General features: G+C 35.9%; 1 protein-coding gene across 3 annotated transcripts; it reads right to left on the bottom strand.

The window, feature by feature from the left end:
• Window positions 1-32609: 32609 nt before the first annotated feature.
• Window positions 32610-137638, bottom strand: LOC149227276 (uncharacterized). 3 transcript variants are annotated; one of them, XM_089375472.1, is made up of 10 exons: window positions 137392-137638; window positions 137152-137275; window positions 82464-84400; window positions 82046-82111; window positions 70999-71073; window positions 70727-70816; window positions 69911-69970; window positions 69547-69714; window positions 68612-68697; window positions 32610-32941 (listed from the first exon to the last, which is right to left on the bottom strand). In XM_089375472.1, coding segments are annotated over exons 3-10 (2412 nt in total). In that variant the 5' UTR covers window positions 84330-84400; window positions 137152-137275; window positions 137392-137638; the 3' UTR covers window positions 32610-32940. The 3 variants fall into 3 exon arrangements, with proteins under 3 accessions (XP_089231598.1, XP_089231600.1, XP_089231599.1); XM_089375474.1 differs by having other exon boundaries at window positions 71008-71073; XM_089375473.1 differs by having other exon boundaries at window positions 137152-137265.
• Window positions 137639-144179: the final 6541 nt, after the last annotated feature.

Genomic DNA, 144179 nt, shown 5'->3' with positions numbered 1-144179 from the left:
ATAGCTCCTCCACCAAAGTGTCCACCAAGACTCGCTCTTGGTCTCGGCCATGAGAAGTCCACCCAAGCAACTCAAGTGTGTGCCCTCTAATCTGTCCATGAGTCATGTCGGGCACTTAGCCAACCTTCCATATGGCTAAAGCATGACCCACGGCACTTCTCTACGCTCTTGGAAGAAGATCTCTAGTGCGCAGATTTAAGAGGAGGATGAGCGCATAACTCATGCACTCCTCTTGGTGAGTCGCACTTGGTGAGAGCGTTCTTGGTGAGAGGTGGATGCGTTGGACAAGGCGTGCCCGGGTGCATTGTGCGGAGGCATTTGTGCGGCGACTTGGCGTGGGTGTCTTGGCGACTCGGGTGAGCGCCCGCCCACCGTGCAAGTGCGCACGAAGGTGAAACGAAGGTTGGAACCGGAGGTCGTCGAGTTGGGCAGGCGGCACTACGTTTTGTGCACACGATTTGGGCGTTTGTCAAGAGTTGGCAAGCGGGACTGTGTGTGGGCAGGAATACACAGTTTGGGCGTTTTCGACCAAACGAAGATCGAACCGGTGAAGACGTGCGACAAGGTGAACGATGGGTTGGTGAGTCATGCGGCGACTACGCGGAGGTGCCGACGAACTGGGCAACCGAGTTTGCCGAAGTTGTGAAAATTTGGCTAAGTGTATATTTGGGGTTTCCCAAGGACTTAGCCTGTACATTGTAAAAATGATGATTAGATAATATATTGATTCGGGCAGACTCAAATTACGGGGAGTTGCCCCTCCCCTTTATACTGTTGTAATTGTTGTTGTTCTTGTTTTAATTGCTATGGATAATGAATGAGTATGGGCTTCATTGGTATAAAGGATAAATGTATGTTTACTTGGTTGCGAAACACAAACTAAGTAATGTTAAAGAGAAAGTAGGCGTAGTCCACGAACATAAGTATTGGTGAAAAGAAAGTGTTCGATGGTGCCACACCTCGCTATAAGTGGTTGGAAGACTACCGCAGGTGTAGGGGTGTGACAAGGGTGGAGCTGCCGTCATTCTTAACAGGGTTAAAGAATGGAAGACTACCGCAGGTGTAGGGGCGTGACAAGGGTGGAGCTGCCGTCATTCTTACTAGGGTTAACTGTCACGCCCCTACACCTGCGGTAGTCTTCCAACCGCTTATAGCGAGGTGTGGCACCAACGAGCACTTTATTTTCACCAATACTTATGTTCGTGGACTATGCCTACTTTCTCTTTAACATTACTTAGCTTGTGTTTTGCAACCAAGTAAACATACATTTATCCTTTATACCAATGAAGCCCATACTCATTCATTATCCATAGCAATTATAACAAGAACAAAAACAATTGCAACAGTATAAAGGGGAGGGGCAACTCCCCCGTAATGTGAGTATGCCCGAATCAATATATTATATAATCATCATTTTTACAATGTACAGGCTAAGTCCTTGGGAAACCCAAAATTTACACTTAGCCAAATTTTCACAACTTCGGCAAACTTGGTTTCCCAGCTTGTTGGCACCTCCGCGCGGTCGCCGCACGACTCACCAACCCGTCGTTCACCTCATCGCACATCTTCCAAAATCAAGGACACCATTAGGCAGGATTGTGCTATGGTCTTGAGAAAGGCTAAGCCCCCCAAGAGCAACCTGAGCAAAGAAGAATCTGTAGCCCTCAGATCCTTAAACCAAAACAAAGATATCATTGTTCTTAAGGCAGACAAGGGTGGAGTTGCCGTCATTCTTAACAGGGTTGATTACCGCATTAAGATGTTAGATCATCTTCATAATAGCGGTAGCTATAAAAAGCTTCCCAAAAACCCCTTAAAAAAGGTTGCTAGGAATGTGGCTCTTGCCATTAAGTCCATTAGCTCAGTGAGTTCCCTGCACCATAAACTCATTGAGAGCAACCCTATCACTCCCAGGATCTATGGTCTCCCCAAAATTCACAAGGAAGGAGCTCCATTAAGGCCCATTGTCAACACCATTGGAGGTCCTACCTACCTTCTTGCTAAGTTCCTTGCGTTAAGGCTTAAGCCCTTAGTTGGTCGTACGGAGTCCTTCGTAAAAGACTCTACTTCCTTTATTAATGAACTCAAGGACATTAAGCTTGACCCTGGGGACATTCTTGTTAGTTTCGATGTTGTTTCCCTGTACACTTGCATCCCTATTAGTGAGGCCTTGGAGGTTATCAACCGCCTTACAGATCCTGACACGGCTCGCTTAGTTGAGATCTGCCTCACTTCCACCTTTTTCTGTTTTGAGGGCGAGTTCTTTGAGCAAACCTGTGGGGTTGCAATGGGCTCACCCCTATCCCCAGTCGTTGCTAATCTGTTTATGGAAGATTTTGAGTCCAAGGCTCTTAACTCATCCCATCTTCTGCCCAAGCTTTGGAAAAGGTATGTGGATGACACCAATGTTATCTGGTCTCATGGCCAAGAGGAATTAGATCTCTTCTTCGATCATCTCAACAGTCAATCCTCAACCATTAAGTTCACTAAAGAGCAGGAAGTTGATGGATGCCTCCCTTTCCTTGATATTCTTATTTCTAAGAATAGTGATGGCTCCCTCTCCCACCAAGTTTTTCGAAAGAAAACGCATACGAAGTAGTATCTTCATGCCAGTTCCCACCATTTCCCGGCTCAAAAGATGGGGGTTCTCAATACCCTTGCTACTAGAGCCCTAAGGATCTTGGATAAAAAGAGCTTTAAGAAAGAAAAATCCCATCTCCTTGACATCTTTGTTGAGAATGGATATAGTAGATACATGGGACAGAAGGCTTTCATAAAAGCCGCCAGGAATTCTCTTACTAAAAGGGAACCAAAGGAGCGTATTCCTAGTGTCCATATTCCGTTTGTTCAGGGGACCACTGATAAGATTGCAAGGATTCTCAAGATGCATAGTATCCCTGTAACCTTTAGGCCCCTTAACACCATTCGTATGTCCCTCAGATCAGCAAAGGATCCTATCGACCCTAAAGATATGAAAGGGGTATATATTGTACCTTGTTCATGTGGGATCCCCTATATTGGTGAGACGGGCCGCTCCATCAATCAAAGGATTAGTGAACACGCAGCTGACCTTAAGCATAGGAGATCAAAGTCTTCGGCTTTAGCTGAGCATGCGGAAAAAACCAATCATCATGTTTGTATTGAAGATGCTAGTGTCATTGCTAGGGTTTCTCAATTCCATCATCGGAAAATTAGGGAAGCTCTGGAAATTGAAAAGAGGCCGAGCAATCTCAATAGAGAGGATGGTTGGAAAATCAGTAGATGTTGGGTCCCTGCTCTCTCTTCCTAGTCGCTTCCTTCTTTTCCACCCCTCCTCCTCCCCTCCCCTCGTTTCTGGTCTCCTTTTTTTTTTTTAATTATTATTATTATTAGTATTATTTTTTAACCTAATATTTAGTTATTTACTATTAAATTATTATTATTTTTTTAACCTAATATTTAGTTATTTACTATTAAATAAATTATAATAGTACTATTATTAATAATAATTCATTTAAATTATTATTATTATTACTATTATTATTATTATTATTATTATTATTATTATTATTTATTTATTTATTTGTTTGTTTGTTTGTTTTTCTATATATATTTTTATTTTGTTTCTAGGATTTTATTATATTTATTTGTTTATTTTTATTTTATTTATTTATTTTATTTATTTATTTATTTTATTATTATTATTATTATTATTATATATATATATATATATATATATATATATATATATATATATATATATATATATATATATATATATATATATTTAATTTATTTATTTTTTTTTTTTATTTTTTTTTTTAAGTTTCTATGTATTTATTTAATTGTTAACCCCCTTTTAACAACCAATTAAATTAAATTAAATTATTTATTTATTTGGTCCCATATTTCAACTAACTTCATATTAAATTATTTTATTTATTCATCCTTTTTCGAGGTTAGGACCCTATTCCTTTCTAGCCGTTGGCCTAGCTAGCCGTTGGAGACTCTTCTCATGTTATTTAACATGCAAAGCTGGTTCTTCAACTTGTCCTGACGATGAACCACATTGGCTAGTTCGAAACGCGTCGACAAATTATAGATCTTGTGATTTATGCCGAAAAATCTCTCATAAACCGATATGGATCACAGAAGCCTCAATTCAACAATGTCAATTGTTCTTGAGCATCTAGTGCCAAATCCTCCACAAAAGGTTATACTTGTTCCTCGTCCTCGTCTAGCATGGAAGGCTCATAGAGTTTTAGATTCTCTACATTCACAACTAAGTAAATGCACATGTATGGGGCTAGTTTGAGTATATATAAATTATCTCCCAACTTTTCCAATATCTCAAAGCAACCATACCGCAAAGCCTTAATTTTCTTACCAGGACCTTGTACCCTCTCCTTGTTTAATTGTAACCATACTATGTCTCCCACCTTGGATTAATTTTCTATTTCATGTTGATCATGCTTGGATTTATAATTTTCCTGTAACTTCTACCTATATGTCAATTTTCCTGATCTTTTATACAAATATTTCTACCCTTAAGGAATCCCTTGTAATATCCTCCCTCACTTGTCCTTTCTTCCCATATGCAATATCAAAAGGTGAAGGTGGAAAATATCCAAAACAAAATTTAAATGGGGAATCACCAGTAGAAGTGTGGGATTCTATATTATAAGAGTGTTGTATATATACAATATTCTCATCCCAAGACATTGAATGCTTCTAATTGTAAGCCCTCAAAAGATACATCAAAGTCTAGTTGACCACTTCTCTCCACCCATCTTTCTGTGGATGGAATGTTGTATACCTCTTTCCAATGATGGTACTTTTATAGTGCATTAGAACTCACATATAGCTGAACCTTTCAACTACCATGAATAGGTACTCATGTGCCTTCTTGATTGTTGGTAAACCTCCCACAAAGTCCATGGAAATGCTTTCGTAAGGATGAGTAGGTATAGGTAAGGGATGATATAGACCCTGTTTTATGTTAATAAGCTTGTTGGTACAATAAAGCTTACATCCTCTTATGAACCTAGCTACATGTTCTTACATATCAGGCCAATACACATACCTTTGTAAGTTGGCTATTGTCTTCCCTACACCAAAGTTCCATATAAACTTGGAGGTGTGCACCTCTTTAATCAACTGCAATTGCTCACCTTTAGGAACACATAAATCGTCTAAACTAAAGAGTAACATATCCTAGAGATGGCACTCAACTATGTTGTCACCATCATGAGCATGAATATGTATCTACAACTATTAAACAACTCCTTGAAGTCCTCATCCTATGAATATTCCTCTTTGTATGCATCATGGGTGAATGGCTCCATATGGATTAGATTTCCCAAAGTTATGATATTTGATGTGGGTGGCTTTGAAAGTATGGTGGCTAACTTGTTTTTGATGCCTTTATTTTACTTCATCACTAAATGAAATTATTGTAGAAACCCCATCCACTTGTAATTTTGGGTCAGTTGTAGCTTACTTTGGGCATGCAGGTACTGTAATGGTGAGTTACCTGTGTGGAAGACAAGCTCCTTTCCCACTAGATAATGTTTCCACTTCTACATATCTTGCACTAGGGAATATAACTTCTTATCATACGTAGGGTAGTTAAGAACTTCCCCACGAACTACTTTAGAATGGTAGCATATAGGCCTTCCTCCTGTAAAAATTTCTAACATGAAATTCTACTGCAACAACTGATTTATTTATCCTACTTATTTTCCACAATAAGTTGTTTACAAAACCCTCGAGTAAACATCAAAGTAAATTCTACTATAGTTGTCACATAATAGTATAAACAAAAGAATAGTGAAATACAAGCACAAGAATCAATCACATCAACACAGTTGTTTTTGGACAATAGTCCCCGGAAAAACCCAATGTGGGAAAACCGGTGCAGTAGATGAGGGTTTATTTATTATTCTTCAAAAACAACCTCTTTACAAGGAATGATTTATATTCCTCCCAGGGCTTCTCCCTTCAGTCGCTCGCTTGATTTTTTATTTTTTTTTAGTTAACTTGATAGTATCTCCTCGTTATGTATTTATTCATTTTATCATTACTTTTTACTTTTACTTTTATTTTTATTTATTTATTTATTTATTTTTATTTTTATTTTTTATTTTTATTTTTTATTTTTTATTTATTTTTTTTTTTTTTTTATTTTTTTTTTATTTTTTTTTTTTATTATTATTATTATTATTATTTTTATTTTTATTTTTATTTTTATTTTTATTTTTATTTTTATTTTTATTATTATTATTATTATTATTATTATTATTATTATTATTATCATTTTTTTTTTTTAAGTTAACTTTACTTTCCATTCCAATATTCTTATTAATTCTAACTTACTTCTATGTATATTACTTTTTATTTATGTATAGATATACATTTATTCCCCTTTTAAATACTAATTAACCTATAATTTTTAATACATTTTTAACTAACCATTAACACCTTTAAATTATTTTATATATTTTTAATGGTCACCTAATATAACTAATTGCCATTAAATTATAATAATTTTTTACTCTGGTCCTAAGGTCAAAAGTAGTCGTTAATCCAGATAGTCGTTGGAGACTCTGCTCATACTATTTAACATGCTAAGCTAGATCTGTCTCTTCAACTTGTCCTGACGATGAACCACACTAGTTGGTTCGAAACGCGTCGACAAATGATTTATCTTATGATTTTCGTCACAAATCTTCTCTTAAACTTGATATGGATCACAGAAGCCTCAATTCAACAAAGGAATGATTTTTCAGAACACAGAGAAACCTTTGTGAAAACACCTGAGATAATTTTCCTCCAGTCACTGGAGAAATTATGACACTCAAGAGACCCTCCAGCCTCCATTGCATCACCTTTGTGTCATCTATGTGAGTAGTGCATCATTTTTTGTGTTGCCTCTCTGAGCTATCCCTCTGCACTGTCCCTCGGATGCACTAAGTCCCCTCCTCCTCAGTCTCTGATTGATGTTGATACCCTCCTCTTCCTTCAACCTACAACTCTCCCTCTGAAATCAAACTCTTACTTCTAGAGAATCAACTTCCCTTGGGCTACTAAGTATTTGCCCGATGTATCTCCAAATGACTCTCAAGTCTTCATTTATACTTTTCCTATTGAGATATCAATGGTCATGATCTAATCTCTAATCAACAACTAAGATTAAATTAGACTTGATCCTCGTCTCTTTGAATCTTCTCACCCATATTTACATTAATTCACTTTAATTATTTTAATTTCCTAAGTTTCAACTTAGGCACCATTAAAAATAATCATTTATTTGAATAACATGCACTCTAGGTGGAATTTCTTAAAACGATTTCTAGGTCTTGGTGATCTCTTGTGTTCTAGCCCTTCCACAAAAATTCGGATCTAGAGCACATCCGATGTTTCCCAAAAATCAACACTCCCTCTTAGCGAGGAATGTGCTCTAGCAATACTTCCTAGTAGAAGTATCACACTGATCCATGACATCCTTCCTCTGCACTATTGATGCTTGGTTTGCTTCCCTTCATCCACTGCGCTACTGCAATCTATACTACTACCCATGACACTACCACTGTCACTGTTGCATCTATATTGTAGCTCCTTCTTAAGTACTGCACTATCTATTTCTGCCACTGAAACAGATTCTCAATCATCCCCATCTTCTCCCCGAAATAAACAAACTTTGTTCTTCCTAGAGCCTTGGTGAGAATGTATTCCACATATTCTCATGTTGGAGTGTATTGTAACTATATTGCACCCCATTGGACACAATCTCTAATAAAGTGACACCTGATGTCAATGTGCTTCGACCACTAATGAAAAAATGGATTCCCAGAGAGCTTGATGCAACTCTAATTATCACACAAAATGTTGGTTTCTTCCATCTTTCTCCTAAATAGATTCACAAGGAACTTTCTAAGACATATGGCTTCACACGATGTTGTGCCAACTTCCATATATTCAACTAAAGCTGAGTTCAGAGCTATGGACTTCTATTTCCTACTACACCAGGAGGTCATTCCTGATCCAATGTTGAAACAGTACCCAGTGGTACTTTTCCGATCTACTGAACTTCCAACCCAATCTGCGTTAGTGAACCCACTCAGTCTGATATCATTGCCTCGAGTGTACATTAATCCATACTCGAATGTTTCTTGTATATATGAGAACATGCTTGGCTACTTCCCAGTGTGCCCTCTTCGGTTCCACTATGATTTGACTAAGGGTGTTGACAGGGTAACAAATATTTGGCCTAGTGTTGACCAGATACATCAGGGACCCTATGAGCTACCTATACAAGGTGGGATCTACTTATTTATCTTTAGACGCATCAATCTTCTTCTAAGGGTAATCATTGGAGTAACCATGGGTCTACAGTCCGGCATTATAAACCTCTTTAATATTTCTGTAGCGTATCTCCCTTGTCCAAGGAAAATTTCACCCTTCTGCTTCCAAACTTCCAACCCCAGAAAATAATGCATCTGTCCCAAATCCTTCATGTCAAATTCTGTAGCTAGGTTTTCCTTTCAATCTTTGATGAGCCTAGTTGAACCTGTCAGAAAACGGTCATCCACATATAACACCATATTAGAGGCTCATTCTCTACATTCAGATAGTAGAGGTTGGAATCTGCATCACTCTTGATGAATCCCATCTTCTACAAGTAACCATAAATTTGATGGTACCATGCTCTAGGCACTTGATTAAGACCATACAAGGCTTTCTTCATCCTACATACATGAGTTTTCTTATCACGTGTCTCAAAGTCCTCTAGTTGCTCAATGCATACTTCTTCTTCTATCACCCCATTCAAGAACGCAGTCTTGACGTCCATCTGGTGAATCTCCCACCCCATATGTGCTGCAAGGGATATCGTGGATCTAATAGAAGTATATATGGCTATTGGGGTGAAGGTTTCTTCGTATTCTATACCTTCCTTATGAGCATACCCTTTAGCCACGAACCTGGCTTTGTATTTTTCCACACTACCATATGTAGCATACTTGACCTTGTAGATCCATATCGAACCAGCAACTGATCTATTGTGAGTTCTAGGCACCACATCTCATACATCATTGGTCATGATGGAACTGTATTCCTCCACCATAGCACCTACCAATACTTGATGTTGAACAGCCTCCCGAAAACTAGAGGGTTCTCCAACCTAAGCCACCAAAGTGTGGTATCTATCTGGTTGTCTACGCTCCCTTTTCTCATTCCTAAGAGCTCCAATGAAATCCTTTGTGTCCCATAGTATCTTTTAAAGTTCCTGACTCGTTCTTCCACTAGTATTGGGTGGATCTATTTGTTCCTCCTCCTGAGATTCCACCTGTTGTGATGCTTCTAGATTCTTATGCCTTGGAGAAATACTGGTACTGGTTTCTGCTAGTTAAAGTGGTCAGACTAATGGATCATCCTTTGACTGCTCTTCAGAAAGCATTTCTCAGGATTTCCTAAAAGCTCTATCCTCCATGAACTTTACATCTTATCGTACCAAAATCTTTCTATTTCCCGGAAGGTAGATTCTATATGCCTTATCATTCTCGCTATATCCCACAAGGTATCCTTTTTCTGCAGTTTGATCCAACTTCTTATTTTGTTCAGGTATATGGTAGTATGCCAAGCTCCCAAATATCCTAAAATGAAACACTTCAAGCTTCCTTCTAGTGAAGACACTCTTCGGAGTAATCTTACCTAATGCCTTGTGAGGATTCCTGTCGTAAACATATACTATTGTGTTGCATTCTTTTGTGCATAGAAATTTGGGCATATCTTGATCATACAACATTTCCCTCGCTGCTTCAACAATAGTTCTGTTCTTCCTCTCTGCTGCTTCAACAATAGTTCTGTTCTTCCTCTCTGCTACTCCATTATGCTCCGGATTATATGGAGCTATCCATTATCTTTTGATACCTTTCCTTGCCCAAAAATCAGTGAAGTCTTTATCAATATATTATCCACCATTGTCTGAATGCAACACTTTTATCCTCTTCCCTGTCATATTCTTAATCAGAGCTTTGAACTCTTTGAATCGATCAAAAAGTTCATCCTTGGTTTTTAGAAAGTAGGTCCAAGTCTTCCTGGAATGGTCATCAATGAAGGTGACAAAGTATTTGACACCACTAAGAGATTTTATGGACATGGGTCTGCAGATATCTGAGTGTATTAACCCCAGAACACTCTCTGCCCTATTGTTACTTCTTGAATAAGCCACTTTGGTGTACTTGCCCAGTACATAACCTCTGCATACATCATGTCATTTGGTACTTAATTCTAGAACTCTTGTGATGGTTTCTCTGAGAATTCTTAGGGCTGCATGGTGTAAGTGACCCATCCTTCTGTGCCATAGGTCATTCAAATATTTTTCACCACTATTGCCTATCAGTGCTATTGGAGACTCTAGCTATAGCTTATACAGTCTATTGTTTTCGACTCCAATTTGGGCCTTCTTCTTCGAACTCAGATGTTTGACATATAATTTCTTCCCAATGAATTATACATCATAGCCCTTATTCTATAACTAAGATACAGAGAGTAAATTCATTCCCAATCCAAGCACATGCAACACATTGGCAGCTCGAAGCTGATCCCCTGCTTCTGTTTGAAAAACTATAGTACCTCTTCCTATGGGGGTACATTTTGCCTTATTTCCCATGGTGATTTGGAAGTTCATCTATTCTTCTCGATCACTAGAGAAACATTCTGGTATTCCCGTCATGTGTGCAGAAGTGTAGGAATTTACAGGGTAAGTTCCTTAGATAGAACACCAAGGGATACCGCTCACAAATAGATCACAGATCAGGACACCAATATTCTTGACATGGTTAGAACCCTCAAAGTGGGAAATAGTCCATGGCCTGAGCCAATGTCGCCACTTTAGGAAATTTATTAATGTAAAGGAAATAAAATTTACATAAGCTTCTCTCATGAATGGTCAATTTACAAATGACCCTCCATGCTCTTTAAATAGATATCATGGACCAATCGGGTGGTAAGCCATAGATCAAGTGTCAGTAATACCGAGGAGAGAATGAACCGTCAGATCACTTCATGTATAGAATATATCATGATCGTCGGATTGTAAGTTACAAAAGTACAAAGTAAACAAACACATTTTACCTAACTCTACACTAGACTAATTTATACTTAACTATTTCCTATGTGTCGGAATATCCTAACATCCACCCTTAAAGAAAAACTTGGGATAGGATTGAAGGATGTAAAAATATGACACAATAGGAGAAGGAAGGAGGCATTAGAGCCTATCCCCCCTTAGTGACAACTTCCTAAACTCCAACCATAAATCAAAGTTTAGTAAACTTCACCTCTGTGAGAGCCTTTGTAAAGATGTATGCAACATGATCATTGGTTGAAAAATATTGCACTTCAAGAACAAGGTCATGAATGAGATTTATGATGAAGTGCATGTGTAGTTCAATATGTTTGTCGCGTTGATGTTGGACTAGATATTTGCATAGTTTAATGTTACAGGGCTTCCTTACTAGCTTCTATGACGCCATGATATGCTGCTCCTGCTGAAGAAAGAGAATGAAACTTTGTTTCTTGCAAGCCCATGTAATAGGTCCAAAACCAAGAGTGAAGACATAACCTGCAGTAGACTCCTGATCATCAGGATCACCAGCCCAATTGGAATCAGTGAAACAAACCAATAGAAGAGTTGCTTCTGCACTGTAATGAATCCAAAACTAAATTGTACCTCGAACATAACTAAGTATTCTCTCAGATGATTTCTAATTAATTTCATGTGGGTTTTGCATAAACTGAGCAATAAGGCCAACAATAAAGGAAAGGTCAGGATGAGTATGGGTCAAATACAAAAATTTTCCTACAAGCTGATGGTATAAGGTAGCATCAACTTCAAAGGAAGTACAAGCGACTGAAATTTTGGCTCCAGATTGAAAGGGAGAAGGGGTTGGCTTATAATCTTCCATGTGAAAGTGGCATATAAGATCACAAGCATACTTGGACTGGGAAAGGGAAATACCTTCTTTGGATTGCAACACTTGAAGACCGAGGAAACAATGCAAGTGTCCTAAGTCCGTCATTTCAAACTTCTTTTTAAGGTTGGACTTCACATGGTTTATAAGGTTGGGATCACTACCAGTAAGAATAATATCATCAACACAAAGAACAAGAATGATAAGAGACTTACCCACTTTCTTGGTGTAGACAGTATTGTCAGAATGAAACCAATAAAACCCAGTATCTAAAATAAAGCTATCCATTTTGGCATACCAAGCCCGGGGGGCTTGCTTGAGATCATAAAGGGATTTCTTAAGCTGACATACAAGGCTGGAGTCTGTTTGTATAAAGCCAAGAGGTTGTTCCATATATATTTCTTCATGCAAGTCCCCATGCAAGAAGGCGGATTTAACATCCATCTGATGGATTTCCCATTTGAAAGAGGCAGCAAGGGAAAGAACACGGTAGATAGAGTTCATTTTGGCAACAGGGAAGAAGGTTTCAATATAGTCAATGCCTTCAACTTGTGAAAAACCCTTAGCAACATGATGAGCTTTATGTTTATCAACTTTTCCATCTTGTCCAAACTTGGTTCTATAAACCTATTTGCATCTAACAATTTTTCGTCCCTTTTGAAGAGGAACAAAGTGCATGTATGATTTTCCAATAGTGAACTGTATTCTTCATTCATAGTTGCATCCCAATCTAGATGGCTTGAAGTTTATATAAAGGTGTCAAGGTCATAATTCGCTGAATCTTGAGCCAGTAAAGAAGAGGCTTTATCAAACTAAGAACATGTGCAACATTGATCTGTAGGATCACCTGCAAGAGCGATTGCTGCATCCCGAGTAGTGGGTACCCATTTTGGAAGCTGAGGAGCTGAAGGAGGATCTCGATAAGGTGGGGCAGGATTTCCATCCTCATTGTCATCATCTAAAGAAGAAATATTTTTAGAAGTATAAGAGATAGAGAGAGGTGGCACATCTGTCGAACTAGGCTCATAGGCCGATATATTTTCAAAAAACTTGACATCTCTTATAATGATAACTTTTTTGGATTTAGATGGAAGAAGTCTATAGCCTTTGACAACTTTAGAATATCCAACAAAAATACATTTTTCACTCTTAGGTTCTAAGGCTTTATGTTTCTCATCTGGAATATGGGCCCATGCTTCAATTCCAAAAACACGAAAGTAACTTACATCTGGTTTAATTGCATTCCATGCTTCTTCTGGAGTGATATTCTTTAAAAGCTTAGTAGGAGTGTGATTTACTATGTAATTTGCACAGTTAATTCCTTCTTCCCAAAAACCAAGACTAAGTCCTCTAGATTGAAGCATACAATTATCAATTTCCTTTAAGGCGTGATTCTTCCTTTCAGCTACCCCATTCTGTTGTGGACTATATGGAACAATATGTTGCAATTGAATTCCATGCTCAGTGAAAAAGTTGATGACTTTGTTGTCAACATATTCTCTGTCATTATCAGATCTTAGCTTAACAATTTGATGTCCAGATTGTTTCTCAACAAAGGCCTTAAAGTCCAAAAACATGTAAAATAATTTGCTCTTGAGTTTTAAGAAGTATATCCAAGTGGGTCTGGAGAAATCATCAATGAAAGTTAAGAAATACTTGTAGCTAGAGAATGAAACAACTGGAAGTGGAGCACATAAATCACTATGCATAAGCTATAAAGGGGCTAAGGCATGCCAAGAGTGCATGCTTTTCAAAACTATCCTGAAGATGTTTCCTGAGTACACATCCAGAACAAACACCATCTTTACAAGATACCATAGAAATACCTGTCACTATACTTTCTTTACATAGATTTTGAAGGGAGCGATAGTTTAAGTGATGAAATCGCTGATGCCAAAGTTTGCTCACTTCATCATTATGAGCCAAAAATACTGAGGGAAGAGTTGATGACCTAAATTTGTTAAAATTATACAACCTTGTAGAATCATCAATAATGCCATTAGCTAAAATATGTCTAGGATCTCTTAGGTCCTTAATTACAACATCATGAGGTGAAAATTCAACGATTTTATCTTCTCCTGAATGAGCTATTTGATATACAGATATAAGGTTGCAGGATAAGGTAGGAACACATAATACATCATTAAATTGACCATTGTCTAGATGAATAGTTCCAATCCGTATAACACTATGAGATCTATCATCACCAACATATATAATTTTGGTGTTACAATCATTTAAAGAAGAAAACACGGCTTTTTTTTTTGACATGTGACAAGAAGCTCTAGATTCAATGAGCCACTCATGAGAACGAGAAGAAGTAGATACAATTAGTGTATAACCAGATCGAGATGCTTGAAAACCACATGCATAAAGTGTTATTCCTGAAGATGAAGTTGAAGTTGAAGAGTGCTCCAAATGTATGTTATGATTCTTCATTGTTGTTCCAAGGCTTCCATCTTCTTAAAGCATTTGGATTCTAAGTGGCCATCTCGATTACAAAAGTGGTAATGTCTATCAGTCTTCTTCCCTTTGTTTTTATTTGCCTTATCATTTTGTTGAATTGATTTTTCATTTTGAGACTAAAATTGCTTAGTACCCTTGTTTTGTTTAAGACCATTCTTTTTAGGATACTACATTTTAGAATTCTTAGAATTTAGTTATTGCTAGTCTGCCAAGGCTTTTTTAGAAGAGTTTCCAATATTAACAAGACCAACATGTAAGAATTTTTCCTATTCTCTTATCAAAGAATTACAAAAGACATCATAAGAGGGGGGCTTGTAGGCTTTTCCTGGAGAAATAAAGGCTTCTCTAATAGAATGGAAGGTGGAAACAAACATAGAGTAGGTTAGTCCTAACTTTGTAAGAATGGAATAGATAAGGCTACCATCTTCTTTCTTAACCTTAACACCTTCCAAGAGAAGTCTAAGGGTCTTGAAATTTGATAGAAAATCTTCAATGGAAGAAAAATTATTGGGGTCCAACGTAAGCAACAAATTTTCGAGTTAATGGGCTCTAATTTCATTTTTAATTCCAAAAAATTTATTGAGTTGTTTCATTGCTTCATCAGGGGTATCAAGTTTTGCGATATGGAATCTAAGGTCTAAAGAAATAGACATTCCTATCAACTCACATGATTTATCTTTCTTATTTTCCCATTTGGCTTGCTTATCTTCATATTTAGGTTTAGACTCTTGGCCTAAGGATATTCTATAAAAACCTTTACTTCTAAGTAAACCAACAATGTAGGACAACCATTGGAAGTAGTTGGTGCTGTCAAGAATAACTTGGCATGAAATTTCCATTTTAACAGAAATGGAAGTTGTAGATGTTGAAACTAAGTTTCCAATGGAAATATCTCGATAAAGTAAGATGATTAAAAAAAACGGTTCTGAAAACGGCTTCCGGATGAAGAAGTTATGACTTTTTGAAGAAAAGTTGTTGAAGATGCCGACGAAATACGTGAATGTTTGGAAGTGAATGATAATGTTATATTTTAATAAAATCCCCCTATTTTGAAACTTAATCTAATTAGCTCACTTTTTAAAAAGGATTACTCTATGTGACCCACTTTTATAAATAAGTGAAATTCACTTTTACATTGGTACTGTATAAGCTACCCATTAAATTGTAACTTAAATAAAAGATAAAGTGACTTTAGAATTATAAGTCACTCACTTTTATAATGGGTGAGAACACTTTTACATAAAGTAACTTTAAAACATAAGTTACATGTGCTTTTTGAAAAAGTAACTCAACAAAAAGAGACTTGAACCCAAGACCTCTATTCTCATAAAGTAACTTTGGACCAAGTGAGCTAGTTTAAAAGGTTAGTAACTTTTGGAAAATAGGAGAGGTTTTTTTTTTTTTTTTTTTTCAACTCACTGAAGCTTAAATTGGGGTGCGTGCTTACTTCAAAAACCCATTTTTTCTTACAAAACAAAACAAAAAAAACCACACAACCCAAAACCAACATGCAAAAAAAAACAAGTCTTACGGCTTAAAGCTAGATTTCGTCAGAAACTAAATATTTTCCTTAATGTTTTTGATTTTTTGAGATCACACTAAAACACGGCGGAAAAGAACACACACATGAGAAAAATCCTTCATTTATGTTTCTGATTTTCCCAGATCGCACAGAGTTGCGGGGCAAAGAGCATGCATGGAAATGAAAGGTATAGATCCGATAATAAAAACAGAGAGAAATAAACCGAAATAAATAGAGAGATAAATAACTAAAACTACAAATAATGACTATATACCTCCAAATCTTAAAAATGATGTAGCTAGGGCTACCGGAAACCTTTTCACGTGAAACGAAAGGGGTTCTCATTGTACCAAATGCTCCTAACACAATAGAGCAGTCCACTCAGCTCGAAAGCGGTCCAAAACAATAGATCTAGGAAAAGAAATTCGGATGCAATTGTACTGTCTTCGGATTTGGATCACCAACGGATGCGGCCCTCAAATAGCTCATATACCATGTAGGAATTTACAAGGTAAGTTCCTTATATAGGACACCAAGGGACACCGCTCACAAATAGGTCATAGATCAGTACACTAGCATCCTTGACGTGGTTAAAACCCTCAAAGAGGGAAACAGTCCATGGCCTGAGCCAATGCGACCACTTCAGGCAATTTATTAATGTAATAGAAAGAAAATTTACATAAAATTCTCTCATGAACAGTCACCTTGAAAATGAACCTCCATGCTCTTTAAATAGAGATCATGGACCAATCGGGTGTTAAGCCATAGATCAAGTGTCGGTAATACTAAGGAGAGAATGAACCGCCAGATCACTTCATGTCTAGAAAATATCGTGACCATCGGATTGCAAGTTACAAAAGTACAAAGTAAAGAAATACACTTTACCTAACTCTACACTAGACCAAGTTATACTTAACTATTTCCTATGTGTTGGAATATCCTAACAAGAAGCCCTGTTATCAATATACCAAACCTCAATGGAAGTAGAACTTGACAAGCAAGTGACTTTTCTTCTAGTCTGGAAGCCAACACAAAACTGTCATGATCCATTATATACTTCGTGCTTTCCTTTTTCCCAGGATAACTATGTGAGACCCTTTGAGTTTCTTCTCCAGCAGCATCATGTCCATGACTCATTACAGACTCTTTAATCTTGTTGCTCGATCTCAGTTGTGATACCATGTGAAAATTTCTAACATGAAATTCTACTGCAACAACTGATTTATTTCTCCTACTTATTTTCCACAGTAAGTTATTTACAAATCCTTTCAATAAACATAAAAATAAATTCTACTGCAGTTGTCACATAATAGTATAGAGAAAAGAACAGTGAAACACAAGCACAAGAATCATTCACATCAACACAGTTGTTTTTGGACAATATTCCCCAGAAAAACCCAATGCAGGAAAACCGATGCAACAAATGAGGGTTTATTTATTATTCTTCAGCAACAATCTCTTTACAAGGAATGATTTTTCAGAACATAGAGAAACCTTTGTGAAAAAAACCTAAGATCATCTTCCTCCAATCACTGGAGAAATGCTGACAATCAAGAGACCCTCCAGCCTCCACTGCGTCAGCTCTGCGTCATCTTCTGCATGAGGATTGCATCCTTTGTTTTGTTGCCTCTTTGAGCTATCCCTATGTGATGCCCCTATGATGCACTATGTCCCCTCCTCCTTAGTCTCCGACTGATTTTTATACCCTCCTCTTCCTTCACCCTACAACTCTCCATTTGAAATTGAACTCTTACTTCCAGAGAATCGACTTCCGTCAGGTTACTGAGTATTTTCCCGGGGTATCTCCAAATGAATCTCAAGTCTTCATTTATACTTTTCCTATTGAGATATCAACGGTCGTGATCTAATCTATAATCAACAGCTAAGATTAAATTAGACTTGATCTTCATCTCTTAGAAGCTTCTCACCCATATTTACATTAATTCACTTTAATTATTTTAATTTCCTAAGTTTTAACTTAGGCACCATTAAAAATAATTAATTATTTGAATAACATGCACTTCGGGTGGAATTTCTCCAAACAATTTCTGGGTCCTGGAGATCTCATGTGTTCTATCCCCTCCACAAAAATTCAGATCTAGATCACATCCTATGCTACCCAAAAATAAACACCTCCCTACATCAGCATTGCTCCCATAACATACCTACTCGTATATGTATCCACTTCAAAGGGTTGTTGCAAGTTCGATAATGCCAAAACTAATTCTTGATTGATATTCTTCTTTAACTCCTCAAAGGCCCTTTGCTAACCCTTTCCCCATTGGAAACTCTTTCCACTTATTGTTATGGTGTGGAGTGTTGTTGCTACCACTAAAAATAATGATATGAATTTCCTTAGGTACTATATTGCCCTAGCGAAACTCCTAACCTTGGAAATATTTGTAGGCACTAGTCATTTCATGATGACCTCCATCTTGGCAAGATCTATTTTAAGCTCTCCTCCACCTATCATATACCCTAGGTACACCAAACAATGTTGTGAAAAATCACACTTCTTGAGATTTGCTAGTAGTTGGTGCTTCTTTAATGTCTCCAGTACCTATGTCAAATATGAGATGTGCCCCAATAAGGTAGCATTGTATACCAGTATGTCATCAAAATAAATAATAACAAATAAATCTATAAAAAGGGAATGATGTATCATTCATTAACCACATAAAGTTGGTGCATTTTATAGGCCAAATGTCATGACTAACCACTAAACCTTTCCAAGTTTTGAAGGTAGTCTTACAGGAATATTCTTCTCTAACTCAAACTGGTGATATTCAAATTTTAAGTTCATTATAGTGAAGCATCTCACTTATTGCAACTGATCTAGCAGATCATATATACTAGGCAGAGGGTATATGTTCTTGAGCCTGATTTTTTTTAGTTTCCCATAATTAATACAAATATGCCAAGTCCCATCCTTCTTTTGCACAATGATGATGGGTGACCCACATGGTGATGTACTCAGTCGAATGACGCCCTCTTTAAATAGTTATTTTAGCTATTTCTTCACCTCACTTGATTCTATAATAGACTACCTATGTAACCCAATTTTTGGCAATGAGGAGTCTGACAATAGTTGGATCTCATGCTCCACTTTTGTCTTGGGTAGTAGCCCTTTAGGCTCCCAGAACACATCCATGTATGTTTGTAGAAACTCTTCTAGTTCATGTTTCTATTTATTAATACACCCCTCCAGGGATGCCTTTTCTCTCACTGACTCTTCTATAGACTAATTTTCTCTTAAAAGCAATAGAAAAAAATTTGCTAGAGCTGATCAGTTTCTTAGATTATTTGGAATTTACTAATGAAATTTTCGATTTTCATTTGTCCAAATTGATGGTGAAAAAATTACTATCCTTGATGAGCTGATACTAGTTGGCTCTCCACATGAATATTTCATCCCTCATGTACATGTAGGGACTTCCAAACACCACTCCACATACATTAAGGGGAACTACAACTAGTTTTTTTTTCATCACTAAAATAAGCGCTCATAGTAAATCTAATTTTTCACTATTTTTTACTTTAATCCCTACATCCTGTTGATAAATATAGGGCATCAAGTATTAAGTGATTTCTCTTCAATTAGTAAATGTTTGTGAGTGATTTTTACTACTTTAGATTAGGGTCTTCTTTTACTTAGGTTATTAGTGTTCTTCTTCATCAAACAACTAGCAAAGCATGAACATAAATAGAAAAGAGACACAAAATGTACACTATCATCCATGGCCAAAACCTCTCACTCTCTGAGAGGAAAACCCACACAAATACTTCTTATAGATATTCCAATTGACGAATACCGAGACCAAGAACCTTGACCTATTTTCCACTCCAAGACCAAGACACTAGTTCTCTTGACTGTCAACCTTCTTCTCTTTTCCTCTTCTTGACTCTTTTTCCACTTCAATATTCTTAGCACCGAGACATTATTACCACCGAAACCTTGTCACTGTAATCACACCGATATCTTCTTACTGAGTCATCACAAAGATCTCATTTCGTTCATGGCACTGATTCCTTCTCACTGTGATAACATCGATTCCTTCATATTGTGGTGGCACTGAAACCTAGTTATAGTGGTAGCATCAAAACGAACTGTGGTCACACTGAGATCATCTCCTATCTGAGCACACTGAGATGGTCACCAAAACTATGATAGCAACAAACTGTGGTTGAACTGAGATGGCTCCAAGATTGTGGTTTTCTGAACTATAATGACATCGAGACAGAGAGACTTCTTCTTTGTGATAATAACAAACCTTAATCACTATAATTTAATCGAAATGTTTGTTGGCATTATGATACAGGTGTTGTCCTTGATGGCAACTCACACAGATAATAGTTCACAGTGCAATAGGTTAACAACAAAGGATTACATATCAAACTCTAGAGATTGAAGAAAGAGAGGTATACACTGGTTCATTTTGTCCAAGTAGTGTATACATGTGGGTTAACAAAACAAAAGGAGTGTATACGTATGCATGCACTTTCACAGAAGGAAAAGTGCGTATGGGATGGAAACCAAGGTTTTGGTCCAAGCTATTGGTCTGAGGTATTTGGTCCGAGGTATTTGGTACGAGGTTTTGGTCCAAGGTATTGATCTGAGGTATTTGGTCTGAGGTATTGGTCCTAAGTGGTTTTGGTCCAAGGAATTGGTTTGTGGTATTGGTCCTAAGTGATTTTGGTCTGAGGTATTGAGAAAGGCCTAAAACTATATAAGGAGGAGAAGATCATTAGGCCAAAGTGTGCAAGTATTGAATATCTTATGAAGAGTTAGATCAAATATATAGGTTATGGGTTTATGATGCTTTTCTTGATATTAATTAAGGATGCACCTAAGTGGTTGATGATGGATGATGGATCAGGATCATAAGACCCAAAATGAATTATCATTATGTGGTTTGATCATGGATAGTCTTGTAGAAATTCCCACTGTAGATCAACAGATTATGCAATAAATTAAAGCAAAATACAAGATCTACTTCTACAACAAACTTGCGGAAGCTTAATCGAATATGAGCAAGATAAAATACAACACATATAACTGAGAATGAGAAATCAATCACACATGAACACAGAAGAATACTCTGGGGAAAGCCTCAGCTAAAACCCCAATCTCTGTATTATCATACAAGTGGAAATATGTTCAAATTTAAAAAAGAATCAACTCACAAGCTATCTGGCTCTCTCTACAATCAAACAATGCTGCTCATAGACAGTCAAATGCTTCTACGAACCTTCTCCTCTACTCTCTAAGCCTCCTATTTCCTTGCGCAGTTTTGCTTGGGGTCCAGTGTTGCCACCTGTGTGAATTGGCCACTTCACACTCTCACTAACCTCTAATCTAACTACGAAATCCTGAAGGAGATAATTCCTTCTACATGGATGAGTTTCCTATATAGGAAAAATCCTCCAACTAATAGTACATTGTCCCTTCCTCTGATCTCAACTGGTTCTTTGACTGAACTAACATGCATGAGTTATTTATGAGAGAATATTCAGTTATCTGAAGTGCAGCAGTTACATGCATGCATGCATTAACTAATTGAACTCACAATTAATTCCACAAACTGTTGGAACTAATCTAACTGGACTTAACTTAGTTAACTGAGCTAACTAATTACAAATCAATATTACAACTCATCCTTATCTCTTTAACTGATGGATAAATTCCTCAATCAATGGAGAAATTGTTGCATGTCCCCACATAGACTTCATGCTTGATTTTCTACAACTAATTAACTCAAGATGAATTAATTAATTATTTTACAAACAGTTGCTAAGATCAAATTCGAATTTTACTTCTCAATTTTAGTTCAGGGACTAATTAAAATTGGAATCTAACCCGAAATACTATTTATAGCAATGCTATTTTTAGCACTTCCATTTTTCATTCCTTATTGCTATGTCCAACACTGGTACCCAAACTACTATTTATAACAGTTCTATTTTTAGCACTTCTATTTTTAGCATTTCTTGTTGCTATTTTCAACACTCCCTCTCAACAAGAAAGGCATTCAACTCGAACCTGATCTTCAACCTTTGGAATATTCTGCATGCAACACTTGTCCCAAGTGTTGTTGCTCCAGCAACTCTAGAAAAAAAAAATCTCCCAACTAACCTCCCTGTTGGGCTAGAAACATCCTTTGATGCTGAAGCTTCCTCTACCGCTGACAAGTGCTCCCTTTGTGACCTCTGAGCTACTGCAACACTCCATGCATCTCGCACTGTTGCACACCTTTCTGTGCCATCCTACACTGGTGCAACACTCTTGTGCCTCTCGCATTGCTGCAGCCTGCTAGCTATGTCCTGTCTTGGGACTCCTGCACTGTAGCTCTCTTTGCTTCTCCATATGCATCTGCCTCTACCCACTCAACCATTCCTGCTACTCCTCGTCGGAGCTCCTGTAGCAAGGTCTAATCAAAGAGGTTGGGTACCTCAATGATCCTGCCCCTATTCCAGCCTTCTTGAGACTGTCACGCCACATTGCCCCACCTCCAACCTGGAGGTATGGATGCATGTGATCCCTTTGCCCAATTGGCTTGAAATTTCCCCCTACTTGAGGTCTCTACATGAGTGGATTCTTCCACTTGGTCTCCTCCCGACTTCTCTAGTTGTGGCTACTCCACAACCTCCTGAAGCTACTTCACCAATTGTGACTCCTCCACAATTGTCTGACACTGCTTCTGGTGCTGCATGTTGAGAGGTAATGTACTCTCCCTGTCAACCACCAAGTCTCCAATAGTTTCCTTGCTCCTCAAGGTTGTGCATGCATCTTGAACCTCAAGAGCATATAGGTTCTTGACTCATGAACCGATCTGCTTCACTTGTCTTGTGGTGATGTGTCTAAGGAAAACCTTTCCCTTACTGAAGACTGCATCATAGCCCTTGTCTTCCAGCATTCCGATCAACACCAAATTTTTCCTCAGTCCTGGAACATACTTGACATTGGTCAAGGTAATGTGAGCTCCATGCTCCCTCTGAAAAACAACCGTGCCTACACCTGAGACACTATACTTTTCATCATTACTCATCACTATGAGTATCTGGAGATCTTTCTCCTCCAAGGTACTGAACAAACTCTTATCGCCGGTCATGTGGAATGAAGCTCCACTGTCAAGAAACCAACCACATCCCACCATGCATGAAAACAAGCATGCGAAGAGAGTGAAATCCAACTCAAACTGTGAGGCCAATGCCTCACCTTCAGATCCTTCCTTGGATCCCATCTTGGATTTCTTCAATGGACAATTTGTAGCAAAATGGCCCACCTCATGACAATGAAAGCATCGCACTTTCGATTTGTCAAACTTCTTCCCACCATAGGAAGAACTCGATTTGGGATGAGAATCCTTCTCCTTCCCTTTCTTCGCCTTACTCGCTAAGGCGCAATTTTCTTCATCCTCCTTGGATGAAGAACCATCTCTGGTGCTTCTCCTTATCTCCTCCTGCATCAGATCCGACCAAAGTCGTTCCCAATCTGGCAGTTTCTCTCTTCCATTTACTGAGTCTTGGTAGCTATGCCAGCTCTTAGGAAGACCGAGGAGCACAAGACTCACCATGTCATCATCGGTTGTCGTGATCCCTACACTTCCAAGCTCATCCCTATAGGCGGTGAGCTTGTTCAGATATGTAGAGATCATGTCACCCTTTTCACACTTGATTTTCTAAAGCTTGTCTTTCAACGCCAGCTTCCTCTAATCGTTGTTGTTCTGATATAGGTCTTTCATTGTTTTCCACATCGAAAACGGTGTCTTCTTCCCATGGAGGCTCAAGACAATGTGGTCTCAAACTCCCTTCAGGAGGATTCTCCTTGCTCTAGCCACACATTTCTTACATTTTGTCGATTCTGTAGCATCAGATGATGCCGGCTTGGGGACTCCTTTATCAATGAAGTCCTTTAGCCTGTTATCCTCTAATACCACTTCCATGTGATCCTTCCAGGCTATATAATTCGAGCTTCCATCAAGGGCATACTCGAGTCTTAAACCGTTGAACGCCATTGGTGAAATTGAGATGTGATAAGAACTCGATTTCTATATTTAGGAACCTCAAACTTCGAACTTCTCCCTTCTTGTATACTATTCTTCGCTTTAATCACCTTTGCTTTCATACCATGTAGAAATCCCCACTATAGATCAATAGATTATGCAATATACTAAAGCAAAATACAAGATCTACTTCTACAACAAACTTGCGGAAGCTTAATCGAATATGAGCAAGATCAAATACAACACATATAACTGAGAATTAGAAATCAATCACACATGAACACAGAAGAATACTCTGGGGAAAGCCTCAGCTAAAACCCCAATCTTTGTATTATCATACAAGTGGAAATATGTTCAGATTACAAAAATAATCAGCTCACAAGCTATCCTGCTCTCTCTACAATCAAACAATGCTGCTCATAGATAGTCAAAGGCTTCTCCAAACCTTCTCCTCTACCCTCCAAGCCTCCTATTTCCTTGCACAATTTTCCTTGGGGTCCAGTGCTGCCACCTATGTGAATTGGCCTCTTCACACTCTCACTAACCTCTACTCTAACTGCGCAATCCTAAAGGAGATAATTCCTTCTGCATGGATGAGTTTCCTATATAGGAAAAATCCTCCAACTGATAGTACATTGTCCCTTCCTCTGATCTCAACTGGGTCTCTGACTGAACTGACATGCATGAGTTATTTATGAGAGAATATTCAGTTATCTGAAGTGAAACAGTTACAGCATGCATGCATTAACTAACTAAACTCACAATTAATTCCACAAACTGTTGGAACTAATCTAACTGGACTTAACTTAGTTAACTGAGCTTACTAATTACAACTCATCCTTATCTCTTTAACTGATGGATAAATTCCTCAATCAATAGAGAAACTGTTGCATGTCCCCACATAGACTTCATGTTTGATTTTCTATAACTAATTAACTCAAGATGAATTAATTAATTATTTTACAAATAGATGCTAAGATCAAATTCAAATTTTACTTCTCAATTTTAGTTCAAGGACTAACTAAAATTAAAATCTAACCTGAAATACTATTTATAGAAATTCTATTTTTATCACTTCCATTTTTCTTTCCTTGTTGCTATGTCCAACAATGGTACCCAAACTTCTATTTATAACACTTCTATTTTTAGCATTTCTTGTTGCTATTTTCAACAAGTCTAAATCTGAATACTGATGCATGTTTTATTCTGCAAATGTTATGATCTGGGTATGACTGAAGTCTAGAATAGCTATGAAGTTTTTAAGTTAGTATTTGCAGATTTGTACATTGGTTCGCTTTAATAAAAGCGTGTATACACGTTGAAGTAGCGCATACATTATGAAATATGATGGTTGAAGTTGCAATTTGTTCTGGTTGTTAATGCAGAGTTATGGCTTTTGCTTTGTGTTCTAGCGACTATGTTCTGGTGACAGTGTTCTAAATGTTCAAATTGATTGATTGTGATTTACTTCAGTGACGATGGGTTTTCAGTGATTGATTGATTCAATTGTGGTTGATTCAAAGATTAATGATTGAGTTTCAGTGATTGGTTGATGCAGATATATTTGATGGTTGTATTGCAGTGGTGATTGATTTTGAGCTTCAATGTTACTAATGGGTCTAGTATGAAAATTTGATGAAATGAGGCCTTCAAATTGTGGTGTTGTGTTCCAGGAGTATCCAATCTGAAAATTTATGAAACGTGGTCCCTGGAGGAAGAGAGAAGGTCGTAGCCTTCTATAGGCCGATGCCTACATACAAATTAACATATCATCTAGTACAAGAGCCAGGGGGTTGGAGCTCCCTTCCAGTAGCAGCTGGAAAATGAGTGAAGGTTGGAGCCTTTTGTAGGCTGACACCTACACACTAGTAAATGGGTCGGCTAGTACAAGAGTCAGGGGGTTGGAGCTCCCTTCCAGTAACAGCGGGAAAACAAGTGAAGGTTGGAGCCCTTTGTAGGTCGGTGCCTATGTACTAGTAAACATATCATCTAGTACAAGAGCTAGGGGTTGTAGCTCCCTTCTAGTAGAAGCTGGAGAATAAGAGAAGGTTGTAGCCTTCTACTAGGGGGTGCTTGTGTACTAGTATGAGTCTGCACTAGTACAAGATTGTAAACATGTTTTTCTTATATTAAAAGAAGTTAGCAGTAGGTGGTTTTTGTCTTGCATTGGGTTTCCACCTTAAATCTTAGTGTTCATGTGTGCTGCTTATGTGTGATGGTTTATTATGTTATTACTACACATGGTTACTGTTTATATAGTTAATGAAGTATTGATTCACTGATTAAAGATCAACATATAAGGAATTAACTGACTCATAAGTTTGTTGGATATACGTTGGTTGCTTTAAAGACAGTTGTGTATACACACGAGTTACCTTCGTTGAAATAGCGTATATAAATAAGAGTATGAAAAGAAAAAGTTATTGATTTGAATAATACTGATTCACCCCCCCTTAATATTATTTCGAACAATTGGTATCAAAGGAGGTCCTTTGGTAGAAGCTTGATCGCTTGAAGGAGATCCGTAGAAACAATGGGAAAGAAGATAAAGAAGAAACCACCTTAGAAGAAGAAGATATCTCAAAGGAACAGGGACAACAAGAGAGACAAATGGTTGTTAGGCGGAAGCAAGTATTCATATTCAAAATCACCTTAGATTGAAGATGAACAAGCAAAAGAAGTATCAGGTACAAATTTTTGGTCTTCTGGTGATACTTTTCTCTATTCATGCAATGTTGAAGATATTGAAAGTGATAGTGAAAGAAATATAGAGGTAAAAGTTAAAAGACTCACAGATAAAATTAGAGACCAACAAGATCTATTTAACAAAAGGGAGTGTGCCTTCAAAGAAAAGTTACCAGATTAAAAGCTCAGTTGGAGGAAGGAAACAAGGTAAGGAAGCAATATAAAGAAAAGGGAGATCAATATCAAAAGTTGCAAGATGAAGTGACATCATTAAGAAATGAAGCAAATGAAAAGAGCACAACAATCAAGATACTTAAAAATGGATCCAGCTACTATGAAAGTCTTGAAGCTAAGATCCTCTCTCTAAAAGAAGATCTTGAAAAATCAAATAAGCAGAATGAAGAACTACCTCAAGCAGATGAAGAACAATAAAATGAGATTCTCAAATTAAGGCAACAACTGGAAGAAGGAAGAAACGCTGAAGAAATAATGAAGAAGCAATATCTTGAAAAGGAAGAACAATATCAGGTTGAGGTAAATATCTAAAAGGTAAATTAGAAGAAAAGGATAAGGTGTTACGATTTCAAGATAGTACTAAGATTTTGGATAATATTCTTAGTAGTCAAAGGTCTCATACCATCAAAACTAGTCTTGGTTTTCATGAATCTGTTGAAGGCGAATCTAGCTCTCAACATGAGGCAAGGAACTCTAATGTAAAATCTGAAATGCTCAACAAGATGAGAAGTCAACCCCATCAACAACCAAGGACAGAAAGTCTTCAAAGAAAATCTTTTACTCGTAACTATGGAAGTGATAGTTGGATATTTCCTCTTATGAATAATGTTGAATGTTTTATATGTCATAATTTTGGACATGTTGCAGCGAGATGCATAAGTAGAATGGTTCATGACCGTCACACAAAAATATCATCAGCTTCTAGGTACTTTAAGGGATATTGTTTTTATTACAATATGTTTGGTTACAAAGCCATTGAATTCTATAGAAGGAATATGAAACATCTAAGATGTTATGCATGTAAAAAATTTGGACATATAGCAAAGGAATGCAAGAGCAATTTTTCGGGCACCATACCAAAAGGAGAAAACATCATTACACTCGAAGATATGGAAGAAGAAGGAAGTACAGTCAGAAAGATGTGGCATAGCACAGAGTACAAACATAACAGACTCAGGGGGAGCTGAAAGTGTGAAACTTCAGTGTTCTAAATCTCATATGCAATTTTCATGAAGACAAGTCACGTATATATGCAAGTTCGAAGCTGCACTGTCACGCATATGTTGGTTTGAGGAAAAAGCAGTGGGATAGACTTAGAAAAAGGGGTCTGATATGGTTCATCAATTATCAAATATCTGCTCTATTCTGATTGATGATGATTATAGGCTACTGATAATATGTAGAAGTTCGCTTGGCCCTCATAAGTTGTTGATGACTTGATGTATATCTTATTGATGATGATGCCTTTATGATTCTTACTAGCAAATGCAATGATTAGATTTGACATTGAATAATTGGCACAGATTCAAGGGGAGCATATGCTTTTCATAATGCATTGTTGGCATTATGTTAGAAGTGTTGAAAATGGCAACAAGAAATGATAAAAATAGAACAAGAATATTTCCAATTTCAATTTGTCATTGAATTAAAATCGAATTTAGTCTCACCAACTACTTAAAAATAATTAATTAAGTTATTTTGGCTTAATTAGTTGGATAAATTCAAGTTATAAGTCTTTTTGAAGTCATACAAGAGTTATCCCTTAAATTAAGGAGATAACCCTTTAATTAAGGAGATAAGGTTGAGTTATACTTGAGTTGTAATTAGTTAACTCAGTTTACTGAGTTAAGTCCAGTTAAATTAGTTCCAAACTATTTGAGGAACTAATAAAGAGTTAACAGTTAGTTGATGCATGCATGCACTCAACTAGTGTACTACTACAACAAAACAGGCAATTTACGCCAGATTTAGCTCCAGATTTTAGTGTATTTTTCTCTCCATTGGGATGAGCAGCCTGGCGCTAAATCTGGCTCTATTGTACAATTTTTAAAGCGTCCTTTTTTGCGCCAAATTTTGCATCTTTTTTTAATGCCAAATTTTGCATCATATTTTTCACCAAGATTTGCATTTGGCTTTACAATAGGTTTTGCTTCTAATTTTGTTCCATTTTTTACATCATTTTCTTCTTCCTGTTTTGTGTCGATATTTGCATCGAGTTTTACACCATCTTTTGCATCTAATTTAGTGCCTTTTTTTGCATCAAGTTTGTGCCAATTTTTGCATCTAGTCTTATGCCATTTTTTGCTTCTAATTTTGTACTTATTTTTACATCTATTTTTGCACCAATTTTTCTGTTTTTTTTTACACCATTTTTGCATCTAATTTTGCACCATATGTTGAATCTGATTTAGTGCCAAATTTTTCATCCATTTTTGAACCATTTTTTTCATCCACTTTTTCGTTTCATTTGTCTCCCTTTTTTGCATCCTATTTTGCACCTAATTTTACATCATTTGTTGCATCCAATTTAGCATCATTTTTAACAACATTTCTTGCATCCAATTTTGCATCCTTTTGAGCATCTAAATTTTCACCCTATGTTGGACCATGCGTTGCGTCCACCTTTGAATCCCATTTTGTGTCTAAAGTTATGTTCAATTTTGAGCCATTTTTTTTGTCTACTTTTGCATTTGTTTTTGCACCAAGTTTAGAATCATTTGTTGCACCTCATTTTGCATCCAATGTTGCATCCAAATTAGAGCCATTTTTATGCACATTTTCGCACCATTTTTTATGTCCAATTTTGCAACCTTTTTGGTGTCTAATTTTGCATCCTTTTTGGCATCCAAATTTGCATCCTTTTTTCTGCCATATTTTGTGTCCACATTTGCATCTCATTTTTCACCTGGATTTTAGTTTGAATTTTCATCTAGTTATGCGTAATTTTTGGCATCCTTAGTCTCACCCTTTTTTAGTCCCATTTTGCTTTTTGTTTTGTGTCTTTTCTTACATCCTTTTTTCACTCAATTTTGCATCATAATTTTACACCATTCTTTTCATCCTCATTTTGGTGTCCATTTTTGCATCCTTGTTTGTGCCCAATTTGGTATCTTTTTGTATGCCATATTTTGTTCCCTTCTTTGTGTCTACCTTTGCACCCTTTTTTAATTCTACTTTAAAACCCTTTTTGTCTCATTGTTTGCATCTTGTTTTGATGGCTAGTTTAACATCCAATTTTACTCCCAATTTTGCATCGATGGTTACATCCACTTTTGGCTTCTTGTTTAGAGTTTTACTTTTACTTCCATTTTACTAAATTTATTACATAGTGAAATATATTACAGTTTCTAAATATCATTTTGCTATAGGATTTAATGCACAGTTAGATGAACATAAAACCCTCTCAGTTTATCCCAGAAACCTAAGATAGACTGATTAAGATAATGGTTGTTCTAAGGCTCAGGATTCTTAGTAGATCAAGATGTAGAGTATAGATTAAGAAAAGAAGAACGAATTCATGTGAGTCCTCGCATGTAGGTCTTGTTGGAGTTTTTAGTGTAGCTGGGAAGTGCTCCTAGATAGCTCCAAATCTTGGTCCTAAACACGAGAGAGAACAAAGAAAACTTCACAAAATAATATCTTGATAATTGAAACTATAATAAACATATAAATATTACTGAATAAATAAATATAAACAAAAATCCTATACATTCATTAGTTAAATAGGATAAGGAAAGAATGAATAGTAGCATATGGAAGGAAGAACAAATAATCTATATTAATAAAGGAATTGGAGGAAAGTTACAACCATCAGATGCAGTTGCAACAACACCTCCCCCAACTCCTAGCTCCAAATCTCTCCCTCTCAAGATAGGTCTTAGCAACATGACAATACACGAATTCCCATCATTTGCTCAATGGCCAAGCCTCCAATATATAGGAAAGTGAAGGCTATGAAGATTTCCCAAATTCCTCATTAGTTCAATTTTGGCAAAAGCTTTTGGGTGAATAATGTTTCCTCATATAAAGATGCATTTTCCACTTTTTAGATGCTTTTGTGCTTGGGAAAAAGCTTTCGCATGCTTTATGGCTCTTTCCCACTTTTGTATGCTTTTATTTTTTAGAAAAAATCTAAAGATGAGGATAAAGAGATCACATTCCACCATATGAGTTTCCCAAAGTGAACAAGAATGTAAAATTCTAGTTAACTCGAGTTTTTTTTCCTCGCATTAGAGGAATTTTCATTTTAAAATGTTAACATTGAATTTCCATGTCATAATGTGTAAGCCAATCAAAATCCTTTAAAATTTAAAAGACATACATGTGTGACTAGGCAGTGGATTTTTTTTTAATAATATAACTTACCTAATTTAACTGTGAATGGTGCCCAAGTGACCCAAAACTATATTAAATATTAAAAATAAAATTAATATCTTAATCTATAAAAGTTAGAATATCGAGAATATTTTTAATGAAGGGTAAATCATGGCATGTTAAATAAATAAATTTAAATATAAAATCCTAAATCCTAAATTTAATTTAAATTTTAAATTTACTTTCTTGATTTAAATTTTAAATTTACTTTCTTAATTTATTTATTAGATCTTGTATTGATAAATTAATTTAAATATAAAATATAAATATCTGGTTATTTTGATAAAAGTGCATTTATTTGGGTAACTTAAATTTAAACTTAACTTAAATTTATATTTCAAATTTTCCTTTTAAAATTTAATTTTTCTTAAATCTTGTGTTAATAAATTAATTTCAATATAAAATACATGTAGACGGTTATTTTTTATAAAAATGACGTTTTTCTAGGTAATTTAAATTTCCTTTAAATTTCTTTTAAATTTTGAATTTGCTTTTTTAATTTAAATTTTCCTTTTTAATTTAAATTTACTTTTTTAATTTAAATTTTATTAAATCGTGTGCTAATATATTAATTTAAATATAAAATACATATACAATTATTTTGATAAATGTGACATTTATTTGGGTAATTTTGGTAAAAGAATAATAAAAATGATATATTAAAAAATTATCTACATGGCATTATTTTATTAGTTTCTTCTTCTTTTTTTATGTGGTTATTTTTTGAGTTGAAAATTCCTCTAATGTGAGAATTTTGGTAACAAAAGTTAGATGAAAGGGACAACTTGTTATAGACTAGGATACCGTGGTTCTCATGGTACATAACTTGTATTATAGGCTTTCATAGTTTAAGAGAAAGGGGTATTTCAACCAACATCATAGTATTCTCCTCCAAGATGATCAGGAAGTATTTTCATGTATAACACATTTAAGAATATATCACAATTCAAATTCATAACTTAGTATTTGTAAAAAAATCTAAGATTAATTGACAACGTTCATAAAAAATATAGCAGTATCCTCATATAAAATAATAATCTCCATCAAAAAATCATTGACAATTTTCAATATACATATATTACCACTAAACAAACATTTATCGCAGATATCAGCATTCCAAGGTAAATTCACAACATTACATCCAAAAATAGTCTTATCATCATACATAATCATTCCCCATAAAAAAGCATTGACAGGTTTCAACACATATATAAAGTAACAAGATAATATTAATAATATCCTCATCATCTTTAATCAAATCAACTAAGATTCAAATGTGTGATTATCATATCAAAATATTTCATGAATGTCATTATTCTAAGGTAAATTCACAACACACATCAAAAGATAGTAATATCATCATACATAATAATTCTCCATCAAAATAATGTTGATAATTTTCAATATATACATAAAATAACAATATAAAAATGATAATATCATCATCATATTTAATCAAATCAACTAAAATTCAATATAAGATTAACAAATAAAAATGTTTCATAGATATCATTATGCTAATGTAAATTCAGAACATCCATAAAAAAATAGGAATCTCATCATACACAATAATTCTTCATAAAAAATGTGTAAACAATTTTCAACATATTCATAAGGTAAAAAGATAGTATCGATAGTATCATCATCATTATTCAAATAAACTAAAATTCAAATGTATGATTACCATATTAAGACATCCAACTAAATATAAAAAATAATGCATGACTAACCAGCACCACAAAAGTCATAGTCAAGCTAATCCTCATGATTATTTCCATGATCATCATCCTGACCATCCTAATAATATCATCCACATATTCATCACCAATGCCATCGCCAACCTCCTCATCATCATCTTTGATATATGATGTAATCTAAACATAGTCTATAGCATCACCTTTGTGGTCATTACCTATAACTTTCTGGAAAAAAATCAATATTACATGTTAGTACTAATTCTATAGCAAAATGCATATTTTTATTACAATGCTAATAATAAAATGAGTTAGGACATAATAACATTTAATAGTAATAAAAATAAAATGAAAATATGGCTTAAGATATATTGGAGATCCAACTAAGATTACACTTGTAATTCACATTAAGTAGTAGAAGCATTTTTTAATCCATATGAAGTAGGTACCCATTTGTTCTTCATATTATATTGTGAATGTTTCTTATGATTTCCATGCAAAATTGGTAAATTAATATTTATTGGAATCTTTATTTGAAATTACAATTGTAATTCAGATTAGAAATAGAAGAAATTTTAACAAAAAAAGAATGTCACATGAAAAAGTTAATTGTTTTTAATAAAAAATAAGTCGCATACAATATGAATGTCACATGAAATATTGAGTTGTTTTTAATGCATGTACTTTTCTCTATAATAAGATGGATCCTAATGTTTGTTCAAGAACAAATGCTCACAAATAATTACTTCATTTTATCCATTATCACACTTAATCCATTATACCTAGTGACGACAATGATTCCATTCAAAATGCTTTGAACTCCCTAAACATAATGTAAAAGAGAAAACTCCACGACCGCGACCATGAACGCAGCCCCCTCCCTTGCCTCGTCCACCATCAGAGACAATGAACTTGGAGTTATGACCACGATAGCAACCCCTCCCTTGCCTTCTGTCCACCATTAGAGGCATTGAACTTGGAATTAAGAGTACTCATGTTTTCTTTGCTCTAACTAATCTCCAAGGAATCAAAACTTGATCAATATATCAAGGACTCCATCAAGGAATAGATATATCATAAGAGAAGCTCAATAGGCTTTGTGAAAAGAGTGTGAAATAACACTTATCTCTGTTTTATGAAATAACTTGAGTGAGTGGAATGAATGGTGAGAAACACTTACCAAGGAAAGCAATATTTTTGGTCCGTCCTTATTTCTATTATTATTTTTGCTTTTTAGAATGGAGAAAAGTGTTTAAAAAAATCTAAAAAATATTTTAAATTTAAAATACATTTATATGCTTAATTTTAGTTTTTTTTAATATATATTCAGTTTAGTATTTTTTTATTTTCTAAAAATATATATATTTAGTTTCTGGGTTTTTTTATTTTTTATTTTTTAACAAAAATTATATTTTCTTTTTATAAAAATGGATTTTAAACATCCATTCATGCAAAATTTGTGATTCTATAATATAAGTTTAAATTATATATAAAAAAGTAACATAATGCCATGCGTTGTGTCGCTGAGATGGGAATTATATATCTCTTCCTTGCTAAGTTATAGAATCTGCTTGGGTTTTCTTAATGCAATAAAATTAATTCTTCTGTTCATTATATCTTGAGATGTTCAACTTGCACCTAATAAAACAATAAAGTTAAAATAGGTTTGCCTTTGTCCTTTGTAGATTTCTTTCCCCATTAATCCTTGTCTTAATAGATTAATTGTCTTATGGTGGCCTTGAGTGGTCACTCCCATTAGTTGCATGCTTTTTAGTTTTATGTTAGTGACATTTCTTAGGATTGATAACATGTTATTTAATTTATGAGAATGTGTTATTTTCCATATTATTGTTAAATATTAATATTAAATATGTTGGTTTTCAACATGGTTTAGCAAAAAGTTCCCAAAAGGTTTATAGATTGTAATTTATAATGTAATGCTTCATTGCTTGATGAAATTGTTTTGGATATTTTTTTTAAAGATTCATTGATTGATGAAATTTTTATGGATATTTTTTTAGTGTATTAACTTGTATGTGATAAAGTCAAAAGTCACCTCTTTTCGAGATTTTTATTGGTTAATTTCCCTTAAGGCTATCAAGTTCACCATTCAATCCCAGGTTAAGGAAATATAGGAGTCATGAAGTGGCATTGTCCAATAACTTAAATCTTGGAACATGTTTTTTTAAGTCACACTATACTTCCTTTCTGTGTAAATTATCCATGAAAATAGTCTCATGGAACATGAGGGACCTCAATAGTAAAAGAAAACAAATACTCCTAAAAGAAAAATGGTCCGCAAAGCACCCATCAATAATGTTGATATAAGAAATAAAAATATTAAGTGAGGTTCTACCTCATATAATTAGAAAATGGGGGAGGAATTTCCAAGTAGTAGTGATTGATGATTAGATATACTTGGGTGGAATGGCTATTATTTGGAATGATCAGGACATCAAGGTTACCAATATGTTTACCTCTTTTTGCATTATGACAATATAATTTTAGTTAATTGACATTGAGGACTACTGCCATGTATCCAATGTCTGTGACTCCAATATCGCAAATGGAAAACCTCTATTTCTCAATTCTATTTCCAGCACAAGTAATTTATACTCCCCGTCTTCGTGGATTATTGGGAGTGACTTCAATATTATCAAGTGTCTCGAGGAATAAAAAGAATGAATCACAATGTTTACCAAGAGATTTTGTAAGATATACCATCAAGGCCCTAAAGTAGTATCCATTAAAGTTCTCAAGCAATGAGTCTCCAACCCACACATGTGGATCAATGACATGTAATACATGTGTGTGTGGTGACTAACTTAATACACTATTCTAATAACTCCACAAACTTAAGTATTTCACTCCATCACATGATTGACCGTAGTGTGAAATAAGTAAACCAAGAGTAGACATGAAACCCTTAGGCAAGAAAAATTCCCTAGATCCTCAATTAGGTTCTTAAATGATGAAGTGAAAATGAAAGGGGAAAAGAGGACTTCATGATTTAACCATCACAAACATGTGATCAAGTGTGACTAGGAGTGTATATATTCATATGTTTTCCAAAGAGGGTGTGAACACATGAGTTACCATTTATTGGGCCTTATTTTTCTTTCTTTGATTTTTCTTATATATAGGACTTAGGGAATAAGGTTTTCATAAGTTTTGAACAACTCATAGATATAATATTTACATAAATTTTCACTTTGACCTTAGAGTTTAGACCTAGATAAATCATTATATTGTATCTTTAATGATTTTGGCTTTCACTTTTTGATTTTCTTTCATCACAAATTACAAAAGGGGAAATATTTTGCCACAAATCTATGAATTCCTAAAAAAAAAACCATTTGATAATACATCGCGCTGAACCTCGGGTCCGAATTTGAGAGCTTTTCGCGCTATATTTGTGGAGATATGATGTGAGGAAGTTGGTCTTTTTGCAGACTCCTGAATTACATTCCAAACAGGTGACCTGGGGAAAATCGTCATAACTTTCTCTCTAAGGATCGGATTGAAATTTCGTAAGAAGGTACAAAAAGAGGACGGACTGTAGTTTCTTGTATGCATCTTTCAGATCCAAAGGTCGAAACAGTGACTCGTGGCACGTCGTACAAGTTTGCTCTATTGAACTAGTCTATAATCAAGTCACTGTGGGAGATTTCGAATAACTCTTCCTTGGAGAATCCAATTTGGGTCAGACTTGTGGCATTGGAAACAGGACACAGAGGGATACTACAGATCACAAATTCAGAACTAGATGATCAGAACGTATAGAGATACATCAAAGGCAATATCGAGCTCCTACAAAGTGAAAAAAGGTGTGTAGATTTTCTTAAATTTTTGCTTAAGCTTGGTTTGAAAATTTATTTTGAAGGAATTCAAAGGGCATAGTAGAGCATTATTATCGGTAACTGATGCCCCGAGGAAAGAAAATGCAAACACCTAGTAAGGAACCTGAAAGCTCTAGCATGACTCATGAAGAAGAGGAAGAAATGCAACATGATATATCAAAATTACAAGACCAAGTGCAACAACTGTCCCTTGCACAAAAAGGAACAGAATCTAAGATGGATGGTTTAAAGAAAGATGTAGAAGCTAAGATGGATGGTTTAAAGAAAGGTGTAGAAGCTAAGATGGATGATTTGAAGATAGATTTGAAGACAAACATGGAAGATTTGAAGATAGGCATGGAAGATTTGAAGACAGATTTAACAAAGTTTCTACAAGAAATGCTTACTAATGGTGAAAGGGTAGTAAAGGAAACTCATGATGAGAACAAAAGAAATGTTAATCATGATTTCATAGACTCTAATGTTGGATCGAAGACCCACCATATTCCAAAAATCGATATGAGGAAGTTTGATGGCAAGGATCCTGCAACATGGATATTACAGATGGAGCAATTTTTTGATCTCAATAATGTGCAAAACACACAAAAGGTACGTATTGCAACTTTATATTTGGAACCAAATCAGTTTGTATGGTATCAATGGCTTTGCTCTCGTAAACAATTTATCACTTGGGCAATTTTTACAGAAGAATTGATAGCACATTATGAGGATACAAAAAACAACACTTTTTTTAGCCAATTGATAAGTCTCAAACAAAAGGGTTCAATAATGGAGCACATTGAGGAGTTCCAAAAATTGAACATAAGGGTAAAAAATATTCCAGAGGAGCATAGGATTGATGTGTTCATAGGGTCTTTAAAGGATAATATCCAACATGATGTTCGCCTTTGGGAACCTGATTCATTAGAGAAGGCATTCAGGTTAGCAAGAAAAATGGAAAGCAAAATTATGGCAACCAGGAAGCATACCACTCACAACTATAAAGACGGAAGTGTTGTTGCCCCTAGTCTTCCACAACCTATAAGGTTGACACCACAACAATTGGAAGAAAAAAGAGCAAAAGGGCTTTGTTACAGTTGTGATAGCAAATACACTAAAGGTCATAAGTGTGCTGAGAAGAAATTATTCTACATAGATTGTGAAGAGGAAGAAGAAAAGGAGCAAGAAGGGTCAAAAGAAGAGGATATACTCCAGGAACAAAGCCTAGATAAAGAAGAAATGAATCCGACCATATCTTGTAATGCATTGGCAGGAATTACCACTCCTCAAACCATCAAGATAGAAGGACAAATCAAGAAGAAAAAGGTAATAGTGTTGATTGATTCAGGAAGTACCCACAATTTTATTCATTGTAAGGTAGCAAAAGAATTGAATTGCTTCTTATATCCAGCACCAGAGTGTCAAGTGATGGTTGCAAATGGAGGAACAATAAATTGCTCTGGAAAGTGCCATAATATCAAGCTATCCATGGGAGAATATGTATTGACTAGCCCAATGCTTTCCATTCCAATGGGAGGTGTTGATGTTGTACTAGGAGTCCAATGGCTACAATCCTTGGGTACAATAGCTTTTAATTTTCAAGAACTTTTCATCAAATTTTCTACGGAAGGAAAGGAAGTTGAATTAAGGGGTATTGCAGGGAAACCAGGAAAGATAATCAGCTCTAATGGTATGACAAAGCTTCTAAAAAAGGAACAAAGAGGTGTAATTGCACAATTATGTTCGCTAGATGTTTCCACATCGGAATCATCTATTTCTCCAGATCTCAAAAAGTCCTGGACAATCATTCCAAGGTATTTGAGACTCCCAAAGGTCTCCCACCTATGCGTGATCATGATCATGCTATTCATCTGATTCCAGGAAGTGTTCCTCCAAACATCAGGCCGTACAGATATCCCTATGCCCAAAAGAGTGAAATTGAACATATGGTTGCAGAAATGCTAGAGGCTGGTATAATTCAACCGAGTCAAAGTTCTTTCTCTGCTCCAGTAGTATTGGTGCACAAGAAGGATGGATCATGGCGCATGTGTCCGGATTATAGGGAGCTCAACAAGCTCACTATTAAAGATAAGTTTCCCATTCCTGTCATTGATGAATTACTGGATGAATTGCATGGATCAATTTACTTCACCAAGTTGGATCTTCGTTCAGGATATCATCAAATCAGAATGAAGATTGAAGACATTTCGAAAACAACATTTAGAACTCATGAGGGTCATTATGAATTTTTGGTCATGCCTTTTGGCCTTACCAATGCACCTTCAACATTTCAAGGTTTGATGAATTCAATTTTCAAACCATTCCTTAGAAAATTTGTGTTAGTATTTTTTGATGATATACTAATCTACAGCAAGTCTTGGAAGGATCATGTTGAACATGTTGACAGGGTGCTACAACTATTGGAGGAGAAACAATTATATGCAAAAAGATCCAAATGTTTCTTTGGAGTCCAAGAGGTGGAATATCTGGGTCATATTGTATCTCATGAAGGAGTTAAGGTAGACCCTAGCAAAATTAAAGCCATTAAGGAATGGAAAATCCCCACATCCATAAAGCATCTGCGAGGATTTCTCGGGTTGACAGGGTATTATCGCAAGTTTGTTAAGAATTATGGGAGAATAGCAGCACCTCTAACAACATTATTGAAGAAAGATGCATTTTCATGGACTCCGGAAGCAACAAAGGCCTTTGAACATCTTAAAGAGGCAATGTGCCAAGCACCGGTCTTAGCTACACCGGACTTCACAAAAACCTTTATTGTGGAATGTGATGCTTCAGGAAATGGAATTGGTGTTGTTCTAATGCAAGATGAAAGACCCATTGCTTTTGAAAGTCGTCCAATCAAGGGAAAGTTTTTACACAAAGCTATTTATGAGAAGGAAATGTTGGCAATACTCCATGCACTTAAGAAATGGCGACCCTACCTAATGGGAAGACACTTCAAGGTAAAAACGGATCATGATAGCCTTAAATACTTTTTAGAACAAAGATTATCCTCTGAAGAGCAACAAAAGTGGGTCACAAAGATGTTGGGTTATGACTTTGAAATCATCTACAAAAAAGGGAAGCAAAATGTGGTGGCAGATGCACTCTCAAGAAAGGATGAGGATGTGGAAGCATTGTTGTGTGCCATTTCTATTATCCAACCAGATTGGATAAACGAAGCAAGGGAGGAATGGAAGAATGACGAAGAAGTGTGGGCACTTATTCGAAAGTTACAACAAGATTCCAGTACGTCTGATACATTTAGCTGGAAAAATGATTCGTTATGGTACAAAGATCGCTTATACCTCTGTAAGAATTCCCAGCTAAAACAAAAGATTCTTATGGAATTGCACACTTCTCCCTTAGGAGGGCACTCAGGATTTTTAAAAACTTACCACAGGGTTAAGAAGGAATTTTTTTGGGATGGCCTTAAATCAGATATTCAAAAGTTTGTGGCGGAATGTTTGGTTTGCCAACAAAATAAAGTTGAAACAATTAAGACACCGGGTCTATTACAACCTTTATCCATTCCAAGCCAATGTTGGGAGGAGGTTTCAATGGATTTTATCACAGGTTTACCCAAGTCTGAGGGAAAGAGTGTCATCATGGTGGTAGTTGACAGACTTACCAAGTATGCACACTTTTGTGCATTATCACATCCATTTAAAGCCAGTACAGTTTCTACTGCATTTATGGAAACAATTCAAAAGCTACATGGAAACCCAAAGATTATTGTAAGTGACAGAGATCCCATTTTCACTGGAAATTTTTGGACAGAATTATTTTCTTGTCTTGGTACTCAGTTAGCTCATAGCTCATCTTATCATCCTCAATCTGATGGGAAAACTGAGATAGTAAACAAATGTTTGGAAGGATATCTTCGTTGCTTTGTATCTGATAAACAGACACAATGGGTCAAATGGTTGCCTCTGGCTGAATGGTGGTATAACACTTCCTTCCATACAGCAACAAAAATGACCCCATTTATGGCACTTTATGGGTATCAACCACCATCCATCACATCATATTTAAGAGAAAATTCTAAGGTTCAAGCAGTGGAACATCACATCGAACATCAACAACAAGTCCTCCAACTCTTAAAGGATAACCTCGTGTTGGCACAGAATAGAATGAAACAACAGGCAGATCAACATCGCAGCGAAAGAAGTTTTGATGTAGGTGATTGGGTATTCCTACGGCTACAACCATATAAGAAAATGTCCCTCAAGCAAGCTAAGAAGGATAATAAATTATCACCAAAGTATTATGGTCCATACAAGGTGTTGCAAAAGATTGGTACTATGGCATACAAATTGGAGCTTCCTGCAGCTTCTCGATTGCACCCAGTTTTCCATGTTTCATGTTTAAAGAAGGTTATAGGCGACAAGCTCCCAGTTCAAACAATATTGCCAGAACTTGATGAGGAAAGAAAAATTATATTGGAACCAGAAGCAATCACGGAAACAAGAACACGACAGCTACGAAATCAATCAATTTCGGAGTATCTTATCAATTGGAAGAACTTATCCGCTGAAGATTCCACATGGGAGGATGAGAATTTTATACAGAAGTATCCATAACTACTCAAGTGTTGAGGACAAAACTTTTTTGAAGGAGAAGGGCATGTTGGGTCCCTATAATACTAGTGATTACCCCATTACTATTGTAATTGTACCCTTTATTAATATTGTTGTGCCCCTATTATCCCCATATTGTTATTACTGTGCCCCATAGAATCCCTCTATTGTTATTTTTGTGGCTTTCTATTATTATTGTTAGGTCGGCTGGGTTATATTGTGACTCCTTAGATTCCTATATATAGAAAGGAGGTTTTGTCATTTGTATCATCCAAGAATTGTTCATTTACGTAATGTAAAGGAGGTTGCCCCCTCAAAAAGGCTAAATTCTAAGGCGTTGATCTATCTTTTCTATCTTTTCTTGAGCTGGTTTCATAACATCATCATTCATGCCATTATTGTTGTTGATGATGACCAAGATTAAAATAATGATAATTATGATCAAATGATGATGACTTGAAATATGACTTTAAAGATAATGATTATGATTATGACCATGACAACATTTAAGAATTGGGAAGATTGTCCAAGGTCATTAGCATCACCATCATCATTGTCATTATAACCCCCATCATCTTTATTATCATTTTGATTATCATAATATTAATCAAAATTCATGTCATCATCATCATCTTCATTATCATCATTATCATAATTATTGACATTGTCAACAGTTGTTCATAATTGTTAATGTCATAAGAAATATCATCAATGCAAAAAATATATGACTGTTGGAAAATGGATGCAAAAGTCAAAAAATAAATGGGGGAAACAATAGACATAAAATTGGATGAAGAGTAGACACAATATAAGTAGATGCAAAACACGACAGAAAAATTGACCCAAAAGTGGATGGAAAAGTCGACGCAATAGTTGATGCAAAATAGGACACAAAATAGGATGCAAACATGGATGAAAAAGTGGAAGAAAACATGGGTGTAATAGTAGGCATAAAACTTATCATGAACTGTTGTGAAATAAATGTGGATACAACAATGAACAAAAGACACAAACTTGGATGAAAAAAGGAGAGAAAATTGGATTAAAAAATAGATGTAAACATAGAGCAAACATGGGTGCAATAGTGGACACAAAATTAAATTCAAAATTGGATACATCAGAAGTGGATGTAAAAGTAGATGCAAAATGAAATGCAAAAAACATAAAAATTATTTGGTGCAAACTTGGACATAAAAGAGGATGCAAATGTGGATGCAAAAGTGGAAGAAAATGTGGGTTTCAATGATAGGCACAAGATATGGCACAACAAAAGTGGATGAGAAAGTGGATGTAATAAAAAACACAAAAAAAGATGCAAACTTGGATGAAAGACAAAATGCAATAAGGGATGAAAAAGTGGATGCAAACATGGGTGCAACAGTAGAAACAAAATTGGATGAAAAATATGGATGCAATGGAAGTAGATGCAAAAGAAGATACAAAATGAGATGCAAAACCCAACACAAAAGTGGATGCAAAAATAGATGCAATATTTTAATGCAAAAATGGATGCAAATTTGGAAGCAAATGTTGGTACAACATGTAGAAATTTTGAATAATATGACACATATTCACAGAGATTATCCTGATTATACACTTATAAGCGGAACATGCATAATACACAACCTCCTCTACGTTGATCATCAATTTACAGAAGCAGAAATATTCGCAGGCGTACATAGAAGCATCAATCATACATATCAACACAGTATTTTCCCGGGGAAAGCATCTCGCTAAAAACCCCAACTATCTGTATATTATAGTGATTGAATCATGTAACATTACAAAGTACAATGATTATCACAAGAAATCCAATACCAGCTCCACCTGTTACACACAATACAGCTAAGATCTGATCTCCAAATCTATTCCACTGCTTGCGTGCCTCCACTGCTCAATACCTGCTCAAGAATGAATGAGAATGGTTTACCAAACTCGTATTTAACCTCCAAAGAATCACTCACCCTGGGAAAGACGTGAGCAGAGGCTATAATACTTGGTATTGGCCAATTCATTGGCATACTCAATCCCTTTGATTGTGCAAATCCTCATGCACAACTATAGTCACAACTGATAGCAATCTGATCCTCTAACACATGTCCATGCTGAACTGAACATGCACTGACATGCAACTGAGTTAAATGATGTATTATATAGTTGCATTATGAGTTAATAATTAGTTTAACAACTCATCATTAGTCTATTTGCAGTTAGACTAATTACAACTAGTTTAACCAAGTCAAACTGAACACAACTCCATCAACTCCACAATCAACTCCACCAAACTCAACTAATTGAGTTCTAACTGAAGTCATGCATGCAACAACTCAACTGACTCATAAGAAAAGCGTATTTCCTTCTGACAGCTGCATGTGCCACCTCTGTAGCTCAAACTGAAGTGCTCTAAGAGAATAAGATCAAGTTTATAGTCCAAATATTATTGTGAGATAATAATATTTGACTTTTCTATTTTTGACAGCCAGTCTAAAAATAGACTTTGATCACTCCTGTTGTGATCACTCCTGCTGTGATCACTCCTGTTGTGGTCACTCCTGCTGTGATCATCCCTGTTGTGGTCACTCCTGCTATGACCATCCCTGCTGGGATCCAAAAATAGAACTTGCGCCATAATTTGTTTGCGGGCCCACTTAGTGAAGGTGACTCTTTTCACTAAGCTCCATCATCTTGTTGCATTCTCAACAAGCATTTCTTGTTGCACACTTTTCAACACTCCCTCTCAACAAGAAAGGCTTCCTCTCAAACCCAATCCTGTAACTCTAGAATGTTCTCCATGCAACATATTTGGTCGGTCCACTTGCTCTGTCATCAAAGTCTCTGGCTGCTATTGCCTCTGTCGACTGAAGACTCTGCATCTCTATGCTCTTCACTATCTGACTGCTCTAGCCTCTGTCACTTTGACCTCTGACTGCATCCGTGCTGCTACTGGTTCTATCTCCCAGCATTGCATCCACACTACACCTCCCAACTGACCTCCCTGTTGGGCTAGAAACATCCTCTGATGCTGAAGCTCTACCTGCTGCTGAAAAGTGCTCCCTCTCTGACATCTGCACTACTGCAACATCTCCATGCATCTCACACCATTGCACACCTCTCTGTGTCACCTAGCATTGTGCAAAACACTTGTGCCTCTTGCATTGCTGCAGCCAGCTTGCTATGCGTTGTCCTGGGATTCCCTGCACTGATGCTCTCTCTGCCACTCCATCCGCATCTCTCTCTACCCAATCAGTCAGTTCCTGCTACTACACATTGGGGCTCTCGTAGCAAGGTCTCATCCAAGAGGTTGGGTACCTCAAGGATCCTACCCCTTCTCCTTGAGATGATCAATCCACATTACCCCACCTCCTACCTGGAGGTATGGTTGCATGCTATCCCTCAGCCCACCTGGCTCGAAGTTTCCCCCTACTGGAGGTCTTTGCATGAGTAGATGTCTCTACTCAATCTCCTCTCAGCATCTCTAGTTGTGGCTGCTCCACAACCTCCTGAAGCTACTGCACCAATCATGGCTCCTCCACAATCGTCTGAGACATTTTCTGGCTCTGCATGTTGAGAGGTAATATACGCTCCCTCTCAACCACCAAGTCTCCATCAGTTGCCTCACTACTCAAGGCTTTGCATGCATCTTGAACCACAAGAGCATACAGGTTCTTGACCTGTGAACCAATCTGCTTCACCTGTCTAGTGATGATGTGTCTAAGGAAAACCTTTCCCTTACTGAAGACTACATCATAGCCTCTGTCTTCCAGCATCGCGATCGACACCAAGTTTCTCTTCAGTCCTGGTACATACCTGACATCAGTCAAGGTAAGGCAAGCTCCATGCTCCCTCTGAAAAATAACCGTGCCTACACCTGAGACACTATACTTCTCATCATTACCCATCCCTATGAGTATCTAGAGATCTTTCTCCTCCAAAGTACTGAACAAACTTTTGTCACCGGTCATGTGGAAAGAAGCTCCACTGTCAAGAAACCAACCACTTCCCATCATGGATGAAACCATGCATGCAAAGAGTGTGAAATCCAACTCAAACTGTGAAGCAAGTGCCTCACCTTCAGATCCTTCCCCGAATCCCTTCTTGGACTTCTTCTTTGGGCAATTAGTAGCATAATGACCCAACTCATGACAACGAAAGCATCTCACCTTCGCCTTGTCAACCTTCTTCCCATCATTGGAAGAACTGGATTCAGAAAGAGAAACCTTTCCCTTCCCCTTCTTCACCTTACTCACTAAGGCACAGTTCTCCTCATCCTGCATGGATGAAGAACCGTCTCTAGTGCTTCGTCTGATCTCCTCTTGCACAAGATCCGACCAAAGTCTCTCCCATCCTGGCAATTTCTCCCGACCATTGATAGAGTCCTAATAGGAATGCCAACTCTTCGGAAGACCAAGGAGAGCCAAGCTCACCAAGTCCTCATCATCGACAGTAACCCCCACACTTCCCAGCTCATCTCAACACTGAGTGAACTTCGTGAGATACTTGGGCATACTTTCACCATTCTCGCATTTGATGTTTCTGAGTTTATCTTTGAGTGCCAACTTCCTCTAATCGCTCTTGCTTTGGAATAGATCTATTAAGGCCTTCCACATCAGATATGGAGAAGTCTTTCCATGAAGGTTGGACACAATGTGATCCTTCACGCCCTCCAACAGAATCCTTTGATATTTTCCAGTCTTCTTTTGCCAAGCATCAATTTGAGTATCATTAGTAGGCTTTGGGACATCCGTCTCTATGAACTCCTTCAGCCCGTTATCATCCAATACTGCCTCCATCCTGTCCTTCCATGCAATTTAGTTTGATATGCCCTCAAGGGCATACTCCAATCGCAATCCGTTGAAAGACATTGTTGTGTTGCCACCAAGAAAACACTACTGCAAATTCGAATTCCACCAGCAACCAACTCAACTGCCTTGGATCTAAGATTCGTGAGAACACAATATTTCTCGTACAGAGATCGACTATATGGGCATTCACCGGATATCTCACCTTCCAAAAGAAGGATGAATCCAGAGGCTACCTGGCCCGATTACAGACTCTCCCTGAAGAAATAGAATGTAAACACTTCCTGAATAGTAGATCAGATGATCAATACAACATTGATTTCATGTAGAACTTCTTCTACAAATCAGCTCGCTTTGATACCATGTAGAACTTTTTCTACAAATCAACCAGCTCCGATACCATGTAGAAATTTTGAATAATATGACACATATTCACAGAGATTATCCTGATTATACACTTATAAGAGGAACATGCATAATACATAACCTCCTCTACATTGACCATCAATTTACAGAAGCAGAAATATTCACAGGCATACATAGAAGCATCAATCGTACATATCAACACAGTATTTTCCCGGGGAAAGCATCTCGCTAAAAACCCCATCTATCTGTATATTATAGTGATTGAATCATGTAACATTACAAAGTACAATTCTTATCACAAGAAATCCAGTATCAGCTCCACCTGTTACACATAATACAGCTAAGATCTAATCTCCAAATCTATTCCACTGCTTGCCTGCCTCCACTGCTCAATACCTGCTCAAGAATGAATGAGAATGGTTTACCAAACTTGTATTTGGCCTCCAAAGAATCACTCACACTGGGAAAGACGTGAGCAGAGGCTATAATACTTGGTACTGGCCAATTCATTGGCATACTCAATCCCTTTGATTGTGCAAATCCTCATGCACAACTATAGTCACAACTGATAGCAATATGATCCTCTAACACTTGTCCATGCTGAACTGAACATGCACTGACATGCAACTAAGTTAACTGATGTATTATATAGTTGCATTATGAGTTAATAATTAGTTTAACAACTCATCATTAATCTATTTGCAGTTAGACTAATTACAACTAGTTTAACCAAGTCAAACTGAACACAACTCCATCAACTCCACAATCAACTCCACCAAACTCAACTGATTGAGTTCTAACTGAAGTCATGCATGCAACAACTCAACTGACCCACAAAGAAAGCATACTTCCTTCTGACAGCTGCATGTGCCACATCTGTATCTCAAACTAAAGTGCTCCAAGAGAATAAGATCAAGTCTATAGTCCAAATATTATTATGATACAATAATATTTGACTTTTCTATTTTTGACAACCAGTCTAAAAATAGACTTTGATCACTCCTGCTGTGATCACTCCTGCTGTGGTCACTCCTGCTATGATCATCCTTGCTATGGTCACTCCTGCTGTGATCATCCCTGCTAGGATCCAAAAATAGAACTTGCGCCATAATTTGCCTACGGGCCCACTTAGTGAAGGCGACTCTTTTCACTAAGCTCCATCATCTTGTTGCATTCTCAACAAGCATTTCTTGTTGCACACTTTTCAACACAACAGTAAGTACAAAACATGGTACAAGTAGTGTCACAATAAAAGTGGATGTAATGATAGATGCAAAAAAAGAAGCAAATGAAGATGAAAAATAAGATGCAAAAAGGGATGAAAAAGTGGACGTAAACATGGGTGCAACAATGGATGAAAAATAATAATGCAAAAGTTGATCCTATAAAATTCGATGCAAAAGTTGATGCAATATGAGACACAAAACCTTATGAAAATCTTGACGCAAAGGGGATGCAAAAAATGATGTAAAAATGGATGCAAAAAATGATTTTAAAAATGATGCAAAAGAGGATGCAAGAGATGATGAAAAAGTTGATGCAAGTGTAGGCGCAAAAAGTGGATGCAATAAATGATACAAAAGTTGGCAAAACAAAATTAGGTGCCAAACTTGATGCAAAACATGGTGCAAAGTATGGCATAAAACTTGGCATAAAACCTGGCGTAAAACCTAATGTAAAACCTGATACAAAACCTATTACAATTCTTGGTGCTAAACTTGGTGTAAGACTTGGTGAAAAACTCGGTGCAAACTTTGCATCAATTTTTGCACCATATTTGATAAATGGACACAAATAGCACCAAAAGTGGGCTCTAGACGCAAAAAAGGAAGAAAAATTGGATGCTAATCACAGGGTTTTGTTGTAGTGCTAGCTCCAGTTAACTGAAGATTCCTTCATCTGTAACTCATGCATGCCTATTTTGAGAAAGACCCAGTTGAGATTAAAGACAAGGATAGTGTACTATCAATTGCATGTGTTTTCCTATAAAGAAAACTCATGCATGCAGAAGGAATCAATACCTTAGAGGATTGCATAGTTCTAACAATGTGTTAGAGCAGTGTTCCACTTGGTGAGGTGAGAATCATCCACTAGGAACAACGCAAGGAAATAGGAGCTTGGAGGCCATAGAGGAAGGCTTGTGAGAAGCCAAGATTGCCTGTGAGCATCTGTGAGGATTGTACTGAGAGCCAAGGCTTTATATAATTCCTATGTATTTCTAACTTGTATGATAATACAGATAGTTGGGTTTTTAGCTGCGGCTTTCCCCAAAGTATTTTCATGTGCATTGATTCTTCTTCTTCTAGAAATATGTGTTCAGCTCGATCTTTAAGCTTCCGCAAATTGATAGTAGAAGTAGGTTATAGTATTTTGCTTTGGTTATATTGCATTATCATATAGCGAGATTTGTAGAGAACTTGCAGAATTTCTACATGGTATCAAAGCCAAGTTTATCAGAGTTGTGAATAGTATATGGAGAAGAAAAATTGAAGTTTGAAGTTTGCGGTTGCAGGTGTAAATCAAATTCATATCATACTTCAAGGTTGGCCAATGGCATTCTATGTCTTGAGACTTGAGTATGCCTTAGAAGGCAGCTCAAATTACATAGCATGGAAAGATAGAATGGAGGCTGTATTAGAAGAAAATGGCTCGAAGGATTTCATTGATCGAGAAATCCCAAAGCCAACTTCAAATAATGCACAAGAGTTGGCTGAGTGGAAGAAGTGTGTGGCAAAGGCAAGACGGATCATCCTTGAGGGAGTTCGAGACCATATTGTCTCGAGTCTCCATGGGAAGGATACTCCATTTTCAATGTGGAAGACATTGAAGGACCTCTACCAAAACAGTAGCTACCAGAGGAAATTGGCACTCAAGGACAAGCTTCAAAGAATCAATATGGAGAAGGGTGATACTATTTCCACATATCTAAAAAAGCTCACCACCTGCAGAGATTAGCTTAGCAATGTGGGAATAACTACTACCGATAATGATATGGTGAGCCTCGCTCTCCTTGGCCTTCCAAAGAGCTAGAATAGCTACCAAGACTCTCTGAATGGAAGGGAGAAACTGTCGGATTGGGAACGACTGTGGTCGGACCTGATGCAGGAAGAGATCAGGAGGAGCACACAAGATGGTTCTTCATCCAAAGATGATGATGAAGAAAATCTGGCCTTAGCAAGTAAGGCAAGGAAAGGAAAGGGGAAGGTTTCCCATCCCAAATCGAATTCTTCTCATAGAGGGAAGAAGGGTGACAAGTCTAAAGTGAGATGCTTTAATTTTCACGAGATGGGGCATTATGCGGCTAATTTCCCATCAAATAAGTCCAAGAAGGGATCCTCGGAAGGTGAAGCATTAGCCTCTCAGTTCGAAATGGACTTTACCCTCATTTCATGCATGGTGTCATCGATGATGGGTTGTGTTTGGTATCTTGATAGTGGAGCCTCATTCCACATGACCGGTGATAAAAGTTTATTCAGTACCTTGGAGGAGAAAGACCTCAAGATGCGCATAGAGATTGGTGATGATGGAAGGTATAGTGTTTCAAGAGTGGGCACGGTTGCTTTTGAGAGGGAGCATGGAGCTCCTATCACCTTGACAAATGTGAAGTATGTGCCTGGACTGAAGAAGAACTTTGTATCAGTCACGATGTTGGAGGACAAATGCTACGATGTTGTCTTTAGTAAGGGAAAGGTTTTCCTTAGATACATCACCACGAGACAAGCGAAACAGATCGGTTCATGTTATAGACATTTTTGTGCCTTACAGCATGAAGCATGAAATGTCCATAATCTAAGGGATCCAAAGTCCCTAAACATGTTGTTCCTACCCCTAGGGGAACAAGGTCAGCAAACCATAGCAATCCAAACAAGTTCTCCACTGAAAATTACTCAAAAACAAGGCAATTCTGGATCATGTCAACTGCTCCACTGAGCATCTGTGTTGAATGTCAACTGCTCCATGGACCACCTGCGTTGAATTTCAACTCCAACAAAGGCTACCTGCGCTGAGCGAGTCTTGACATGTGGAAGTCTCATTCCTCAATGAGTCAATGCCCAGGAAGCTTCCAAAATGACACTTGGATCAAGGAATTCGACTGATGATGAGTAAGAGGTTCTAGATCTCCAAGTGGAAGCAAGAACCTCCAAGTGGACTCAAGAACTGAAGAAGAACTGGAGTGGGAGAGGACATTAGTCACATCTCAGGCTGACTCATCCTCTCTCCAAACTCCTATATATGGATCTCTCTCCCATGAGATCCAGGGGGCTGGAATCTTGTGAATGTAAAGAATTGCTGTTGGTTTGAGTTTAGAACTATTGGGTGATTTGCTTTGAAGGAGGTGAAGAGGAGATTTCTTTCTGCTGGGAAGGTGATGCTGGATTGGGCCTCTTATGGTTGTATCACTTCCTGAATCTTACTTCTTCCATTAATAAAGCATTTGAGGTTCTTCTATATGCATGTGTCTCAATGTTGTATTGTTATACTTGTGTATTTGATTTATTCTAATCCTTGAATCAATTATGAATGTATGCTTCTTGTAGTTTCCCTCTCTTGCCATTTTGCAGGATCTTGGTGTAGCTAGGCCAGTGAAAGAGCAAGGAGCTGGGGGCAAGCAGCAAGGAGAGAAGATTGGATCAACCATTAGCAAAAGACATCAGTTAGTGGATCTCTTTCTCCCCTCTTTTACATCTCATAAAGAAGTAATCTTAGATAGCTTTGCTTTGATTGTTGCTAAGGAACTATCACCCATAGAGTGGGATAGGGTCATTCCGTATTGGATACTTTTCCCAACAACAGTTCACGAGTTAAGAACTTGTACACTCTTGAGGTTCAAGATGCATGCAAAGCCTTGAAGAGAAAGGCAAATGTTAGAGACTTGGTGGTTGAGAGGGAGAGTAAATTACCCCTCCTCATGCAGTTCCAGAAGAAGTCTCAGACAATTGTGGAGGATCCACAATTGGAGAAGCAGAGAGGAGACCGAGTGAAGAGATCCACTCATGCAAATACCTCCATTAGGGGGGGAATTTCGATCCAAGTGGGTAGAGGGATCACCTGCAGCCATACCTCCAAGTGTGAGGTGGGGCAATGTGAAGTGATATTCCCATGAAAGTTGAAATTGGGCAGGGTTCATTGAGAGGTTTTATCTCATGGATCGTACCTTGCTACGGGAGCCCAAAGTACATAGTAGCGGGAGGAATCAGCGGGATTGATGTAGTCAGAGATCAAAGTGACAGAGGCTAGAGCAGTCAGATATTGAAGAGCGCAGAGAAGGATTGACAATAGTGCAGAAAGGTAGAGTCAGCAAAAGCGCAAAGTTTTCAGTTGACAGAGGCAATAACAGTCAGAGACTTTGATGACAATTTCATCATACTGATTCAGGTTGGATGTTTTTTTTTTTTTTTGTTTCTGGAGTTGCTAGAGCAACAACACTAGAGAGAAGTGTTGCATGCAAACATTCCAAAGGTTCACGATCAGGATCGAGTTTATTCCTTTCTTGTTGAGAGGGAATGTTGAAAATAGCAACAAGAAATGATAAAAATAGAACAATAATATTCCAATTTTAATTTGTCCTTGAATTAAAATTGTGAATTAAAATTGAATTTAGTCTCACCAGCTACTTGAAAATAATTAATTAAGTTATTTTGACTTAATTAGTTGGAGAAATTCAGGTTAGAAGTCTTTCTGAAGTCATGCAAGAGTTATCCATTAAATTAAGGAGATAAGCCTTTAATTAAGGAGATAAGGCTGAGTTACGTTTGAGTTGTAATTAGTTAACTCAGTTTACTGAGTTAAGTCCAGATAAATTAGTTCCAAAATCTTTAAGGAACTAATAGAGAGTTAGCAGTCAGTTGATGCATGCATGCACTCAACTAGTGTATTCCAGTTAACTGAAGATTCCTTCATCTGTAGCTCATGCATGCTTATTCTGAGAAAGACCCAATTGAGATTAAATACAAGGACAATGTACTATTAGTTTCATGTGTTTTCCTATAAAGAAAACTCATGCATGCAGAAGGAATATCTTGGAGGATTGCGCAGTTATGACAGTGTGTTAGAGCAGTGTTCCACTTGGTGAGGTGAGAATCATCCACTAGGAAAAACGCAAGGAAATGGGAGCTTGGAGGCCAGAGAGGAAGGCTTGTGAGAAGCCAAGATTTCCTATGAGCATCTGTGAGGATTGTACTGAGAGCTGGCTAGCTGTGAGAGCTAAGGCTTTGTATAATTCCTATGTATTTCCACCTTGTATGATAATACATATGGTGGGGTTTTTAGCTGAGGCTTTTGTTGAAAAGTGTGCAACAAGAAATTCTTGTTGAGATTGCAACAAGATGATGGAGCTTAGTGAAAAGAGTCGCCTTCACTAAGTGGGCCCGCAGGCTATTTTTGGCGCAAGTCTATTTTTAGACTATGTCTATTTTTAGGCATATGGATCATGTCTATGTTTATGGATGATTGATCAAGTTGGGAAAAATAGATGGACTTCTATTTTTGATGAAAGTGTGAGTGATCACAGTGTGAGTGATCAAAGTCTATTTTTAGACTGGCTGTCAAAAATAGAAAAGTCAAATATTATTATCTCACAATAATATTTGGACTATAAACTTGATCTTATTCTCTTGGAGCACTTCAGTTTGAGCTACAGAGGTGGCACATGCAGCTGTCAGAAGGAAATACGCTTTTCTTATGAGTCAGTTGAGTTGTTGCATGCATGACTTCAGTTAGAACTCAAGTGAGTTGAGTTTAGTGGACTGGAGGTACAGTTGATGGAGTTGTGTTCAATTTGACTTAGTTAAACTAGTTGTAGTTAGTCTAACTGCAGATAGACTAATGATGAGTTGTTAAACTAATTATTAACTCATAATACAACTAAAGAATACATCAGTTAACTCAGTTGCATGTCAGTGCATGTTCAGTTCAACAGGGACAAGTGGTAGAGAATCAGATTGCTATCAGTTGTGACTATAGTTGTGCATCAGATCTTGCACAATCAAGGGATTGAGTATGCCAATGAGTTTTCTCACGTATTTGGCCCACATTTTAGCCTTTTCTCACGTCCACAAAGAGTGAGTGACTATTTTGCAGGTGAAAATCGAGTTTGGTGAGCCATTCTCATCATTTCTTGAGCAGGTATTGAGCAGTGGAGGCAGGCAAGCAGTGGGATAGATTTGGAGATCAAATCTGAGCTGTATTGTGTGTAACAGGTGGAGATACTTGTGAGAAGTATTATGCTTTGTATTGTTACATGATTCAATCAATATAATATATAGATAGTGTGGGGTTTTTAGCGAGATGCTTTCCCCGGGATACATACTGTGTTTATGAGTTTGATTGATGCTTCTATGTGTGCCTGTGGATGTTTCTGCTTCTGTAAATTGATGATCAACGTAGAGGAGATTATGTATTATACATGTTCCGCTTAAATTGTATGATCAGGATAATCTCTGTTGAATCTGTGTTAAATTATTCAAAATTTCTACAGCTTTCCCCAAAGTATTTTCATGTGCATTGATTCTTCTTCTTCTAGTTATATGTGTTCAGCTCGATCTTTAAGCTTCCGCAAATTGATAGTAGAAGTAGGTTATAGTATTTTTCTTTGGTTATATTGCATTATCGGGTTGATCTACAGTCAGATTTTCTACATGGTCTTATAACAATATTTGTAGAGAAATTGCAGAATTTCTACAAGAAGATCTTGGTACATGAAGATACTTATATTTCTTGATCCACATAGTTGTTTTGATTTAGGTGACTCTTTTGATGATGGACATATACATGCTGTTGATCTTGATGCTGTTAGAAGATGCTGATGGTGCAGTTCATATATGGTGTATGATAGTTGCTGATGACTATCATGGTCTTGTTTAGATTGTTGGTCCTTGTTATAAATGTCATGTATATCATTTGATGTAAAGGTCATGAAAATACCTAATTTTTAACCCCACTATGCATGGGAAGGATGATGTAATAATTTCTATTTCAGTCATGTATAAACAATTGGTGTATCCCCACTTGGTTGGGAGAATGATGTATGTATGAGTCATTGGTGATAGGAAGGTAATACTCACATAGTTGATTTATAGAGTCACGATATTCTTTTGGAAAATATTTTTGCAAACTCTACATGTGCTCAAGGGAAGCATGGACGATTTACTACATCTCAGCATGTAAAAAGGGGGAGCTTAATTAGAGAATTCAACATGTACTCAAGGGGAGCATGGACAACATAATATATATCAAACGGGGAGAATATCTTGATCCACCCTTTGCCCTTGATGTCAAAGGGGGAGAGTGTCTTGGTGTTGTTTTTGCCATCAAGTCCAAAGGGGGAGATTGTTGGAATTATAGTACATGTGTTGTTCTTGATGGCAACTCACACAGATAATAGTTCACAGTGCAACAGGTTAACAACAAAGGACTACAGATAAGACTCCAGAGATTGAAGAAAGAGAGGTATATGGTGGTTCATTTTGTCCAAATAGCATATACACATGGGTTAACAGAACAAAAGGAGTGTATATGTATGCGTGCACTTTCACAGAAGGAAAAGTGTGTATGGGATGGAAAACCAAATAAAGAGAGGTATACGCTGGTTCATTTTGTCCGAGTAGCGTATACACGCGGGTTAACAGAACAAAAGGAGCGTATATGTATGTACACAATTTCACAGAAGGAAAAGCACGTATGGGATGGAAAACCAAGGTTTTGGTCCAAGGTATTGGTCTAAGGTATTTGGTCTGAGGTATTAGTTCGAGGTATTTGGTCCAAGGTATTGGTCCTAAGTGGTTTTGGTCTGAGGTATTTGGTCTAAGGTATTGGTCCTAAGTGGTTTTGGTCCGAGGTATTGAGAAAGGCCTAAAACTATATAAGGAGGAGAATATCATTAGGCCAAAGTGTGCAAGTATTGAATATCTTATGAAGAGTTAGATCAAATATGTAGGTTATTGGTTTATGATGCTTTTCTTGATCTTAACTAAGGATGCACCTAAGTGGTTGATGATGGATGATGGATCGGGATCATAAGACCTAAAATGAATTATCATTACGTGGATTGATCATGGATAGTCTAGATCTGAATACTGACGCATGTGTTTATTCTGAAAATGTTATGATCTAGTTATGATTGAAGTCTGGAATAGCTATGAAGTTTTTAAGTTAGTATTTGCAGATCTGTACGCTGGTTCCCTTTAATAAAAGCGCATATACACGCTGGTTCAGCACATTGAAGTAGCGTATACATTACGAAATATGATGGTTGAAGTTGCAGTTTGTTCTGATTGTTAATGCAAAGTTCTGGGTTTTGCTTTGTGTTTTGGTGACTATGTTTTGCTGACAATGTTCTGAATGTTCAGATTGATTGATTGTGATTTTCTTCAGTGATGTTGGGTTTTCGGTTATTGATTGATTTAGTTGTAGTTGATTCAAAGAGCGATGATTGAGTTTCAGTGATTGGTTGATGCAGATGTATTTGATGGTTGTATTGTAGTGGTGATTGATTTTGAGCTTTAACATTACTAATGGTTCCATTATGAAAATTTGATGAAACAAGGCCTTAAGATTGTGGTGTTGTGTTCCAAATGTATCCAGTTTGAAAATTTATGAAACATGGTCCCTGGAGGAAGAGAGAAGTTTGTAGCCTTCTGTAGGTCGGTGCCTATGTACAAGTAAACATATAGGCCAACACAAGAGCCAGGGGGTTTGAGCTCCCTTCCAGTAGTAGCTGGAAAACAAGTGAAGTTTGGAGGCTTCTGTAGGTTGGCGCCTACATACTATTAAATGGGTCGGATAGTACAAGAGCCAGGGGGTTGGAACTCCCTTCTAGTAGCAGCTGGAAAATGAGTGAAGGTTGGAGCCTTCTGTAGGCTGGCGCCTACGTACTAGTAAATGAATCAGCTAGTACAAGAGCTAGGGGGTTGTAGCTCCCTTCCAGTAGAATCTAGAGAATGAGAGAAGGTTGTAGCCTTCAGTAGGTGGGTGCTTGCATACTGGTATGATTCTGCACTAGTACAAGATTGTAAACTTTCTTATATTAAAAGAAGTTAGCAGCGGGTGGTTTTTGTCTTGCATTGGGTTTCCACCTTAAATCTTGGTGTTCATGTGTGTTTCTTATGTGTGATGGTTTATTCTATTATTACCGCACATGGTTACTGTTTATATGGTTAATGAAGTACTGATTCACTGATTAAAGATCAACATATGATGATTTAACTGACTCATAAGTTTGTTATATATAAGCTGGTTGCTTTAAAGACAGTTGCGTGTACACGCGAGTTACCTTCATTGAGTTATAGCGTATATAAATAAGAGTATGAAAATAAAAAGTTATTGATTTAACCAATAATAATACGCCCCCCCCCCCCCCCCCCCCCCCCCCCCTTAGTATTACTTCCAACAATTGATATCAGAGGAGTTCCTTTGGTAGAAGCTTGATCGCTTGAAGGAGATCCGTAGAAACAATGGGAAAGAAGTTGAAGAAGAAAGCACCTCAGAAGAAGAAGACTCTCAAAGGAACAGGGACAGTAGGAGAGACAATTGGACGTTGGGTGGAAGCATGTATTCAAATTCAGAATCACCTCAGATTGAAGATGAACAAGCAAAAGAAGTATCAAGTACAAATTTTTGGTCTTCTAGTGATACTTTTCTCCGTTCATGCAATGTTGAAGATATTGAAAGTGATAGTGAAATAAATATAGAGGTAGAAGTTAAAAGACTCACATATAAAATTAGAGATCAACAAGATCTATTTAACAAAAGGTAGTGTGCCTTCACAGAAGAAGCTACCAGATTAAAAGCTCAGTTGGAGGAAGGAAACAAGGTAAGGAAGCAATACAAGGAAAAGGGAGATCAATGTCAAAAGTTGCAGGATGAAGTGACATCATTAAGAAATGAAGTAAATGAAAAAAGCACAACAATAAAGAGACTTAAAGATAGATCCAGTTACTATGAAAGTCTTGAAGCTAAGATCCTCTCTCTAAAAGAAGATCTTGAAAAATCAAATAAGCAGAATGAAGAACTACCTCAAGCAGATGAAGAACAAGAAAATGAGATTCTCAAATTAAGGAAACAAGTGGAAGAAGGAAGAAAGGCTAAAGAAATCTTGAAGAAGCAATATCTTGAAAAGGAAGAACAATATCAGGTTGAGGTAAATATCTTAAAAGGTAAATTAGAAGAAAAGGATAAACTATTACGATTTCAAGATAGTACTAAGATTTTGGATAATATTCTTAGTAGTCAAAGGTCTCCTACCATCAAAACTGGTCTTGGTTTTCATGAATCTGTTGAAGGTGAATCTAGCTCTCAAGATGAGGCAAGGAACTCTAATGCAAAATCTGAAATGCTCAATAAGATCAGAAGTCAACCCCATCAACAACCAAGGAAAGAAAGCCTTCAAAGAAAATCTTTTACTCCTAACTATGGAAGTGATAGTTAGATATTTCCTCTAATGAATAATGTTGAATGTTTTATATGTCATAATTTTGGACATGTTGCAGTGAGATGTAGAAGTAGAATAGTTCAAGACCGTCACACAGAAATATCATTAGCTTCCAGGTACTTTAAGGGATATTGTTTTATTGCAATATGTTTGGTCACAAAGCCATTGACCGCTATAGAAGGAATACGAAACATGTAAGATGTTATGCATGTAACAAATTTGGACATATAACAAAGGAATGCAGGAGCAATTTTCGGGCACCATACCAAAAGGAGAAAACATCATCACACTCAAATATATGGAAGAAGAAGGAAGTATAGTCAGAAAGATGTGGCATAGCATAGAGTACAGACATAACAGACTCAGGGGGAGCTGAAAGTGTGAAACTTCAGTGTTCTAAACCTCATACACAATTTTCATGAAGATAAGTCATGTATATACACGAGTTTGAAGCTCCATAGTTTCGTATATGTTGGTTTGAGGAAAAAGAAGTGGGACAGACTTAAAAAAAGGGGTCTGATATGGTTCAGTCAATTATCAAATATCTGCTCTGTTCTGATTGATGATGATTACAAGCTGTTGATAATATTTAGAAGTGCTCTTGGCCCTCATACGTTTTTGATGAATTGATGTATATCTGATTGATGATGATGCCTTGATGATTCTTACTAACAAATGCAATGATTAGATCTAACATTGAATAGTTGGCACAGATTCAGGGGGAGCATATGCTTCTCATAATGCATTGTTGGCATTATTTTAGATCTTGGTACATGAAGATACTTATATTGCTTGATCCACATACTTGTTTTGATTCAAGTGACTCTTTTGATGATGGACATATACAGGCTGTTGATCTTGATGCTGCTAAAAGATGTTGATGGTGCAATTCATATATGGTGTATGATAGTTTCTGATAAATAGCATGGTCTTGTTTAGATTGTTGTTCCTTGTTATAAATGTCATGTATATCATTTGATGTAATGGTCATGAAAATACCTAATTTGTAACCCCACTATGCATGGGAAGGATGATGTAGTAATTGCTACTCAATCATGTATAAATAATTGGTGTATCCCCACTTGGTTGGGAGATTGATGTATGTATGAGTCATTGGTGATAGGAAGGTAATACTCACATAGTTGATTTATAGAGTCATGATTTTCTTTTGGAAAATATTTTTGCAAACTCTGCATGTGCTCAAGGTGAGCATGGATGATTTAGTACATCTCAACATGTACAAAGGGGGGGCTTAATCAGATAATTCAGCATGTACTTAGGGGGAGCATGGACAACATAATGTAAATCAAAGGGGGAGAATATCTTGGTCCACCCTTTGCCCTTGATGTCAAAGGGAGAGAGTGTCTTGGTGTTGTTGTTTCCATCAAGTCCAAAGGGGGAGATTGTTGGCATTATGATACAGGTGTTGTCCTTGATGGAAACTCACACAGATAGCAATTCACAGTGCAACAAGTTAACAACAAAGGATTACAGATCAGACTCCAGATATTGAAGAAAGAGAGGTATACGTTGGTTCATTTTGTCCAAGTAGCGTATACACGCGGGTTAACATAACAAAATGAGCATATACGTATGCACACACTGTCACAAAAGGAAAAGCGCGTATGGTATAGAAAACCAAGATTTTGGTCCAAGGTATTGGTCCGAGGTATTTGGTCTGACCTTTTGGTCCAAGGTATTGGTCTGAGGTATTTGGTCTGAGGTATTGGTTCGAGGTATTCGGTCCGAGGTATTGGTCCTAAGTGGTTTTGGTCCAAGGTATTGATCCTAAGTGGTTTTGTTCTGAGGTATTGAAAAAGGCCTAAAACTATATAAGGAGAAGAAAATCATTAGGCCAAAGTGTACAAGTATTGAATATCTTATGAAGAGTTAGATCAAATATGCAAGTTGACTAATACTGATTCACCCTCCCCTCCCCCCTAGTATTATTTCCAACAATGTCTCCACTGTAATATCCGAACTTGTTTCAGAAAAAGAGCTGAATTTCTGCCTATTTGTGTTAGCCCGAGTTCTATATTCTTATGATGCGAAGACCCTAGCCCTATATATATAGTTTTGGTCTAAAGTAAATAAGCTGACAAGAAAATATGAACAGTTGTGTCTCCAGTAGGTGAAGCAGACATGTGTTATTTATTTTATCTTGAGGCTGACTTGAAGAAGAATAATGTGTGCGTGTCTTGTAGGGCTACTAGACTATCCTATATACTGATATACATTTGTAACTTGCCCAAGAAGGGTTATTCATACATGACATCGACTCTCTTTGACTTTTATGACTAGATGAAAAATCCTAAAGGGTCACAATGGGAGCCATTTAAAAATAAAATTCCTTGCTCATGAAACCCATGAGGCAATCATTACAATAATAATTTTATTTTTCTTCTTTACGTCATTTACATAAAATCACAATTACACATGTCATTATGAAGATTGAACCTACTTACTTTCAAACACATCCTTATTTACCCATCCCAATGGATATGGGATTGGATGATCATAAGATTCCAATCCAAATTTTTTTATAATCTCTATTGCAATGAGATTCACCTACAATCCTGAGTCAAATAGAGCGTCAATCTTTGTATTCCTAACATGTATCTTTATATGCAATAGCCTTGTATTTTCATTGTCTTCTTGTTGTTGAAAACTACTCAAATTTACCTCCTTCTCCACTGATGTACAGGTGATCTTCTCATCCACATTAATTTACTTTAACCTAGTTTCTCAAATTAGTGACCATGAGATTCTTCTTATTATCTTTCTTTTTATTCCTTGGGTTAAACTTTGGATGCAACTTCAGCACTTCTCTTTAATATTGTCAGCGTAACATTGGTTGTATTGGTTGTTGGGATCTTTGGATTGGTGTGTTATGGTTGTCATCCTTTTGTATTTTCCTCCTTTCCACTTCTTCTTTCCCTCCTTATAAGTGCCTTGGTGCTCCTTCTGCGCCAATCTACTTGATTTCTCTTTCTTCTAGCCTATGTTTTCTAGGTACTATTCTCATACACAAATCTCATCCACCAATATGGAATTGAATTGCATCACTTTCTTCTACAAATGGATGCGTAGAGGCCCTAGATACTTGAGGAGTACATTTGGATTCTTTGAGGAGATATCCAACATTATTTCCATCTTTTTAAATTTTTTAGTGTACTCATGTACACTCTGCCCTTGCTCCTACCTTAAGTAGTGCTATTGGATCCATTATCGTCTACATACTCGATGGGGTAAAATTTTGACTTTATTAGGGTTTTAAATTCCTCCCACTTGGTCACTAGAGGATCTCCCTCCAAACTCAAGGTCTCAATGTGATTTTCCCAACATGTCAAGGCATGACGCTCTAATTTCATCCATGCAAATGAAATTATAATTTCCACAACTAGTGATTTAACTCCTAGGTGTCGATCTCACCTTGCTACTACTTGATATCTACCTTTGGTTCCATTTTGAACAAGGATTGTGAAAGTTTCACAACACTCAAACAAGGGTGATATCTTTCAGGTTCATTCTTTGACTCCTTTATTTCTTCCCAATCTCTTGATCTCCCCTCTGATTAGGCCTTTGCATTAGAAACCACATATTCTCTAAATAACTTGAGCTTGTTGGTCAAGGCTACCATGAGGAGATTCATGTTATGGTTTATATCTAAAACTTGTGCTTGTAACTAAGAAGTCCTCTCCTCTATAAGATTAAGAGGGATATTCACAAATTCATCAACTACGACTTGGGTTTCACGACTTTTGGCTTAAACAATCTAGATCCCTTAAAAATGTCTGTAATATGCCAAAAGAAAGCTGCTCTCATACCAATATTATTTGTAAACTTCCATTGATATTCCACTGTACAGTTCATCACAATAGATCTTATAAGTTACACTTCAAAATCCTAAATCTACACTATGAGGTTTGTTTCTATTTAGATTTATGGATCTATAAATTATTGTTTATTACATGTGCATGCAAATTATAATTATGCATAAAATTAGAGGATAAAAAAATAAAATATAAAAAATCATTATTGACACAATATATCCAGGGAAATGCTTTCGAGAGAAAATATAGCTAGAAGGTATGGTCGCTCTAATCTCTTTCATTGAGTAGAAAAAGGTTGCAAGTATAAAGAAGGTCTATGGCATGTGGGCTACTCCAGTGCACAAATCCTCTCTATGTACTCTCTCCCTATCCCTCTTGGTAACTCTGCGTGTCTATGGAACAAAATGCCTTGAAAAATAATAGAACTAGTTTTCCTCCTAATGCCTCGGTTATAACACAACCCAATAGCTTACTAGTGGTTAGGTTTGACTCCAATTGTTGAGAATGCAACAAGATGATGGAGCTTAGTGGAAAGAAGTCGCCTTCACTAAGTGGTCCCACAGGGTATTTTTGGCGCAAAGCCTATTTTTAGACTATGTCTATTTTTAGACATATGGATCATGGTCTATGAGTTGAAGGATGTTGTTTATGGATGATTGGTCATGTTGGCAAAAATAGATGGACTTCTATTTTTGGTTCACAGCAGAGTGATCAGAGTCTATTTTTAGACTGCCAAGCTAAAAATAGAAACAGTCAAATATTAGTAGCCCTTAGTAATATTTGGACTCTAAACATTATCTTATTCTCTTGGAGCACTTCAGTTCGAGCTACGGATGTGGCACATGTAGCTGACAGAAGGAATCATGTGGTTTCTTATGTGTTAGTTGAGCTATTGCATGGAGGACTTCAGTTAGAACTCATGCATGTGAGTTCTGTGGAGTTGGATGTGGAGTTGATGGAGTTGTGGTGAGTTTGACTTAGTTGAACTAGTTGTATTTAGTCTAACTAAAGAATACACTAGTGATGAGTTGTGTTAATTGATTTTTAATTAATTCACTAATTATTAACTCATAAAGCAACTAAAGAATACATCAGTTAACTCAGTGCATGGACAGTTCAACAGAGACAGGTGTTAGAGGTAAGTGAAAGGGTGAGTTGTGACTATCAGTTGTGCATGAAATTTGCACATGCATGGATTGAGTAATGCCAATGAGGATTGCGCAATGTATGCCAAGGCAATTGTATCTTGGGCTCACGTGATTTTCACTTTGGATTGTGCAATGGAGGCAGGCAAACAGTGGAGGAGATTTGAGGCATCAGATCTGAGCTAGTTTGTGTGTAACAGGTGGAGATAGTACTGAGTACTTGTGAGGAGTATTGTACTATGTATTGTTACATGTTCTCAACCAATATAATATATAGATAGTGTGGGTTTTTCAGCTGTATGATTTCCCCGGGTTACATACTGTGTTAATATGCGCATGCAATTGATGTTTCATTTTTTTTAATGCTGCTAAATTGATGATCAACGTAGAGGAGGTTATGTATTATGCATGTATTCCGCAATAGTGTATAATCGGGATAATCTATGTGAATAAGTGTTTCATTATTCAAAATTTCTACACCAACTCCTAACTAGATTTACAATATGGACTCTTCTAGAATATTTTTCATCATGATTACGTGGCTATCCTCTTTCCCATGAATAATGGGCATCCTATTGAAATATTGTGGCCAAAATAGGAAGGACAACTTCTGGGTGGCATAACTTTCACATACTGACTCTAATTGAGGTCATATGTGCACTGTTAGAAAGGTCTCTACATTTAGAATAGGTAGAAAATATGGTATGCTAAAGAAGAAAAATTTTACCCCCAAAAATTTCATTTGATGACTCAAAGTGCTCCTAGAAGGTTTCAGACCTCAATTTACCATATTGGGCCCCACTAGTAAAAATGGTCATACGAACTAATTCCTCCACCTTTCCAATTATAAAATCCTCAAAATGGATGAAAAGTAATATAATGATCCAATACAAATCAATAAACATGGATATAAGGTTTACCATATGCATTATGTTAGGCCTTGTTGTTGTGAGATACATTAGGTTGTGTATTAGTTGCTTGTACAAAGTGTAATTCACTACCAGACTATTTTCATCTTTCCTTAGCTTGGTTCATGGGACAATTGGTGTGTTTGTTGGATTGCATTCACTCCTCATGTACCTTGTCAAAAGATCGCTTGCATACTTTCTCTAACAAATGAAAATTCCTTTTCCATATTGTCCAACTTCTGTTCCAATATAATATTTCAAGTATTGGTCATCTCAAATACCTTTGCCATAGCATTTTAAAAATATTCAAGCTGCAAATTTCTTGTGTAAATCACATCATCAGCATAAATGCAAACAATCAAAATATTACCTTCTAGACATGTTATTATATAGAGTGTGTGTTCCTTAATGTTGTGTTTGAATCCTTTGTTGAGCAGAAAAGAAACAATTATGTTGTACCATGCTCTGGGGGCTTGTTTTAAACCACACAAAGCCCTTTTTAACTAGTAAACTTTCAACTCTTGACTCTTGACTTCATATCTTGGAGTTTCATCTACAATAACTTCTTCCTTCAAGATTCCATTTAAAAATGTTGATTTGATATCCATTTTGTAAATTGGCCAATGATTTTTTGTTGCTATTACTAATACTATTCTAATAGTATCCAACCTTACTACTGGGATTAAGGTTTATTCACAATCCACTATAGGATTCTAGGCAAAGCCTTTTGCTACCAATATAGCTTTATGATTTTCAATTTTCTTTTTTTTCATTAAACTTGGTCTTATAGACCAATTAAACTCCAATTCTTGTTTGTCCAGTTGATAGATATACAAGACACCATGTCTCATCCTTCTCTATTGTTATGATTTCTTCATTCATAGATTCAATCCATTCTATCTTTTTTATTGCTTCTTCAAAATGTGTTGGTTGATAGGATAACAAGGCAAAATGTGTTTGTTCATTATCTAGTTGTTCATAAATTTCTCTCAAACTTCTTGTTTTCTCTGAAATGGTGGGATTAGATTCACTACTTGAGGATGGACTATGGCCTCCTTGATTTTCCCCTCCTAAAGGAACTTGTAGTCATGGGAGTCCTTGTCTTGGTTGTTCCACTTCTGTTATTTCACTTGGTTCAAATGCATGTGGAGAAACTTGATTTCTATTTGTTTTATTATCTTCATCATTCCATGCTTGATCTTAAAATAAATTAACATCTCTTGAAATAATTGCTTTTTGGTTGACAAGATTGTACAATTTATAAGTCTTTGATTCTTCACTATAACCAACAAATATGCATTTTTTTTATTGTGTCATTCAATTTCCTTCTCATTTATCCTAGAATATGTGCATGGGCTACATAACCAAATATTCTCAAGTGTGATGCACTTGTCTTCATACCACTCCAAGATTCTAAGGGAACTCTACCTTTGATGCTTTTGGTTGGAAATCTATTCAAAATATAAACTGAACATGTTACAACTTCCATGCAATAATCATTTTGCAAATTATTTGCGTTCAATACGCTTCCTTCCATATTCATGATTGTTTGATTTTTCCTTTCAACTAATCCATTTTGTTTTGGAGTGTACCTTGTTGTAAATTTATTTTTGGTACATTGATCCCTGGATATGCCACAAATTCTTTAGAATCATATTCTCTTCCTCCATATGATCTTAATACTCCAACTTTCTTACCACTTTGCTTCTTTGAAATTGATTTGAATTACTTAAATTTTACAAATGTATCGGACTTTTTGTTATGAAGAAGGCCCGTGTTATTCTATTGAAATCATCAATAAATATTATAACATAAAAACTCCCTCCTTTTGATTGGGTTTAAATTGGACCACAAAGATCTATGTGAACTAGCTCAAGTAGACTCTAGGCTAGAGTGCTTGGAAAATTGCTTCTTTGATGTTTGGAAAGCATACAACTTTCACATGGATTATGATGGACATCTATTGCAAGTAAACCTAGGACCATAGACTTATTTTTCAAGATATCAAGACTATTAAAAGCTAAATGGCCATATTTAAGATGCCATAGCCAAGATTCATTAGAAATTTCTACAAAATGAGCATATAATAATTATTGCTTGATAGTTCTCATGGAAAGAGGAAATATTGTACTTTTGGTCATTTGGATCCTCGCTATGACTCTTTGATTGGATGGCTTGTCAAGAATTGTGTAGGTACGACCTTTAAACTTGACTTCAAAACCATTTTCATTCATTTGTACTACACTTAATAGATTTTTTTTCAAACTTTGTACACAATAGACAATATGAATGTCCTTTTCATTCTACTTGTTTACAACTGTAGCAATACCTTTTCTTAAGGAATTAACAAGATGATCATCGCCCAATTTAATGTAAGATTTAAGTGTTTCATCAAAACTTGAAAAAACATATATGTTACATGTCACTGTAGCCATTGTGAAATAACCAAATATCTTCATTGTTTTTTTCTTATGCTTCTAAACAAGTAAGAAACATGGAAGATGTTGTATCTTCATTAGTGCTTGAAACATCTACACTTCCTTTGTTCAAATATGAATATTTCTTCTTGCATTCACTTTCAAAATGGTCATACTTCTTGCAGTAATAACACTGTATATTTGACTTGTCCATCCTTCCTCTTCCTTTTTTTTTATGCCTCTTCTTTGATTTTGAGGTTGATCCTATGGCTACTCATGTTGACTTGTTGTGTTGTTTCAATTGCTAGAATATCCTCTTCATTTTCTACCTTTGCTTCTATTACCTTTATCTCTTCCTCTATTAATTGTGGCTTGAGTTTGAAAGGAATTTTCTAATGAGTCATTTCTACCTTTAATGCTTGGCTCATGATTTTACATTGGTCCTAACAATTCTTCAATTGAAATTTGGACCACATCTTTACTTTCTTCTATGGTTGTTACAAGCATGTCAAATAAAGGTGGGAGACTTCCAAAAATCTTTTCAACCACCTTTTGATCAATGAAATCCTCTCCATGAGTTTCAAACATTCAAGCTTCTTCTTGAGGATATGGAGCTTTGCATTCTTGACATGTTTGTGCTTTCTTATGCTTTTTCCAAATTTTTTCAAGTTTAATGAGCACTAGTTGCTATTGCAATCTTGGGGAATATGGAGTCTTCAACTCCATTGTGCAGATTCCATGGTGCTACTGAATCCTTTCTTTTGCTCTGTGTTGAAGCATTTCTTTGGGCATTTGTCATTGCTACTAATTCTACAACTTTAGGTTCTTCATATTTTGTGGTTGTTTCTCCCTAACAGTCCAAATTCTTCAAAAATCTCTTCATCTTAATCGCCCCTACTGCATAATTTATACCATTCAATATAAGACCTTGTGTGTTTTGATTGTTGGTGGAAGCCGTGACTGCATTTTGTAACAACTACCCCTTACTATGAATTGGGAGCTTCTCCCCTATTTTCAACTTACTAGAACCCCAATGGCGGTCTTAAAACCTCGAGGTGAGCAAATTTGGCTTACAATGGTGGCTCTAAATAGAGGAATCATATTGTTAAACATGACATTACAACATCTCTACCATATTGGGTTGGAGAGCCCCTCTAGGGCAATAATTTAATTATTAATTTAATTTTTTTAGTGTTTTACTCTTTATTTACAATATTATTTTAAAAATAATATATTAATATAAAATTTATAAAAATGATTAAATTAATATATAATTTTTGTTTGTTAGTTTATGTGAGTCTTGAGATGACTACATGACTAACCTATGGCTTGAGTGGGTGTAACCTAGGAACATCTAAGCTGTCAAAATCACCCATTGATCACATCTTATGTGAGTCACACCAACCCTTACCAATGATTGGATTTTTTCCCACAGAGTCTCAAACTGACCAACCCTTACAAATGATTGGATTTTTCCCCATAGAGTCTCAAACTAGTGGCCTTCACATCAGAGAGTGTCTTAATAGAACACCCTCTCACAGTCTGCTCTTCACCTAATGGGAAATTTTTACAATTTAATATATATAAAAAAAAAAAAAAAATTATAATTTCTTTCCAATAAAATTAATATATAATATATATATTTTTAAATATAAATAAATAAATAAATAAATATATATATATATATATATATATATATATATATATATATATATATTTCAACTAAATATAAATTATAAAATATTTCACTACTGATATTAAATAAAATAAAACATTTTAATATCAAATTTTATTTATATGAAAGGTAATCCAAAGTTTGTCAATTGAATTTGTTTGAAAGGTTTCTTATGTTTTGGTTTTTTTATCCGAATCTAGTATTATAGTTTTAGATGAAATTGTGATCTTAATATATTTCTAAATACGTAAATAGATTCAGTGATCTCAAAATAAATTTAGACATTTAGATTATGCACACCTTAAAAGTCAAAATTGTGATTTTAACCAATCTTAAATTTAAAAAAACAAAACAAAACAAAAACATTAAAAAATCAAATTAAAAACTTAATACTCTAAAGAATCAAAAACATTAAAAAATCAAATTAAAAACTCAATACTCTAAACAAATCACTATTGACATTTGGTTTTGTAAAAGGATGTTCATTAATCTTTCATCCCATATTGTTTTATCTTCAATTTTTAATAACATGTTTATGGAGACACATTAGCTTTGCATAAATGTAATATGCATTATGTTGGAATATTAAAAAGCTCATAATTTGATCGAAAATTAGCAAATATTTTTTTTTTATCTATGACTTAAAATAAATAAATAAATACACGGTAATATATACTGATTTTTTAAATGATTTTAATAGAGAGGGTAGACATCAAGACTAATGCTGAAGAAAATATATTGAAGGCAACGAATTTAGTGGAGAGGGGAGAGGGTAGACATCAAGCTTGTTGAAGCGGAAAATATATTTAGAGCGTAAATGTAATTAGCAACATTTACGCACTTGGCTGTATTAATTGACGTAACAGATCGAAGCTGATCAGTGACAGTTACTCTATCCTACTTACCAGAGGGTTTTCTTTCTGTATCGCTTCTTTCTGGATCGCTCCCCTGGCATAGGTTTTTCCTTTCCTTCTTTTTTTCTTTCTTCCACCTGTAGAATAAACAAAATAAATTTGAATAAGTTAAATTAATATAAAATTAAAAATAAATTTGAATAGTTTAAATTAATATAAAATTAAAAATAAATCCATAATGGAAAATAAGTTTTGTTTAGTTTTTATTATTTACAGTAACTTTAGAATAATATGTATAAAGTAATTGAGTTCAATTATATCTATAAATTAAATTTAAAAATAATCTTAACAAAATAGAAATAGTAATATATATATGAAATAATTCTTCTGAAATACAATGAAAGATATCCAGAGATGTACTTTTCCTGAAAAATAGATAAATTAAAATAAATAAATGATATTAACATATAAATTTACATTAATTAATTTGTACCATATCCAGTACTCCCTGTGCTTTAGCTGATAAAAAGGCCACATGCAATATTTCTTCTTCCATGCCCTCAATGTGTTATGTAACAATGTTGTTGCACTCATAACATACAACATTGTAATCAAATAAGGTGGCAAAACAAAAAAAATTATAACTTTTATTTGAAAACTCATTATAAGTTATAAGTTACAAAAGTGATATGCATTATGTTGAAATATTAAAACGCTGATAATTTGATCAAAATTGTGGAAATACATTTTTTATCTATCACTTAAAATAAATAAATACACTGTAATATATGCTAATTTTTTAAATGATTTTAATAGAGAGGGCAGACATCAAGACTAATGCTGAAGAAAATATATTGAAGGCAATGAATTTAGTGGAGAGGGTAGATATCAAGATTGATGAAGCAGAAAATATATTTAGAACATTGATCTACTGTAATTAGCAACATATAGAAGCTGATCAGTGACAGTTACTCTATCTTACTTACCACTGCAACTTCAGTTTGGTCAGTGAGCGAATCATAAGAACGGCCAGGAATGAAGAACTTATTGCTGTTACGAAGGCGTAAGCCAATATTGTTGTTCTTAGTGTTGTTATAACCGCCAACACTGTGATCGCCAACACTGCCAATACCGCCAACACTGTTATGGGCAACCTGTCGAATAAACAAAATAAAAGGGTTATATATTCTAATCTTTCTCATCAGTTAAATCATTTTATTGGTATTGTTTAAGTTAGCAAATAAATCCACGTAAATGTAATGTAAATTTGAATAGGTTAAATTAATATAAAATTTTATAAAATTAAAAATAAATTCATAATGGAAAAGAAGTTTACTCTATCTTACTTACCGATGCATTGGCGTTCATAGTGTTTCCCGATGCATTGGCGTTCCTACTGTTATTGCCAGCCTGTCGAATAAACAAAATAAAAGGGTTATATATTCTAATCTTTCTCATCAGTTAAATCATTTTATTGGTATTGTTTAAGTTAGGAAATAAATCCACGTAATTGTAATATAAATTTGAATAGGTTAAATTAATATAAAATTTTATAAAATTAAAAATAAATTCATAATGAAAAAAAGTTTTCTTTAGTATGGAAAACACATAAATGAGTTTTTTTTCTTTAGTATGGAAAACACATAAATGAGGCTCCTCTTGAAAGAGCAAGGATCATGTTAAGTAAAGTCAATTTGTAACAAGATTTGTGGGTAGAAAAAGTTTTTATTGCTTTTTATCTTGTAAATAAATCACTATTAGGTGCATTATATTGTAAAATTCCTAAATAAGTATGACCAAGTTATTCTGGCATTTTTTCAAATTAAAAAAAAAATGGTTGTAAAACTTTTGCGTTGAGCACACACTTATACTTCACTGAGTGTGTTTGCTACTTTTTCCTTCACATGGTTTACTTTTTGCTTCTACCTTCACCAAGCTTTATTGTTCCTTCCATTTTCACTAAGTTTTCTCACTACTTCGACTTTCATAAAGTCCAACTAAAATATGAATCTCCGAATGAAATTTATGACAAGTCTCCCAAAGCTTCTTTCTTTTAGTATCATCCCAAGAATGAACTTTTACAACATGCCACATATTAGAACATTGATCTACTGTAATTAGCAACATATAGAAGCTGATCAGTGACAGTTACTCTATCTTACTTACCGCTGGAATTTTAGTTAGGAGTTTTCTCAGTGTATTAATAAGGCCTCCGAGTCTCGGCGTGAGTGTAGCTTCGTCGTTGCCTTCGCCAACCTGTCGAATAAACAAAATAAAAAGGTTATATATTCTAATCTTTCTCATCCGTTAAATCACTTTATTGGTATTGTTTAAGATAGGAAATAAATCCACGTAAATGTAATATAAATTTGAATAGGTTAAATTAATATAAAATTTTATAAAATTAAAAATAAATTCATAATGGAAAAGAAGTTTACCTTACTTACCGCTGCATAGGAGCTTTGAACAAGGTCTATCGGCGGGAGTTCAGCTGGGCCTTGGCCTTTGCCAGCCTGTCGAATAAACAAAATAAAAAGGTTATATATTCTGATCTTTCTCATCAGTTAAATCATTTTATTGGTATTGTTTAAGTTAGGAAATAAATCGCTCCCGGTGTTTTGGATTGACGGTGAATGGGTGCCCTGTTAAGACACTCTTTGTGATAGGTCACCAGTTCAAATCCCCCGTGGGTATTTAGATTAGTCTTAACTTAGAAAAAAAAAAGTTAAGAAATAAATCCACTTAAATGTAATATAAATTTGAATAGGTTAAATTCATATAAAATTTTATAAAATTAAAAATAAATTCATAATGGAAAAGAAGTTTACTCTATCTTACTTACCGCTGCATAGGAGCTTTGCTAATCTTTGTCTATTCCGGACTCATGTATCTTAATCACTAATAATTAGATTTTCCTTAATGATTCTTATGGATGAATATTGATGTTGTCTTTGTATCTTGATGTTTTGTTTCTTCTTCTTCTTCTTCTTCCTTGCAACTCGTCTTTTCTGAATGTTTATTTGCTTGTGATTTCTCATTTTAAGGAATTGCTTCATCCATTTAAATGTTTGTACTTTCTACAATTTTTGCAATGATTTGTTGTAACATCTATAAGCCTTCAATCTTGATGAATAACCAACAAATATACCTTCACCAACTCTAGAACTAAAATTTCCTAAATCCTCGTCATCTCTCTTTATGTAGCACTTTCTCCTGAAAGCTTTGAAGTATTTGACTGCTACTAGTCTATCCTTTTATAGTTAGTTCATAAGGTGTTTTGTTGTTTTTGAATTTGATTTACCCTCTATTCAAAATGTAGACTATGGTCCTAACCGCTTCTCTCCAAAACATGTTTCATATCTTTGATCCATCCAGCTTTTATGTTTATGTTTTTCCTTTCTACCACTCTATTCTATTGTCTAGTTCTTGTAACTAAAAGAATCTATTTTTATTCCACAAGACTCACAAGACTCTTCAAATTCATTTGAGATAAATTCACCTCCTTGATTTCATCTCAAGTACTTGATTTTTAAATCAATTTTATTTTCAAATAAGAATTTGAAAGCTTTAAACTTATCAAATGCGTCTAATTTACGTTGAGGAAGGTAACCCATGTCATCCTTGAGTAATCATCAATGAGCAACATGAAGTAATTTTCACCTTGTAGACTTTGTGTTCTTGAAGGCCCACAAAGATTTATATGAACATATTCCAGTGAATTCATTATTGAGTACTAATTTCTCTTAAAGCTTGTCCTTATCTACTTCCCATGCTAACACTACCCACAAATAGTGTTTGAAGGCTTTGTAATCTTTAGCATGTCTCTCACTTCTTCTTTGGTGTTGATTTTCACTTGAGTACCAAAGTTCATATGGCCCATTCTTATATTTCATAACTAGCTTTAATATAGTAGTACCATATAACATTTTTCTCCCTTTATCTCATTAAGGATATATACACTATTTTATTTTTTATTTGCATATGCAACTAATTTTCCTATGCATGCCTTCCTTATCTCACAATCATGATAATAAAATGTGAGAATGTGTCCTTGATCACACATTTTACTTACATGAAAATAATTATGATTCAAAACGTCAACATATATGACATTGTTGTTTTTGTCTTTCCATTATTGAGACTACGAGTACCTTTTCAAGTTATCCTTGCGATAGAATTATTTACAAATATCACACTACCTTCATGAAATTTTTCCAAAGTGAAAAAATTTCTCTAGCGACCTATCACACAACTTCAAAATCCACTATCACTGTACCATTGGATTCCTTTTTTTTGATATGAAGTGTAGTTTGTACAAGCATAAATTTCTCCTTCTTTAGCTCTTCTTACCCCTTTCTCTCCAAAATTTTGTGTATTCTTTGGTAAGGGTGTCTTCTTCCTTAATTTGTCTAGTAGATTCTACAATACCACTTCTACAAAAATGTGTTACGTGACAATGTTGTTGCACTCATAACATACAACATTGTAATCAAATAAGGTGGCAAAAAAATTATAGCTTCTATTTGAAAACCCATTAGTACTTCTATTTTTGTTCCATGCGTTAGTATTTCTTGCAAGTGCTCTACAATATATTGCTTTATGACCAAATTGATTGCAAGAAAATCAATAACCAATAAAGGAGTTTCAGTATCGAGTTGTGCAAACCACCTTGATGGAAAATATCTTATGAATTCTTCAATGTTGTCATTGTGAGAAAGGTCAAGTTTATGTAGAAATTCGTTTTATTTATTCATGTTTCCTTCATTTTAGATGGATATTTTGAGAACATAAACATAGCTTTTATATTTTCATTCATTTAGTTTCTTTGGTGGCTTTCTATCCAAATAATTTGAATTTTCTTTAGGATTCTTCTTATTCATACCATAGACAAGATCAATCTTAATGAATGATGACTTTTGACAACTAACGATTTCATCTAATGTGTTAGTATTCTTCTCAAACTTTAAGCCTCTATTCAACTAAGCAGTTGACTTATCTATTTCCTTTCTTAAGGAAACAATTTTATCTTCTAGCTTCTTGCAATTCTTTTCTTTTTCCTTCAACTAGACTCTCATAAAATTCTTCTATATTTTTTCCTCTTGTAGTTGAGCCTTTAGGCTAATAATACCCTATTATCTTTCTTCAAGGATTTATGACATCTTTGATCTTGCATCATGACACTCCTCTTTATATTTCTATAGATACTCCTTTTGTTTCAAATTTGTTTTCTTAATATTCTTTATTTCAAATAGGGCACAATGAGTTCTTCCTCAAGATCCACTTGTTCATTTGTTTCAATGATTTCCAAGACAAAAACATGCCACATCATCACGCATCTTCCTTGGTGCCACATCATAATGACATGTCACCTCACAACATCCCTGACCACATAGCTAACACATGGAAACCCCTTGGGTGTACTTTGACTCACCACATCAACATCTACCACACCAGGCTCTTATTAGGCTTCGAAATTGTCGGGAGGAAAGCCCGATATCAGAGTTTTGAACTACCAATGCTCAACATCCTCACACTTGATACTAAATGGAACAACATCCTAATATCTAAAAAAATTCACCCATGTCACCTCTAGCCATTTCCTATCACTTGGCCTCCTGTTGTGCAATCTGATCCATGCCATACCATGTATTCTCACTAATTCAGTTGCCACATGGTTGAGAAATGGAAATATTATCCCATGTCAGTTTACCACATTACTTGCCACATGGCATGCCTCATGGAAATTCCATATCACCATACTTTTCACATAGAATTTGTATTAGGATTATTATGTATAGAGAGTAAACCCTCACTACCAGAGTTTTGCTCTCTTGATACATGACCACCATATGCCTTATGCTTGATTGTTGATATCTATTAATTTTCATCCCCCAAACATTTGGTCTATTTTAATTGACATATATGTCATATTCTATTAGTGTCAATGGTTTCATGTCAATTGTTTCTTGGGGTTTAACTAACACCAAATACCCAATGTCTTGATCCATCACTTGACCAGTCCCAAAATCTTCCAATCTTTGTTAATTGTTCAACAATGTGGGTCCTATTAATATCATGGATTCTAGGTAGTGAAATACCTAACCGATAGGGCACAATATCCAAATGTCTTGATAATAATAACTTGATAACTTGAAACTCCCTCCAACTAGCTCCAAGTCATGGCCCCCGTGTCATCCATTTAACCAAGGGATGAAGCCAATGACTTTGTTCCCCAAATTTACAAACTTGTTCCATACAGATCTAGAAATGCAATTGGTCAATCCTTGAATTTCCAAACATCTGCTACATAACTCTATAAATTTAATGAGTTAATCCTTAAATTTTCAAGGCAATCCCCAAATTTCTATGCTTTTAATAAATCTTCCAAGCATATTCCAAGGTTTGAAACCTTCAATGATTAGTCCCGGAATTTTTTCCAAGAAAAGTAGGTTAGAAAGGTAGGGTCAAAGTCTTAGCTTATGTCTATAGACTAGAAGGGAATTTGACAAGAATATAAGCTACCCAAGATACTATTAAAAATTAACTCAAGATAAAACCAAATTTACTGAGAAAAACATTAACATAGCAACAAAACTCAAACATGCAAACATAACACCATGTTTACCTTGGGAAAACCTGAACACTGGGAAAATCCCAGCTAAGGGAATTCCATTAGATTCGTTGGAAAAACCATTGGCCAAGTCAGCCAAGTGATCCTTCACCACTCACATCCCTTGGTCCATTACAATAGAGTCTTCACCTAGGCTTCTAAAGGCTTCACTCATGAATCCATTGGCACAAAACCATGGGAAACCAAAAAACCTTGGGCTCAAAACCACTATTGTTGACCTAATCAACATTGACTCTTTCCTTGAGTCAATTTTACCTAACAATTCCCCCCTTAAACCTTAACTTGGGATTTCCCTTGACCAAATCCAACCAAATCATCCAAGTGAGTTAGCCTCGTTCACTCTATCCCTTGTCCCCCTCAAAGTCTATACCCAAGTTATCGTGCTCCTTATCACCTAGTTCTAACACTAGATTTTACTAGAAATTTCCCAGGGTTATGCATGCCTTACGAGGTCTTACAATAGTATCCCTATTTACATGCAATTTGAAAATTTGACTCCATTATGACATTTTTTTTATTGATCCAACATTTATGTTACAATCCTCTCACCTTAACATGCTTCCAGCCTCATACTCTTCTATTTAGAGATAATTTTTATGGCTACATCTCACTAATAAAACTATCATCTCATTGAAACATTTTTCCAAACCCTTTGCGAGCATCCTTGACATATATTTCCATGGCTCTCGACCATGATTTCCTATGGCATAAAACATGCAAGCCCTCGATCTCTATCACATGTTGTATTTTGTAATCGATACAACATTGTTCCATAATCTCTTCATTCCACTACTCACGATGTCCTATGCTAGGAATTCTCAAGCTTCTATAACATCATTGTGATCTTCGCCAATTGGTGTTGGGCATTGGAGAATATGCTCCCAATAAGTGTGAAAAATTGTAACTGCAACATATAATTACCGACAATATCACTCTCTCCTTGGAGTATAAACTCCACTCCTTAAGGTATAAAATTCTAATGGTGTGATTGGTAGGATCCTTTGCAACAATCGTTCCAATGAGACTCCCATAGTAGTTTACCATAGAATATCTAAGAAGGTTCCATGCTTCCTTTTCACTATGACTCTCCTCATGTGACCCTATCCCTAGTTGTACCTTCACCTGATCCCCTATAGTACTATCGACTAATGCATTTCTCACATTAATTTATCCTACAACCATATTGATGGGCCCATTTATCTCATTGCTAACAATTTCATTCACTCATGGCCACCACAGTTGACTCGAATACTGTAAGTCAAATGGTCCATTCTAGTTGTGTTTATAAATGTCTCAACCACATCAAGCTTTGTCCTCTACAAGAACCTATCTTGTCTACAAGAACCTATCTTGCCTTCATTAGATTGCACTTGCTTCCAATAAGAATTTTGATAATTCCCACATCAAGTACATGTGAAGTTCTTCTAACTAGCGATAGATGTTTTGGAAAGTCTTGTACCTGCCGTAGGGATATGAAAATTTTACTTCTTTGAATTATTCCTAACTAGTCATGCACTTTACACAGCCTCCAGATGGATCTTCTCCTCTATTTTCCACAGTTAGGTAGGTTCCTTCGAATTTCTTCAACTATAACTTTCCACTCTATACTCTACACAAATATCTTCAAAAAATGGTTTTCCAAGTATCCTTTATGCATCGGTCACACACAGGCACAATTCTTCACATTTTTCACTAGGAAAAAATAACCCTTGGCAATAGAGGTGTCCCCCTAAATCTGCACTTAGATCTGATACCATCTTAAAAATTAACCAGAGAGAAAACCAAATTTACTAAGATAAACATTAACACAACTAGAAAACTCAAATGCGCAATCATAACACCATGTTTACCCTAGGAAAACCCCAACTCTAGGGAGAAACCCAGCTAGCATAATTCCATTTTATACCTTGGACAGAACCCTAGCCAAACCAGCCAAGTGAGCCTTCACTATTGGCATCCTCTATCAATAGAGTCTTCACCTAGCCTTTTAAAGGCCTCATCACATAAATCCATGGGAACAAAACCATGGGAAACCAAAAACCCGTGGACCCAAAACCACTATTGTTGACCTAGTCAACATTGACTCTTTCCCCAAGTCAAGTTTACCTAATAGATACTTCTTGAAACTATAGAGACCTTCACCAACCATGGGGGTACCCATATACTTCATATCTCAAGCATAAACCGATCAATTTTCAAATGAATTCAAAGAGGTCATTGTATATAATTTTCCTCCTCTAAAGCCTCCATGCCTTCTCTCTCAATCTAGTGTATCCTTACAAATAATCAACAATCCAATTAGGTGTACGTCATGGATTTTTAAACATCTAGTTGGCCTCGTAAATGGACAAACACTTTCACTTACTGGAAACTTCAAACTCTTTAATAGGCTTCCACCATTCAATAGTTCCTTCATGAATTCAAGAGTTCCTTAGTGAACTCTATAGTACTTTATTTTAGCCATTTTGATAGAAATACTTATTTTGAGTCTCCTCTTTGAAATGAAGGCTTCTACTCTTACACCTAATTCCACACCAACAATGACCTTCTAATTACCACAAACATTTAACTCAAATATTTTTTGATCTAACCAGTCCTAACCAAACTCACTTGTTAAGACTCACAAAGGACCTTTCATACCAAAACAAACCATCCTAGTTTTCCACAGGGTTGAGGAGTCATCCTCCCCTATCTTCTTAGTCTTAACTTCATATAAGATAAGGCCCATAGAAATGATGAAATATTAACCAATACCAAGACTAAAATCTAAGAATCCTATTCTCTTAAAAATAGATGATAGGAGAAGATAAGGATCCAAAAGCAAGAATATGAAGGCTATATAGCAATTAAAACCAAATTTATCATTTCATTTCTTAGACAACCTCGCATAGCCCATAATACTCATTCAGAAGACAAAAACATAACCAGTGAAAATCATTAACATCATTTCTTTTTCATTAATAGGATTTAGATTGCAGAGATGCATCCCACAAGTCTACTTATCTAATCTTAATTATTCGTTTAAGACCTCCAGTCCCTACAAGCGTGCATAGATTATCTCACAAACCATTTTTTATTTGAACCCTTCCACATTTTATTATGGAAATATTTGTATAATATCATAGTAGCTTTGGTGAAATTGACAAAATAGTACCCTAGGTTGCACCAATTTTTGAAATCAATTGTTAAGTACACAAAATCGAAGGAAGACGCAACTTCATCTGAGCCCACACTAGTGAAGACACTTTTCATTGTCATTGTGGTGGCAATATGTTTCAACTTGATATTATGTTCTACTACTTGTTCTTTTAAGAAGTGATACTTGATTACAATGTACTCTCTTATCAAGTGCATAACTTGATTTTTTAAAATATTTATTGTGCTTTTGTTGTCACAAAGTGTTGAAATTGGATGATCATACTCTACCTTAATATCTCTCAATGTTTGCTTCATCAAAAGAACTTATGTGTAACATGACGCTAATGATATATACTTGGCCTCTCTTTTGGATCAAGAAACTGAAAATTATTTCTTGACCAATTGAGACACTAGATTGTCGCCTAGAAAGAATGATCATCCACTTGTATGTTTCCTATCATCTAGCACTCCCTACCGAATCTGCATCCATATATTCTACTAGAGTAAAATATTCACCTCTTTAGTACCACAAGCCAAATTCAAGGGTTCTCTTCAGATAGGAATCTTCTTTTCACTATTTGCAATAGAGCTTATTTTGATGCAGCTTGAGACTATGCAACCAATCCTACTAGTTGCATAGTGTATGGCCTTGATGTTGTCACATAGTAGGCTTCCAATCATTAACTCGTACAATGTTTTATTTTCTTCTCAAGATTCATCATATTTACTCAATTTACAACCTATGACCATGGGTGTGCTGACCAATGCACGATATTCCTTGATGTACTTGATTTGTTAAATGAATACGCCTTTGCTAGATTGATAAATCTCTAAACTAAGAAAAAATAATTGTTCACTAAGCATAGAGATCTCAAATTCCTTTTGCATTTTGCATTAATAACTCTTTGCACGTTTTTTTCATACCCTCTCCAAAAATAATATCATCTACATATACCACGATAATCAATTGATTTTCTCCTTCTTTCTTGATGAACATATTATTTTTAGTAATTCCTCTTTTGAATCCTTGTTGTTGTAGATATTTGTTAAGTCTTAAGCACTAGGCTCTCAAAGCTTGCTTTAGCCTATAAAGTGCTTTCTTCAATTTGCATACATGTTCCTTATTTTTTGATAATAAGAACCCTTCTCATTATTCAGTGTATACTTCTTCCTCTATATTTCCATTGAGAAAGGCCAACTTGACATCTATTTGATAGAATCTGAAGTTCTTGAAACTTGTAAGTGGCAAAAAATCTTTAATAGGTTATAGCATTTCAATGGGGGAAAATATTTCTTCAAAATCAATACCTTCAACTTGAGCATAGTTTTTTCAAACAAAACTTGCTTTATTTCTTATTACTTGACCATCTTCATTCAACTTGTTTCTAAAAACAAACCATGTGACATCAATCACATTTTTATTTTTTGGTCTTGAAACAATTTCCCATGTCTCACTCTTCTCAATTTAATTTAGCTCTTCTTTCATATCATCAAACCATTTCTTGTCTTCACTAGCTTCTACGAAATTCTTAGTCTCAATTTTAGATAGAAAGGAGAAATGTGCATGTTATGATCCACTTTCTAATCTTTGTCTAGGCCCCACTCATGTATCTTAATCACCAATAATTAGATTATCCTTATTGATTCTTATGGATGAATCTTGATGTTGTATTTGTATCTTGTTGTTTTGTTTCTTCTTCTTCCTTGCAACTCATCTTTTCTGAATGTTTATTTGTTTGTGATTTATCATTTTAAGGAATTGCTTCATCCATTTTAACATTTGTACTTTCTACAATTTTTGCAATGCTTTGTCGTAACATCTATAAGCCTTACCTCTTGATGAATAACCAAGAAAGATACGTTCATCAACTCTAGAGTTAAAATTTCCTAAATCCTCGCCATCTCTCTTTATGTAGCACTTTCTCCCGAAAGCTTTGAAGTATTTGACTGCTAATAATATATCCTTCCATAGTTCATAAGGTGTTTTGTTGTTGTTGAATTTTATTTACCCTCTATTCAAAATGTAGACTATGGTCCTATCTGCTTCTCTCCAAAACATGTTTGATAGCTTTGATCCATCCAACATTGTGCTATCCATCTCTTATATGTTTATGTTCTTTCTTTCAACCACTCTATTCTATTGTGTAGTTCTTGTAACTAAAAGAATGTATTTTTATTCCACAAGACTCACAAAACTCTCCAAATTCATTTGAGATAAATTCACCTCCTTGATTTCATCTCAAGTTCTTGATTTTTAATCAGTTTCATTTTCAAATAAGAATTTGAAAGCTTTAAACTTCTCAAATGCATCTTGTTTTTGTTGAGGAAGGCAACCCATGTCATCCTTGAGTAATCATCAATGAGAAACATGAAGTAATTTTCACCTTGAATACTTTGTGTCCTTGAAGGCCCACAAATATTTGTATGAACAACATCCAGTGGCTTCATTATTGAGTACTCATTTCTCTTAAAGCTTGTTCTTATCTACTTCCCATGCTAACACTACCTGTAAATAGTGTTTGAAGGTTTTGTAATCTTTAGCATGTCTCTCACTTCTTCTTTGGTGTTGATTTTCACTCGAGTATCAAAATTCATATGGCCCATTCTTATATGTCATAACTAGCTTTAAATAGTAGTACCATACAACATTTTTCTCCCTTTGTCTCATTAAGAATATATACACTATTTTATTTTTTATTTGTATATACAACTAATTTTCCTATGCATGACTTCCTTATCTCACAACCTTGACAATAAAATGTGAGAATGTGTCCTTGATCACACATTTTACTTACATGAAAAAAATTATGATTCAAACCTTCAACATATATGATATTGTTGTTTTAGTCTTTCCATTATTGAGACTAAGAGTACCTTTTCAAGTTATCCTTGCACTAGCATTATTTCCAAATATCACACTACCTTCATGAACTTTTTCCATTATTGAGACTAAGAGTGCCTTTTCAAATTATCCTTGCGGCAGCATTATTTCCAAATATCACACTACCCTCATGAACTTTTTCCAAAGTGAAATACTTTCTCTTGTCACGTGGCTTGAAAATTCACTATCAATGTACCATTGGATTCCTTTGTTCTCGGTATGAAGTGCAGTTTGTACAAAGCATAAATTTTTTCTTCTTTAGCTCTTCTTACTTTTGTTTTTTTTTTTCAAAATTTTATGGATTCTTTGCTAAATGTGTCTTCTTCCTTGTTTAATCTAGAAATTCTATCACTTTTACAAAAATGTCATAACATACACCATTGTAATCAAATAAGGTGTAATCAAATAAGGTGGCAAAAAAATTATAACTTCTATTTGAAAACCCATTATAAGTTATAAGTTATAAAAGTGATATGCATTGTATTGAAATATTAAAAAGCTCATGATTTGATCGAAAATTAGCCAATAATTTTTTTATCTATGACTTAAAATAAATAAATAAATAAAATAAACTTAAAATAAATAAATAAATACACGGTAATATATGCTAATTTTTTAAATGATTTTAATAGAGAAGGTAGACATCAAGACTAATGCTGAAGAAAATATATTGAAGGCAATGAATTTAGTATAGAGGGTAGATATCAAGCTTGATGAAGCAGAAAATATATTTAGAACATTGATCTACTGTGATTGGCAACGTTTACGCACTTGGCTGTATTAATTGACGTAACAGATAGAAGCTGATCAGTGACAGTTACTCTATCCTACTTACCTGTTCATTTACAGTTGGAATAGGTGAGCTACTCGATGCCTGATCAGTGTTGCGTCCTTCGCGAGCCTGTAGAATAAACAAAATAAATCCACGTAATTGTAATATAAATTTGAATAGGTTAAATTAATATAAAAATAAAAATAAATTCATAATGGAAAATAAGTTTTCTTTATTTTTTATTATTTATAGTAGCTTTAGAATAATATCTATAAGGTAATTGAGTTCAATTATATCTATAAATCAAATTTAAAAATAATCTTAACAAAACAGAAATAGTAATATATATATATATATATATATAAAATAATTCTTCTAAAATACAATGAAAGATGTCCAGAGATGTACTTTTCCTGAAAAATGGATAAATTAAAATAAATAAATGATATTAACATATAGATTTACATTAATTAATCTGTACCTTATCCAGTACTCCCTGTGCTTTAGCTAATAAAATGGCCACATCCAATATTTCTTCTTCCATGCCCTCTTCTGCCAATTTCCTGCACTTTTCAAGAACTGCTTCCTTGAGGCCGCCTTCCATGCAAGCGAAATAAACATTTGCCAATTCGCGTTCTAACGGATGGATTTGATCACTTTGGGAAGCTGATTTGACTGGCGGTGGTTGCTCGAGGTCATTTACTTGCTCTTTCTCAGGCTGCGCACGTTTATCCCAACTGTGCTGGAGACTCTCGAACTCTCTGTCGGCTTGCCGACCGAGTGATTTGACTTCCTCATTTAAACCGTCAACAAAGTTCATGTATTCCCATGCTTGAATATAACCTTTCATAGCTTTTTCAATAACATGTTCAGAAGCATCACTGTTCTTATAAGAGGAGATCATACGATTGATCAATTGGATTGCTGTCTTCTTCCACGAATTTTTGTTAGCTTGCTGCAAACGCACCGCCTTTTCTCTGTCAGCTTCATCTTCCGCGGTCACTTCCGCGAGCAATTCACTGGCACAGCACTTACCGTCTTCTTGCTCCATATACCCTTTTACTTTCGTGAAGCCCAGTTGATTGGCTTCCCACAGGCTCAGCTCACTCTCTCCTGGAATTAGTAACCTCTCCAAAGTCGGTTGGTACATGGAAAATTCAGGTGTTCCTCTTGTAGAGGTGACCGGACTCGATGGATTCTGCATTGGAAAAAATTGAAAGAATTGCTTTACACGATCCCATGCATTCCCGCATGATGTATTAATATTACGAAATTTCTTATCCAGACAACGAAGTGTCTTCTCCTGATTTCTTTTGTTCCCAAAAAATAAGCGTGTTAAGCATGCGGGGAGATCATTCAGCGCATCTTCAATACTCATAGTCTCAAAATATTCTTCGCTAAAAATATTACCGTGCATACGAGAAGTCATGTATCTGAAAAGAAGGAAGATCCATCCTATTAGGACGATTCCACACTGACCAACAATCACAAACAGAACCAGCTTTCCTTTAGTCACACTATTGAGTGACTCATTATCTGTAAAATAAAGGTATGTCAGCTTAATGACGTGGACCCCAATGCAAACTGTCACAACTATGAAGGCCCTTGAACATAAACCTGTTCTGACGAAGACATAATCAGGTTGGCAGAGACGCGCCACAAGCCAACATTTGAGAACGTGAACCTTAATATCATCATAACTCCGCCTATACCTTGGAGTACGACAGCACAAAAGTGCTGAAGAAATCTTTTCCGACATGATCCCACGAATGCGACTACCGACCATGACCGCCCGGATTAACAGACAAAGCAAATATATAATCACTACGATTAGGATAGTGCTGCTCAGATAAAAAAATATTCGTTCAAACCCTTCGGATGATGCAACAAGAGCACTCAACGATTCATTTCGCTTCTCCATTTTCCAAATGGACCGAAGCTCAGAGACAACATGGAATATTATACTCAATGCCAATGGTGCAAGATTGCTCCCGACCGTAATAGAGCCGGAACGGACCATTCCTGGAAGCAAATAAGCAATGAGCACACACAACATAAGTCTTCCGCTATCAATGACCAGCTGATTTTTAACCAAAATGGCCACCACCTCTTTTGTCTGGTACCTGCTACCTGAATATACCCTGATATGCGAATAATCGATGAAAGAGAGCAATTGAATAATAACGGCGCTGAGCACAAGAGCATGTCCTGGAATCCAGAAAGCCCTCCTCTTCCACGCCGTCCCCACATCCCAGAACAGCAAAAGTACAACTAGAACCGACGAAACAACCCAGAATACCGTATCTAGTGTCCCGGGAAGAATTGTAACGTCCACTTCTTTTTCCATATCAATTACACCGAAGACGCTGCTATGAGGAGGGTGTATCCCTAATAACGACTAGTCTCGCTGAAACTTGTCTGCATTTACAATTCGACGATGGATTCAAAGAAGCATAAATAGACTGAAACAATCATACAAATGGCATTCGTAGGTAGGATAAAAATGGAAGAAAGAAAAACAAAGTGGAAATCAAAATGCCAGAAAATCTGATTCAAAATGACCATAACTGAAACGAACAGAAAATATTAATCAATAAAACATTATTAAAATATTAAACAAAATTAATTAATAAACCATTCAAAATGAATAAAACATTGAATATTAAACCTTAATAAACCATTGAAAATTAATAAAACATTATTAAAACATTGAATATTAAACCTTATTAAAATATTAAATATTAATAAAACATTAAAAATTAATAAATCGTTAAGCATTGAATATGATAAAATATTAAACATTAATAAAAAAAATGAAACATTGAACATGAATTAAAGATTAAAAATTAATAAAACATTAAACATTATTAAAACATTAAACATTAAAAAGCATTAAACATGGATAAAACATTAAATATTCGTAATATATTGTAGCTAAAAGCATTATAACTATAGAATATTGTGAACATTTAGAAAAAAGAGATTATAAATATTGAATGGAAAAATACAAATATAAAAAACAAAATAGAGAGGTTTAAATATATTTGAAGAAATAATTATAAACATTGAAATATAAAATAATGATACAAAATATAGATCAAAATATGAGATTTTTAAATAAATTATTAAAGAAAATAATATATAATTATTAAAGAAAATAATAATAAATAAATTATTAAACATTGAAATATAAAATAATGATACAAAATATAGATCAAAATATGAGATTTTTAAATAAATTATTAAAGAAAATAATATATATATATATATATAATTTAAGTTGAAAAAAAGAAAATAGAGTAATAAAATTTTTTAATATTGTAAATATAAAAAATATTGGAAATATTCTATAAAATATAAATATGGGAAAAAATAATATTTGAAGTTTAATAATATATATAAAAGATTTGAAATTTATAATATTGAAAAATATAGATTCCAAATATTGGAAAATTTAGAATAAGTGTGATTTTTAAAAAATGAAATGTTGAGAATTTAGAAAATAAAAAAATATTTTACAAGGAGAAGCACAAAAAATTATGGAAATTTTTATTTTAAAAGAAAAAATAATATTTGATATGAGGAAAAATGAAATGAAAATAGAGATATTTATATATGAAATATGTAATTTTGAAAATACAGATATTTATATATAGAATATGTAATTTTTAAATAAATTATTAAAGAAAATATATGAGTGGATCTAATGGTTAAGAGCATGTGTTTCTTCTTAAGATGTCACAGGTTCAAAACCAGACGGGGTAGAGTATCTATAGCTATGAAGAAGTGGGTCCCTTATCCCACAAACAAAGGGGTTCTTATACACCAATTTGGTGTAGAATAACAAAATTTAATAATATTATAAATGTTAGAAATATTACAAAATTTACAAAAAAAATTGGGTTTATTAATAATTAAAATATATATATAACAGAAGTTTTAAAGTTGATAATATTGAAAAATATGCATTTCAAATATTCAAAATTGGAAAAAATCAAATGAAAATATGGATATTTATATGTCGAATATGAGATGTTGGAAATTGAATTTGAATATTGAAATAATATTTGAAATTGAAACATTTGAACAATAGGGGGTAATGAGAATGTTAATTTCTTTTGGAAAATGCATAAAAGGAAGTGATATTGGTAAGAAGGTGTTACTACTAGTGTTTTGGAAGATGTCTTGATTTCGTTCATGGAGGTGGAGTAAGGAAACTAGAAACGAAAATAATCGAAGCAGTTCAAAATTGTATTGGCGAGATGACGTTTTAGAACTACATCTTTGTGCATGTTCCTTTCCTCTAGTTTCTGTTACTCAGGTTCGTAGCATTTCTGGGTGGTTGGCGAATGTTGGTGGGATCCTCAGCTCGATTTGGGACGGTGTCAATTGTTGCTAGGGTTGAGTTGCATAGATTTCCTTTTGGTCTTCCGTGGCCTTTAAAAGGTCTGCCTCCCTTCCTATGGTTTTTTTTTGGATAATGAATTGCGAAGAAAGGATTTTTTTCTATAACGATCAATGATGTGCGAGTGTGGACATAAGGTCCACGAGTCACGTGAACAGTTCATTAGCCTTCGTAGAGACCTGAGTTAGTTACCAGGCCCAACTCGCTAGGTAGCAGCCTGGAAAAGCAGTCACGGGTTCTCTTAGAGGTCTCGGGTTGTCGTTATGGGATTTTTTAAATCGGTAAACTACACAGTACTATAATGATAATGTAACAAGCCTCGATAAAAATCCATGTAAAAAATATAAGACCACGGTCGATGGGACATGTATTCCAAGTTGAATGGTGGGCAAGACATCCTAGTGGGTGTTCATTTTGGCTATTATGGCTAAAGGAAAATGGCAAACGCATTGACAAAGGCTTTGGAAAGGCAAAATGACATTTTGGGCACATTTGTTTATGAAAATAATGGAAATTAGCAGAAAAAGGAGGTGAAAGGTAACACGTTGCATGTGAGAAGGAAAATGAAGGAAAATAATGGAAAATGAAAGAAATATAGGCCTCATTGATAAAAAGGCTTATGAGGATTAGTTGGCAAGCTTGATCAATTCAATTTTGGATCTCTCTCATTATTCTCTCTCTCACTCTTGGGAAGCAAAGATCAAGCAAGGGAAAGTAGGATCAAGCAGTTACAACAGGATTCTTTTCAAGTATTGATTTTCATGTGTGATTTCCTTGCTAGATTTGGCATGCAAGGTATTGCATGTGGTTCTTTTATTGTTATGGCATGGGTCATGCCAGGTGTGACAGTGTCTTTCAGCCTAGCATTGCCATTTCCTGATAGCCTTGATGAGATGGGTTCTCATACTTCACTTAAGCTGGATCGCTGCCTGGATTCGAAGCTGAGTGGGGTGGAACTCCTAAATGACAAACACATGGCTTAGTGGTCCCTGAACCAGATTGTGGATCACAATAAAGCCACTAGCCTAGTAACCCCTGAGCCAGACTATGGGTGGTGGTAAAGCCAGGATTGTGTGCCTCGATGGACATAGGAATCCTTGCCGGTAAATGGTCATATATATGATAAAGCCAAGAGGTGGATTTCTCTCCGTTGGACCTGGTAGTCTCAGGGTGGGATGTATGGTAAAGCTTGGAGAGTGGGTCTCAATGTAGGGCCTAGTGATACCTAGATCGTATTGTGGATTACAGTAAAGCCTAAGAGATTAGGAGGCACTAAAAATCCTCACAGCATTGGTGGAGAACTCCGGTAGCATCCATTCTTGTTTGGTTATTTTTGGTTGGTTATTGCTAGGTTGGGTTATATTCTTTCCATGACTACCCCATGTGCAGAGGTCCACAGGCGTTGTCGGGGGGTCATAGGGGGGTGGCTACCACCCTTGTCGCGGGGTAAGCAGGGGGGCGGTAGCCCCCCTGCACGGAATCCAGGGAAATGCCGTGGGAATTTTTTTTGGACCCCATATTAGGTGGGCAGACCTACCTATAGTTTTCTACATGGATTTCGCACATGGTTCTGGACATGATGGTTTTCAATCCATGGTATTTTGTAAATCCGGTCAAGGGAACTACAGTTAAGTTCTAATCCAGGGTTAAAAGATTGGGTGTATGGATGCTTCGACATGTATATATATGTATTGTAACATTGAAAGGAATAATAATAATGAAAAATCAATTTGGTAGTCCCCATTTTGGGATCCAGGGGATAATATCTATGTATATTTGTTTTATGTTTTATGCTCTCACCATTGTTTATTTTTTGTCTTTAGAATTCATATGTAGGTAATTGTTTTATAAGGCTAAAATCTACATTTGGTATCAGAGTTGTTTTGGCTTCAAGGAGATACCTTTGTTGCTAAGGGGTCTTTTGCTCAGGCCTATGGTAGACCATGTTTAGTGGGAGATCTACAAGATCGATTTTTGTGGTGAAAAGAGATGGCGAGCAGTGGAAAGATAGAAATAGAGAAATTTAATGGTCAGAGTTTTGATTTGTGGAAACTCAAGATGGAGGATCTACTAGTGGATAAAGATCAGTGGATCGTGGTAGATCCAGGTACTAAACCAACAACAATGTCAATTGAAGACTGGGAGAAGTTGGATCAGAAGGCAAAGAGCACAATAGTATTGCTGAATGTATCAGGGGAAGCTTCAACGAAGGCTTTGTGGGACAAGTTAGGGACTTTGTACCAATATAAGTCTCTAGTGAATAAAATGTTCCTACGAAAAAAGTTGTATAACCTGAGAATGAAAGATGGAGACTTAGTGACAGAGCATATGGTAAGCCAGTTATTATCTGTTCATATTAAAATTTCAGATGAAGATAAGCGCATCAGTTTTTTGTAGCAATGCAACTGCCTTGTAGTTTAATGAAATAGTCTCATCCTTGTTGTTGGAGGAGATAAGACAGAAAAATATGGAGGGTCATAATGGTGATGCGTTCTCTGTACGAGGGTGATCCTAGAAAAAAAAACAAAAATAAGTCCTCGAGTGGGAGATCTAAATCTCCAAGAAAACATGTAAAGGTGTGCTCAAAATGCAGAAAGGAAGGGCACTTCAAAAGGGATTGTAAATATAAATCTCTTGAGAAAGGAAAGGGTTCTAATGATGCTCCTTCTACAGAGGCAAAAACCATCTTAAATGAAGTTGGGGATGTGTACTTGGCTTCTTCTTCAAGTACACATGTAGATCATGAATCATGGTTGATTAAATCAGGTGCATCCTTTCACTTCACTCCCTATAGAGACTGGTTTTGCGAGTATGAGAAATATGATGGCGACGATGTCTTCTTAGGGGATGAAAGGAAGGCTAGAATTGTTGGTCATGGAAAAGTCAAGTTGAAGTTGCAAGGTGGAAGGATTAGAACACTTTCGGGTGTTCTGCATATTCCTGCATTGGCCAGAAATATGATTTATGTAAGCAGGTTGGATGATGCATGTGTAAAAATAGAGTTCGAGAAAGATACCTGCAAGATGGTTCAGGGAGCACTTGTACTGATGTGGGGAGATCGGGTTGGAACTCTCTACAAGCTTCAAGGTAGCACTGTTATTGATGGGTGCAATAGTTCTATGGTTCCTGGAAGTGGAGCAGAAAATCTAGTGATCTCTGGAGAAGAGACCATGCTATAGGATCAAAGGCTTAGACATATTGGATAGAAGGTCCTTCAAATACTTCATGGTAAAGGTATGATAGAAGGTATGTCTAATAGCTCTCTATATTTTGAATTATGTGAAAATTATGTATATGGGAAGCAGAATCGGGTGAGTTTCCCTTCTGGTGGTAAGAGGGTGAAACATACATTATAGTTTGTGTAGAGTGATGTGTTTGGACCTATCTCGGTTCCATCACTGAGAAAGTTTGTGCACTATGTATCATTTATAGATGACTTCTCAAGGAATACATGGATATATTTCCTCAAGAAGAAATATGAAGTCTTTGACAGGTTTAAATAATTTAAGGCTCTGGTGGAAAACTAGACAGGGAAGAAGATAAGGGTGTTGAGGACAAATAACGTTGGAGATTTTTTCAAGATGGAATTTGAAGAGCTTTGTAAGAAGTGTGGTATAGCAGGAAGAAGACTACTCCATACACACCTAAGCAAAATGGAGTTTCAGAAAGAATGAACAAGATGTTGATGGAAAGGGCAAGAAGCATGCTCAGTGGTGTCGTATTAGGATAGAATTCTGGGAAGAGGTGGTGGAGACTGCATGTTACGTGGTCAACAGATCAACTTCATCAATGCACCATCAACGTTGGAGGATAAGACTCCACAAGAGGTATGGTCTGGTAAGAAACCTTCTCTTTCACATCTAAGGGTATTTGGATATGATGCATATGTACATGTTTCAAAGAAGAAACGAACAAAGTTAGATAGTAAATCTAAAACATGCGTCTTTATTGGGTATAAGGATGGTTTAAAAGGTTATAAGCTTTGGAACCAAGAAAGAAGGAAAGTTGTGTACATCCAAGATGTGGTGTTTAGAGAGGTGAAATATGTTATTAAACATGAAGTCCTACCAAATGAGCCTAAGAATATATAGTTTGAGTTAAAGGAGGAAGAATCAGACTCAGAAGAGGAATTAGAAGATGAAAAGCCATAAACTTCGACTGCAAGGAGATCAATTCGAGAAAGAAGGGAAACAAAAAGGTATAGCCAATCTGTTTTCTGTTCAATTTTTCTTTATCTATTACTGATGATGATCCCAAAACTATGAGGGAAGCAGTAGATTCAGATGATGGAAAACTCTGGAAAGAGGCCATGGTTGATGAAATGACATCTTTGCATAAAAATGAGGCTTGGGATCTCGTGGAGTTGTCGGCTAGAAGGAAATCCATTGGCAACAAATGGATGTTCAAGAAGAAGAAGAATGAAGAAGGAAAGGTGGAGAAATACAAAGCTCAGTTGGAAGCAAAAGGTTATTCCCAGGTGTCAGGAATTGATTTTGGTGATATTTTTCTCCTGTTTCCAAGGTAGCTTCTATTATATTACTTTTATTTATTGTTGCTTTTGATTTGAGGTAAAGAAGATGGATGCGAAGACAACATTTCTTCATGGGGATCTAGAAGAAGAGATCTACATGAAGCAACCTGAAGGCTTTGTGGTGAAGGGTAAGAAAGAGCTAGTATGCAAGTTAAAAAAGTCTCTCTATGGGTTAAAACAATCACCAAGGATGTGGCATCAAAAATTTGATACATTTATGCGGGGACTTGGCTTCACCAGAATCCAAGCAGATCATTGTGTGTATTTTAAATTAATTGGCGACCATTTTATTTATCTGGTCTTGTATATGAATGATATGTTGCTGGTTGGAAATGAAAAAGAAATTATCCAGGATTTGAAAACCCAATTGTCCTCCAAGTTCGACATTAAAGATCTTGGTGCTGCAAACTATATTTTTGGCATGGAAATTAAATGAGATTGGGAAAAGAGGAAGCTTTGGTTAAACCAGAAGAAGTATGTCGAGACAATATTGTAGAGGTTTAATATGTAGGATAGTAAATCGGTGAAGGTTCATATTCATGTAGGTGTAAAGTTATCTATTGAACAGTGTCCCAAGACACAAGAAGAGGAAGAGGACATGTCTCGTGTTCCATATGCAGGTGCAGTCGGTAGCCTAATGTATGAAATGGTATGTACTAAACCAGACATTTCACATACAGTGGGACTATTGAGTAAGTTTATGTCAAAACCATGGAAAGAGCATTGGATAGTAGTGAAGTGCGTTTCCAGATATTTGCGTGGCACTAGTGATAATGGTTTGTGTTATCAAGGAAGACTAGGATTGGACAAAGTTGTGGACATCTGTGGATTTTTTTTATGCAGACTCGGCTGGAGATTTGGACCAGAGAATATCTACAAGTGGGTATGTGTTTAACCTATTTGGAGGTACAGTTAGTTGGATGAGTAAGAGACATTTTGTAGTGGCACTTTCAACTACAAAAGGCAGAATACATGGTAGCCACTCATGCAAGCAAGGAAGCAGTTTGGTTACAGAGATTGTGTTAAAGTATGGGGTTAGTACAACAAGCTATAACGATAGATTGTGATAGCCAAAGTGCAATTTTATTGGCAAAGAACTTTGCTTATCATTCAAAGGCAAAGCACATTGTTGTTCAGTATCACTTTGTGAGGAATATGATTGAGGACAAAAAGGCATTGTTGGTAAAGGTGGACACTTTGAAGAATACCGCAAATGCATTGAAAATGTCTGTGAGAATTGAGAAGTTCTCTTGGTGTAGAGAAACAATGGGCATTGCAGGGCTAGATCAATGATTAAGCTCTCCTGTGACTCCCTGTGGAAAGAAAACAAGAAGTGGGAGAATGTTGGGTTGTGTTATATTGTTTGCATGACTACCCCACATGCGAGGGAGGGAAGGGGGTTGGAAGGCCCCCCTATACATTGTGTAGGGCACTGCTACCCCCTTTGTCAGGGGGAAAGTAAGGGGGTGGTAGCCCCCTTGCAGGGGGTTCAGGGCAACGCCCCGAGAATCTTTTTTGGACCCTATATTAGGTGGGTGGTGCTACCTATGGTTTTGTGCATGGATTTCGCACATGGTTTTGGGCATGATGGCTTTCATTCCATGGTATTTTGTAGATCCAACCAAGTGAACTACGGTTATATTCTAATCCAGGGTTAATAGATTCGGGTTTATGGATGCTTCGACAAGTATATATATATGTATTGTAACATTGAAAGAAATATAATGAAAAATTAATCTGTAGTCCAGATTTTGGGATCTTGGGGAAAATATTTGTTTATATCTATTTTATGTTTTATGCTCTTCCTATTATTTATTTTATGTTTTTAGAATTCATATGCAGGTAATTTTTGTAAAGGGTTAAAACCTACAGTTATGAGTCCCACATTCATGCTTAGAATATGACATGGGGTGATTGGCTGAAGAGAGACTTGGCTCAGCCAATCCATGGTCGGGTGGAATGTGGTAGTCCCATCTCTGGTTGGTTTTGCATTCATTAATGAGAAATTCATTCCCTTGGTCCTCATGTGTAAATGTATTGGTTTATATGTCGATTTTATGGCTGATATTTTTATGGTATTTCAATTTTCACTATGTTGGTTATATGTATGTTTTATGACAACATCTATGTATGGCTCTTAGTGTTTTTACCTGTAAATGAATGGACAATGTATCTATGACCTAATAGATGATAATACAGCAAATGACATGAGGGAACAATGGTTTTTATCAATTATCACATAGAAATCCCTATTCTTAATTCTATTGTTTACACCTATAGATTACATGTTTGTGATATGTTTGACAAAATGTTTGTCATGGCTAGTAGGGGTTTGGTTAAGGGTTTGTTTAACTAGTTGCTTCTACTCCATTGTTTTCATGTTATTCTACTGCTCTTAAGATATCATTCCATTCTGGGCAGTGACCTGGGCTCTGGGCCGAAAAAAGTGGCTCAAATCCCAAGGACGTTGGCACATAACTAGAAAAATTAGTCCCTGGACATTGGCATGCAGGCTTGTGAGAGTGTCGAGAGGTCCCTAAATGTTGGCATGCCCCTAGCAAGAGAGCATATATAGGGAAAGTGATCATAAGCTTCAGTGGGACACAGGGGCAAGTTGCCTGAAGTGTTGGCATGGTTCTCAGGGGTCCTGTAGCTGATGTGGAAGGTCTTTATGTTGTGTTTCTGTCAATTCCATTTCCTTAAGGTCACATAGGAGGTTGAATCCAATAATAGTAGCCTCTCATCACATGTACCCCTGTTGGCCACTTACTTGGGTAGATGTGGGAGGAGGGTGTTACAGATAAGAAATAGCTATGTTGCTTTTTAATTTTTTTTCTGTAATGGAAAATGATGTGCAAGTGTCAACATAAGGTCCATCAGCCATGTGATAATTTCATTAGCCTCTGTAGAGACTTGGGTTAGTTACCAGACTCGGCTAGCTACGCAACAACCTGGAAAAACTATCCCCGGTTCTCTTAGATGTCCAAGGTTTTTGTTATGGGATTTTTGAAATTGGTACACTACATAGTACCACAATGATAAAAAATAGTTGTGTTGTCGAAATCTTTAACCAAGATGTCTAACAAAAAAAGACCAAAATATGAGATAGTCGAAAGAATACAGGAAGTTTATTTGAGTTAAGCGATAAATGAAGCAGAAACCCTAAGGGTTTTGAAAATAATGTACCATAAATATATCAAATATAAATTTTGTAAACATTCAGCTGGAAAACATTCAAGTCCAAAACAAGTTAAAACTCGAAGCTAAAGACTTTGATAAACCCCATATATATAGTGAGGTTGTGGTTATGGGATTTTTTGAAATTTCTAAAGTGCACAATTACGCAAAGCGATAAATGAAGAAGAAACCCTTAGGGTTTTAACAATATTGTAATGTAGATATTTGAAAAATTATTGTTTTAAACAATCAGCTTCAAAACATTGAGCTCGAAAACATTCAGGTCAAAAACAGGTTAAACATCAGACCTTACGACTTTCATAGACTCGATATATATAATGATGTTGTGGTTATGGGATTTTTAAAATTCCTAAACTATAGAGAACCGCAACAATAAAAATTTACTGCACTGTCGACATCTTTAAGAAAAATTGTGAAATACAAAAAATGACGAAATTCTCAGATAGTCCAAAGAATACATGCAACTCTATTTCAATTAACTGATAAATGAAGCAGAAACCCTTAGAGTTTTGAAAGTATTGTTCTGTAACATTTAATAGAAACATATTCAAAATATTCCGAACATAACATTTCTAGCATAACATTTAATAAAAACATATGGAAAGTATGAAAATAATCATGTTGTTTCAGTAAACAATTATCTAGTAAACCCTAACTACCCTTGGATAGGGCATTCTTTTACAATGGGAGAATAGATAGTGGTGTCTACGATCCACCAAGAAAAAAAAATTGAAGAAAAGAAGCAACAAGCTCATATTATTAAGAACTTGGCTGATCTGAGAAGGAGAGGCACAGCTGGGAACGAGCCGACAACCATACCTGCATAGCAAAGACAGGGAATTTGCTAATTAATAATATGAGGGCTTGAGATATCAAAATAAAAATGTGAGGAAAGTAATTCGGTGCCTCTCTGAGAAAACAAAGTCACAAATGTAAGTGGCTAGAGGGATTAGTTCCCTGGAGTCGAAACTTGTTCTGGTCGACTACTTTTTATAGGGCTCTCTAGAAGTACTCTATGACCTAAAAAGCAAGAAAGAGAGGCTGAGAGAACAACACAATAGCGATTCAAAACCCTGTATAAAGATTTCCAAGAACGGTCATAAACCTAGTTCGTTGAGAAGTGTATTCTTACATATGGAAAACTGAAGTTCACGTATTGTCCGCATGGTCTTAGGGTTTTTCCATATTTCTGGAGTTCAACCACAGTGCCGTGAGCGATGTTGAATCTATGCCATAGTTGAAGCATTCGACACTATGGTGAAACGACTGATAGCCGTGGTGAAAGAAACATTGACGAGTGATAGCCATGGTGAAACAACATTAACAACTATTGACCATGCTCAAACGAGCATTGTGCTCCCTCTGCACGCTCAGGCGTTAACTGTATCAACAGAGATGGCAGAGCATTGGTTGTGGGAAACTTAGCGTGAATGAGAAGTTGGAGGCAGATGGGGTAGGGTTGAGAAACAAGCTATATGCTGCCTCTGTGTCATCGGGCATCGATTGTATAACTAGAGATAACAGAGCATCGGCTGAGGGAAAAAATTGTGTGAATGAGAAGTTGGAGTGGTGAATGGGGTAGGGTTGAGTAACCCTATGTCGTGTAGATTTTTCAAGAGCCATTCAATCAGTAACCCTGCGAACGACAGTGGAGACATCGTTGGTTGTCATTTTGTTCTGACAAGAAACTACAGGTGGCGAATCAGGAACCTTCTACATATTGTGGCACCAGTGGTCTTTAGGCTGACCAGCAAGTGTGGGTGGGGGTTCGGGAACATTCGGTGTCTATGGTTATAATACAATATTTTCATATCGACGTGAACCTTGTGATTACCATATAATATAAATAATATTAAATATATCACACAATATAATATGTATATAGCATTCAATCGATGAGTTATAAGGTGCAAGTACGAGCTTTTAGGATAGATATTAAATAATATAAGTATTTTTAAAAATTCAACATTAAATTTTCATTTATTACTTAAAATTCAATAAAGTACTTTATTGTTTCAAATTTTCATATATAATCATTTTTTTATTTTATAAATTTAAATTAACATGTTTATATATAATAATTTTTGAATTTTTAAATTTAATTAATATTCTGTTACTTATGTGCACTAATAAAAATATATAATCTTCGTTATTGATATACTAATTTTATTAAGTAAATAATATTTAATTTTTAAAAAAAAGAATTACAATTTATTTAATAATTTTTTTGGTTTAAATTAGATTAAACTTAAAATATAAAATAATAAAAATAAAAAATAAAAAAATAAAAAAATTGAAATGTAAAACTTAAAATGTAAATTAAAAAAAAAAAATTATATAATTTCAATGGTTTAAAAAAATATTGAATTTATTTATAGATTTAAGAATATAGGTTAAATATAGAAATTTTAAAGGTAGGGAATTTGTTTTTATATATCTGATTTTTCTTCTTTTATTCGACTACTAAAGTTTCTTTGTTTCCTTTTACTTCCTAGACCCCTAATGTTCCAGGTTGTAAGCTTTATTAAAAAAGGTTTGTAAAGGAGTAACTGGTAAGATCCTTCATCTTACCTGAGTTAATCATAAGTTTTCCACATTCGTACAGTAGCTCATTATGTTTCTTCCTTCATCTTTTCCTACTCGGGTTCTTTGTAGAAAGCATCGGTGTATCTTCCATCGTTTTCACTCCGCTATTCTCCTGGTTGTCATGGTTTCTTTTGACTCCAGAGCACGTTTTTTGTGATCTCCAGAGGAAGAGCTGTTGAACCCTGTCAAACTCAGTTTTTGGAAAAGATTCAACCCCTTTGGTGATTCGTTGCTCCAGAAAATTTTCTAGGTCTAAATTCTCCCTCTCTAGAATCTCCTGCAGTTCATGGTCTTCCGTTCCTGCCTCACTTGGAGTCATCTCGTGGTCCCTGCTAAGCTCCATCATATTTGGCAAGTCATCCATTTGTTACAAGCCAACATTTATTAGTGTTTGAAGGATTGTGCAAATATTTCGGGTTTTACATGTTCATTTGAGGGTTCATAATATTTATCTTTGGGTTTATAATATTTGTTCCTTGGGTTTAATTTTATTCGCTTTGCTTTTTAATGCTATAGTAGTAATATTTTTATTACATTTTTACTAACCCAATTGATTGATAATGTAAAGAGAAGGATTTTTTCCAACCCCTTGGCTTTATAGTCACCATAGTCAACCATAGTCCACCATAACCAAGTTGTGCATTGTAAAAATGCTTCTGTTGTCGAAAAACTACAGTGGTGAACTCTGCTCAAACCTGTTTATTTAAGAGGTTGAATATTTATGTCTTTGGTTTATAATACAAATCAATTGGGTTTAATATTTTTCGCTTTGGTTTATCATTTCCTTAGGTTTTTTATTCGCTTCGCTTCGGTTTAATATTCGCTACAGTTTTTACTATAAACCAAATGGATTTATACTAAAACCCCAAGGGACTATAAGCTCAAGGGAATAATATTAACTGAAGGGATTATTACTAAAAACACTAGGGTTTATATTCCATTGGGTTTTTAGTATTAACCCCTTAGGTATTATAGTATCAATCCCTTCGATATATTAATCTAAGTGTTCATATTCATAGGGTATAATATTATTTATACGTTTATAGTTCCCTTGGGTTTAATATTATTCATAGGTCAATCATGGTCAGTGAAGGGTTTATATACCTTGCATTTATAATATTAGCTCATTGGGTTGAAGAATATTAGTCCCTTGGATTTATAATATCTCGGGGTTATAGTATTGACCCTAGGGTTTCTTATTCCGAAAGGTTTTTAATGTCAATCGCTTGGTTTACTAATGTAAGGGTTCATATTCGTAGGGTTTTATACTAAAAGCCTAAGGGAATAATATTAAACCCTAGGGATTAATATTATGAACCCAATGTATATAAAAGCTAACAAATACGTTATAGACCCTAAAATAAACATGGTTGAGCATGGTTGACAATGGTTGATTTTCATTTTCAAAAAATTGTTTCACAATGCGACGTTGGACCATGGTTGACCATGGGAAATCATGGTTGACTCTGTGAATATCAACCCTTACATTCATAAACACAAGGATTTCATATAATAAACCTAAGAGGTTAATACTAAAACCCCAAGAAATTATAAAATCTAAGGCAATAATATTAACCGAAGGGATTATTACTAAAAACCCTAGGGTTATATTCCCTTTGGTTTTTAGTATTAATCCCTTGGGTTTCTAAACCCTAAAGGGTTTATAAACTGAAGGCATGAAGAGTGAAAAACAAGGGATTAATATAAACTCTAGGATTTGTATCATTAATTCCTTGGGTTTATTATCCCTTCGGTTCATATTATTCCCTTGGGTTTATAATTGTTTGGGGTTTTAGTATCAACCCCAAGGGTTTATTATTCCCTTGTGTTTATAATGCCAATCCCTTGGGATAAAATTCCCAGGGTATATTATTATTGAAAGGGTTTGTTATTAATATTAATTCTCAAGGTTTAATATTATTCCCTAGGGTTTATAATACCTCCATATTTTACCATTATAAACCCAAGAGAATGGGTTTTTAGTATTATAAACATAAATGTGGTCCATATAAATGTATATGTTTATACAAATGTATAAGTTCATATAAAATATTCTATATTGATGTGTATTTATAAATGTGGTTCATATAAATGTATCAGTTCATTTACAATATTCTACATTGATGTGTATCTATAAATGTGGTCAATATACACCTATCTTCATTTATGAACCACATTTATTATGTGGTTGTTCTAGTAGTAAAACAAATGTCCACAATCGCATTTGTCTTTATCTTATAAAATCCCCTCTGCTCGTCAAATAAACATTAAATTACGTTTTTGCATTTTTCATGTCTTTCATTTTCAATTCTACCTAAATTTTTCAATGCTCATCCCATCTTAGTTAGAAACTCTCTTTTAACCACTCTTTCATTTCAACTTTCATTAATATCCCTACTCTTGCATCTCAACTTTCATTAATCTCCCTACTACCTTGTTTTTTTTTAAATTAGCATATATGTTTCTAGATAACATACAATCATACATCTTCTTCTGAAGAAGAAATTGTGTTTGAGATCCATCTTAACCCCACCAACATTGTCTTAGGTTCTCAATATGGTTTTTATCCTATATAATAAATCTCATGTTTATCACTTTTTATTTTATATAAAATCAATTGGGAACATCGACTCTTCATATAAAAAAAACACGAACAAATTTAAACACATAAAATTTCTAAGTAACTTTAAAACCAAATTCCAAGTTTATATCAAATTTAAACTTATGAATATAACATCGTACCGTTATAATATTAAAATTAACATAAAAAGACATCCATAAGTTCTTAATATTAAAATTAAGATTGAAAACATCCATTAGTTCTTAAGTTATACTCCTAAGCCTATGGTTGTCAATTGAGTTGGTTCGTTCATATTAAAACAAAATGAAATCAACCCAACATCGTTTCAAATCTACCCTATAGGTGAACTGAAAACTAAACGATGCCAACACTTCATCAAAAAGATTTATTATGAAACCATTTATTTAATTTTCCTCCTTTATATTAAAGCAATTTAAAATCAATCCAACATCGCGTAAATCCAATACTTCATCGGAAATCTTTTCTATGTTTAAACCCTTCAAATATGAGAGAAGGGAATATTGCTTATCCATTTGCCCATAGCCAATTGCGGAGGAAAGGAACTCAATTAACTTTTTCTTTACTTAATGCTAGAGTTATTTGAACTCTTAAAAGCTAAGAAAATGGAGTAATGTGTATTGGTTTGTGTAGAACTGATAAGAACCATGTTGTCTTTCATTTCTTTTATATATGCTCGTCCTCACACACAAGAGTTGACCAGGTCATCCCTTTGAATGAATAATGGACCATTTAGAGCAAGTACTAGGTGATATTTTCCTATTAAATGCACAAACAACCCTTAATTTACAAAATATACCAGGATAAAAATATAATAATAAATAAATTCATACCATTATGAAAAATAATATTAATAAATCTACAAAAATAGAAAGCATAGTTTGAGGTGCAAGTTTTACAAACTCCAAAATAATAAAAATATTTAAAATGATATTTTTTCAAGAGTTATCACAATTTATCTGTGTTAGGCTAGTGTAGTTTGTGGTTTTCGTGCACACCATGGTCTTGTGAAGACATAAATCCATTTGGCTCTGCATTTTGATGTACTTTTGTGTTAAATTTTTTGATGCACTTTTGTGTTAAGTTTTTCCATGGTCTTGTAAAGACAAACCAATTTGGCTCTGCATTTTCATGTACGTTTGTGTTAAGTTTTTTGAAATTTATCCGACTCTTTTTTGTTCACCGTGTTTGAGAAAAACTTGCTATTGGTAAAATTGGATTTAGATTTTTTTATTTTATAGACTTAATTGGTAAAAAGGTTATCACTCCAACAAAACTCCAACATGAAAAGACAGTGTAGATAGTTGGATAAGACAGGGAGGCTCCCACATAATTTCAGCCAAAATTGGCCCATTAGGCCACCCAAAAATGCTAATTCTACTTGCCACGTGTCCCCCGTACAACCACATCATCCTAATGTCCTCTGTCACCATCAGTGCCCAAGAGCCAATCAAATGTTGTCATGTGTCTTGCTAGAGGAGAGAGAAAGGTTCCTTGAGACCTTTGTTTTGCACCAAATTCCATTATAATCAAAACCACCAAGTTCCAAAATCCGGATTCAACACCACTTCTAAATGGATTGATGTTTTGGAGAGGGGTGCCCCCAGAGTAGCTCTCCGCCATTTTTTTGCGTGATCAACTGTGCAGGAAACCACTTACGACACCACCAAGCCCATCTATCGGACTATCTCTAGTGCCATCGGAAACCCGCCATGTATCCTGGTGTTTTCCTCTCGGCGCTTAGCCATTTGTGATCTCCTACTGAGTCCAACGTTATACAATGCCGCCTCCTTGTTATCCCTTCTGAGATCCACCTCTAAGTTATCATAAAAATGTGGGCTCCACCTGCTCTGTTCCTTCCGGGTGCTTACAATGTGTGCCCTATTTGAAACCACCAGGCTGCACTAATCGAGACGGCATCATCCCGGTCCTTCTCTTCCTGGTTGCTTAGACTTCGGCACTAAAATAATTCCACCGAGGTGAGCTCTCCGTGGTAAGCTTATCAGGTCAACCTGTAATGTGGGATCCTCTGACCCACTCTGTCGTTGCCACATCTATCCAGTTCTCTCACATAGAGGCTCCACCAGAATCTCTATTGAGTTTGTAATTTATGCCAACTTTGGTTGTGTGTCAAAGGCTCACTAACCATATTTAACTTTGCTATGGAGACTTTGAGCACCTCAACTTTGATTGGCAATAACTCATGATCTAGGAGGCCATTTGTAGACTTCAAAATATTGTTGGAAATCTATTTCTGAGAACTATCCAACTAGAACACTTCCAAGAGAATATAAGTTCAACTCTATAGGAGGACGTGCCTTCAAATCCTGGGACTCCCAACCACCATAGTCATTATTTTATAGCTTCTCCAATAAGCCTACTACAATGGTGATTCTCTACTAGAGACTACAAAAACCATGCGGCTCCTCCTAAACAACATGATCCTCAATGCTAGACTAGTTGACATCAATGCCAACATACTTGCTACAACCAACCATCTAGGTAATGCCAATTGTCCAACACACTTCTCAACAAAATGGCATGGTAAAACACATGATTGAGGATCCTATAGAAAGAGCAAGGAACATGTTCAGTAAAGCCAATTTGCAACAATATTTGTGGTTAGAAGAAGTCTCTATCTCTTTCTATCTTATAAATAAATCACCATTAGTTGCATTATATTGTAAAATTCCTAAAGAAGTATGGACAAGTCATCCTTGCAATTTTTCAAATTAAGAAAACCAAAAAAAAAAAAAAATGGTTATAAAGCTTATGTGTTGAGCACACACTTATACTTCACTAACTCTACTTGCTACTTTTTCCTTCACATGGTTTACTTGTTGCTTCTACCTTCACCAAGTTTTATTGTTCCTTCCATCTTCACTAAGTCTGCTCAATACTTCGGCTTACATAAAGTCCAACTAAAATTTGAATCTCCAAATGAAATTTATGACAAGTCTCCCAAAGCTTGTTTTTTTTAGTATCATCCCAAGAAAGAAATTTTAAAACATGCCACATATTTGATTTTTCAAAAATGATTATGAAACTTTTACCTAAGGCACTTATGTATGCCTCCTTAGATCTCTAAAAAATTTACAATATGAAAAGTCCCAAAAAATAAGTTAAAAAAAAAAATTCCAAGTCGACATATTTGAAACCGATTTAAGGAGCAATAAAGAACCCAAACTTCTATAGGGAATATCTCATAAAGTGTAATGAAACAATGTCTAAAATTTTGATCACATGTACTTAAAGATAATTCCTCTGTCTCCTCAAAATTTCATGGTTTGAAACATCTAAAAAAATATGTTATAGTGAAAATTCCAACCCGCCCTATTTAAAACTCATATTAGGAACATTCATGAACCCTAACTTCCAAAGGGAATATATCATAAAATATAACAAACCAATTTCCAAAACATTTACCACATGTACTGAGATATGTCACCTCTATCTCCTAAACATTTGATGGCATGAAACATTGTAGAAAACAAGTTATAGCAAAAATCTTGAGATGGCTCGTTTGAGGCAGATTTCTAGACCAATCACAAAGGTTGACTTCCACAACCTACATTTCCAAAATCATAGCAAACCAAAATCTAAAATTTTAACCATATGTTCCCCTTAACTCTCTTCAATATGACCAATATTCCACTTTTTGAAGTAGTCCATGAAAAATTTATATAGAAAATGACAAGATGACTTGTTGACTCTACAAACTGCATTTTTGTTCACATACATTTTCATTCCAAAGATTTATCATTTTATATGATATCATGCCCCTTCATTAAAAGACATGTTAATTCAAAAAATGACATCAATTCATTAATTAAATAATTAATTCCCTTTTTTATTTCATTTTTTCAAATGCCATGAACTTCATAAACCATGGGTTTGAAACCACTATTTCACTTTTTGACTCCTCCTTTTTCAAAAGAACACATTTTTTAATATACTTGGATACTTATATATATTATCAATAATATAATCCCTTTGACATCAATGACCAAAATTGTTTCAATAATCTCCCCCTTCGTCATTGATGGCAATCCCGCAATGAAACACATAATCCACAGAGGCTTTCCTTGAACTTGTGCTTCTCCTTAATCACTTAGTGATGAGATAGATATTACTCCCATTGTTGTCTCAAATTTTCAAATGTCTCTTTGGGAAGAGGTCTTGTGAAACTATCTTCAATCTGGTCTATGGTGGCAATATATTTGAACTTGACATTTTGTTCTGCTACATGTTATTTTAAGAAGTGATACTTGATTAGGATGTACTCTCTTTTCAAGTGCATAACATGATTTTTTGAAATATTTACTGCACTTTTGTTGTTACAAAGTATTTAAATTGGATGATCATATTCTACCTTAATATCTCTCAATGTTTTCTTCATCAAAAGAATTTGTGTGCAACATGATGCTAATGATATATACTTGGCCTTTGTTTTGGATAAAGAAACTAAAGATTGTTTATTGACCAATTGAGACATTAGATTGTCACCCAGAAATAATGCTCTTCCACTTGTACTTTTCCTATCATCTAGCACTCCCTACCCAATTTTCATCCATATATGCTACTGGAGTAAAATATTCATCTATTGAGTACCACGAGCCAATTCAAGGGTTCCCTTTAGATAGGAATCTTCTTTTCACTACTTGCAATAGAGTTTATTTTGATGCATCTTGAGACTATTCAACCAATCCTACTAGTTGCATAATGTATGGATTTGATTGATCAGGTGCTCAAGTTTATGCTAAAAAATAAAAATGTCTGAATTTTGTTAAACTTAGCTTCAAATCAAAGGGCTCGTCATTCTGATACCAATGGTGTGAACAACACTCAAATCCAAGCTTGTATGTAGAAGTTAGAGCAAGTCAAAGTTCAGATTTGACTTGCTTACATGGCAGGATTGGATGATGTGGCAATGTCCTTCAGCAAATGAGGGGGCGCCAAGTGGCAGGCCACCATTGGGCCCCGCATATCGCAAATCACATGTCTCGGGTGGGTCATGTTAAAGAATCAGCCCCAAGCAAGGCTAGGGTTGTGATGCAATAAATCACAATCGCACTTCGCAACAGGGAAGGCATTGCAGAAATCGGCCCCGGTAGGTATCGGGTTGCGATGCGATCGCAATTGCACATCGACGAAGGGAAGGAATTATGGAGAATCGGCCCCGGGCAGGTACTAGGTTGCAATGCGATATCGCAATCGCATATCGCAAACAGGGCAGAGTCCTACACATAAAATATTGTCGGTACTCCATGATTGCGATTAGCGAAAGGATCCGGATGCGATAAGTTGTAGGCTGCAGTTTAATTTCTCGTCGGGTCCACCGATATCGCAATCGTACATTTCCGCCTTGTTCACAAGCCATAAGCCTACATAACTCCACCGACTGTGATTTGCGATAAGGCAGTCGATGCTGACAGATTATGTCCTGCCACTCGGCAAACTTCTCGCTCAGTTGGGGAATTTTTGTGTGCAATTGTGGGTTCTTGTCAGGTTTGGAGCATTTTGTGGAATAAATAGTGGGAGAACTAAAGGAAGTCATAACTTCTTCAATTCTTATCCAAATTAGGTTCAAAAAGAGTCAATTCTGGCAGTTTTGGCTATTCTAAATTCATGGAGACATGTTTTAGAGGCATTTGAGCATTGTAAACACACTTTTGTTGTAATTTTGAGCATAGTAGAGAGGCCCAAGCATTGGAAGCTGGACCAAGGAGACATAGCCCAAGAGGGGTGAACTCCTCATCAAATATTTGTGTTATGTGTTGTATTTTGATGTTCTTTGTTGTTATTTGCTATTGTTAAACATATATTTTATGTTAAATTGCTTATAACATTTACATAAAAAAAACTCATGGGAATCAGTTAATTAAGAAAAATGGTGAAGCCTTAAGAACATGATAAGAAAATGATAAGCATCTTGGGTTGTATTCTGAATGGGAAATTACCACAACATTACTAATCTACTCCCTTTCGGATCAAGTTGGTATCAAAGCACTGGTTTTTGCTTACTATATTTTCTTGTGAAAAGAAGGAGTATTGTTTGCTAGTTTTGTGTCATGCTAACAAGGTTAAAACTCAAAACAGGAGAAGGAAAGTTGGTTGGAATCCCTGAAGTTGGGTCAAGGGGACGAAGAGAAAGGTTGCCACAATATCCAACACTAGTTCAGCCTGAAGTTGTAGTTAAGACTCCAGAGAACATGTCTCATGAAGGAGAACCTACAAGCATGACAAAAGATGAGAAGACCTTCAGAAAGGATTTCTTTGATATGACAGAGATGGTGAAGGTCCTCTATGAAGAAAGGAAAAGAAGGTTGCAAGGAGAAAGTTCCAAACCTCCCAAAGGAAAAGGCTCTTCCGGAGGAAGTAATGGGAAAAGAGGTAATGGGAATGGAGATAAACCTCCACCCTCTCCACCATCTTCTTCATCTTCACACTCTTCCACTAATACAACCCTTACTCATACTCATCATCATTCTTCAAAAGGAGCTGGAAAATCACCTCTACTTAAACTACATGTTAAATTCGAGTTTCCCATGTATAATGGTGAAGTGAATGCAGAGAAGCTTGATAATTGAATTCTTCATTTGGATGTATATTGTAGGATTCAGAACCTTCAAGAGGACGATATCAAAATTCAACTGGATTCATTGAGAATGGAGGGTGCAACACTCATTCGGTGGGAAACAAGGACTCAAGATGATATCAAAAAACATGGTAAGATCTCTATTGCTTGGTCCGATTTCATTGGCGCTATAAAAAGACAATTATACCTTTTAGCTCGTATGCAAAAAGCTATCATGGATTGGCAAAATTTTAGACAGTTAAAAGGTAAAAATGTGCAAGAGTATACTCAAGAGTTTAGGAGAAGAGCTCTTATGCTAGGAGTAGACTTGCAGTCAAAAGATACTTTGTTGAAATACATAGGAGGATTTTATAGCTATCTTCGACACACCATTCTTATGTTTAATCCCACGAATCTTGATGAAGTCTATGTTCAAGCTACACACCTCGAAGAAAGAGGGAAAAATGTACAAGAATAAGGTAAGAAGAAACCATTTCAGAGTGGTGAAAAAGGAAAGATATCTAAAGGAAAGCAGAAGAAAAATGCTTATGGTAAGAAAGAAGGGGAGAAACCCATGTGCAAGAATTGTTCCAAAGAAGGCCATGATGAAGCACATTGTTGGAAGCTTCATCCTGAATTAAGACCGAAGGAATTTAACAATAAAGGGAAATAAAAGACAAACGTTGTTGTACAACAAGACTTAGGTTCCGACTCAGGTGATGAAACAAAGATTGCAGCCACAGTCACTAAAGAAAAATCTGTGGAAAAAATAAGCAAAGAGGAATCCGTGGCAAGCACCAACACAACAAATAACTCCAACAACAGTTCAAATGAAGAAAACGAAATTGAGCTATTCCATATCAGAGTTATTTCCAAACACCAAGATTGATACGTTGTTTGACAGTGGATCTCATGCAAATTTAATTTCTACAGACTTGGTCAAGAAGTTGAATCTGGAAACCATGCCTCATCATAAACCATATCCATTGGGTTGGATAACCAAGAATGAAAATCTTCAGGTCAAAAGGAAATGTGTTTTCAGCTTTGCTATTACTTCCAATTCTGTTAATGAAGTCGAATTAGATGTAGTGCTATTGGATATTTCTGGGATTGTGTTGGGAAACACATATCTATATGACGAGAAATCCATTTCCCATAGATTTGAGAACAAATATCATTTGTTCAAAGATGGAGTGGAGTATATTGTGAGAGCCCATCATAGAAATCTTAATCTGTCTTTAGCAAGCACAGGAAAAATGAAGTGACTGGTCAATTCCAACAAGAATCTCGTGCTCCTTATGATCAAGCAGAAGAATGACATGGAACGTGAATCCTTTGCAGGCTATAACATGAATTTGAAAGCCAAATTGGTTGATGTGGTCAATAAATATGGAGATGTTTTTCAAGAACCAAAGGGATTGCCACCAGAAAGGGGAATTCATCATGAAATTCAGCTACAGCAAGACTGTCGACTCCCAAATATCGGTATGCATCGAATTTAAATTCTAGAAGGTTTAAATTAAGAAACAAGTCCAAGAATTGTCAAATAAAGGTGTAATTAATATCTCTACTTCGCCATGTGGTTCACCAATTTTTTTGGTACCCAAGAAACATGGAACCTAGTGCATGTGTGTAGATTATCGAGCTTTGAATAAAATTACCATAAAGAATCAATACCCATTGCCCAGAATAGATGATTTTCTAGATCAGTTGAAGAATGCAAAATATTTCACTAAATTAGACTTGAGAAGTGGATATCATCAAGTTAGAATAGCTGAGGAAGATGTTTGGAAGACTTCTTTTAAAACCAAACAGGGATTGTTTGAGTGGCTGGTTATGCCTTTCGGTCTTTGCAATGCTCCAGCTACATTCATGAGATTTATGAATAATGTTTTAAGATCCTTTCTTGATGAGTTTGTAATTGTTTATTTAGATGATATTTTGATATTTAGCAAATCATGAGAAGAGCATGTCAAGCATGTGAGGAAAGTGTTGGATGTCTTAAAAAAAGAACAATTATTTTTGAAGATGTTTAAATGTGAATTCAGAAAACTTCCTTAGTATATTTGGGCCACATAGTTGGAGGAGGAGAGCTAAAGATTGACCCCTCTAAAGTTTCGGTCATTGTGAATTGGCCAATACCCAAATCAGTCACAAAAGTAAAGAGTTTTTTGGGATCAGTGCAGTACTGGAGTAAGTTCATTGCCAATTTCTCTTTCATAGTAGCTCCACTACATTCTTTGACCAGCGTGAAGGTTGTCCTCCAGCAGGGAGGCAAACAGAAAAAATCATTCGATGCTTTAAAACAAAATATCAGTTTAGCCCCAGTTTTAGCATTGTCGGATTTGAAAAAACCATTTGAAATACAAACAGATGCAAGTGACTATGCCATGGGTGCAGTGCTTTTACAACATGGTAAGCCCATTTTATTTCATTCTAAGATTTTTAATGGTGTTGTTATTAACTATCCTACATATGATAATGAGCTTCACGCATTGGTGCAAAGTGTGAAGAAATGGAATCATTAATTAATGGGAAAAGAAACCATTATTCACACCGATCATCAACCTTTGCAATATCTACAATCTCAAACAAAATTGCAGCAATCAAGGCACTTTCATTGGATGGGATTCTTACAACAATTCCACTTGGTAATTAGGTATAATAAAGGTATTTATAACAAAGTTGTTGATATGCTTTATACACCGGTTGTTAATGTAGCCATTTTACTCAACAATCATTAAGTTTTGCCTGAAATTTATGTTGAACAATACACACATGATGTTGATTTTCAAGAGGTATATTCAAACTTGAGTCAAGGCCACCAAGTTGAGGAATTAAACTACCATGTACATGATAATCTGTTGCATCTTCTGGGAAAACTTTGTGTTCCACAGGAACAGAGAGTAAATGTCATAAGGGAAGCTCCCACTTCTCTTATTGTTGGATATTTCGGTGTAAGTAAAACAATGGAAAATCTTCAGTGGTATTTTTATTGTCCTCGTATGCTTGAAAGTGTGTCACGTTTTATCAGAGGTTGTTCATTGTGTGCAGACAGTAAGCCTAGTAATAAGAAACTAGGATTGTACACACCACTTCCAGTGCTTTCACATCCATGGGAGAGTGTTTCTTTGGATTTTGTAGGAGGTCTTCCTTTATCAAGAAAAGGTCATGATTATTTTTAAGTAGTTGTGGATAGGTTCAACAAAATGTGCATATTAATGGTTTGTAAAAAACAAATTACAGCTGAACAAATAGCTCAACTTTTCTTTCAAAATGTATGGGTTCATTTTGGATTACATACTTCTATTCTAAGTGATCGTGATTCCCGATTTTTTGGGAATTTTTGGTCAACTTTACGGAACTTGATGGACACCAAGTTGAAGAAAAGTACAGCCTTCCATCCGCAAACAAATGGTCAAACTGAAGTGGTTAACAGGGCATTTATTCATTGGCTAAGAGGATATTGCAGTAAACATCCTAAGTTCTGGGATGAAACATTGCATTATATTCAAAATGCTTATAACTGAGAAAAACACTCTTCTACTCTAACTTCATATTTTGAGGCATGTCTTGGTTATTTGCCTAAATCACCTTTGGATTTCATCTTTGAGAAAGATGTAGTTGTAGATGGACATAGCGACATAGACAGAGCAAAGAAATTCATTGAGAAAATTCAATTGATTCACCAAACAGTTCAAGAAAAACTAGAAAAGAGTCAGGGCAAGTATAAGGCAAGGCATGATAAGCATCATGTGGATCATCAGTTTCAAGTAGGTGATGAAGTTTGGCTTTACATTAACAAGGAAAGGCTTCAAGGTGAAGGTAAAAAGCTTAAACCAATCCGTTATGGTCCATTTAAAATTTTGGAAAAGATTGGTAATAATGCTTTCAAGCTTGATTTGCCTTCATATATGAAAATTTATTCCATTGTTAATTTTGAAAATTTTAGATTGTATGAACCTCCTTTGATTGAAGATCAAGGGGAAAGTGTACAAAGTCCATCAAATGAATATTTTTCTCAAGAATTTCCTGATGAACTTCAGCAAGACACCATACTTGACAAAAGAATGAGGTCATCAAAGAGGAGAGATGTTGATTAGCTTCGAGTGGGTCTCAAAGGTACAAATCCATCAAACGCCAAATGGATAGAGGTTGAAAAGGTCAAGGAACTGTATCCTCACCTACTGAAAAATTGAAAGTGATCCTTTTAGGGTCCAAAATGCTTCCAATGGGAAGGAGTGATCAAGTGCTCAAGTTTATGCTAAAAAATAGAAGTGTCAGAATTTTGTTAAACTTAGCTTCAGATCAAAGAGCTCATTATTCTTATTCCAACGGTGCAAACGACACTCAAATTCGCGCTCATATGCAAAAGTTAGAGCAAGTCAAAGTTCAGATGTTACTTGCTTATATGGTAGGATTAGATGATGTGGCAAGGTCCTTCAGCGAATGAGGAGGTTCCAAATGGTAGGTCGCCATTGGCCCCCGCATACGCAAATCGCATGTCATGGGCGAGTCATGTTAAAGAATTAGCCCCAAGCAAGGCCAGGGTTTTGATGTAATAAATCACAATCACACTTCGCAAAAGGGAAGACATTGCAAAAATCGGCCCCGACAGGTATCAGGTTGTGATGCGATCATAATCTCACATCGGTGAAGGGAAGGCATTACGAAGAATCAGCCCCTAGCAGGTACCAGGTTGCGATGTGATATCACAATCGCATATCGAAAATAGGGTAGAGTCCCGCACATAAAAGGCGAAAGGATCCGGATGCAATAAGCTATAGGCTGAAGTTTAATTTCCCGTCGGGTCCAGTGATATCACAATTACACATTTCTACCTTATTCACAGACCATAAGCCCGCATAACTCCGCATATTGCGATTTGCAATAAGGCAGTCGGTGTCGACGAATTATGGCCTGCCGCTTGGCAAAATTCTCTCTCAGTTAGCATATTTTTGTGCGAAATTGTGGGTTCTTGTTGGCTTTGAATCATTTTGTGGAACGAATAGTGAGAGAACTAAGGGAAGTCATAACGTCTTCAGTTCTTATTCAAATTAGGTGCAAAAAGAGTCAATTCTGACATTTTTGGCTATTCTAAATTCATGGAGACAGGTTTCAGAGGAATTTGAGCATTGTAAACACACTTTTGTTTTAATTTTGAGCATAATGGAGAGGCCCAAGCATTGGAAGCTGGACCAAGGAGACGTAGCCTTGGAGGGGTGAACTCCTCATCAAATCTCTATGCTATGTGTTGTATTTTGATGTTCTTTATTATTACTTCTTGTTGTTTAGCATATATTTTCTGTTAAATTGTTTATAACATTTACATAAGAAACTCCCATGCAAATCAGTTAATTAAGAAAAAATGGTGAATCCTTAAGCACTTGATAAGAAAATGATAAGCATATTAGTTTTATTATGAATCAGGAATTAGCACAACAATACTAATCTGCTCCATTTCATATCATTGATGTTGTCACATAGTAGGATTCCAACCATTGACCTGTACAATGTTTTATTTTCTTCTCAAGATTCATCATATTTACTCAATTTACAACCTATGACCATGGGTGTAATAATCAGTACACACTATTCCTTGATATACTTGGTTTGTAAAATGAATATGACTTTGTTGGAATGAGAAATCTCTAAACCAAGAAAACATAATTGCTCACCAAGCATAGAGATCTCAAATTCCTTTTTCATTTCCATTACTAACTCTTTGCATGTTTTGTGCATACCCTCTCCAAAAATAATATCATATACATATACCACGATAATCAATTGATTTTCTCCATGTTTCTTGATGTAGATATTAGTTTTAGTAGTTCCTCTTTTGAATCCTTGTTGTTGTAGATATTTGTTAAGTCTTAAACACTAGGCTCTAGGAGCTTTCTTTAGCCCATAAAGTTATTTCTTCAATTTGCACACATGATCCTTATTTTTTGATAATAATAACCCTTCTCATTGTTCAATGTATACTTCTTCCTCTATATTTCCATTGAGAAAGGCCAACTTGACCTCTATTTGATAGAATTTGAAGTTCTTGAAACTTGCAAGTGCCAAAAACAATTTGATAGGTTCTAGTCTTTCAACGGGGGCAAATATTTCTTCAAAATCAATGCCTTCATCTTAATCTTTTCAAACTAAACTTTTTTCTAAAAACAAACCACATGGTGTCAACCACATTTTTATTTTTTGGTCCTTAAAAAATTTCCCATGTCTCACTCTTCTCAATTTAATTTAGCTCTTCTTCCATAGAATCAATCCAATGCTTGTCTTCACTAGCTTCTATGAAATTATTAGTCTCAATTTTAGATAGAAAAGAGAAATGTGCATGTTATGATACACTTGCTAATCTTTGTCGAGTCCACACTCATGTATCTTAATCACCAATAATTAGATTTTCCTTAATGATTCTTATGGATGAATCTTGATGTTGTCTTTGTATCTTGATGTTCTTATTCTTCTTCTTCTTCTTCCTTGCAACTTGTCTTTTCTGGATGTTCATTTGTTTGTGATTTCTCATTTTAAGGAACTGCTTCATCCATTTTAACATTTGTACTTTCTACAATTTTTGCAATGATTTGTTGTAACATCTATAAGCCCTACCTCTTGATGAATAACCAATAAAGATACCTTCATCAACTCTAGAGTTAAAATTTCCTAAATCATCACCATCTCTCTTTATGTAGCAGTTTTTACCGAAAGCTTTGAAGTATTTGAATGCTACTAGTCTATCCTTCCATAGTCCATAAGTTGTTTTGTTGTTGTTGAATTTGATTTACCCTCTATTCAAAATGTAGACTATGGTCCTAACTGCTTATCTCCAAAACATGTTTGATAGCTTTGATCCATCCAACATTTTTCTATCCAATTCTTGTATGTTTATGTTCTTCCTTTCTACCACTCTATTCTATTATGTAGTTCTTGGAACTAAAACAATTTCCTTTTATTCCACAAGACTCACAAAACTCTTCAAATTCATTTGAGATAAATTCACCTCCTTGATTTCATCTCAAGTACTTGATTTTTAAATCAGTTTCATTTTCAAATAAGAATTTGAAAGCTTTAAACTTGTCAAATGTGTCTAATTTTCATTGAGGAAGGCAACCCATGTCATTCTTGAGTAATCATCAATGAGAAGCATGGAGTAATTTTCACCTTGTAGACTTTGTGTTCTTGAAGGCCCACAAATATTTGTATGAACATGTCCTAGTGGCTTCATTATTGAGTACTTATTTCTCTTGAATCTTGTCCTTATCTACTCCCCATGCTAACACTACTTGCAAATAATGTTTGAAGGTTTTGTGATCTTTAGCATGTCTCTCACTCCTTCTTTGGTGTTGATTTTCACTAGAGTATCAAAGTTCATATGGCCCATTCTTATATGTCATTAATAGATTTAATATAGTAGTCCCATATAACATTTTTCTCCCTTTATCTCATTAAGGATATATACACTATTTTATTTTTTATTTGCATATGCAACTAATTTTCCTATGCATGCCTTCCTTATCTCACAACCTTGAGAATAAAGTGTGAGAATGTGTCCTTGATCACACATTATACTTACATGAAAACACATTATGATTCAAACCTTCAACATATATGATATTGTTGTTTTATTATTTCCATTATTTAGACTAAGAGTACCTTTTCAAGCTATCCTTTCGGTAGCATTATTTCCAAATATCTCACTAACTTCATGAACTTTCTCTTGTTACCTGTCATGCGTCTTGAGAATCCACTGTCAATGTACCATTGGATTCCTTTGTTTTGGGAATGAAGTGTAGTTTGTACAAGCATAAATTTCTCCTTCTTTAGCTATTCTTAACCCTTTTTTTCCAAAATTTTGTGTATTCTTTGGTAAGGGTGTCTTCTTCGTTGTTTTGTCTAGGAGATTCTATATACCACTTCTACAAAAATGTGTTATGTGACAATGTTGTTTCACTCATAACATACAACATTGTAATCAAATAAGGTGGCAAATAAATTATAACTTCTATTTGGAAACCCATCAGTAATTCTATTTTTGTTCCATACATTATTATATTTTGCATGTGCTCTACAATCTATTGCTTTATGACCAAAGTGATTGCTCAAAAATCAATAACCAATAAAGGAGTTTTAGTATCGATTTGTGCAAACCACCTTGATGGAAAAGATCTCATGAATTCTTCAATGTTGTCGTTGTGAGAAAGGTAAATTTTATGTAGGACTTCATTTTATTTATTCATGTTTCCTTTATTTTAGATGGAGATTTTGAGAACATAAACATTACTTTTATATTTTCATTCATTTACTTTCTTCGGTGGCTTTCTCTCCAAATAATTTGAATTTTCTTTAAGATTATTCTTATTCATACCATAGAAAAGATCAATCTTAATGAATGTTGACCTTTGACAACTAATGATTCCATCTAATATGTTAGTATTCTTTTCAAAATTCAAGCCTCTATTCAACTAAGCAGTTGACTTATCTATTTCATTTCTTAAGGAAACAATTTTAGCTTCTAGCTTCTTGCAATTTTTTTCTTTTTCCTTCAACTAGACTCTCATAAAACTCTTCTATCTTTTCCCCTCTTGTAGTTGAACCTTTAGGTTAATAATAACCCTTTCTGTTTCTTCAAGTATTTATCACGTCTTTGATGTTGCATCATGACACTCCTCTTTATATTTCTATAGCTACTCCCTTTGTTTCAATTTTTTTTTCTTAAGATTCTTTATTTCACATAGGGCACAATGAGTTCTTCAAGATCCACCTGTTCATCTATTTCAGTGCTTTCTAAGATAACAACATGCTACATCATCACATATATTCCTTGGTGTCACATCATAATGACATGTCACCTCACCACATCCCCAACCACATAGCTGACACATGGAAACCCCTTGGGTGTACTTTGACTCACCACATCAACATCTACCACATCAAGCTCTTATTAGGCTTTGAAATTATCGGGAGGAAAGCCCGATATCAGAGTTTTGAACTAACAATGCTCTACCTCCTCACACTTGAGACTAAATGGAACAACATTCTAATATCTAAATGTTTTTCACCCATGTCACCTCTAGCCATTTCCTATCACTCGGCCTCCCGCTGTGCAATATAATCCATGCCATACCGTGTATTCTCACTAAGTCAGTTGCTGGTGGGCTCCAGTATTGTAGCAATAATGCTACAACTCCTGGAACTCCCTTCTTTAATTTTATCAACCCGGTAGTTCGTAACAAACTTGGAAGCGACGGTGCTGTATGCACAAGTACTAGCTCTTGCCGCAGCTGTCACTTGGTCAGCTGGCACAAGTCCGCTAGGAGCTTAAGCCAACTTCTATGAGCTCTTAGAAGAAGCTTTTTAATTGATGGATGAAAGCTAACTCGAAGGAAACTAATCTAATTGCAAAAAGAAACTGATAGCCAAAAACAAACACAAACCCTAGCAAACCCTAATTCTACCAGCTAGTCCTACTGACGCAAAGGAGAGCATGCAACCTACTAAAAGAGATGCCATTACTTCTATGAAGGTAAAATACATGTGTCTAGACTACCTCTATCTGAAGAAAACATCTTTTTGTATTTTTGATTAAGTTGTTGGAATTATCATGCATGTGCTTCTAACTATTTTGACTGTCCAGAGGTGGATCAAGGAGGAGAAATGATTGGAAGAGGTCGGGAAGGTTCAGAGAGGGTCTAAGGAGTCCCTAACACCCTTCCAGAGAGTTTCACAAAGTTTGGCTGCAAAGAAACCGCGTTTATGAGCTTCTACAGGAAGTCTGCAGGAGTTCTACAGGATGTTTAGGATTTCTACAGGATGTTCTGTAATTCTTCTACAGGATGTTTCGAAATGGGATTTTGGAGCATGGATGGAGGGAAAAATATGGAGGAATGAGTATGGAGGTGAAATAGGGGTGTGAAGAGGTCTAGGACTTGGTGGATGAGGCTAAGGAGTGATTGGATTTGTTCAAGGATGGAGGAAGCGATGATGCACAAGAATGTAGGAATTAGGGCAAGGTGGGGAAAGTATGGCAAATGAAGGGTACGAATCATGGACTAAGGGTTGGAGCAGATTATCTGATGGATTATGGGTAGATAGAGAAGGATAACAAGTGCTCTGCAAGTTATTTTTCGAATTTAACAAATGAAGACTTGGAAAATCAAGAACCTAATTACCTTGACCTAATCTGACCTAGATAATAGCAAAAGAAATGGAACAGAAGTTTATTTGCACAAAATCAGATGAACTAACTATGCAACTGAACAATCATAACCCTAAGCATGCAGTCAAAACTGATATCAGGTTTGACAACTAAGAATCCAAAACTAATACTTGCATGGTGAAGAAAAACAGCGTTTTTGTGGGCAGCAAGGTCACCTTTGTCCCAACTCACGATCCCACTGAGGGAGAGGTAAGATCAGAGGTGCTTGAGCCCCTTTTTCCAAGGATCCTTTATGTTATTAATCTATCCAAATCAATCTGAACATGAAAATCTACTTTAATCATCAAAAGAAACCTAAATAACACAACAAGTTTTAAATCTAAATAGCAAACTTTACTCTAAGAATGCAGCAAAGACACATGAAAGTAAACAAAGGAGGTACTGGGCACTTGAGATGGGCCCAACCCCAAGAGCTACAGCCTCCTAAGAGAGATTTAGAGCTGGTGCAAAGCTGGATTCATCTTTATTGATCAAGAAATGAAGAGTTACATCAAAACTGTCCACAAGGAGAACTTGAAAATGAGCTGACAGCAAAACTAATCTATTGCCTAAAAATCGAACTACAAAATGACTACAACAAGACTATGAAATGACTAACTACCAGCTACAAAATGACTAACCACTAGCTAACCAAAATGAGGCCCTAAGCCTTCTTATTTATACAAATTGAGGACCCCAACAGTCCTCCTAAAATTTAGGGACTCGGCTGCCCAAAACTTGTAGTTAACAGCAGTCCTACTTGACTTGCTTGGCTGCCCTTGTGCTAATTGATTTGGTGGCCTTTGAACTCCGAGCTGATGGTGGAGAATTCGAGGTAAGGGCCCATAAATGAAGGGGACACCTTCCTACAAATCCTCTCCCTTGTTCTCCCACGAATTTGGTTGCCAAGTGCTCATTAAGACCTTCAATTTTGTCTCCAAATTGACCAAAAAGGCTACACAAAGCACCCATTAGACTTGTTGGCATAATTACTAACCAAATTCACTCTATTAGCATAAATATAATCAAAAACATGCAATAAACTAATGATAATGGTGGATTAAGTCAAATTAGGAGGTTGAATGAGCCCAAATAATTATCCATTTTTGGGGCTCATCAGTTGCCACATGGTCGAGACATGGAAATATTATCCCATGTTAGTTTACCACATTACTTGCCACATGGCATGACTCACGGACATACCATATCACCATATTTTTCACATAGAAATTGTATTAGGATTATTATATATCGATTGTAAACCCTAATTGCTAGAGTCTTTCTCTCTTGATAAATGACCACCATATGCCCGATACTTGATTGTTCATATCTATTAATTGTCATCCCACAAACTTTTGGTCTATGTTAATTGACATATATGTCATATTATGTTAGTGTTAGCGGTTTCATGTCAATTTTTTCTTGGGGTATAACTAACACCAAATACCTAATGTCTTCATCCATCACTTGACCACTCCCAAACTCTTCCAATCTCTGTTAATTGTTGGACAATCTGGGTTCTATTAGTATCAGGGATTCTAGGCAGTGAAATACCTAGCCGATAGGGCACAATATCCAAATGTATTTATAATAATAACTTGATCACTTGAAACTCCCTCCAACTAGATCCAAGTTATGGCCCTTGTGTCATCCATTGGACAAGGGGATGCAGCAAATTTCCAAACTTCTTCCATACAAATCTACAAATTCAATGGGTCAATCGTTGAATTTCCAAACTTCTGCCACATAAATCTATAAATTTAATGGGTTAATCCTTGAATTTGTAGGGCAAGCCCTAAATTTATATTCTTTTAATAAATGTTCCAAGCATATTCCAAGGTTTGAAACCTTCAATGATTAGGCCTGGAATTTGTTCCAAGGAAAGTAGGTTGGAAAGGTAGGGTCAAAGTCATAGCTTATGTCTATAGACTAGAAGGGAATTTGAAAAGATAATAAGCTACCCAAGATACTATTAAAAATTAACTGAAGATGAAACCAAATTTACTGAGGAAAACATTAACATAGCAACAAAAATCAAACATGCAAACATAACACGATGTTTACCCTAGGAAAACATGAACACTAGAAAAATCCCAGCTAAGGGAATTCCATTAGATTCGTTGGTGAAACCATTGGCCAATTCATCCAAGTGATCCTTCACCGCTCGCATCCCTTGGCCCATTACAATAGAGTCTTCACCTAGCCTTTTAAAGGCTTCATTCATGAATCCATGGGCACAAAACCACTATTGTTGACCTAATCAACATTGACTCTTTACTTGAGTCAAATTTACCTAACAATTCCCCCCTTAAACCTTAACTTGGGGTTTCCCTTGACTAAATCCAACCAAATTAGCCAAGTGAGTTAGCATCGTTCACTTTATCCCTTATACCCCTCAAAGTCTACACCCAAGTTATCGCACCCGTTATCACCTAGGTCTAACACTAGATTTTACTAGAAATTTCCAAGGGTTACACATGCCTTACGAGGTCTTACAACAATATGCATATTTACATGCAATTTGAAAATTTGACTCCATTATAACAAATTGTTTTTATTGCTCCAACATTTATGTTACAATCCTCTCACCTTAACATGCTTCGACCTCATACTCTTCTATTTAGAGATCATTTTCATGGCTACATCTCACCAGTGAAACCGTCATCTCATTGAAACATTTTTCCAAACACTTTGCAAGCATCCTTGACATACATTTCCATGGCTCTTAACCATGCTTTCCTGTGGCGTAAAATATGCAAGCCCTCGATCTCTATCACATGTTGTACTTGTAATCAATACAACATTGTTCCATAATCTCTTCATTCCATTACAGTAGTTTCATGCAACGGTCGAATAATAGCATTATTCACAATGCCCTATGATAGGAATTCTCAAGCTTCTATAACATCATTGTGATCTTCGTCAATTGTTGTTGAGCATTGGAGAACATGCTCTTAATAAGTGTGAAAAATTGTAACTGCAACATATAATTGCTAACGATATCACTCTCTCCTTCGAGCATAAACTCCGCTCCTTAAGGTATAAAATCTTGATAGTGTCATTGGTAGGATCCTTTGCAACAATGGTTCCAATGAGACTCCCATAGTAGTTTACCATATAATATCTATGAAGGTTCCACACTTCCTTTTCACTATGTCTCTCCTCATGTGGCCCTATGTGGAGTAGGTAAATCTCCTCTGTAGACAGAGGTGATCCCTCTAGCCCAAGAGTGGGTCTAGCCGCAAATATAACAACCTAATGTAATCTTCCTTAGAGTAGAATCAAATAAGAAGGCATACCTCTTAGAACACTAATCCGCTTGATGGTGATCTCACTCCTTTGTTCCAACTTCCTTTCAGTTCTTTCCATTCAAACACCTGAAACAAACACATAAGAGACAACAACAAACACGATATAATACAATCACATTAAATCTACTTAAAAAGTCAAGGAATCTTAAGCCATCAAATGTAATATGACACTCAATGTAGGAAATAAACCAATAGTTGTATTGATATAAAACTCATAAGGAAATACAACCAAAGCCTTGACGTTGCAGGTCTCCTCCGATGTACCCAAGTTCTAACACCACTACTAGCATCTCATGGTTAGCCTCAACAATGGAAGGTTAAGGCTTCTTCCCTTTAGTTCCAAACCAAACCAAACACACTATTCTCCCTTCACAAACATAAACTAGAAGGCTAAAGCTATAGATATCTTGCTAGCTATTCAAGCTCCAAAAAAGACTAGTTCAGCTTGGAAAAGGAGGAGTTTATATAGCTTTTATGGAGGGGAGATGGTTCCTCTTATGATGGGAGAGGGCTTATCTCTTTGGTTTGTTCCATCTTAATATGGGCAAGGAGCCCAAAAAGACTCTCTTGGCTCTATCCAACCCAACCATCTACAACACTTCTGTTCAGGAAGCTTATAGACCTAGAAGCTTCGACTCCATTTTTAAAAGATTGCCAAAAGACGGTCGGCGCAAGTGGTGAAAAGCTCACTTGTGCCGTTCGGTGCTAGGCCTGGTTTCAAACTCTACAAATGAGCGCGGGGAAGGAACGGAGCACTAGCACCAGACTTGAAAACTAGGATTGAAGGAAGATTCTTGGGAAATGATGCAAGAGGGGAATGTTCTGCACATGAAGATGGATGTAAAGGTGTGATCTTCATAATGGAAAGCATATAGAGTTCACTATAGAGGTCCTCCAAGATCAAGGAATGGGGAGTACAGGGATAGTGACAAAATTTTGTATAACAAATGCCTCCTAAAGCATGAAGGTCGAACTATAGTGAGGGGTGAAATGCTCTACAAGTAGATGAATGGAACCGGAGACAGTCATCGGAAACCCTGCAAGAAAGCATATACATATACATCACTGAAAACTCTGATAAATGATACATGAATCCTGGTATGGATGCAGCCATCCAGAGTACTTCCAAGTTGACATTGATCTGCAGAACATCATCAAGCCCAAGAGAAAGGGGGAGAAAGGAATATCGTAGGAAGACAGAGGGAGATATTTTTCAAGGAGAGTCACCTTTTCCATTGATGTCAAAGGGGGAGAGAAAAATCAAAACCATCATGACAGGCCAACAGGAGCCAAAATAACCCCCACTTTCCTTACTCTTGTTATCGCAAACGATCATGAAAATGCTTTCTAAATCATCATTATCTGATAGTACTCATCATGTCATTTCCTATGGTAGGTGGCTCACCATGTGGATTCTCACGGTTGAGGAGACATTCCATTCTAAAGATGAAGCCCTGAAGTTATGGTCAAGGTTCCCTAAAATGAATGATGTTTTGGTCCAAAATTTGGCATAAAATTTAACGAAAACATGTTGGACTTTGGATAAATTATATGGGTCCTAAAAGTCACAATAAGGGCCCCCCTCTAAAAAATTTTATTCTTAAGATATTAACAAAGTCTACCCTTAAAAAGAGGACTTTACATTTGAAAATGATTTTAAAAAAGGGATGTTCAGGTTGGCCCTGCTATTATCCCCCGTTTCACAAGTATAAATAGGGCACTTATGTGCCCTCAAAAGGCATCATTCTTTTCGTCATCTATTGATGTGAATTGCTTTGAAATATTTGAGGCTGAGGGTGAAAGTTAAAGTCTCAAGAAAATGTTGAATTACAAAGTATTTTGGATTTCATTTTTATCTTTTCTTTTTGCAGTGATGTGTTGAGCTAGGTTAATTTCATTAAGGTTATTATAAAGTGTATATGAGGCAAAATATTGTCCTGATTTGAGGTCATATTTGGAACTGTTTTGGCCTAATTTTAGGCCTCGTTTGAGGCCACATTTGAGGTTAATAAGATTGAGTTATATGTTGAAAATGCAACAAAAATATCTGAGTTTGACTTTGCCTTGGTCAAACTAGAGAAAATTTGAATTTTTATTTCAACAGAAATCTTGGAGGTACTTAACTGAGGTGACATGGCACTTGTCACTCAGTTAACTCAGTTAATTCGAGTTGGGGAAGCTTGAGTTCAGTTCAGTATGTTTGATTGCTAATTTGTAGCAATATATTTCAGTTAATTTGAGTTATTGTCAGTTTAACTAGTTCTAACTGTCAAAAGAACTAGTGGAGGTCAAGTTGTGGAAGTGGAACTTCAACCACTCTGAGTGATCAACCAGTTAACTGATCAATCAACCCAAAATAATTTTTACATGTAGAGAATTCCAGTTACCCAATTGATATGGAAATTCCAAGGTAATGTACTGTCAATTGTACCATATTGCAATGTGTATAGTTGGTGCATGCAATCAGAGGAAGGACCTAAGGGAATTGTGCAATTCAATAGTGGAAAATTCCTAAATAATAGGAGCCAATTTCCCAGAGGAACAATGAAAGTAAATAAGAGCTTGGAGGGCTTGAAAATTAGCTATGTGTTGGCCAGAGTCAGTCAGTCAGGTAGAGGGATAGACTATACACTTGCAGGGCATGCTCAAGCTTGAGAAAACATATGTATTTCATCTCTATTCTTTGATTAACGAAATATAGATAGTAAGGGGTTTTGAGTAGTTGCTTTCCCATAGATAAATCTATGTGCATGTGTGATGTTTCATTTTGCATGTCTATGATTTGTGTTTTATATGGTGAATTAACTTCCATAGATGTGTAGAGTAGCTTCGAGTCTTGTGATTTAGTAAATTTCATAAGCAGTTTCGAATCTACACATTAATTTCTACATGGTATTAGAGCTAGATTCACTGTAGAGCAGAGATTTTGAAGTTGTCATTGCAGGAGGATGAAATTTGCAGGATCAATTCTTCAGAGCTAGAAGGATGGCTTTCTATGGACTAAGGCTCAAGTATGCCCTTGAGGGAAGCTTGAATTATGTTGCTTGGAAGTACCACATGGAGGTACTGCTGGAAGATAATGGGTTGAAGGAATTCATTGATAATGATATTCTGAAACGAACAACATCTGATGCTCAAGATCTAGCTGAATGGAAGAAGTGTTTATCTAAGGTGTGGATAATCATATTGGAGGAAGTACGAGACCATATTGTCTCATCTCTCCACTGGAAAGAGACTCTGTATGTAATGTGGCAAGAATTGACATATATGTTCCAGAATAGTACTGACCATAGGAAGCTGGCACTCAAGGAAAAGCTTTGAAATATCAAGATGCAGAAGAACACGACTATTCCACAGTACCTAAGAAGGTTCACACAATGTTGTGATGAACTTCATCAAGTTGGTGTTACTGTAACAGAGGATGATTTGGTGAGCCTAGCCCTTCTAGGCCTTCCCAAGAGCTGGCACAACTACCAATATTTGGTGAATGGGAGGGAGAAACTACCAAATTGGGAACGCCTATGGTCCAATTTGGTACAGGAGGAAATAAGGCGGAATACCAGAGACGAGAATTTATCCAAGGGAGAGGATGAGGAGAACTGTGCCTTGGCTAAAATGGTAAAGAAAGGGAAAAGGGAAGAAATCCCAATCCAAAGTAGAATCTAGTCATGGGGACAAGAAGAAAGACTTGTCCAGAATCAAGTTCTTTCACTGTCATGAATTTGGGCACTATGCCACGAAGTGTCCACAGAATAACACAAGCAAGAAGACCTCAGGAGGAGCAGCAAGTGAATCTTTGGCTTCATAGTTCGACCTTGACTTTACTCTCATTGCACACATGGCCAACACAATGATGGGAAGCATGTAGTACCTAAATAGTGGTACCTCGTTCCATATGACGGGGAATATATATATTTTTCAGTGATTTGGAGGAGAAATATCTCAAGATGCACATCGATATGGGAGATGATGGAAGGTACAAAGCGATTGATATTGGTACAATCACCTTTCGGAGGGAGTTAGGCTCCCCTTTCAGACTAAAGGATGTGATGTTTGTACCAGGTCTAAAGATGATTATTTTCTTCGTTGCAGTTTTGGAATACCATGGTTATGATGTGATCTTTAGGAAAGGAAAGGCATTCCTGAGGCACATAGATATGGGACATGTGAAGTAGATTGGGTTCATGTGAAGAACCTCTGCAAGCTAGATGTGGAGGATTTTACTGCATTGAGCACAAAGGTGGAGAAGGTGCAGAGTCGCGATGTCGGTGAACTTTGGCATAGAAGACTTGGCCATTTGCATCATGGCGCTTTGAATATCATGTAGGAGATTACCATAAGCCTCCCCAAAGGATCACTAGAGTAGCAGGACACATGCAAAGGGTGTACCTTGGGGAATTACACAAAAGTCACTTTCCATGATCGGGACAACAGAGCACATGCAGTCCTTGAAAGGATCAACTCTGATGTCTAGGGACCTTTCTCGACAACCTCCACTGTCAAACACAAATATTTTTTCATCTTTATTGATGAATTCTCATGGAAGTGCTGGATCTTCTTCATGCGGAAGAAGGATGAGACTTTCTCCAAGTTCTTAGAGTTCAAGGCATTAGTGGAGAAAGAAACGGGAAAGAAGGTGAAGGCTCTCATGAGCGATAATGGAGGTGAGTACATGTCGAACAAGTTTAAAAATTTATATGCAAAAGAAGGCATTCGATAAGAGTTGAGAACACCCCACAACCCACAACAAAATAGGGTGGCTGAGAGGAAAAACCGTAGCATTGTGGGAGAAACACGAGCAATGTTGCATGACCAAAGCCTACCTTTGCACTTGTGGGCTGAAGCATGAAACACAATAGTCTATTTTCATAACAAGAGTCCTCATCATATTCTTGGTGTGATTACACTGGAGGTAGTTTTATCGGGGAGGAAGCCGAATGTGTCACACTTTAGGATTTTTGGAGCTTCTGTATACTACCATGTCTCTAAATAATTAAGGAAGAAACTAGAGCTGACAACAAATCCACACTCGGATCTGATACCATCTTAAAAATTAACCAGAGAGAAAACCAAATTTACTAAGATAAACATCAACGCAACCACAAAACTCAAACACGCAATCATAACACCATGTTTACACTAGGAAAACCCCAACTCTAGGGAGTGATCCAACTAACATAATTCCATTTTATATCTTGGCCAAAACCCTAGCCAAACCATCCAAGTGAGCCTTCATTATTGGCATCCCCTATCCCATTACAATAGAGTCTTCACCTAGCCTTTTAAAGGCTTCATCACATAAATCCATGGGAACAAAACCATGCGAAACCAAAAAACCATGGACCCAAAACCACTATTGTTGACCTAGTCAACATTGACTCTTTCCCCAAGTCAAGTTTACCTAATAGATACTTCTTGAAACTATAGATATCTTCACCAACCATGGGGGTACTGTTATCACCCCAAGAAACTCACCTAGGTTGTATATCAGTGATGCTCAGGAACATTACAAACTCAACAAAATGTTGGATAAAATGATGGATGAATGAAAGAAATGTTGTATATTCAAGCTAGATAACCACTCCTATTATGCTTGACCCCAGACATGGGTGAACACCCTCAGACTGCAAGGCTTTCAACTACCAACTACTCATAGTTTAAGGAATAGGTGATATGGAGAATGATGACCACACCAGCAGATGCACAGGACCCTGTGATGGCCGGATGCAACCAGTTAAAAGGTCTGTAAATCTGTTTCCTAATGCACAGACAGGGTGAGAGCTCTCTGCCATTAAAACAACAGAAACCTGCATACAAATTCAGTGATACATGCTAAATCCAAACACAGAGGTGCGATGACAGCCCCTCTAATGCTAAACATTAACCGCACATGAATAAATGTGGAACAGGCACAGCCTGGAACAAGAAAAAGAAATGGGAAGTGAGCGATTAATAGCAAAAGAAGCTTGCATTAGCTGAAAATGAAGACCAGACGCTGCAGGTATCACAGTAGTTACAGTGTCCAGAAGTTGAAGCTTACAACAAAATAACATTCATCAACCTATTACATCACTTTTCTTAGTATATATAGAATTTGTTTACAAAATATCTCTGCTAGGCTATGCATGGAGGTGTCTTAATGGATCACCAACCACAATTACAGTTAGATAGGGGTCCTCTGCTACATTCTGACTGTTTTAAATGAACAAAATAGCTCTTTTGTACTCCAGTGTCCTTTCTGAACAGTTGAAATATTATCTTCATAATTTTCAATAACTGCTACTGTTATTGAACTGCTCGAGGAATAATTCCCTCGTCCTTGGCTGTATTGTCTTTGAATGCAGGTAGCTGAAGAATTAATGTGCACACTGTTGCATTATCACCCCTTCTTTGCGCGCATGAGCCGAATCAAAAACACTAAAAAACGCCATGGAAAGGGACGAAGAACCGAGATGAAACATTGACCGTCGGATGGCAAAAGTGACGGCCAAGATCTGCTATCGGGAGGCAATGGGAAGGCACAAAGGCGCAACTTGAACATGAGCCGTCAGATTAAAGAAATGGACGGCGGAGATTCGATCTGAGAGACCAATGGGGGCAAACAGGAATGGAGGGATGAGGGCCGTTGGATCGCAGGCGGCAGATCCAACGGTTGACGGGAGTGGAAGGAGCACGAAAATTAACGGGCAGGGAGTCGTACCGAAAGGGCGGTAAATGGTTTTCCCGCACCGCTTTCGAGCAACAGCGATAAACGTACAGAGGTGGCGCGACACAATAAAACTAAGACACGTGGCTTGAGGATCCGTCGGGAAACAGCTTTCCCCGCGAGCTATCAGACGCGCAGGTTCACGAAGCGGGGGGAAGCGTACACCGTCAGATGATAAGGCAGGCGCGATCGGACGGTCGGGGAAATAAATATGCGCTCCGGGATTGATGTGAAGGAAAACGGTCTCGGCGGGTAATGATTTTTATTATATGCGCGGTTATATAATGCAAGGTTATATGTTTCGCTCCGCGCCCGGGACTAAGGGAAATGGAATTATAACAGGGTTTACAAGGAAAAATAGAGAAAAATGGCAACAACGGGGTTAAGGGAGAGTAAGGAAAATGAAAGGGAAGGAGGAAAGCGACAAATAAGAACCCTTTGTGAGCACAACCAACATGGCCAGACCTGTTCTTTAACCATCAAATATTAAAGCATGTAGCAGCGCTAACACTGGCTCCTTCTGGGGATGAGATCCTCTCTGCGAGGTCTCAAGAACTTGCAGACCAATGCCTTTCCAGCTGAAAGCAAACTAATCAAAATTCCTAGTGTTCCATTGGGCATGGAGTCTACTTTGCCTGCACAAAGCTGATAAAACAAACTATTTACAACCTTTAAGGCCAAAAACCTTAAGCAACATAAACTTTCAAAGACCGCCCATTGACGGGGCCATCAAAAGCTGTCTCTCCTCCCATACTTTTCAGTATGAAGGTGTTGTTCCCTTGAATCTGTGAAATGATGAAAGGCCCTGTCTAGAAAGCATCAAACTTCCAATGATTGCCTTTCTTTTCCTTCAGTGCATCCCATTTCAGAACCAAATCACCAACCTGAAAATTACTTCTTTTTGCCTTCTTGTCAAAGGCTTCCTTGATGCTTCTCTAATGTGCTGCAGCTCTTTCAACCAGCTGTTCTCTAATCTAATGTAACTCTGTCAAATCAGTGATTCTTCTTGCCATGCCTTCTTCTTCATCCTGCTCTGTTTGAAGGAATTTTCCCACAGGGAGAGTTAACTGAATTGGGAATACAGCCTCAGTGCCATATACTAGCTTGAATGGAGAACTCCCTGTGGATTTCTTGATGGTCACTCTGTCAGCCCACAATGCATATTTAAGCTTCGAATCCCAATTCTTTTTATTGTCCTCTAATAGCTTTTTAATTATCCTGATCAGACTTTTATTAGAGGATTCTGCTAGACCATTTCCCTGTGGATAATATGAGGTGGAATGAACAAGTTTGATACCCATTGAATCACATTTTTCCACCAGCTCCTTTGCCCTGAAAGTTGTTGCGTTATTTGTAATTAATCTGTGTGGGCAACCAAACCTGCTGAAGATATTCTCTGTTAAAAACTTGATGACCACATTATGATCAGCCTTCCTTGTGGGTATTGCTTCAATCCACTTAGTGAAATAATCAGTGGCTACTAATATCCATCTATGTTGGCCACTGGAATGTGGATTGATTTCTCCAATGAAATCCAAACCCCACTGCTGAAAAGGTCCTTTTGCAATTATTGGTTTTAGGGGCAGGGATTTCAACTGTTGCTTACCTTCAAATCTTTGGCACCTGTCACAAGATTTAACAAAAGCAAATACATAAGAAAATAAAGTGGGCCAATAGTACCCAGTTTTGAGAATTTTGTGGGCTGTGGTTTTCCAATAATGGTGCCCTTCACACATGTTGTTATGAAACTGCTGCATAACTTCTTTTGACTGTTCTTTGTCCAGACATCTTAAAAATATTCTAGATGGATCCCTCCAGTAGAGCAGGTTTTCCATCATGCAATATTTTGCTGCTCTAAGTTTCAAAGTTCTGGCTTGACTTGTACTTAAACCTGGAGGGATTTCTAGCTTCAACAAGAAATTAATTATTTCAGCATACCAATTACATGAAGTTAGATTCTCAGCCACTGATTGTTTTCTCTGTCGTTCAGCTATTTCTTCCTTTTTTGCCTGACCATTTTTTGCATTTGCATATAGGAAATCAATATCTAAAGACCTGCAATTTTCCTCAGCTAATAATTTGGCAAGACCCTGACCTCTGACCAGCTTGGTAAGCTTCAGCTCAATATTGAATTCTATCATTTTTGCAATCCATTTTGCTCTTCTTCCATCAACATTAGGTTGTATTAAGACATCTTTTATTGCAGCAGATGGCACAAATGCAATTATTTTTGAATGCAAGATATAAACCCTGAAAGCCTTTAAGGATTTAATAAGAGCATATGCCTGTTTTTCTATAATATCATACCTCAGTTTAGCATCCCTCAAATTCTTGCTGAAAAATGCCACTGGATGCTCTGAACCTTCTTCATCTTGCTGCAATAGAACAACTGCAATGGTGTCTTCAGAGGCGAAAGAAAATATGTGGAACTCCTTGCTATAATCTGGGCTGCTTAGTGTGAGAGCTTCCATAATGGCTTTTTTGATGGAATCAAACGATCTTCTTGTTGCATCGGTCCATCTTACCTTTGCTCCTTTCTTCAACATGGAGGTTACATGCTTCACCAGTTCTGCAAAATTTGGAATAAACCTCCTGACAAAATTGAATTTGCCCAGAAAGGATTGGATATCCTTCTTTGATCTAGGGACAAACAAATTCTGTATGGCTTTTACTCTTTCTGGGTCAATTCGAACATCTGCAGCATATACAATATGTCCTAACAGCTTGCCTTCATTTAAAGCAAATTGAGATTTTTTCGGATTGACTGAAATTCCAAACCTCCTGCACTTTAGAAACACTTTTTTCAAATGCTGCAAATTATTTTGATGACTGCTGGAGTAAACTGTTATATCATCAAGGTAGATCAGCACAAACTTGTCCTTTTCTCCCACAAATGCTATATCCATAGCTCTCTGAAAGGCAGCTCCAGCATTCATCAACCCAAATGGAATTTTGGCATACATGAAACTGCCCCAATGAGTGGTAAATGCAGTCTTTTCTTGATCATCTAGGTGCACAGAAACCTGATTGAAGCCTGAAAATCCATCTAAAAATGACATCACTTTAGCTCCTGAGACTTTTTGCAGTAAATGCTCCATCTTTGGCAGAGGATAGTTGTCTTTCTTGGAGCATTTGTTTAAGTTCTAGAAATCAACACACAGTCTGATTTCTCCACTCTTCTTCCTCACCACCACTAAATTAGCCACCCATTTTGAATATCTGAAAGGTACTATAATCTTGGCAGCCAGCAATTTTTTAATCTCTTTTTCAATCAGTGGAAGAAACATGGGATTTAATGGTCTCAGCTTCTGTTTAAAAGGAATAGTGTCTTTTTCCAGAGGGATTTTATGCTGAATTATACTCTTATCATAAGTTTTCATGTCACTATATTCCCAGGCAAACACATCAGCAAATTGCCTCATTAAATTGCAATATTCAGCACTTTGAGCAGCCGACAAATGAGTGGACAGATTTACGAATTTGGGCTGACCTGGTCTTCCTATATCATGCTTACAGACTGCAGATTGGTCTTCTTTTTGGGCAGCTTTGTAAGGTGCATCATTTTGGTCAAACAGTGTTTCAAGAGGAATTAGACCCTTAGGAATATGGTTACTAGGAAGCTAGACTATACTGTCTTTACCAAATTTATTTCTAAGCCGGGACTTGGGATTCTCTTCCAAGGCATCATTTTCTTGGTCAATTTGCATCTCATAAAATTCATCAATGACTTGAAGGAATCTATTCAACTCATTATCATCTTCAAAAACTTTCCAATGGTGGACATTATCAGGCAAGGATGGTCTATACATTATTTGTACTTCATAAACTAATCTGGGAGGCATAAACATACTAGCAGAAACAGCAAGGGAATCAGCAAGTTGATTTTGGGCTCTAGGAATATATGAAATACAGAAAAAATCAAAAGAATCTCTGATTCTCCATACTTCATCTCTGTATGCTTTCAGCCTTGGGTGCTTTGCCTGAAATGTTTTATTTACTTGCTGAATTATCAGGTCAGCATCTCCAAACACCTTTAAATTCTTGATACCTCTATCTTTCGTTGCATTAAGGCCCAACAGCAGTGCTTCATATTCTGCTATATTGTTTGTCACTTGAAAAACCAGCTTGAAAGACAAATGAATGCTTTCTTGTTGTGGAGATACTAACACCACCCCTGCTCCTGCAGTCTCCCTCGAACATGTTCCATCAAAGAACATCTCCCAAATTTGACTTCCTTGCTCTTTCACGGCCCGAACTGTTGGTTTCCTGAGCTGTATCTCGGCCTTCTGAGATTCTTCCATTTGGAGAATGCATGCTCCAAAATCAGTTTCCATTGCGTATATTGGATGATTTGTAGGATTCTTCTCATCACTAATAATGTATGCCAGTTGTGCTTCTCTATATAACCTCCTGCTTTCTCCTCCAACAACTGGGACAATGGCATAAGATAAATCATTCTGCAAGGTGCCACCTAGTCTCTTAATCCACCCTCTAGACAGCAGCGTACCAAACTTAGGAGGTACATCTGCTACCACAATATCCATCATTATACTCTTCATGGGCAGCTGAGTTAGGGTAATGGCCAGATCTTTAATTAATCCAAGACATTTCACCTTCCTTGAATCAAAAGAAAATAAATCATGATAGGGTCTAGTGATATCAAGGCCTAACTCTTCCATGACAGCTTTGGGCATTAAATTATGGCTGGCCCCTGTGTCTAGCAAGGCAATTGTGGAGGATTTTGTCATGAATTGTCAATGAGACATAAAAAGATGGAGAATTATTATCAGCAGGCTCAATCGTAGGGTTGAGCACAATGGCAAGTTTGTCATCTTGCAAATTGACAGAATCAGTGGAGGTTTCTTTGGTTTCTAGCTCAAGGGCTTCAAGGATAGGCTTCCTAAATAATTCACTCTTCACCAACTCAATCAGAGGCACAGATATTTTTAATTTCTGAACTTCTGATTCAAAGCTGAAAGAATAAGATGATTTATCAGAACTTTTTACCTCTTGAACCGGAGATTTGAGGATGACTGGATCAGCTGCTGGTCTTCTCTACTTGATATTCTATGATTCTGTTTGGATAGCAGCTCTTTGGGCAGGATTCTCCTCGGTATTTTTTGCATTCGACTTCAAGTTATATCTTTGCTAGTCACCTGTTTGTAGAACAGCTCCTTTGTCCCACTCTTGGTTGTTTTTTTCTTGCAACAAAGACTTTTCATATGCAACCAAATTTAGAAGGCAGCACTGCCTTTATCCTCCATGCAGTGGATTTCATCCTCATATTCTTCCAATTGTTCCTCCTCCATGACTACATTTTGGAAGGGAGCTTTAATTTTCTGATCTTCTTTTGAATCCTCACCCCTCTGCATTATTTGTAACTACTCATTTGCTTTTTCTGTATGGATTCGGATATCTTGGAGCAAATGTGTTCTGTTGCCTTGTTTTTCCTGAACTCTGCTCAATCTTTAGCTTAGAAATTTCAGCAGCCAATGACTCTATCATCTTAGTCATTTTATCTAATTTAGGCTCTGAAGTTGAGGCAGAGGAAGAAGAAGCCTCGCTTCTCTGTCTCCTTCTGTCAGAGTGACTTTTAAGTTTTTCTGCAGCCATAATATTAGACTCTACCTCTAGAGCTGCATCTTGCATATCTGCTAGAGTAGCACATCTTCCTTCTCTCAATAATAAGCAAAAATCAGAGTCAAAGGCATTAGCATATGTGAGTTTGGCAGAAGTAGGAGTTGGCTTCACCTCAGCTGGTATTTTACTGTACATTCTATTAAATCTTTTATTAAAATCAGGCAAAGATTCCCCATTTTCTCTCTTCAGGTTACCAAACTCTGTATGATAATACAGCAAGTCCTTTTTATCTCCCCATTGCTTCAAAAACGCTTCATCTAGTGCTTCAATATAAACAATAGATTTAGGGGTCAATTCTCTGAACCATTTTCTGGCCTCTCCATCAAGGCTCTGGACAAAAACTCTCATCCACACATCATTCTCACTTATATCTAAATTATCAGCATAACTGTAAAAAGCTTCAAGGTGTTCTTCTGCTGTTACTCCCTCTGTATCAGTGAATTTAGGCATATATTTCTGATATTCTCCCACAGGCATAGGATTTAAAGGCACAAGCAACACCAATGGTCCATATCTGGCAGCTACAATTCTATCTATCCTCGTAGGTGCTTGTTGTCCTGCCATGATTGGAATATTTGGAAGAATACTAGTAGATTGAATGGTAGGGAGTAATGTGATGGATGGCAGAGATAAAGGGATGTTTTGGACTGAATGGGAAGCTTTCTTTGGACTAAGATTCAAAGGGGAACTAACTGCACAAGGGGCTGAACTAATCTCTGAAGGAATTTCCTTATTAACAGTGTTGATTTCTAAATCTTCAAACTGTAAATCTTCAGCAATAACTTTATCTTTCAGAGATGAATTAGATTTTTTAGGCTTACCTGATCCTGATGCCCCTTTCTGTGAAGCTTTCTTCGATTTAACAGTCCTCTCAAGTTCAGGCACTGGTTCAGCTGGTAATTTCTGAGGATTTCTTCGAGTATGTCTCACAAACTGAGCCAGAACTTCGATGTGGAGTCGCCAAAGGATGGTCTTCCACTAGCGGAGTCGCCAGAAAAATGATTACAACCATAAACTATGTTCAAACCTTGTCTGTCATAGAAGCTTGAAGCTGTGTTGTTTTCCCAGGGAAGCTGAGCTTTGATTCTCGACCCCGGCAACGGCGCCAATTAATGTTATCACCCCAAGAAACTCACCTAGGTTGTATATCAGTGATGCTCGGGAAAATTACAAACTCAACAAAATGTTGGATAAAATGATGGATGAATGAAAGAAATGTTGTATATTCAAGCTAGATAACCACTCCTACTATGCTTGACCCCAGACATGGGTGAACACCCTCAGACTGTAAGGCTTTCAACTACCAACTACTCACAGTTTAAGGAATAGGTGATATGGAGAATACTGACCACACCAGCAGATGCACAGGACCCTGTGATGGCCAGATGCAACCAGTTAAAAGGTCTGTAAATCTGTTTCCTAATGCATAGACAGGGTGACAGCTCTCTGGCATTAAAACAATAGAAACCTGCATACAAATTCAATGATACATGCTAAATCCAAACACAGAGGTGGGATGACAGCCCCTCTAATGCTAAACATTAATCGCACATGAATAAATGTGGAACAGGCACACCCTGGAACAAGAAAAAGAAATGGGAAGTGAGCGATTAACAAAAGAAGCTTGCATTAGCTGGAAATGAAGACCAGATGCTGCAGGTATCACAGTAGTTACAGTCTCCAAAAGTTGAAGCTTACAACAAAATAACATTCATCAACCTATTACATCACTTTTCTCAGTATATATAGAATTTGTTTACAAAATATCTTTGCTAGTCTATGCGTGGAGGTGTCTTAATGGATCACCAACCACATTTACAGTTAGATAGGGGTCCTCTGCTACATTCTGACTGTTTTAAATGAACAAAATAGCTCTTTTGTACTCTAGTGTCCTTTCTGAACAGTTGAAATATTATCTTCATAATTTTCAATAACTGCTACTGTTATTGAACTGCTCGAGGAACAATTTCCTCGTCCTTGGCTGTATTGTCTTTGAATGCAGGTAGCTGAAGAATTAATGTGCACACTGTTGCATTATCACCCCTTCTTTGCGTGCATGAGCCGAGTCGAAAACACTGAAAAACGCCTTGGAAAGGGACGAAGAACCGAGATGAAACATTGACCGTCAGATGGCAAAAGGGACGGCCAAGATCTGCTATCGGGAGGCAATGGGAAGGAACAAAGGCGCAACTTGAACATGAGTTGTCATATTAAAGAAATGGATGGCGGAGATTCGATCTGAGAGACCAATGGGGCCAAATAGGAATGGAGGGACGAGGGCCGTTGGATCGCAGGCAGCAGATCCAACGGTTGACGGGAGTGGAAGGAGCACGACAATTAACGGGCAGGGAGTCGTACCGGAAGGGCGGTAAACGGTTTTCTCGCACCACTTTCTGGTAATAGCGATAAACGTACAGAGGTGGCACAACGCAATAAAACTAAGACACGTGGATTGAAGTTCCGTCGGGAAACAGCTTTCCCCATGAGCTATTAGACGCATAGGTTCACGAAGCGGGGGGAAGCGTACACCATCAGATGATAAGGCAAGCGCGATCAGACGGTCAGGGAAATAAATATGCGCTTCGGGGTTGATGTGACGGAAAACAATCTCGACAGGTAATAATTTTTATTATATGCGCGGTTATATAATACAAGGTTATAAGGTTTCGCTTCGCGCCCGGGACTAAGGGAAATGGAATTATAACGGGGTTTACAAGGAAAAATAGAGAAAAACGGCAACAACGGGGTTAAGGGAGAGTAGGGAAAATGAAAGGGAAGGAGGAAAAGGACAAATAAGAACCCTTTGTAAGCACAACCAACATGGTTGGACCTGTTCTTTGACCATCAAATATTAAAGCATGTAGCAGCGCTAACAGGTACCCATATACTTCATCTCTCAAGCATAAACCAATCAATTCTCAAATGAATTCAAAGAAGTCATTATATATAATTTCCCTCCTATAAAGCCTCCATGCCTTCTCTCTCAATCTAGGGTATCCTTACAACTAATCAACAATCCAATTAGGTGTACATCATGGCTTTTTAAACCTCCAGTTGGCATGGTAAATGGGAAAACACTTTCACTTACAAGAAACTTCAATCCCTTTAAGAGGCTTCCACCATTCAAGAGTTCCTTCGTGAATTCAAGAGTTCCTTAGTGAACTCTATAGTACTTTATTTTAGCTATTTTGAGAGAAATACTTCTTTTGAGTCTCTTCTTTGAAATGAAAGCTTCTACTCTTACACCTAATTCCACACCAACAATGACCTTCTAATTACCACAAACATTTAACTCGGATCTTTTTTTATCTAACCAGTCCTAACTAAACTCACTTGTTAAGACTCACAAAGGGCCTTTCATACCAAAAAAATCCATCACAAAGGGCCTTTCATACCAAAGAAAACCATCCCAGTTTTCCATGGCGTTGAGGAGTCATCCTCCCCTATCTTCTTAGTCTTGACTTCATATAAGATAAGGCCTATAGAAATGATGAACTATTAACCAATACCAAGACTAACATCTAACAATCCTATTCTCTTACAAACACATGATAGGAGCATATAAGGATCCAAAATCAAGAATATGAAGGCTATATAGCCAATAAAACCAAATTTATCATTTCATTTCATAAACAACATCGCATAGCCCATAATACTCATTCAGAAGACAAAAACATAACTAGTACAAATCATTAACATCCTTTCTTTTTCATTAATAGGATTTATATTAGAGAGATGCATCCCACAAGGTTACTTATCTAATCTTAATTATTCGTTTAAGACCTCTAGTCCCTACAAGCGTGCATAGATTATCTCACAAACCATGTTCGATTTGAACCCTTTGAGATTTTTTTATGGAAATATTTGTAGAATATCAAAGTAGCTTCAAAACTGGTGAAATTGACAAAACAATACCCTAGGTTGCACCTATTTTTGAAATCAATTGTTAAGTACACAAAATCGAAGGAAGACTCAACTTCATCTGAGCCCACACTAGTGAAGACACTTTTCATTGTCATTGTGGAGAACTAGTAAGGAAGCACTTATCCAAAAATTAAACCAATGAACACTTTTCGTGTCAAGACATCTATAGTTTGAATTGCAACATGGTTGACAAAGTCTCCAAAAATTGCAAATGTTACCAACATTGTTGAACCAATAGAAACACCCTTTCCAATGGCGATAGTAGTGTTTTCAGCTGCATCAAGGGCATCATTCCTTTCATGGATCCTATGACTCATGCCAACTATCTCAATAATTCCACTAGCATTGTCACTTATGGGTCCAATATATACATCAATGGCCAATCACTATTGCAATTTTTTTGAGCATGAACAAAGAAACTACTGCAATGCCATACATGGAAGCCAAACTAAAACTGATAAAAATTCTTAGAAATACTAACAAACTGTATTCCAAATCCAACCCGAATATAACTTTAGTTGCCTCTCCCACAATGCCAATGGTCATCACTACTGCATGGATGGTCTTCAAGAATGTTCCTCTCAACCTTGCCAACAAGATCAACACTTGCAGATGTTGTTTTGGTGTCAATACCATCAACTATAGTGCCATAAAAGAACCTCCAACACCATAACTACTGCATGGATAGTCTTCAAGAATGTTCCTCTCAACCTTGCCGACAAGATCAACACTTGCATATGTTGTTTTGGTGTAAATACCATCAACTATAGTGCCATAAAAGAAACTCTCCAACACCATAACAACCCTAGCACAAGGCATCGATAGTAGGAAAACTAATAAAATTTACAATAAGAAAGTACCCCCAACATAGGAAACAAACCATAAGCAAAGGCACATGGCACACAAAGTACTGTAAAAAAAAAAACCTTTACAAGTATTGGTGATAGAATTCGGCGAAGAGCTCATAATCCAAGTAAGCGAGAAAACCCATTTGTTTTAACTTCTAAAACTTTATTCACGAGTTGTCATCTATAAGGGTCTCCATTTAACTCAAGAATACCAATTTCATCCCTATTTTGAGAAAAATATAAGCCGAAAATCCCAATCATCATAGAGAAGAACTACAAGAATTTCATCCATAGGAACCCGCAAAGGGACTACCACCAGCATATTGAACAAAAAATTGATCAAAACATATATCACGATGGTCCATAACATACATGAGAAGAATACAACCTTTCATGACCATTATATACCATTTTAAGAACTGCGTGAAAAGAACTATGAAGCTGTGAACTCTTAAATAGTCTATTAAATATCCAACTCCAGTTGCTACAACCCAGATGACATAACATTAATACTATTGACGGCATAAAGATCATTGCACTTAATGCCATGGGTAATTGGAAGCTATGGAATTAACTGAAACGAACAGAAAATCTGATTCAAAATGACATCAACTGAAACGAACAGAAAACAATAACAATATACCTCTGGCTGCAGCGATCCAAAGTTCAAACACACATTCGTTTAGAATTCCATCCTCCAGTCCAAAGCGAGGGAGTTGAATGAATGCACGAGAGAAATTTGATGTAAAATGAGGATCTTTAATCACCTTAAATACATAACAAGGTTTAGGGTAATTGGAAGCTATGGAATTAACTGAAACGAACAGAAAATATGATTCAAAATGACATCAACTGAAACGAACAGAAAACAATAACAATATACCTCTGGCTGCAGCGATCCAAAGTTCAAACACACATCCGTTTAGAATTCCATCCTCCAGTCCAAAGCGAGGGATTTGAATGAATGCACGAGAGAAATTTGATGTAAAATGAGGATCTTTAATCACCTTAAATACATAACACGGTTTGCGTCGATTGCGGAATTCTCGGAATCAACAATAATTAATCTCGTAGATTAGATTTCCTGAATCCCAATCCACGTAAGATGAGCAAGTGACCCGATGATTTAAAAAAATATTAGAACTATCCACAATCGCATTTGTTTTATTTGTCCCCATGGTAATAATTGCATTAATAATAAAATATATTTATTTTGCAATGCAAATGACCCAATGACAACGGCCCCACTCGCCGGCTGGCTGACATTTGATATAAAATGAGGATCTTTAATCACCTTAAAAGGTTTAGGGTTGACGCGCTAAAAAAGAAAACGGGGCTGGCTGACATTTTATTTTAATGCGTGTCAAGTTGTACATCATATTCTATACTGCGCGCCGAGCTCGTATAATCCAATTTAATTGAACTGATGTTGATAGGCACATGGAGGGTCGCGAATCTCAGGCCTGGAATCTGACGTCCTACACGACGTATTTCACATTTCAGAACGTATTTGACCGGACGTATTTCACATTTCAGAACGTATTTGACCGGCGATGAAAAAGTTTCCCCGTCAGGTTTGACGGACCTTGGAAGTTGTAAACCAGCGAACCGTCAAATTGACGTCCAATTTAGAATTGAACCCATCAAAATCTATAATAAGGTATATCCTTTCCACTTGGGATTTCGTGAATTATATATATCAATAAAACAGTTTGTCTGTCAAATCCCCTGCAGTCACTACTAGCTTTACAATAAATTTGGTCAGGTCACCTCCAGTGATTACATCCTTTGCAATAAATTTTCGAGTGTTTGGATCCTCTGGATTTACAGCCGCCCAGTGAAAAAGAAAATCAAACGGTAGTCAGTTTATTGCGATATTATCTGCTAAAAGCAGCATACTACCTCTGGACAACGTCACATGATAGGGGAACTAACCCATTGAAGTCTATAGAACGGTGAACTCATGCGCTTGCAGTTTATGAGAAGGAGTTACAACAAAAGCGTTATCGTCAGCGGTATCGATGACACTAACTGTAAGAATGGAGAGGTATGCTCCATGATTTTTCGAAACAGAAATGCATATTTCTCCAATACTCTCCCTCTCCTCTCGAGCTACTGCTCTCCAGGATACACCATTCACAGAGTGCAAGTCGTTTCAAATTAGACTTAAATTGAAATTGATCGTCCTTTTGGTGGGATATTTACTAGGAGCTGATCAGCGTGATTGGATAAAGTTCATGAGAGGGAAAAGACAGGAGAAGCCATAGCAAGAATACCAATGAATATCGACATGCCTATTCATAGATCCAGATCCTTTGCACTTTTTCCTTTTCATATAATTTGAAAAAACTATCTTATTCATCTCAAATTAAATATTTGAACTTATTTGACATAAATTTATATATTTTATTTTGTTCATGCTTTTGTAACAGCGTCGGGATTTGTTGCTCCTCTGTCAGAGGGCGTTCCTCTGACAGTATCCAGTGCTACAGAATGTGGTGTGGGATCTGTGTTTTATTGAATGGATTGTTAGGATGTTACAATAGTTGTTTCTGGGAAAAAGACGAGTGGGATAAGAGTCATGGGTCATCTTGGTCTTGTTGCTCCACCTGATTTCCCTTTTAATGCAAATTTTCTTTTCAAAAAGAATATGGTCAGGAGAAAACTTAATGTCATATACATCTTAGTTATTTTCTGGGTTGTTATATAGACGGTAGTTTCCAGAAAATAATATGGTCAGTAGAAAACGATAAAGTCTGCCAAATAATATGGCAAATCTCATGTTATTGAACTTTTCTCTCCCATTTATGTTAAGTTAATTTTGTCTGGATTGCAGGGTAGTGCAATTGATTGTCTCAGTGTTAAGTGTATGGGAACAATCAAAATTCTATGATACATTTTCATATTTTACATTTATGCTCTTATATTTTAAGATGCCCACAAGACAAAAAAATTTAACTTAAAATTTTCAAACAATCAAAATCAAAATTCTACGATACGTTTTCATATTCAATGACAAATGTCTATTCAATGACTCAACATTCACCACAGACAATCCTCTCATGATGTAAGTGTATTCTCATTTGATCTTTATAGCTTCATGAAAATCTCTTTTTAGTGGAAAATATGCAGACAATTTGTTACCAGGCTTGTTTAAGGTACTTCAATCCCATATTAATTAAAACTTATGGTTGGTAGTATACAAAAATTTCATGGTCATAACTTTATAAGTCAAACCTTCAGGATATGAAATTCACTAAATGAAAACATATGACATACATGTCTAACTGAATTTCTCTCAATGATATATATATATATATTGAAAAAATACAATAAAAAACTTAAATTTAATATAATAATTATTATCCACTTTATCATGGGAATCCAAATACAATTTTTCCAATTTAATAAATCTATCCGTCTCTCTTTGCACTTTTAAAGCAATTTCTAGTTAATAATCAAATAATCTAATGAAACAGAAAAATTGCCTGGAAAATTATGAAAATTCCAATTATATTTATACGTAGCCGCCCAGGCCACCACCAAATTGTCACGGGAGGGATTCCATACGTGTTCGTAGACTTTAGGATCATCAAAATCCATTGGCATCGAAGAAAGCGCAAAATATAGAAAACCATTGTCTCGGGAGGGATTCCATTCGTGTTCGTAGACTAGGATCATCAAAATCCATTGGCATCGAAGAAAGCGCAAAAATATAGAAAAAATAATGGTCTGATGGAATCGTGACCGTATTTCATAAATACTTATGATATGGACAACCGTGACATTCTGGTAAAGGGAAATGTATGTCTCACAACGTACGTACCACCACTTGTGTTATGACACATGTATTATATTTTTAAAGGGATGGGACGTCTGTACTCGTGAATCAGGCCTATCAGGCCTGGAATCTGACGTCGTACAGGACGTATTTCACATTTCAGAACGTATTTGAGCGCTGGTGAAAAAATTTCCCCGTCAGGTTTGACGGACCTTGTAAGTTGTAAACCAGCGAACCGTCAAAATGACGTCCAATTTAGAATTGAAGCCGTGAAAATCTTCCACTTAAGGATTTCGTGAATTATATATACCAATAAAACAGTTTGTCTTGTCAATTCCCCTGCAGTCAGTACTAGCTTTACAATAAATTTGGTCAGGTCACCTCCAGTGATTACAACCTTTGCAATAAATGTGTGAGTGCCTCTGGATTTACAGCCGCCCAGTGAAAAAGAAATTCAAACGGTAGGCAGTTTATTGCGATATTATCTGCTAAAAGCAGCATACTACCTACCTCTGGACAACGTCACATGATAGGGGAACTAACCCATTGAAGTCTAAAGCATCCGCTTGCAGTTTATGAGGAGTTACAACAAAAGCGGTATCGTCTAACACTAACTGTAGGAATGGAAAGGATTGCTGCCATGCTCGTACACCACCAAACTTCCCTCTCCTCTCGAGCTACTGCTCTCCAGGATACACCATTCGCAGAGTGCATGTCGTTTCAAACCATTAGACTTATATTGAAATTGAGCGTTCTTTTGGGGGGATATTTACTAGGAGCTGATCAGCTTGATTGGATAAAGTTCATGAGAGAGGGAAAAGACAGGAGAAGCCATAGCAAGAATACCAATGAATATCGACATGCCTATTCATAGATCCAGATCCATCAGTTACACGGTATTTTGCACTTTTTCCTTTTCATATAATTTGAAAAAACTATCTTATTCATCTCAAATTAAATATTTGAACTTATTTGACATAAATTTATATATTTTATATTGTTTTTATGAAAATTTTAAATTTTTTTAAAAGTGCGTTGAGTTTAAAAACTGATTTTTTAGGTGCAAGGAGTTTGAAAACTGAATTTTATAACAGCATTTTATTTTGTTTCTCTGAAAATTTTAATTTTTTAAAAGTGCGTTGACTTTAAAAACTGATTTTTTTAATATGCGTTGAATTTAAAAACTGAATTTTATAAGAGCCCAGATTGGTTTAAATTTTAATTTGGATTAAATTTGATTTTATAAAAATCCAGATTTATTTGAAACTAGATTAAATTAGATACAAATGTAATTATGTTTGGACATAGATAGGAATTTAATCTCAATAGACTATTTTTAATAATATACATAAATTAAACGCTGAAATTTATCTTCATAGTTATGTATTTTTCACCTTTTTAATTAAAAAAGAATATTTACATGATTTTTTTTAAATGTATATATATTTAGCTTATATATTATTTTTTTTACCATTAATAATAATAATAATGCTGTAATTAATTAGTTTTTTTTAACAACTTGAGATGTATGATTAAAAAAGTGTTTTGATGCTTGTTATGGATTGGTATTTATTGGCATTTACCAACTATTTAATTCATATAGCTATGCTAGTAATAAACATTTTAATGCAACTTTGTAGAATTTTATAGTTACTCTTTTGTGCATGGAAACCATCTATCTGACAAAATAGTTTACATGCCATAACTATGATATGATGCAACTCATTTCAGGTGGTAGTGGTTCAAATTTCTAGTCAAATTCATCAGAGGTTGAAAATTTGATTTTAATTTTGAGTTGGTAATGGTTTAATTCTCAAGACAGATGGATGAGACATTTAAAATTAATTTTGATTTGAATTTGGGCACAAAGACACAAGGTACAAATTGAATTCCTTGATCCATGTTTACATAGTGGATATGATGAGAAATTCAAAAGTGAGGGTATATATAGTGAAAAACAACTCCAAAATTTTTGAATCCTTAAAAGTTAGAATCCTTAACCAATAGGAACATTGTTGGTCAAAGTTTCATGGCCATAATTAGGCACAATTCAATCTATCATAGTAAAATTTTCTGGCAAAGAAAGTACAATAAAACAATGACCAACAAGATGGGAAATCCATTCAATAGGAATATTAACTAAGTTCTTATTCTTTTTCCTTTGTTAAAAGTTCCTTCATGACTAATGGTTCCTATGGCTATATTTCTTGTTGACTAAATTTCATTCATCAAAGTTCTTATTAGTTGCAGATTCTTTATCAAAGCACATATCTATTACAGTTCTCTATCCTTTTGTTAGTTAGAGTTCTTAATCAAGAAAATCCTTAGAACTATGATCAACATGAATTTGAACTTACAAGACCCAACATCAATATGTGAACTTAGATCGATTAGGAAACAAGACAATCATAGTTCATTGGTCATAGTTCCCTGGTCAAAGGTATTTCTCTTGGAAAGTTCCTTGGAAGTATCACTAGCATGACTTCTTAATAAAAAGAACTTAAAGAGAAGGCATAGAGATATAGGCTTGGTCAAAGTTATTCTTTGTTGAATCTGTTTTTCCAATAGGAACACTCATCAACATTTGACCAAAAAATATTTGTTAGAGTCCTTAGCCAACAAGAATTTTGACTAGGGAACTACGGAGGGACTATGAACTTTAATGAAAAATAACTTTGTTTATTAGAGTTTTCTTGGTCCTAGTTCTAGGTCATGAAAATTCTTTGGAACTATAACTCATGGGAGCTCTAACTTACATTAATGCTATTACTAGAGGATTAAATTTTAATTGTGTTTGTTAGATATAGTTGTGATATTCTCTCAACTTATCTTTCTAAGTATGGAAAACTTGGATCTCACAACAATTTTAAAAACCCTATATAAACCTATTGTATTTGTACCAATTTTAGATAGAGCAACGTATCGAAACACATAAGGTAACTTGGAAAAAACAAGGCATTCTTGAAGGGACATTAATGAAAGTTGAAACGCAAGAGTAGTTGAAAAAGATGTTCCAGATAAAAGGAAGTTGATACTCACAAATTTGCCTAGAACGTAAAATGAAAAGCATGAAAAATGCAAAAACGTCATTAAATTTTCATTTGACAAGCAAATGAGATTTGAAATTCGAGACCTGTTAATAAATCGAATCACTAAGGCAATCATTGCCTTAATGACTTTTTTTTAAGAATTGCTAAAAACTGATGTGTCTTCTTTTCACATAAGAATATTGTTTTTGATCCTTATTGTCTTTGGATCAAAAGTCATTGCAATTACAATAATAATCGTCGAGAAATTAAAATTTATTATAGCCCTAGTTAAATTAAACTTTAAGTTTAATTTGAATGAGGACAATAATCTTACCGAACTCCCAAAAATAACTTATAAATAGTTGAGTCTATATGGAAAAAGAATATCTTTCCCGGAGTTTATACGGCAAAAGAATATATTGCCTAATTTACGGAGGGATAATAATAAATATATTATTGAATAAATTTATATATTTTTATTTTTGAAAGTTATTAAAGAAGAGTGAAAATATGATTTTGTCATAACAAGTTTATGACAAATAACTTATATATATAGTTGAGTTTATATGGAAAAAGAATATATTGCCTAATTTATGAAGTGATAATAATAAATATATTATTGAATAAATTTATATATTTTTATTTAAATAAAAAATTATATATTTTTATTTTTTTTAAATTATTAAATAAGAGGGAAAATAGATTTTTGTGATAATAAGTTTAATTGTGATAAGGCATTATATCAAAATGTTTTTGTTTCCTAAATTTATGAGGGATCCTCGCAATAATATATTTATTAATAGAAGCTTTTATATTTTTTAAAATAAAAAATTAATAATGAATTTTTTTATTTTTTTTTAA

This window comes from Pinus tabuliformis, chromosome J (genome assembly GCF_031772625.1).
Source record: "Pinus tabuliformis cultivar Carrire ecotype Pingquan chromosome J, CPIR1, whole genome shotgun sequence".
Taxonomy (NCBI): domain Eukaryota; kingdom Viridiplantae; phylum Streptophyta; class Pinopsida; order Pinales; family Pinaceae; genus Pinus; species Pinus tabuliformis.
This window is presented reverse-complemented; position numbering and strand designations above follow the sequence as displayed.

What these genes read in the sequence shown, in the direction of transcription:
- LOC149227276 (XM_089375472.1), bottom strand. Translation starts at nt 84,329, where the DNA reads ATGGAAAAAGAAGTGGACGTTACAATTCTTCCCGGGACACTAGATACG. An exon ending in CACAGGGAGTACTGGATAAG is followed by an intron (nt 82,112 to 82,463) that starts GTACAGATTAAT and finishes TTTATTCTACAG; the next exon opens with GCTCGCGAAGGACGCAACAC. An exon ending in TCCTAACTAAAATTCCAGCG is followed by an intron (nt 69,971 to 70,726) that starts GTAAGTAAGATA and finishes TTTATTCGACAG; the next exon opens with GCTGGCAATAACAGTAGGAA.